Source organism: Leptodactylus fuscus, chromosome 5, assembly GCF_031893055.1.
Source record: "Leptodactylus fuscus isolate aLepFus1 chromosome 5, aLepFus1.hap2, whole genome shotgun sequence".
Lineage (NCBI taxonomy): Eukaryota > Metazoa > Chordata > Amphibia > Anura > Leptodactylidae > Leptodactylus > Leptodactylus fuscus.
In genome coordinates this window covers 198,337,698-198,480,068 of record NC_134269.1, presented here as the reverse complement: position 1 = coordinate 198,480,068, position 142,371 = coordinate 198,337,698, and the positions used below count along the sequence as shown (strand labels likewise).

At 44.8% G+C, this 142,371-nt stretch overlaps 4 protein-coding genes across 5 annotated transcripts; 2 read left to right on the top strand and 2 right to left on the bottom strand.

Annotated features, from left to right (window-relative positions):
* Positions 1-45,080: 45,080 nt before the first annotated feature.
* LOC142203895 (F-box/LRR-repeat protein 21-like) lies at positions 45,081-62,764 on the top strand. Its single transcript, XM_075274994.1, has 7 exons — positions 45,081-45,220; positions 46,310-46,358; positions 55,505-55,603; positions 57,970-58,345; positions 59,112-59,234; positions 60,198-60,369; positions 61,870-62,764. Exons 3-7 carry the CDS (start codon positions 55,539-55,541, stop codon positions 62,511-62,513), a joined length of 1,380 nt encoding a protein of 459 aa, XP_075131095.1. The 5' UTR covers positions 45,081-45,220; positions 46,310-46,358; positions 55,505-55,538; the 3' UTR covers positions 62,514-62,764.
* A 3,004-nt stretch (positions 62,765-65,768) lies between these two features.
* Positions 65,769-106,880, bottom strand: HMMR (hyaluronan mediated motility receptor). The gene is made up of 21 exons (XM_075276417.1): positions 106,804-106,880; positions 103,834-103,932; positions 103,641-103,729; positions 101,146-101,223; positions 99,818-100,006; positions 99,350-99,436; positions 95,834-95,945; positions 95,099-95,164; positions 94,144-94,217; positions 93,045-93,131; positions 90,955-91,052; positions 89,222-89,308; positions 87,967-88,145; positions 87,507-87,646; positions 87,204-87,418; positions 85,394-85,498; positions 70,076-71,221; positions 69,801-69,876; positions 68,495-68,671; positions 67,652-67,814; positions 65,769-65,814 (listed from the first exon to the last, which is right to left on the bottom strand). Exons 1-21 carry the CDS (start codon positions 106,847-106,849, stop codon positions 65,795-65,797), a joined length of 3,333 nt encoding a protein of 1,110 aa, XP_075132518.1. The 5' UTR covers positions 106,850-106,880; the 3' UTR covers positions 65,769-65,794.
* A 488-nt stretch (positions 106,881-107,368) lies between these two features.
* Positions 107,369-113,442, top strand: NUDCD2 (NudC domain containing 2). 2 transcript variants are annotated; one of them, XM_075276416.1, is made up of 4 exons: positions 107,369-107,531; positions 109,699-109,747; positions 111,324-111,475; positions 112,564-113,442. In XM_075276416.1, the coding sequence occupies exons 1-4, from the start codon at positions 107,415-107,417 to the stop codon at positions 112,645-112,647; spliced, it is 402 nt and encodes a 133-aa protein (XP_075132517.1). In that variant the 5' UTR covers positions 107,369-107,414; the 3' UTR covers positions 112,648-113,442. The 2 variants fall into 2 exon arrangements, with proteins under 2 accessions (XP_075132517.1, XP_075132516.1); XM_075276415.1 differs by having other exon boundaries at positions 107,369-107,587; positions 112,564-113,436.
* Positions 113,443-120,770: 7,328 nt separating this feature from the next.
* Positions 120,771-130,398, bottom strand: LOC142203894 (cyclin-G1-like). Its single transcript, XM_075274993.1, has 7 exons — positions 130,225-130,398; positions 127,895-128,158; positions 125,790-126,043; positions 125,225-125,303; positions 124,205-124,303; positions 123,879-124,083; positions 120,771-122,298 (listed from the first exon to the last, which is right to left on the bottom strand). Exons 2-6 carry the CDS (start codon positions 128,156-128,158, stop codon positions 123,892-123,894), a joined length of 888 nt encoding a protein of 295 aa, XP_075131094.1. The 5' UTR covers positions 130,225-130,398; the 3' UTR covers positions 120,771-122,298; positions 123,879-123,891.
* Positions 130,399-142,371: the final 11,973 nt, after the last annotated feature.

Genomic DNA, 142,371 nt, shown 5'->3' with positions numbered 1-142,371 from the left:
CTGGAGAAGGCGGAGTATAAGATCTTCCACAGCAGTTTCCATTGTGGTCCGATCTCAGATGTAGCAGTGCTGACTCAGTACTGTACATCAGAGATGAAGCAGAGCTGGGCATGCACTCTGCTTGGCTGCATCTCTGCTTGGATGTGCCAGCTCTCCTACATCGGGCCGTGCGCTCAGCTCAACTACTCTGAAGTAGTTGAGCTGAGTGTACAGTATCGGACACTACTACATGGGAGATGAAGCAGAGCTGGGATTTTAAAGACGATACTGCACACTCACAGACGATACTGCACACTCAGCTCAACTACACTCTGCAGACGATACTGCACGCTCAGCTCAACTACTCCGGAGTAGTTGAGCTGAGTGTGCAGTATTGGATGCCCATTACCCGCCCACACTCTCCTAAGCCCCGCCTTCTCTATAATACTAGTCAGGGGAGAGGGGGGCAGAAGACCGGACAGAGGATCGGACCGGACCAAGAAGAACAGGGAGCTGCAGGTAAGCGGACACCGTGGGGGGAGGGGGTTAATCAATACACAGCGTGGGGTCCAAAAATTGAATAGGATCGTCTTTAAAAATCACAGCTCTGCTTCATCTCCCACGTAGTAGTGTCTGATACTGCACACTCAGCTCAACTACTCCGGAGCGCACAGCCCGATGTAGGAGAACTGGCAGATGTAGCAGTCCGATGCAGCAGACTAACACACTCAGCCCTGCTGCATCGGACTGCTAACATTGGCCAGCTCTGCTACATCTCAGGTGTAGCAGCTCTGCACTACTGCCAACCATCCCTTCATCTACTCCTCCTGTTACACACATCTCGTGCTGAGCTGAGCTCTGTTACACCAGAGATGTGTGTGACAGGAGGAGTAGCTGGAGGGATGGTTGGCAGTAGTGCAGAGCTGTGTGTGACAGGAGGAGTAGTTGGAGGGATTGTTGGGTGTAGCAGAGCTGAGCTCTGCTTCATCTCCGGTGTCCGGAGTAGCCGAGCTGACCGCACGGTTAGCTCTGCTTCATCTCGCCATAGGAATGCATTGACCTGCGTTGATTGGCCAATGTACCGCATTCGGCCAATCAACGCTGGTTCTGCCGGAGAAGGCAGAATCTCCTCAGGCAGAACCAGCGTTGATTGGCCGAATGCTGTACACTGGCCAATCAACGCTGGTCAATGCATTCCTATGGGAAAAAGTCCGCTCCGGCATATCGCAAGGTGACACGGATCCCGACATAATAAAGGTACTTGATGCCCCCAGGCATGCTTCCCCTGCTGTCCCAGTTGCTTTCCAGGGTGTTAGCATCATTTCCTGGGGTGTGATAGTGGACTTGGTGACTCTCCTGAGTCGAATGGTGGATTCCCCTGTAGCGAAGCATTTTCTCCCATAGACTATAATGGGGTTCGAATATTGAATATTGAGAGGCTATTCGAAACGAATATCAAATATCGAACATTTTACTGTTCGCTCATCTCTAATAAAAAGTATAAAAATACATAGACCTCAATGTAAAAAGTCTTTGTCACTCATGGAGTCAATGGCTCAGAGAGTGCAAGCAGTTATAAAAGCCAGAGGTGGTGCAACAAAGTACTAGTGATGTGTTGGAGTGTTATTTTGTTTGTTTGTTTGTTTTTCATGATTCCATAATTTTTTCCTCAGAATTTAGTCATTCCATAATTTATTCCCTGTGCTTGTTCTAAAAATCTAACTGTTACTGTCTGCCAAAATTATTTTTCTTGATTTCTTTTAGTGTTTCTTAAAGCTAGAAAGTTACCATATGAAATGCCTTCATGGCTTGTTGGCAGGAAAGAGCTCTGTTGACTTCCATTACTGTTCATTTGACCCAAAATCCCATTTAAGTATAGGTTCCTAGTAGAGATGAGCGAGTAGTATTCGATCAAGTAGGTATTCGATCGAATACTACAGTATTCAAAATACTCGTACTCGATCAAGTACCACTCGCTATTCGAAAAGAAAAGTTCGATGCAGAACCAGAATTGATTGGCCGAATGCTATACAGTCGGCCAATCAACGCTGGTTCTTCTCCTACCCTTAGAAGTCTTCTCCATGCAGCTTCCCCGCTTATATTGCGGACATGCGCAGTCGGCTCTGCCCAGGCCCGATGCCTGGCAGAGTGAATTCAGAGCCGGAAGATGCTGCGGGGACGCTGCAAGGAGAAGACCCTCACTCGTGGACTTGGTAAGCATAATTTGATCGAATGTTGCCTACCCCTGAAACGAGCATTTTCCCCCCATAGACTATAATAGGTTTCAATATTTGATTTGAATAGTCGAATATTGAGGGGCTACTCGAAACGAATATCGAATCTCGAACATTTTACTGTTCGCTCATCTCTAGTTAATAGCCATTTTATGAGTTAACTAGAACTAATGCAGTTGCATTATAGGTCCATACAATGCATACAGCTGTATTACATACATACATACTTCATATTATATAGACCCATAGACGGCCCACAAAGGGGTACCCTGTAACGGCACAGTGACTCGTGCCATCATGCAATGTACGGTGTGAATGAGAAGCTCCATGAATTTTCTTGGTATCTTTTAGGTTTGGAGACCATATCATACTGCCCGGTAATGGTAAGGGCTCGTTCACACGGTGTAACGTGCCGCGTGATGTGGCAGGTGTACGCCGTGTGAACGAGCCCTAACAGCATCGATTATAGGGTTTAATGGCTTATTATGAACATTTTATACGGAGGATATAAAGGGAATGGAATATGCTGTGTTAAGTGGAGAATTGTAAAGTTTTTTCTCAACTTGAAAACAACCCGAATATTCATATCCTTAGATGTAATGGAAACTACGTAGATTAAATCACAAATGCCTTTCTTTACCTTCCCCTTCCAGTTGTACTTTATACAGGAAAGCCCATACTAATTTGTTTTTCCACTAATGCGTGAGTTGGCTGTTTTCTCATGTCAGAAGAGAGTGTATACTATGGAAATCACCTGGGCTTTGTCATTGCTTTTATAGAATTTTATAACTGGTCTGTGGATTATTTCAGCCTAGTAATATCATGAGAAAAGTGCCAATATGTCAGTGATCCCAAAAAGGAAATGCTAAAATTTGTAACTAACCACTAACTAAAAGACTTTGATCATATCAATCATTTTCATGAATTTAATGATAACCTAGGTTCAGATCTCGCTTGGATTTCTGTTCAGATACCGCATCATAGTTTCTGTCAAAGACCAATTTTTTACCTGCCGATTCCAGTAAAAAAAAACAACACTTGATGGACTCTCTAAGGACTCAATTATAGCACAGGTCAACAGCATTTTTGGGGCCAAAGATATTTCAACGAATTTAGGGTAACTTTGGGGTGCTGATTCTGAATATGTCATCAGTTTTGCCAGATTGGCTCAAGTTTTTGAGATTTGAGATTCCATGTTAGGATACTCCCATTTTCGTTTCTTATGCTTATTGAATCCTTGCACTTGCACTGCACAGAAATAACAGTCATCATGATGATTTTTTTGCTCTCTCCACACCATTGGAACACCAAATTTGAAGCTTTTTCTTTGTCCTTTGCTCCATTTTCGTAATAATTCAATACATGCTTTGCACACTATGTGTGGTGCCAAAGACTTGTCTTGGTCCCCAAGCATAACCTCAAAATAGGCCAAATACACTTTTTTTATGAAGTCTGTTATGTTTCTTCTATGTTTTTGCAGTGTATATTCACCACAAATGTAACAGAATGAGTCTGGATCGTTAAGACAACGTCTTCTTGATGAGTTCATGCTTTTCATTGGAAAACAGACAACAACATAAAGTTAGTGCAAAAATCAAGCTATGAACAAACTTTTAGAACACTAATTAACAAAAAACTATATTGAGAACTGCTCAGTTCAAGTACTAATCCAAAGAAATTAATGAGATGATGCGTCGCATTTACCAACAAGTGCTATAAATAAGATACCAAAAATCTCAAAAACTTGAGCCAATCTGGCAAAACTGATAGCATATTCAGAATCAGCACCCCAAAAATACCCCAAATTCATTAAAATATTTTGGACACCAGTAAATTTTTTTTTTTTGTTGACCTGTGTAGTCTATGGGGTCCCTTGGGATCTGATGGAACTGTCACGTCCCCGATGTTGTCTGTTTCTTCTGGTCTCTGGTCATATGGCAGACGAGAAGAACAGATGGACGGCCCAGATGTAAATGTAACGTCAGTGTGACAAAATCTAGAAATTATTATTTCTAGATCTGAAAAGAATCGGTATTCCAAAAGCATTAACATTAAGAGACAAGTGATGTCCTAATATGATTTTACAATACAGCACTTACTAAGGGCAAGTCAGAATTCTGACCTGGTATGCGCCAAAAATGGTAGAAATGCCGTACACCACATTTATTAATTTAGAAAGTTTTTGCAACTTGCCACACAAAGAAATGAGGACGTTGCTTTGTGGAATTCTAAAATGCATTAGATTTATTAATGGAATACTCCAGTCTTGTGGGGCAAAATACTGGTCTGCAATATACCTTCCAAGAGGTGGCATAAAGAAATGAGGAATAGTTCTCGTTTCCTTCCACTTTCACTCTTTCCTCTCCCTTTTTTCTTCTCCTCTCTTCTTCCTCTTCTTATTAATATCTCTGTTACCTTGTTGGCTTGGTCCATATGGGGGTCTCCACTGGTCACTCGGGCCTGCTTTGTTTAGTTTGTATGTTTGTATTTTTCTGTGCTATTGGTCTATTTCAGACCTTGTTGTATTGTTATAAAATTGCAATAAAAATTAGAATTAAAAAAGAAAAAGAATCTAACATACCCAATATCTATCAAACCTTATAAATCCCCATTTAGGTAACGCAATCTAGATTTTTCCCTATCAGTGTGTCTTTGGGAGGAAATATACACAAACACGTGGAGAACATACAAACTCTTTGCAGATGTTGTGCTTGGCAGGATTCGAACCCAGGACTTCAGTATTACCACATAAGCTACCAAACCTTGTTCGCTTCAGTAGTAAATTTGGTGCATCTTACTTTATCTAAGTCATGATAAACAAATTAGTTAAATGTTTCTTTGCAAGGTAAAAGATGTAAAAGAATAACTATGTGTATGTATCCCTACTGGGAGCCCATACAGCTATATAGAACATGCATATCAATGGAGCTCCAGGGAAACCAATTCCTCAACCACTTTTACAGAGACCATACCATTCCTGCAATCTCACCAAACAACGAGAAGGAAGCTAGCACAACAAACCTCAAAAATAGCAGCAGGTACTAGCATTTTAAAGCATCTCAGTCCTTGACAATGACTTCATTTGTATTATTTAGTAGTTCAGGGTATATGGCTGCTTAGAGACTTCTTATAAGAGCTAGATGGACTCAGGAGACAGAATAGCTTAATTAGAAATGGAGTCTTTACTGGAATAACACTGGAGTGAGCACTAAAGTTATTCAAGCTCACTCAACTGTCCTTCAAGATTTAATGTCTTCCCAAGAAGGTATACAGTAATTGACAAACAAAAAAAAAGTAAGGCACCCAGATAGAAATATGAGATTGTTCTGCAGGTAGACATATTTTACCAGAAGATGGTGTAAAAGAGATTCCTCTACTGTTCTATGAAAAAAATTCTCAGTGACCACTTTTGGGTAGTGTACCTCCTGGAAAGACATCATTGACTGCTAAAACACATTACAAGACATTTTACCTAGTTGATAATTTTTGTGAATTGTCTGCCATCTAGACCATTCTGATGTACCTGTTTAAAGGTGCTGGGAGCAGTGGCTATATGAGGGTATGCACATATGGAAAACAGCCTTCAGGTGATCCTGGTAGACCACCAGTAGAGAAGATTGTTTGATTGCCAACAAGCACTGACATTTCCCATGGCTTCCTTGCACATTATCTACAAACAGGTGGCACCTTCATTACACATCCCGATTTCTACCCAGGCCATTTACAGGCACATAGCAGAAGGAAAGTGCGCATTACATGTCCTATCATTTTCAGCCACCCACGTTACCTTTGTGCGTTTATCATTTAACATTTATGGGACCAGCTGGGACACCAAATTCACCCACCTATGAATGTCCAGGATCTACAGGATCTACAGAATGAGGGGGTGAGAAACAAAGGACAGACAACAGACAGGAACCCAACAAAGCAGAAGGAAATACAACACAGGAGAGGCCAGAGCTGCCCCCCACCCCAAGAACAGAACCAGAGCTGTCCCCGCACCCCAAGAACAGAACCAGAACAAACCTCAAAGACCCAGCCGAACAGCAGGCATGACATGACTAGGAAATCACCAGGCCAGGTATTGTCCTGATCACAGACTCCAATGGCAAATACCTGGACACAAGTAGACTCTTCCCAGGGAAAAGAGTCACCAAAATCCGCTGTTTAACTATCAAAAAAGCAAACTCCATCACCAACAACATCATCATACACACCGGGACAAAAAACCTTGAGGCCCAGGACCAGCACCAACAGATAGCGGGACAGCTGACCCAGCTAGCAGAGAAAGCGCAACTACAGTTCCCAGACTGTAAAATCATCCTGTCATCTCTGCTCCCACGAAAAGGCATCTCTGAAGATATCATCAAGGAGATAAACAACACAAAACTGGCAACCAAAATCGGATCAACATCAGACACCACCCTGGCACAACACCCCTCCATAGACAAGCGTCACCTATATGATGACAAACACCTCAACAAACAGGGAGTCAGTCTCCTGGCCAAAGAACTTAAAGACATCGTGCTCAACAGAGACCCCTGGCCCATACCCCATACAAGACAAAAACCTGGGGAGAAATCACCTGCCAGGAGAAAGACCCAAACACCATACCCCCCTCAACATACAAACCAAAGACCCATGGGGAAGTTGCCTGGCTGAAAAATATCTCAAACACAACATCTACTCCAAAAAACTGGAAATGGGGATTACTATAAATCAGGGCAGAAGCCACCTGTGCCATACAGAACAAGGCAGAGCACAGACATGGAGGAGATAAGAGCCATGTTCAGCACCCTGTGCAACACACTGATCCCGACTGGGATCCACAACATGGCCACCAGTCAGGAACCCAACCCATCCTCTGCAGGACAGCTCATTACAAGGTATACCCACCAAAGATGACACCACTGACTATCAGTAGCTGGAATATCCAAGGGCTGAACGCCTCAGCCTTTGGATCCAAACCAAACGATCCAGACTTTATAGACAGACTAAAAAATATCGACATCCAAATCCTCCTAGAGACATGGACCCTGGCAGAAGATGAATCCCTAACACCCATGGGCTACAAAGAATTCTCTGTCGCTGCCCGGAAAATTAAGACCACCAAACTAGGCCGCCACTCAGGAAAGCCATACATGTGAAAGCCATTAAACGTGGTGACAACCACATGTGGATAAAAATAAACAACTCCATCCTCAACAGCCAACATGACATATACCTCTGTGCAGCATACATCCCCCCATCAGAGTCCCCCTACAAAAACCCAGACATCTATGAGGTCCTACAAAGGGAAGCTGCCCAGTTCCAGTCCCAAGGCAGAATGCTGATCTGTGGCGACCTCAATGCCAGGACTGGCACAGAGAAAGACTTCCTGTCCTCTGATGGAAACCTGCACATCCCGGTAGGTGAGGTGCACCACCTGGAGTCTGCACAGACAAGAAGAAATAGCTATGACACAGTCGTCAACAAGAGTGGGTGACAGCTGCTGAACCTGTGCCGGAGTCTGGGACTGTACATAATGAACGGGCATACCAGAGGCGACTCTCAAGGGTGCTTCACACTAATTCCCACGTGGGCAACAGCGTGGTGGACTATGCCATCACAGACGCAGACCCAGCAGACATAGATGCTCTCATAGTCACCCCTGAGACACACCTGTCGGACCACAACCAGATCCTGCTGTACATGAGATCCACTGACAAGCCACTCACACAACAGCTACACCAGATGGGTCTCTACAACCTGCCACCATCCTTTAAATGGGCCAGTCACCTGGCCACCGAATACAACAACGCGGCTAACAGACCCGAAATCAAGGAACTGCTCACAAACCTCTATATGAGCTCCTACCAGCCAGACCAACAAGGGGGCACCCGAGCAGTGAAGGACTTCAATAACATCCTGTACACTACAGCAGAACTAGCAGGCCTGAAACAGACAAAGCCCAAGAGACCGACTAACAAACAGTCTCACAAATGGTTTGACAGCGACTGCAAGGCTCTATGTTGTTCTCTAAGGGCAGCCTCCAACCAGAAACACAGAGACCCCAACACAGGCAGACGTACAAGCATGTACATCGAGGAATGGAGAAGCGCAATAAGTAACTCCAAGAAACTCACTGTGTACCAGTCATTACAAAGGGACTACACCATGGCCACCTACGTGGAGAGAATACCCCACCGCAAACACAGACAGACCCTGAGCCGGTACAGACTGAGTGCCCACAACCTGGAGATGGAGACGGGGCGACACAGGCAGACGTACAAGCACGTACAAGTGTAAGAGGGTGAAACAGCCCCTGTGTAGTGAATGTGGAATGTGTAATTGAGTTGTTTTCATAACCTGACATTTTGTTGTTTGACCACAAGAGGTCGCTGTTGCAAGATAACAGGTAAAAGGAAAAAGGCTGCATGCCCCTGGAAGATTGATGTGGAAACCCTGATCGTTATAGGAAGGTTCTAGGAGCCATTTTGAGTCAGAGTGTGCTGGACTCTAGAGGAGAAGAGAGAGCTGTGGAGACATCACTGTGCAGAGAGGGTCCTTGGAGGGAGAAGCCACAGCAAGAATAGCTGAGAATTTGAGACTTTCAGAGTCTGTCCAGACACCATCCTAAGGAGAAGATTACTGTCAGAGACTTGGCTGAGAAGTGAGACTGCCAGTGAGACCGCATGCTGTCCGAGGAGCTCCTCTTCACCCTGATGCTAACAGAGACTAAAAGGTACCCAACAGAAGTAAACGTGCACGCACCACACTGCAAGTTTTGCACCATATTGCTGGGACTGAGTAGAAAGCCTGTAGTTAGCTAGTTAGGGAGCGTTCACACTACCGTCGGTGTCCGACATGCATGCAGGGTTTTTCTGTCCGCTTGAGAAGTCGGACATCTTCTCTTGCGGACAGGAAAGGATGGGCACGGAGTGCAAAAGAACGCACCCGATGCCCATTAAAGTGAATGACAGGTGTCACGGACACATCTAGTGTCCGCTCCTAGTGTCCGTGACAGATTTTGAGCGGACACTAGGAGCAGACAGTACATGTCGGACACCGACGGTAGTGTGAACGCTCCCTAAGGTATAATCATCACCCCAGGCTGCAATACTGGTGAACTATCTACCTGTGTGAATTGAGCAGACAAGATGGCAGACAATTGTAGTGAATTGAGTAGTGTGAACGCTCCTAGTGTCCGTGACAGATTTTGAGCGGACACTACATGTCGGACACCGACGGTAGTGTGAACGCCCCCTAAGGTATAATCATCACCCCAGGCTGCAATACTGGTGAACTATCTACCTGTCTGGTAAAAGGACTAAGTCACAGAGGATTTCTACAGAGTTATATCTCCCAGAGAGGGACTTGTAAGGAAGTCTGGGAGTAACATTTGGTTTGACTTTACACTGTTTAGCTTGCAAGCTAACTAACCATTATACTTGCTTAGTTGTACTTGGTTTGGGGGGAATTTAGTAGTATTGTGATAAGATTGTAAACCCTGGTGTTACACCGCCGGATGCCTGTGTCACACACACTGAATTGTTCCTGTGTAATAGGGTAATAACAGGTAACAGGCAGCTGCATAGGCGCAGCCTGCAGGTAGGTAAAAGCTTGGAGTATATTGAAGGCCACACTAGTGGGCACCGGGCTGTATAACACCAGGGTCCCGGCCTCTAGGCTGTGTAAATGTAATACCTGGGAGTGTTCTTTTGGACAAAAGAGGTCAACTAAACTAAGTAAAGTCCTATCTTGGTTAAATTGAATTAGACTCACTTCCTTTGTTCGTGACTTCGCTGTATCCTGGGGAGCCCACCTCGGTACACGGCTTACACAAGCACGAAAGAGGAAGATGAGACCCCACGGACTGTTATACCCCAAATCACCCGCCACCCCACCCCCCATACCCACCATTCTCCCCTGCAACCCCCAACTCTCCCCCCCACACTTTACTAGCTTTGGCAATGCCAAATATCTATTCGGACGTGCCAATAAAGCTTGTTTGATTCTTTATACAGGCCCAGCTATGAAATCTGTGTGCCTAAGGAAACCTTCCTGGATCTATATGTGTCTAACAGTATCTCATTTTGTATCCAGGCTATTGATGTAACAGCCTTCTTTGATTCATACAGTTTTCCACCAATAAACCCCTATAAGTCCTTTAACGCCAATATTGTAATCAGTTACGTATATAGTCATTATATTCACACATAAAGTTTCATTCAAATCCAACAACTCCATATTTGTCATTTTTTTTGTCTTTGAGCTTAGAAAACAAACATCACCGCAATGTAATATGTGTCAGTGGCACCAACAGATCGGACGGGATGGGGCCTCTGCTGTGCTGCGCGGAGGTGCCCGACTCGATCCTTGTCCAGCACCAGAGTCACTGCTGGTTCCAGCGCTGGGGTAGGCCAGAGACCTCCACTTGAGTGTGTGGAGGTTCTGGTTTCCCCCTAGCACCGGGATCAGCACTTCTGGGGTAAGGGGGGTGGGTCAGCGGTGGGTGTGAGGCTATTTAGGCCTCATTTTGGTTCTGGCCTGCTGCTGGTTATTCTTTTACCAATGGCATCAGCTTCCCTAGTGACGAGCCCTCCTGTTTTCCTTCCTTGCTCCCTGTCACCTGTCTCCTGCCTCCTGTCCCTGAACTTGGATTCCCTGCATTGTTGACCTGGCTTCCTTTTCAGATATCTCCTCTGTGATCCTGATTTGGCACCTTCCTGTATATGACCTTTGGCTTCCACTGACCTCCCTTTTGGATCCTGTTTTTGGCCACTCCGTTTACCTCCAGTGTATGACCCGGCTTCTTTGACTACGCTTTTGCCTCTGCCTCCTGCTACCATGTGACCTCTAGTTATAAACTCGGCTTGTTTGACCACAGACTTGCTTCTTGAGTATCTGTGTGACCCTCCTGGATTACCCTCCTACTCATCTGCACTCCAGTCCATCCTGCTCTCTTAGACTTCATTCTAAGGTTAGTGTCTGGGTCCTTCTGGGTCCTTTTACTTGGGGTTCGCTGGGTGTGCGTTGCTTTCAAGTCCAACTCCACCATCAGGAGCTCTGGTGAAGAACTCTGTGGTCTGGTTCCACTCCGGTTGGGAGAGCGTAGCACACCTAGGACTGCTTTTGCCTCAGCACTTGGGGGTTTTGGTTGCCCAGGGCTTACTGAGTTATTTATTGCACCAGATTCCTAACAACATGCCTCCATTTATAATATTTCCCTAACCTGATAAAACCTATAATAAAAGTGAATGCTCGAGCCCAGACAATCAGATTAACTCCCAACATCCACAGCTTAAACTGCATCCTAAAGACACATCTCTTCAGGCTGGTCTATCACATTTCCCAATCTAATCATTTCTGGAGTTGCAGTCCCTAAAACTAAGCCTCCTCCATTCCCTTTATCCACATTATCCCAAATGCCAAAGCATTTGGATCTGTTTATAAAAGGACACTCACTGAATTATAGTAAACTTTTTCCTAAAAATGGTTGGCCCACTGTGTAGCCTCTTCTGCCTCTTGTGTCGGCCCCTTCTAGATGAAATTGTAAACTTCTGAGGGCCCTCATTTCCTATGTGTGCATTGATTTATTACACCATAATGTCCCATTTTGTCGGCACATGAACCCCGTGACTAGTACAGTGCTGCGGAATCTGTTGGCCATGTGATATTTACCTACACACCTTTTTGTGACTGTGGCCCCTCGGTGAATAAATGATAGGGTTGGTCTTGATTTTAGTCTTTGTAGGAGTTTTTAGAAGTACAATAAAGGTTACGTTTTCAATGGAAGACTTTTTTGAGCTGTGACTCAAATGGTTATCTGCCACTGTGTCTTATTCACACTCTCCATCAAGGGCACCCCGAAACACCAACATGCAAGAAACCCAGTACAGGAAGCGACCATTGAACATCATTCAAGAAAGTCTCTCTTATCACGTTGTCAACTTGTCACTTCTAATCTCGTCTTTGATGACGGGATAACTACTAAAAAGTGATCTCTGCAAAACAGGATGTACCAGCCTTTAATGTGGCTCGGTGGTCAGAGTGAAAACGGCAAGATATAGACAGCGAACTGACATTACAAATAATATCACCAAGACGTCTTAGAAATCTTGAATTAAACAATGAGTTATTTTTCATGTTAATTTCTCTTTCAAACTTTATCCACTTCTGTATTTTATTGTAACCAGTATTTTGTAGCATTTCTCACTTTTTGTACATTCTTAAAAATTAAGCCTGACCTAGTTGAAATGCCCCGGGGGCCGAGCAATCCAGCGATAGCTCAAATGGGATTCTCTTGTCAGAGTGACTTTGGTGCCAAATCCTCCTGAGGAAGCACAGTGGTGTCGGGTTTTCACTTAAATGAGGTTAAATGGTTAATCTCTGTGGTTAATCTCCTTTGTGTTGGAGTTTTGGGGGGCCGTTGGTGTTGGTTAAGAATGAGATACCGGAGACAAAGTGGTATTTGATAAGGCGATGCTTGGAACACCTTTATTTCATGGGTTTCTTCCAGTCATAGACCAACATGGAGGCGCAAATTCATTTACAGCAAGAGGTATCCACAATTTTTGAAATTCTACAAACATGGATGCAAGTGGTATTTGTTCTTTATTCCTTCCTCTGACCTTTTTCATAGTGGTGATCTGGGGTGACCCCTTTGACTTGACCTTCTCTCTCAGCCACTTTTTGGGAAATACAGGGCACATTTTGGCCATAGATATCATAAGTTGTCTCACTGATGAAGCAGTGGGGATATTCAGTTAGACAAGGCAGATTTTTCTGTGAACAGTAGACCTAACACAAACTACAATGTAGGAAAAAGGAAAAATGGAATGTATACTCAGCCCTCCTGCAGTTGCCTTTCAATGATGCACTTTTCCACCAAATGCTTTGATGTATGTTTTGTGAGCTTTGCTCGGATGAAAGACTCCCTCGGCACGGAGCAGGAACACAGGAATAAATACGAAGATATCATCCAGCAGAAGACGAAGATGTGTATATAAAAGCTTCTTCTTTATTTCAGGCTCACAATAAAAATCATGACCATATGTCATGCAGTATACAGGAAAAAAAGGTGCGTCAGACTCTGACGCACCTTTTTTTCCTGAATACTGCGTGACATATGGTCATGATTTTTATTGTGAGCCTGAAATAAAGAAGAAGTTTTTATATACACATGTTCGTCTTCTGCTGGATGATGTCTTCGTATTTATTCCTAACACAAACTAGTGTCCTCAACTATAGCCAGCTATCAAATAACTAAACCAAGCCCAAACACTAACTAAAGGCTGTGACTGCCTAGCAATGGCTAACTCCATCCACCTAGTAGAGCACGAGCTACTCCCATTTAAATGGATCCTATCATTAAAATCACATTTTTTGTCCCTAACATGTTGGAATAGCCTTAAGAAAAGCTATTCGTCTCCTACCTTTAGATGTTTTCTCTGCGTTCCGTAGAAATCCCGGTTTTCGCCAGCATGCAAATGAGTTCTCTCGTAGCACTGGGGGCGGACCCCAGCGCTCAAACAACACTGGGGGCGTCCCCAATGCTGTGAGAGAATTCTCCAGCGCCGCCTCCATCTTCTTCAGGAAAGGGTATTCTTCGCGTCTTTTTCTGGGGGTTGGCTTCAAACTTCAAGGCCTCGGGCCTAGAGCAAAGCCAACTGCGCATACCTGCTGGCCAAAAGAAAATGGCCGCTTACACAGTATTGTAAGCATGGAGGCGAAGATGGAGGCAGCACTGGAGAGTTTTCTTGCAACATGGAGAACCGCCCCCCATTGCTGCAAGAGAATAGCCCTTCTTAAGGGTATTCCGACGTATTAGGGATAAAAAATTTGATTTTAATGATAGGATCCCTTTAAACATCAGCATAGTAAAAAAAAAGTGCAGACATTGAAACGGTTTTCACACTTTTTCAGATTTTTTGGTTACTGATGAGTTTATCAAACACTATGACCGACCGAGCGTCTATACAAAGCTCGTTTAAAAGCGCTGTACTTACAGCACGTTCTGATTGAGCCTCTGATGATCTAGTTCCGTGTAGGAGCTAGCTGAAACGCGTCAGGCTTTCTAACACGCTTAAAATAGCGATCTTTCTGGCATGTGTGTATGAGTCTTGAGGTGACTGCAGCCTGCAGGAAAAATAGCTGAGTGTCCCAACTGCCCGAGATTAGCCCAAACTTGAGTATAGCAATGCCATTCCCCCTCCCAAGCTACTACAAGTAAAGTGGATTGTTGAGTGGATGACATATGAGTGTGCTGGTGCGTTTAATACTCTAAGTTGGGTGCTAAAAGGATCCAGTTTAGCCATCAAACCACAGTATCAATGGTTTATCTGTGGAAGGAGAGGATGGGTTTGTGGGTTCTGCTTTGACCATTATAGTGTGTGCAGAAAAGACCAATCACACATGCTTGCAGGAACGTATCTTATTTTATTTATTGGTTACAATTGAAACTTTTTAAATAGACAAATAAAAGTTACATTTTAGTGTACATAAAATCCCACTTCTATCCCTTGTTATACTGATGAGTTTATCAACCATTACTATACTGATGTTTAAAGGGATCCTATCATTAAAATCGAATTTTTTATCCTGAGGTGCACTTTGCTAAGCTATGGTCACCTTCTTCTAGTCCTATTGTTAAATTGGAGAAAGTTTGATTACAATTGAGTCCTCTGTAATGGCTCCATTTCCTCTAATAATATTTCATATTATGAATGAAAAATGGCAGAACACTCCATTGCATTGGCATACATATTAATATATTAATAGTTGCAAGTGGGCAGGGCCGCGTGTGAAGCTTTCACCTACATCATATTCACTATCCTGTATGCCACAAAAAGATCAGGTAACTGATGTCAGAATTTATAGCATAGTCTGTATTCTCTCCCCACTCCAGAAAAGAGAATAATATATTATTTAATCTCATCTTCACACTGCAAAAAAAAAAAGTAATTTCTTGAAAAATTGGGGTTGTCTGATTCTTTTATTTTTAATGTTTAATACATGATGTAAGCTGCATTTCACTGGGTGTGTCCTTAGTCTGAAGGCACAAGTTAACTTTTTGTTTGCTTTTTGGTGCAGATTTTGCTGTAGGTTTCAACCAAATCCAGGAGTAGGTTCAAAAGGACTGGGAAATAGGACTTAGCCAAAAATGGATTCAGCAGGAACGATTTGGATCAAGAAACTGCAGTGAAAAAAGAAGTAAAAACATGTGATTTAGGCCAAAAGCCCCACATTGCGGGAACGCAGGTTTTTTTTTTTTATTTTATTGCGTTTTTTTTTTAGCCAAAGCCAATAATGGCTACAAAAGGAATGGTGAGTCAACCCCTGGGAAAAATTATGGAATCACCAGTTCCTGAGGATGTTCTTTCAGTTGTTTAACATTGTAGAAAAAAGCAGATCACAGGAATGTGATTGTATAGAAAATATTTGGTGGATAACAGTGGTGGACATAGACAGCTGAGGGCCCTTGAGCATGAACCATTATGGGCCCCATGATTTTCAATAGCATAGCGAACTCTTGTATGTCTCTCTAACAGTCCACCGATAATGGATAGTAGAAACTTGTTGTATGTCCATATGGCCTATCAGGATTCACTATAACTCAGTCGTAACGAGTCGTGTACCTAGCAGGAAATGAACTAACAGAGTCAATGAAATAAAATAACACTGGTTTAAGAATCGCCAGTCTTAATTATTTTCCCCTAATGTGAGAATAAGCATTCTATAACATAAATCTCAGTTATCAGCTCCTTTTGACACACGTATCACATTGAAAGCAATAGGTAAAAAGCCTCCCATTGAGTTCAATAGGTAGTGTGCGTAAGACTGAACCCATTGAAGTCAATGGGATTCTGTTTTACTGTGCTCACTCTGACACATGTTTACATTTTGTAAAGAGGAATGGTCCAAAATCCCTTCGTCCAGGATCCAGGAACTGATTAAAAGCTACAGGAAGCGACTAGAGGCTGTTATCTGTGCAAAAGGAGGATCTACTAAATATTAATGTCACTTTTCTGTTGAGGTGCCCAGACTTTTGCACCGGTCAAATTTTGGTTTAATGCATATTGCACATTTTCTGTTAGTACAATAAACCTCATTTCAATCCTGAAATATTACTGTGTCCATCAGTTATTAGATATATCAAACTGAAATGGCTGCTGCAAACACCAAAATATTTAGAACGAAAAATGATTAAAATTAATAGGGGTGCCCAAACTTTTTCATAGGACTGTATATTGGTAACATAACATGGGCATTGTAGTTCTTGGAAACCATCGAAAAGGATTACTTAGAGGGAAAATGACTGTCAACAGTGGTCACATGAGCACACCAAATGCCCATAACGTCAAGATGCTCGGCATTTCCAGGTCACCGCTGAGGTCCAATCATAGCGAAAGGTGCCAGACGCTGCAAAGAAGGCTAAAATAAGTTGAGTATGAATATTTTTTTATTTTTTTATTTTTTACCTCCCTTGGGCCTTCACCTATTATACCCAGGGGTCAGTGGCGTAACTACCGCCATAGCAGCAGAGGCAGCTGCCACAGGGCCTGGGACATTAGGGGCCCGGTGACAGCTGCTACCGCTGCTATCATTATACTCGGGGGTCTGTTACTTACCTCTCCACAATCCGTGCAGACTTCGGCCTAGTTGTCTGACGTCTCATGACCCCGGCCTGCATCCCGGGTCGTGACATTTGACGTTATTGAAGATCGACTACTTCAGAGGCCGACAGCGTAGGAGATGGGAGATAGGTGAGTAACAGTTTTTTTGTTTTTCTCCCCCTGGGTCTCCGATTATTATACTCTGGGGTCTGAAAAGACCCCTATGGGACATAATACTGGGTGCAGGGGCCACTATGGGAGATAACACTGTGTGTAGGGGCCACTATTGGGGATAATACTGTGTGCAGGAGCCACTATTGGGGATAATAGTGTGTGTAGGGGCCACTATTGGGGATAATACTGTGTGTAGGGGCCACTATTGGGGATAATACTGTGTACAGGAGCCACTATTGGGGATAATACTGTGTACAGGGGCCACTATGGGGATAATACTGTGTGCAGGAGCCACTATTGGGGATAATACTGTGTGCAGGGGCCACTATGGGGGATAATACTGTGTGCAGGAGCCACTATTGGGGATAATACTGTGTGCAGGGGCCACTATTGGGGCTAATACTGTGTGCAGGGGCCACTATGGGGCTAATACTGTGTGCAGGGGCCACAATGGGGGATAATACTGTGTGCAGGAGCCACTATTGGGGATAATACTGTGTGCAGGGGCCACTATTGGGGCTAATACTATGTGCAGCGGCCACTATGGGGCTAATACTGTGTGCAGGGACCACTATGGGGGATAATACTGTGTGTAGGGGCCACTATGGGGGATAATACTGTGTGCAGGGGCCACTATGGGGGATAATACTGTGTGCAGGGGCCACTATGGGAGATAATACTGTGTGTAGGGGCCACTATGGGACATAATACTGTGTGCAGGGGCCACTATGGGGCATAATACTGTGTGCAGGGACCACTATGGGGGATAACACTGTGTGCAGTGGCCACTATGGGGGGATAATACTGTGTGCAGGGGCCACTATGGGACATAATACTGTGTGCAGAGACCACTATGGGGGATAATACTGTGTGTAGGGGCCACTATGGGACATAATACTGTGTGCAGGTGCCACTATGGGGGATAGTACTGTGTGCAGGGGTCACTATGGGGGATAATACTGTGTGCAGGTGCCACTATGGGACATAATACTGTGTGCAGGTGCCACTATGGGACATAATACTGTGTGCAGGGGCCACTATGGTGCATAATACTGTGTGCAGGGGCCACTCTGGGGGATAATAGAGTGTGCAGGAATGTGTAGGAGTGGGTCGGTCGAGGTCTTCGGTGTCGGTCGGGGGGCCCATGTCAAAAATTCGCTACAGGGCCCCGCCATTCCTAGTTACGCCACTGCCTGGGGTCTTAAGAGACTTCACACTATAATCTGGCAGCCAATTCAGTTTGTCTAAGAAAAATCTCATTTCTTCAGTTTTCGTAAAACAACTATTTGGAATACTCGAGTCTAAATCGGCCCCGGTCATCACTAATAGTGAATATTAGCCATAGAGACTACAGGTTAGGCTTCTGACAATGTTTGGGAAGGTTCAGGCCAACCACCATATTTATGACCCCCTAGTACCTTTTTATTAGACCTGTGTGACCCTATATGTTTCATTAATATCTTAGCATATATAATATTATATATATTATAATCTTAGCATACGTAATATGTATATTATGTGTATTGTACTAAGTTGTGGTTATTTCTCGCATCTAACTATACAGTCTTAATATTGTGTGGTTCTTATGTCACTGTACGTGATGTTATCTTGATGGATGCATAAAGTAGCGATATTTCCTCTGCGTAACAGATAATAAAGTCTGACTTCTGTCAAACTTTCCAGGAATTGGACAAAAGTTAGTATGTAATGTGCTTATAAACATCTGGCTGTAGTTTTCACACCTACTGTTTTTATGTCTAAAATTCCCAAGACACGTTTCACTGTTCTGCAGTAGATTTCATTTACAAGCCTCCAAGGAAATAGCTATCTAGTATCAGACAGATACAGACAGAACAGTGATGTCAGAGAAGATGTCACTGTGGCATCTGCCCCTGCACAGCCCGGTAACACGCAGGTATTTTGTCATCTCTCTTGGTGATAAAGGGGTTTTCCGACCCCCACATTTTAAATATACTGATGAACTATCCACAAGAGTGGGTTCTGATTGGGGTGAGGGGTCCGGGGGATGTCTGGAGGCAGCCAAAGATGCTGATCAGTATGGGGTCTGGGTATTGGACCCCCTGCAATCAGATACTGGTGACTAGAGATGAGCGAACAGCAAAATGTTCGAGATTCGATATTCATTTCGAGTAGCCCCTTAATATTCGACTACTCGAATCGAATATCGAACCCCATTATAGTCTATGGGGGAAAATGCTCGTTTCAGGGGTAGGCAACGTTCGTTCAAATTACACTTACCAAGTCCACGAGTGAGGGTGGGGCTGGATCCTCCGAGAAGTCTTCTACGTGCAGCGTCCCCGCGGCATCTTCCGGCTCTGAATTCACTCTGCCAGGCATCGGGCCAGGGCAGAGCCAACTGCGCATGCCCGCACTACTATATCTTATCCTAGGTTATCATAATGCTCAACCCTAGAGACAAACCATTATCTTTAGGGAAATTTACAACTAGTGGTGGGCAAACCTCTCAGGATTCTTTTCGTTACAGATTCAGGTGGCTCAGGCCTGGTTGACATCTGCGTTCAGTAATCCGTTAGGGGAGTTCGCATGGGGATCCCCTGAACGGACTACCGAACACATTGACAAGCGGTGAGCTTATGAAAGCACACGGACCCCATAGACTATAATGGGGACCGTGTGCTTTCTGCGCTGTGTCCGCACAGAACATGCGGACAGGAAAGTAATTCATGATCTACTTTCCTGTCCGCATGCGGAGATTACGCGGGAAGTACACGGACCCCATTATAGTCTATGGGGTCCATGTGCTTTCACTACACACCAGTTGTCAATGCGTTCGGTAGTCCGTTCAGGTTGTCCCCATACAGAATCCCCGAACGGATTACCGAACGCAGATGTAAACCAGGCCTCAGGTCCATGATTTGACACAGCCAAAGTTATATCAAAGTGCAAGTCACATTATTATACTCTGAGGCCCAGGGAGATGTAAAAAATGTTCATAGTCACCTTCCCTTATCTCTTGCAGCTTCCAGGGCTCTGTCTTCACCTCGTCGGTGATATCTGGTGCTCTCCTGTGATATCACATGCCCCTGGTCACTGCTGAAGCTTGTGATTGGACCTCAGCAGTGATATGGGCACCACTTAGTGTCATGTTGTCCCACGTGACTGCTGGTGGCCAAATCACGACCCTGCATGACCCTGATCATGACTGCATCACACTTGAACTTGTTGAACTGGTCATGCCAAATCCTTCATATTACATAGTCACATGGTTGACAAGCTTGAAAACTGACGCAGGGTCATGAAATCGAACCTATAATCCCACAGCTATCTTTTCCAAGTGGTTCTCCATATTCCTTACTGGGAGTCCCAAGTGAGTAATAATCTTCTTTGATGGCTGAATCTCCTAGTAGGACATATTAAAAAGGGGAAAACACTCCCCTAAAAACCAGGGTAGTTGTCATGCAATCCCAATGAAGGTGTATATATATATTTTGAGTCTTTTTTAGAAATACATTCTTTCGCAATATTTTCTTATCCTTCTCTATCAAATTTGCGATTTCCAGATTTGAGTGTTTGACCCCAATTGTGGCATGACCTGAGTACCCGCTTTACTACCATGCTGTCTAAGGAAACTTAGAAACCCATAATTTGTGGTAGACTCTGAGATACAGACCTTAGGTGGTGACAAAGACAGAAAGTCGGTAAAAGAGAAAGTGTGAAGACGCCAGCTGTAGGAAAGTGTTAATTCACAATCAGATATTTTTATTCTTCAATATTTTCTTTTCTTTATATTTTTGGTATTTCTTCCAACTCATAACAAGATCTAGATTTTTTTCTTTTTTAGACATTTTGACCCCACAAATGAAAGCATTTTTTGAGCCAAAGCCAGGAGTGGATTGAGCAGAAGGGAGAAGTATAAGGACTTGCTCTATATTCCTTTTGTAGTCCTTCTTTTTACCGGGAGCTGTTTCTTCTGGTTCCTGGAAAAAACAAGCGAAGTGCCCATTCTTAAGGTCAAGTCGCCTCGCGATTCGGCCTGAAGACACACCCTCCTCTGGACTAGGCCCGTTGGGCCTAATCCGGAGCAGAGTACGCGGCAGGATGCCGGTGCAGTGCACCGGCTTTCAGTCGCGGCGACCCGGCTTTTGGACCGGAACCTGAGGCGGCCTCTGCCTCAGATTCCAGTCCAAAAAACCCTGTCTGAACTTACCTTAAATGTTACTCATGGGTCCCATGTGGCGTGAACATGGCAATTTTGCCACAACTGAAATGCTTCAGCAAAAACTGCAGGGTTTACCGTCTTTGCAAAATGGAAGGGATTCTGGCTAATCCCATTCACTCACTGCAGAAAAAAATCCACTGAAGACATGTTGCAATTTTAAAAAATGCAAAGTTTTTGGGCACAGCATGTCAATTATACTTGAGGGAACACTGGTGTCAATGGTATGCCCTATCCTCCACATTTATGGTTAATTTGGTGGCTGTCATGGCATTTTAGGGAAAGATTAGAGGGCTTTAAGGCCTGGGAACTGGTATGTGGAAGACATGGTGCTGCTGAGCTGGTGGAGCGTCTAATGGTAGTTGTGGATACATACTGGTTTTCTGTCCACATGACTCATGCGGAGACTATGGGGCCCGAGTGCTTTCACTGCTCACCACTTGCCAATGCGTTCGGTAGTCCGTTTTGGGGGTAACCATCAATGAGTTTCTTACAATGCTCTGCTGGAATTTCAGACCATTCTTCTTTGGCAAACTGCTCCAGGTCCCTGAGATGTGAAGGGGGCCTTCTCCAAACTGCCATCAAGAGATCTCTCCACAGGTGTTCTATGGGATTCAGGTCTGGACTCATTGCTGCCACTTTAGAAGTCTCCAGTGCTTTCTCTCAAACCATTTTCTAGTGCTGACCTGAAGTGTGTTTTGGGTCATTGTCCTGCTGGAAGACCCATGACCTCTGAGGGAGACCCAGCTTTCTCACACTGGGCCCTATATTATGCTGCACAATGTGTTGGTAGTCTTCAGACTTCATAATGCCATGCACACGGTCAAGCAGTCCAGTGCCAGAGGCAGCAAAGCAACCCCAAAACATCAGGGAACCTCTGCCATGTTTGACCGTAGGGACCGTGTTCTTTTCTTTGAAGGCCTCTTTTTTTTCCTGTAAACTCTATGTTGAATACTTTTCCCAAAAAGGTCTACTTTTGTCTCATCTGACCAGAGAACATTCTTCCAAAACGTTTTTGGCTTTCTCAGGTAAGTTTTGGCAAACTCCAGCCTGGCTTTTTATGTCTCTGGGTAAGAAGTGGGGTCTTCCTGGGTATCCTACCATACAGTCCCTTTTCATTCAGATGCCGACGGATAGTACGGGTTGACACTGTTGTACCCTCGGACTGCAGGGCAGCTTGAACTTGTTTGGATGTTAGTCAAGGTTCTTTCTCCACCATCCGCACAATCTTGCGTTGAAATCTGTCGTCAATTTTTCTTTTACGTCCACATCTAGGGAGGTTAGCCACAGTGCCATGGGCTTTAAACTTCTTGATGACATTGTGCACGGTAGACACAGGAACATTCAGGTCTTTGGAGATGGACTTGTAGCCTTGAGATTGCTCATGCTTCCTCACAATTTTGCTTCTCAAGTCCTCAAACAGTTCTTTGGTCTTCTTTCTTTTCTCCATGCTCAATGTGGTACACACAAGGACACCGGACAGAGGTTGAGTCAACTTTAATCCATTTCAACTGGCTGCAAGTGTGATTTAGTTATTGCCACCACCTGTTAGGTGCCTCAGGTAAGTAACAGGTGCTGTTAATTACACAAATTAGAGAAGCATCACATAATTTTTCAAACAGTGCCAATACTTTTGTCCACCCCCTTTTTTATGTTTGCCCTGGAATTATATCCAATTTGGCTTTTTGACAATTCTTTTTGTGGTTTTCCATCGAAGACAAATTAAATGAAGAAAATAATACCAAAGAATTTGTGATTGCAATCATTTTCTGAAAGAAAATGAGTATTATCTGACAGAATTGCAGGGGTGCCAATACTTTTGGCCAACACTGTACATTTTAAACAGTTGCTTTCATTTTTGTAAAAAAAAAAAAAGAAAAAAAAAAGCTATGCAATGAACACAAGAGTGCAAAGTAATGAGAACAAAAAATACCACTATTTCCTGTATTGTAATGTTTCTCTTTAAAGGTCCATTACATATGTACTGAGGAGGTAAATTTCCCTGGTCAGGATGATATGTTGTCTTTACATATGACTAACATTACTACTTACTACAGAAAAGTGGGCACACGGTTTCAGCTGAATAAGGTTTTCCCCTGTTTTAATGCAGCAACAAAGATGTTTTTTTATGTTTTCCAGAATGATAAAAGATTCCCACACAAAACCAAAATTGAAGATGCACCTCGGGATTGTGGGCAGGATTATTCAAATGAGATAATAAAGCGAATTTAAAGCCGGTCTGATCATGCCAGAAAGTCATCACTCGAGCAGTTCTTCATAGTAAAGATGTTTGTTTCCACCTTACTTTTTACCGGCCTGTTAGGCTTAGTAGGGGCATCACCACTCCGCATATGTCAAATTAACAGAGGTATTGAAGATGTAAAAGATCTAATTAGCAAGGTATAAAATCGACATTATATCTGGTTTTTATTTTCTATTTTAATGAAATCTTTGAAAACAAAAATGTATAAAATTTTCTTTTTTTTTCTTTCAGAACGAAAAATGTCTTTGTAACGAAACATTTGGGATTGATGTAAGTATATGGAGCTGCAATTGTTCTTAAGATAATGATATTCACAGGAAATGTAATAACAGAACGGGCAAGAATTGTTTGTCAATATTTTATGTGCCTTTCTTTAGTTATGACACTCTTTAAGATAAGATAAGATATGATAAGATAATCCTTTAATAGTCCCACCATGGGGAAATTCAGTGTGTTACAGCAGCAAGGATAATACAGTAATATATTACAAGGAAGAACACATACAAGCTCATAGCAGATAGAAAAGATACTCGGAGTCGTAGCAACTAGGAAGAAAAGAAAGACTCAGGATCATTTCGTTCTCTGTGCAGAGTGATCTTCTCTTAGCCTGATGTAGATTATACAGCCTGATCGCGGTTGGAAGGAAGGATCTCCGATAGCTCCTTCTCACACTTGGGGTGAAGCGGTCAGTCACTGACAGTCCTGCCCAGTGCTATCACGGTCTCATACATGGGAAGGGTGTTGTGGAACTCACCACGGACATTATCCTTCTGTCACCCACCACCTGTACTGGGTCCAGGGGGCTCCCCAGCTGTACTGATTATAAATTGCTTTTTTGCTATCCTTACGTGATTATGATGGCTGAATTTCAATTACCTGTTCTCAAGTCTGAGAATGTATTTAATGTATTGAAATGATTTAAAGTCTAGATAAGAGTTGAGAAGACAAACATGAGATTTTTAGCAGTGATTTAGCATTCTCTCTGCAATGTTTTGTACTCTGCTATCAGCTGTTTGACTGCGACTGCGATCACTGCCAGGAAGTTTACTGTGTAGGATAGAAGCTTTGCAGAAAACTTATCTCACATAATCTATTTCTGGTATTGTGTGCAGCTCTTGTACAAGCTATCAAAATTGTCAAGCATTAGCATGCATATATGTCTTTAAAATATTACCAAAATTTGTAGGAAATAGTTACCTATTTTGAGATATCTAAATAAGGAGAAGGCTAATATATATATATATATATATATATATATATATATATATATATATATATACAGTATTTATAATGTGTTTGTCTGATAGCTGCAAATCAATCCTCTGCATAGAAGATTACAAGGTGATATTCTGGCAGCTCAACACTAGAGGGAGCTTTGTCATATTATTGAGTTCAATGAAGAAGCTGGATGCAGTAAGCTCCAGAGCTCCCTCTATTGGTGTCTCCAGGAAGCCAGAATATTATTATATTATTATTATATTTTACACATACAGTATATATAATCAGATTTATAGCTCTGTATCACAAAAACAAATATCTGTCTACGTTAAGGATACAGTAAAAAATAACGTGATACAGAATTTTGAATTTATTTACATGGGATAAGATTAATAGTTAAGGTGTCCTTAATTAATAGTTCCATCTGGTTTCTTATTAGGGTGACTACAATCAAACTGAATGCAAATGTTTTGAAGTACCCAAAAAAGTAAGTAACATTCATTAGATATTTCATTTAACTTCATTTGATATAAATATACCAGCAGTCTCATAGATTATAAATTCTCTATGTTCAAGAACAGCATGTGAGTCCAATTTCAGCTGTATTTCATATATACTGTTGATGGACTGATCAGAGTCTTCTAGAGGTTTTCCAGGATGAGTCAATAACATTAAACTGGTGGGGGTCTAACATCTAGCATCTCCACCGATCAGCTGATTGAAGGGGCCTCTGATGTCATGTTCATTAATGGCTCATGGGTCACATGGCCCTTTGCAACTCAGTTCCGGGGATTCAAGCAGAGTTGATCCACAATGTATGGCGCTGTGCCTGGCAATTAATGAAGAGGCTTCAGCACTGGCCAACACTTGACTTGTATCATTATCGGGCTGTTGGACTCCCACCAATCTGGTATTGATCATCTATCCTAAGGATGCTGTAAGAGATTTCTATCTTAACTTTACTTTTTGCAAGCATCAGCAGCAGGGGAAGTGCAGAGATTTTAGGCTGCGGCCTTATTGCCTTCTCTTGCACATTTTTATGGGATTTAGTGTAAAACTGAGTATAGAGTAATTACATTTCTGTATATATCTTGAGATTCATTTAAAGCTCAAATTATCCTTCATTCACATTATAACCCTTTTCTATTGCGGTGTTGACATGTTTCCTTTTTTTTTTCTGTTTTAGGAAGATAACTGCAATCTGAAGTGCTTTGAAAAAGGGTTTAAAAAGCTCAACCTCGAAACTAGCTTTAAAAAACAGTTCAGGGACCGACTTAAGTGTACGGTGAGTAATCCTTCCCTAGAAGTTTTGACTTGAGCGCATTGTCATTATTAAACAATCAATACAAGTATTCATAGGGAATGTATTATAAATAGAGATGAGCGAGTAGGATTCAATCGAGTAGGTATTCGAAATATTCGTTTCTCTATCGAATACTACTATTCGCAGTAAAGATTCAATTCAGAACCAGCGTTGATTGGCCGAATGCTATACAGTGTACAGCATTCAGCCAATCAACGCTAGTTCTGCCGGAGGCTGGTCTGTGAGGAGGCGGAGTCTAAGATCGGACCACAATGAAGACTGCTGTGGTCTGACCTTAGACTCCGCCTCGTCACAGACAAGCCTCTGGCAGAACCAGCGTTGATTGGCCGAATGCTGTACACTGTATAGCATTCGGCCAATCAACACTGTCCATTGCATTCCTATGAGAAAAAGTCAGCTCCCGCATAACCGCAAGCTGCCAGCTCTCCTGACTAGCAAAGATGAGCCCGCTGCAGAACCAGCGTTGATTTTCCGAATGCTATATAGTGTATAGCATCCGGCCAATCAATGCTGGTTCTGCAGGGCGAGTAAGGGCCGATTCACTTTAGCGCTTGCCTCCTGTCCAGAAGAAGGAACCCCCCCCAGCAACTGCAAGCGCTGGACAGTTAAGCACACGGACCCCATAGCATATAATGGGCTTTGTGTGCTTGCAGCGCACTGCCCGCATGAATGATTCATGCAGTTCGCACTTTGTCTCATTGGTGAATATAATGGTAAATGTCTCATTGCTGAATATAATGTGCCCTTTTTTAATTTAGTTTTGCGTCAGATATGATTTCAGCAAGCTAGGAATCCTATATAAATTATAAAGCTCATTAAAAGTTACTAATTAAAAATGAAAATATTTTATTATTTAAACTTATTACAATAATGGATATGTAATGTGGTATTTACTTCTCCTTAGGATTCATCGTTTCGCTGTTTTCGTCCGTGTGATGACATGGAAAATGTAACTGCAACCAAATTTTGGGACAGATATTCAAGCATTATGCAGTGTGTGAGAACCAACAATACCTCTGAATGCGAACCAGAAAACTAACAATGAAAAAAAGAAAAAAGTTTCAACGGCTATCTATATTTTTATTTATTTTATACATTATTTATTTGACTATGTAAAATATTTTATTTTTTAATATTAAAATGTTTTACCTAATATGGAAATACTTTGCTGTGTTACTGATTATCTGGCTTATTCCTGGACATGCGAGTAACAACATCACAATAAGGCCTCGTTCACATCTGTGTTGGTATTCCATCTGGAGGAGTCCGCATGAGAACACCCCTGAACGGAATACTGAACGCAACTGCAAGTGGTGTGCCAGTGAAAGCATATGGACCCCATAGACTATAATGGGGTCCGTGTGCTTGCCATGCGCTGCCCTCATGAATCATGTGGACAGGAAATTACTTTCCTGTCCACATGATTCGTGAGGGCAGTGCGCAGCAAGTACACGGACCCCATTATAGTCTATGGGGTCCATGTGCTTTCACTGCACACCGCTTGCAGTTGTGTTCGGTATTCTGTTCAGGGGGTCCTACAGACTACCCGAACGGAATACCAAAATGCAGATGTGAATGAAGGGTAAGTTGGAGATAGGTGTTAGCTGAGGGCTCAGTCCATCCATTTAGTCACCTTGTGATAATAAATGGGCTTTGCACTCCTTACTTCCAAGGTGCATGCAGCATTCACAGACCTCTGAGAAGAAGACCTGGCCACTTATTTCCATAACAAAATTGATAAGATCTGTCAGGAAATAACTGCACAATCCCCAGGTGGCATTGATCCCCTCACCTACCACACTTAAAGGGGTATTCCCATGACGCTTGTTCACTAACCTGCAGGCTGTTGTGCTCTCTTCACTTCCTGCTTTTCTCGGCACATAGGTGGGCGGGGTTTCACTTGCATGGGATTGGTTGTAAATGAATTACCACAGTGTGAAGCTGATGTAGCAGAGTTGGATTTGAGTCAGTTTGCATTACATACAGAGGTAATGGACTCCCTATCTCAGCCCTTATCAGCCAAATTCAATTAAACCGACCGATAAGAGCTCAGAAATCCTGGAGCTCTCACCTCCCCTATCTGAGAAGCTCCACTACTTATCAGACACAAACAGCTCAGAGCTGCTCCCAGCCCCTCCCTCCTCCCTGAGAGCAGGCAGCTACATCACTTGACAAATGAGCAGATAATTCAAAGCGCCATAGAAGCAGTGAATAAATTAAGATAGCGGCCAAACAAAGCAGTTTTGCTAAAGCAATGCATTTAGGAAAAGTCTTAAATCCTCATAAACTAGCAGTATAGATAGGATCCTTGTGATGGGACAACCCCTTTAATCCTGTTCATTCTCATCTTTTGAACCAGATAGGGAAGAAGAACTCTACCAGATCTTCTCTTCTTTTCACCCTATGACCTGCAGTAGTGACCCCTTCCCCTCACACCTTCTCCAGTCTCTGTCGCCTGCTGTCACGACTTACCTTACTAAAATATTTAACCTCTCTCCTCTCTTCTGGAATCTTTCTCTTCTCTTTCAAACATGATGTCATAGCCCCGCTACTAAGGAAATCCTCCCTTGACCCCTCCTGTGCTGCTAATTATCGACCAGTCTCTAACCTCCCCTTCATCTCCAACATCTTGGAATGCCTGGTCTATTCTTGTTTAGTCCGCTATCTTTCCGCTTTTTTCTTGACACCTTATAATCTGGTTTCCGCACTCTTCACCCTACTGAAACAGCCCTTACTAAAGTGTCCGATGGTCTCCTGACAGCTAAATCTAATGATCACTATTCTCTTCTTATTATTCTCCTGGACCTCTCTGCAGCTTTTGACACTGTTGACCATCAACTCCTCCTCACTATGATGCGCTCTGTCAGCCTCAAGGACACCGCGCTCTCCTGGTTCTCCTCTTACTTTTGACCGCACTTTCAGTGTATCCTTTGTGGACTCTGTCTCTTCCCCTCTTCCCCTTGCCATTGGGGTTCCTCAGGGCTCAGTCCCAGGCCCCCTGCTCTTCTCTTTCTACACAGCCCCATTGGATATACCATCACCAGATTTGGCCTTTGGTATCATCTTTAGGTTGACAACACCCAACTACATACCTGATTCCGTGACATCACCTCTGCACTAATACAGACCACCAGTGACTGCTTCTCCTGCTGTCTCATGTATCATGTCTTCCCTTTATCTGAAACTAAATCTCTCAAAGAACTATTGTGTTTTCCACCATCTAATAGAACTAATCCTGATATATCTATTGTAGTCTCAGGCCTTACTATAACTCCTAGGCAGCAGGCCCGCTGCCTCGGGGTCATGTTTGACTCAGACTTTTCCTTCACCCCTCCATATCCAATCACTCGCATGTTCATGTCATCTCCACCTCAAAAAAATCTCCAAAATCTGCCTTTTCCTTACCAGAGATACACTAAAGACACTTATTGTCTCTCTGATTCATTCTAGCCTTGACTACTGTAACTCCTTACTAATCGGTCTTCCCCTCACTAAACTCTCCCCTCTACAATCTATTCTGAATGCAGCGGCCAGGCTCATCTATCAGGCTAGACGCTACAGCGATGCCTCTGGTCTGTGCCAGTCACTGCATTGGCTGCCTATTCATTATAGAATACAATATAAAGTTATCCCCCTCATCCACAAGGCTCTCCATAATGCCGCACCCCCATATATTTCCTCCCTCATCTCTGTCTACCGCCCAACCCGTGCTCTCCGTTCACTCAATGACCTAACACTTACATCCTCTATTATCAGAACCTCCCACGCTCGTATACAAGACTTCACCAGAGCTGCACCACTTCTCTGGAATGCTCTACCCCCGACAATCAGATTAACTCCCAATTTCTACAGCTTCAAGCGCAAACTAAAGACGCATCTTTTCTTTAGTAACTGTAATATTGCAATTTGGGCTAGTCAATGTGGTGTTTGCCAAATTTTAACGTATTCAGGGTATGTCTTTTTTAAATACAGAACTTTGAAGGTATTTCTTGCAGGTTACTTGGGTTCACTTAATCGTCTTCTGCTTGTAGCTGTACTCACTGGTATTTCAGATCTCCTTTGATCTTTCTGGAAGTGATCATTGGCTGAGGCTTTGGCACTGAAGTTATTCTTCAATCCATTCAAGCAGTAGCTCCCCACTTCTTTCTGTGCCTTTCAGGTTTTGGTTGCCACTTCAAGGCTGTTAAGATCATTTTATCTGAGCAGCCTATAATTTCCTGCACTTTTCTATATGTTTTTCCCTCTGCAGTCAACTTAATCAAAGTATATTTCTTATTTTATCAGAATGATGTCTGGAAAAACTCAATTTTCCCAGCATTTCAGAAGGAAATGTGCTAAAACCAACATGTATAACGTTTGCCACCCTTCCACCCTAAATATGGGCTAATATTGACCCTTGTTATTCCACAGAATGAATGACCTCACCAATATAATGCCTCACAGCTATTAAGTCCTTTCTTGACACCATTGTACTATTACAGTGGATTTCGGGTACTCAGGGTACATGGTGGCAATGCCCTTGATCAGTGCCCAAACTGGTTGCGGCAATGAAACCCTTTAGATGCCTTGGTCAAAGCTGATCAAGGCACCTCTTTGTTGGTGATACATGGCATGGCTCGTATTGAGATCTGGGGCTGTGATTAGAGATGAGCGAGTAGTACTCGATCGAGTAGGTATTCGATCGAATACTATGGTATTTGAAATACTCGTACTCGATCGAGTACCACTCGCTATTCGAATGGAAAAGTTCGATGCAGAACCAGCATTGATTGGCCGAATGCTATACAGTCAGCCAATCAACGCTGGTTCTTCTCCTACCTTTAGACGTCTTCTCCGTGCAGCTTCCCCCCGGCGTCTTCTGGCTCTGAATTCACTCTGCCAGGCATCGGGCCTGGGAAGAGCCGACTGCGCATGTCCGCTTGTAGTCCGATGCCTGGCAGAGTGAATGAAGAGCCAGAAGATGCCACAGGGACGCTGCACGGAGAAGACTGCTCGGAGGATCCAGCCCAACCCTCACTAGTGGACTTGGTAAGTATAATTTGATCGAACGTTGCCTACCCCTGAAACGAGCATTTTCCCCCCATAGACTACAATAGGGTTCGATATTCGATTCGAGTAGTCGAATATTGAGGGGCTACTCGAAGCGAATATTGAATCTCGAACATTTTACTGTTCGCTCATCTCTAGTTGTGATCCATTAATATGACAGCCAGTACCTTATTCAAGGCTTACAGACTTGTCTACTATAGACATCTATCATTCCAACCCATAGAATACAGGTATTGTGTCATTTTCGCTGCACAGTGAATCCCGCAGAAACAAAGCCCGCAAGAAAGTAGTGCAAACACAGTTTTTCTCTAATTCCACCCCATTCTGAATTTTTTCCAGTTTCCCAATACATTATATGAAAAATTATTACGAAGTACAATGTGTCCCATAAAAAATTAAATACTCAAAAACTTCAGTGAACAGAAAAATAAGCAAAATTTATTTTTGGAAGGAGGACGGTAAAAATAAAAATTGAAAAATGGCTGTGGTGGGAAGGGGTTAAACAAGGAATAAGTGAAGTATTCAGAATGAGCAGCATGCCTGTCCGTATTGTCGGGTCTGGTTTTACTACATTTATGAGTAAATTATCTGCTATGTAGAAATATCACTTCTACCAAACACATTGAGTTATGTTAATGATGTTGGATTGCAATTTTTTTAACACTATCATATAATACATGTAATAAACAATCCTAGTGTATTTCTTTGTTCATTAAAAAGTTATTGAAAGCTTAACACTGCAATGTAATTAGATTTTCATAGCACATAGTAAAAAGATCTTCCCTTTCATAACTTTCTACCACTAGATGGCATTTGATGACATTATATGTAACAGCATTTTGGTTACTTCTGTGGGGCACTATTCGTTCCCTTCTCCATTAAAATTCATTTGTTCATACAAAAGAAATGAATGGCGTTATGTATCTATGTAACTGTATCGCAGAATAGGATTACATATCATGTACTGCTACAAAATGTTATATTCAGACAAGTAAATCGTCTTTGAATACATCAAATTTTCAACAAAAAAGTACCAAAATATATCATGGAATTTACTGGTAAAGCCACTGTACCCAAATGATATCACATGGGATTATGACTGGTAAATATGAAAATGTATAAAAATGGCCAAAACTATGGCCATCAGCCCTCGGGCAGAGCCAACTGCGCATGCCCGCTTGGTGTAAGTGGCCATTTTCTTGTGGCCACTTACATAGTAAGCTGGGGGTAAGCGGCCACAAAAATATGGCCGCACGCAAGTGTAGTCGGCTCTGTCCAAGTCCCGATGGCAGAGCCGACTGCGCATGCGTAGGAGTTTTAATCCAGCTTGGGGGCAATACGGTGGCTCAGTGGTTAGCACTGCAGCTTTGCAGCGCTGGAGTCCTGGGTTCAAATCTCACCAGGAACAACATCAACAACAAGTTTGTATGTTCTCCCCATGTTTGTGTGGATCTACTCCCATTCTACAAAGACATACTGATAGGAAAAAAAATGTACGTTTTGATCCCTATATGGGGCTCACAATCTACATAAAAAACAACAACAACAAAAAAAGTTTGAATCCAGCTCCAGAAGAAGATGAGCAGAGAGGCCGTTCCTGAAGAAGATGAAGGCAGTGCTAGAGATTTCTTTCGCAGCATTGGGGACGCCCCCATTGCTGCGAGAGAATTCATTTGCATACAGACGAAAAACTGGATTTCTAACGAATGGCGGCGTGGAGAAGACACGTAAAGGTAGGAGTAGAATAGCCTTTCTTAAGGCTATTCCTACGTGTGATCGAGAAAAAATGTGATTTTAATGATAGGATCCCTGTAATGTGGTGTTTGAGACTTCTGGTATACACTGAACATACCTAAGGTTATGTTCATATCTGCTTTGTGTTACTTTCTCTGTTCTGTTCTCTGTTAAACTTTGGTGGTGTAAGGACCAGTCAGTCCAATGGGTGCAGATTTCTCCCGAATCTCCCAATTCTGTTTTTAATGAGAGGCAGAGATCGGAGCATGATGCGGAAAAAAGAAGCGTCCTGCTTGATCCGGCCTGAATGCGAGTCCACCGGCTAATTAGACCCATTCATCCAGGCCTAATCAGTATCGGGATGCCGCGACACATCAGCATACTGTCACAGCTAGACCATTGCAAAAATGCCGGTGGCAGAAATAAAGAGGAATTCCTCTTCATTTTCCATCATGTGAACATACCATAAAATACAGGGTGTCAAAAATATTGACATGGCCATTATGAAGTGGAGAGGGGTATAGTGTGGGAGAACCGCTATTTTTCTCCAAGACTGTTGCAGTATGCACAGGCGTTTAGCTTGTAGCTCCCGGGCTGGAGTAAAGTTCAGGTCAGTCCTGCAGGGCAATCCATTCCAGTCTTGGGAACCGACCAGCAGGGCTCTGTAAGTAGCACAGGTGTGCTGGTTAGAGAAAGAGAGAGGAGAGAAACTGAAACACACGCTCAACCAGTCTGAGAAAGCTCTGCCAAAAAGGACGCTGTTAAAGGGCCGGGTATATGTACCCCTTGTTTACTTGTAAACCTTGTTTGTTAGTGAGGGAGTAACTTGTTTAGTAAGCTGCCGGAGAGGCGTAGGACTTTGTTTTCATTTGTTTGTTTTGACAAGCTGAGCTGCTGAGCAGCACTACCTGTACCTTTAAGCTTGTCTGCTGCAATAAAGACTGCTTTTGGGAAAGAAACCAGAGATTCTGAATCCCCGTACATCACATTATATAAAATCATAATGATTTGGTAGATAGTGATCCAATTTTCAACACAAGATGTGGGGGAAGAGGAAATTCTGTTAGACCATGTCACCAACATAGACTTTAAGATAAAAACATTTGTTATCACTTGCATCTGTAAGTAAGTGCCTTGGCATAACCTCACATACAGAAATTCAAAGGAGTTAAATCAACACGATGGTCACTCAACTGGATGCCTATGACTAGGGTTGAGCGATCGCGATCGGGAAAGATCAGCTCCTGATCGGCAATCGAGCAAATTTCACGATCGGGATCGGCTGGAAAATGATCAAAAATCGGATTTTAAAAACGATCCTGACATCTCAAGATCGTCTCAACCCTACCTATGACCAATTCAGTTTCCGGAAAAATTTACATCAAAATCTCTCATAACATATCCGTAATTAGAGTGGGCCCAATTTCTGGGAGAAATCATGAAATATTCCATCATCTGACAACAATGAAGGCAGCACATCCTCATCTATCGACATTGGGTAACGCTCAGGTTTTATCATTCCACCAATGAAGAAAAGTCCCACAATTCAACATGGCTTACGTGAGGCAAACAGGATTTGTAGCCTTATCATAAGTTACTGTGTCACCCATTCTGAAAATTCTATCCAAGTGTTGCAGCATGTGATTTTCTTTTAAGACGCCTTCTATTGGTAGACAAAATGTACTGACCCCATATTACAGAGACCGACAACAAATGCTGCTTTGAAAGCTCTTGCTGAATGATGCCAGAATAGCAGTTACTGTTACTATAGCCATAGCGGTCTTTGGTCATCCAGCTCTTAGTTTATCAGTGACAGAACCTGTTTCTCAGAATTTATCAAGAAGTTTTGGCAATTGTACCAAACCCATCGGTATGGGTAATAAGACACCTGTTTGGGTGGCACTGGGTGAAACCTTGAGAATTACTAAAGTAATGTTGAAGAACTCCATTGTTTTTCTGGTGAAGTTGTCTACTAATATGTTGCACACCTACCGTGCCATCTTTCAACTTTAGTTGAGTCCAAGATGACAGAGTTCAAGATGGCTGTAATGTGGGCGACATGGGTTAACTGGTTTCCCCTTTCCCTCATAGATCCTGTCTAAAATTGTATCATGTCTGCCAAATCATCTCAATTTCATATGGATATTTCCTTACTTACTAAGATTTCGCTCACTAATACGGGGTCATAGTTCATCCCTTCTAATGGTCACCTACTAGACCCCAGCAGCGTCCTGATGAACCCAGACTGGTTGTGAATATCGAAGTCTACCCTCATAGTAAACAGGTCAGTGCTCCATCACAACTAAGTAACCAGTCCTGAAGCAATCCTGGAGTTGCCTCAACTCCTTTGGACTGAAAACATCCAGCATAGTCTAACGACAACACTAATAGGAGTGTTATGGCTGCATTATGGTTACACTAGCCTCTACCCGCGACTTTGTCTGCGTGTTGCTGGCGTCGATGATCCGCCTATATTGCTGCCGTTGATAGTTTGCCTGCTCCAGAATTTCGGCAGCTCTTAAGCTGTCCTTCTGCTGAACTTGTTCCTCACACCGTGCCTGTGATTGTTCTAGCATCTCAGCAGCTCACTGGGACGCCATACATTGAGCATGTTGTTGGTGTTGATAATCTGCCTGCTCCGGCGTTTCGGCAGCTATCAAGCTGGCCTTCCGCTAAACTCATTCCTTGCACTGTGCCTGTGATTGTTCCGGCATCTCAGCAGCTCGCTGGGACACCATATAATGAGAGTGTTGTTGGCACCGATGATCCCCGTCAGCTCCTCTTGAGGAGAACTCTGGTGACTTCTGGCTACCTTTATAGCTGTCGCTGTTTTAGAATTTTGCAGCAAATTACATTTTCTTTTTACCGGCATGTTTAAAATGAGCAAACTGCCAATTTGGATTAAAGGTGTTTTCCCATCCAGTGTCTCAGCATGTTGCCTGGAGCTGATCAGATAATATGCAAATGCATGTACACAATGGACTGAGGGTTAGCTGAGTGTTTACATAGAGAGATAACAGACCTGGCTTTATCAGAACCTGAGATAAGCAGCTGCAAGTGCTGTGTAATATACACTCACCGGCCACTTTATTAGGTACACCTGTCCAACTGCTCGTTAACACTTAATTTCTAATCAGCCAATCACATGGCGGCAACTCAGTGCATTTAGGCATGTAGACATGGTCAAGACAATCTCCTGCAGTTCAAACCGAGCATCAGTATGGGGAAGAAAGGTGATTTGAGTGCCTTTGAACGTGGCATGGTTGTTGGTGCCAGAAGGGCTGGTCTGAGTATTTCAGAAACTGCTGATCTACTGGGATTTTCACGCACAACCATATCTAGGGTTTACAGAGAATGGTCCGAAAAAGAAAAAACATCCAGTGAGCGGCAGTTCTGTGGGCGGAAATGCGTTGTTGATGCCAGAGGTCAGAGGAGAATGGCCAGACTGGTTCGAGCTGATAGAAAGGCAACAGTGACTCAAATAGCCACCCGTTACAACCAAGGTAGCCAGAAGAGCATCTCTGAACGCTGCACAGTACGTCCAACTTTGAGGCAGATGGGCTACAGCAGCAGAAGACCACACCGGGGGCCACTCCTTTCAGCTAAGAACAGGAAACTGAGGCTACAATTTGCACAAGCTCATCGAAATTGGACAATTGAAGATTGGAAAAACGTTGCCTGGTCTGATGAGTCTCGATTTCTGCTGCGACATTCAGATGGTAGGGTCAGAATTTGGCGTCAACAACATGAAAGCATGGATCCATGCTGCCTTGTATCAACGGTTCAGGCTGGTGGTGGTGGTGTCATGGTGTGGGGAATATTTTCTTGGCACTCTTTGGGCCCATTGGTACCAATTGAGCATCGTTGCAACGCCAAAGCCTACCTGAGTATTGTTGCTTTATGACCACAATGTACCCAACATCTGATGGTTACTTTCAGCAGGATAATGCGCCATGTCATAAAGCTGGAATCATCTCAGACTGGTTTCTTGAACATGACAATGAGTTCACTGTACTCCAATGGCCTCCACAGTCACCAGATCTCAATCCAATAGAGCATCTTTGGGATGTGGTGGAACGGGAGATTCGCATCATGGATGTGCAGCCGACAAATCTGCGGCAACTGTGTGATGCCATCATGTAAATATGGACCAAAATCTCAGAGGAATGCTTCCAGCACCTTGTTGAATCTATGCCACGAAGAATTGAGGCAGTTCTGAAGGCAAAAGGGGGTCCAACCCGTTACTAGCATGGTGTACCTAATAAAGTGGCCGGTGAGTGTAGTATGTGAATATAAATTCATAACAGTCGTGACGCCATGTCATTTACCGGGATAAAAAGTAGCCTATGTGTTAATCGAGGTTACAAACTATCTATGTGCAAAATTTCATTCAAACCATTCAGTTTTTTTTCCTTATTGAGTAACAAACACACACACAGACTTTCACATTTAGAATATTAGTAGGATGTAGCTCAGAGGAATAAGTTTTGTATCCAATCCCTGTTTTGGTAGAAAAAAGTGCCATTGTGCCAGTCCTGGCTTACTCTTTAATTTATGCATAAATAATTAGAATGTAATTTTTTTATTGACACTCAAGTACGCCATTTTTTCTTACAACACTACAGCCATATATCGTGTTGTCACATGCCATTGGAAACAGAATGCTAAGACTGTTTGCACATCTCAGTGAAACATGACACACTGACCTAGTTTCCGCGCCTACTGAAATTCATTCCCCAGTCTGGCAGCTTGATCTGCTCCAGTGGATTAACTGCACCGTGTCATTGTCTGGGGGTGTGCCTGCTCCTGAAAACAACACATTTGATTGGCAGTTCAGGCGATTATTGGATACTAAAATTCTGATTTGTCCTTTTGTTTTTTCCAACTGACTTTGATGTCTTCAGAGATTTGGTTTTATGCAGTATGACTCTCTTCCTATCACTTATATTTCGCTTACCAATATTTTACTGAGCACAATGTGCTTGACAAAAAAGCAGAACTCGGGAGGATTTACAAGCCCCGACACAAGGGTTTTTGGTCCAGATTTTGACTCGGAATCCGTGTCAAAATCCGGCTCAAAAAACAGCCTCTCATTGAATTCAATGGGTTACGTTTTCTGCGATCAGTTTCTTCCAGCTCATGGAAAAAAGAAGCGACATGCCCTTTCTTAAGGCGGATTCCGCGGCTGAATCACTCCCTCCTGACTAGGCCCATTTATTTGGGCCTAATCCAGAGGGGAATGCCACAACTGGATGCCGGTGCACTGTATACACTGCACTGGCATCCAGTTGCGGCTAGCCGTTTTTTGTACCAAATTCTGAGGCGGCCTCTGGTCCAAAAAAACCCCCATGTGAACCCGGCCAAATAGTTTTAAGCAATTTTAATAGCTCATTGGTGGCAGTCAAGTAACGCTCAGCAAACTCCCAGGTCACATCTCCGAGTCTGTCCTGCTAATCTTATGAGTCAGACTCTTATACGGAAATTATTATTTTTGTTGAGTCTCTGTAATTTTTCCCCACAGCTATGGTATAATTTGTCCAGTCTATCCTCATGGCCCATGGTTATCACTCTCTGCAAAAATTTGAGTCCTAGTTGGGATGATCAGGGATCCAGAAAGAGTTGCTTGGGTTCCTGGCCTGATGAAGGGAATTGCCAATTCTTCTCACCAAGATGTTTGGGAATGGGGTCCTAAGAGGGGGAGTACTGTCATGACCAGCACTGTACTCCCCATTCCCCGATGCAGTACTGTCCTCTTGGTACTCCGCTTGGTGCGTGTCCGGTGTTTCCATGCAACAGGAATGTGACAATGACTGTGCCTGTGATCAGGATGTGATCCCGTGACCAGGTTTCTCACTCATTACCTTAGTACCGGCATAGCAAGGTTGACTTGCTGTGTCGTTCTGTCTTTGTTGTATGAACCCACACAGTGGCGTAACTACTGCCATAGCAGCGGAGGCAGCTGCCACAGGGCCCGGGACATTAGGGGCCCGGTGACAGCTGCTACCGCTGCTATCATTATACTCGGGGGTCTTTTCGGACCCACGAATATAATGATTGGCGGACCGGGAGAGGTAAGAAACATAAAAAACACTGTTACTTACCTCTCCACGATCCTGCCAGGCCTCCTTCCTGACATCCTTTCTGACGTCTCTGACGTCACATGAACCCGGCCTGCGTCCCGGGTCATGTGACGTCCAACATCATTGTACAAGGAGAGCAGCGGAGAAGGTAGCGGAGAAGGCAGCGGAGAAGACCGCGTAGGAGCCGGGGGACAGGTAAGTAACAGTAGTTTTTTATGTTTTTATTCCCCCGGGTCTCCGATTATTATACTCTGGGGTCTGAAAAGACCCCAGAGTATAATAATTGTTTATGGGTGTCCACAGTGGGCCATAATACTGTGTGCAGGGGCCACTATTGGGGATAATACTGTGTGCAGGGGCGACTATGGGGGATAATACTGTGTGCAGGGGCCACTATGGGGAATAATACTGTGTGCAGGGGCACTAAGGGGGATAATACTGTTTGCAGGGGCCACTATGGGGGATAATACTGTGTGCAGGGGCCACTATGGGGGATAATACTGTGTGCAGGGGCAACTATGGGGAATAATACTGTGAGCAGGGGCCACTAAGGGACATAATACTGTGTGCAGGGGCCACTATGGGGTATAATACTGTGTGCAGGGGCCACTATGGGGGATAATACTGTGTGCAGGGGCCACTATGGGGAATAATACTGTGTGCAGGGGCCACTAAGGGGGATAATACTGTTTGCAGGGGCCACTATGGGGGATAATACTGTGTGCAGGGGCCACTATGGGGGATAATACTGTGTGCAGGGGCAACTATGGGGAATAATACTGTGTGCAGGGGCCACTAAGGGACATAATACTGTGTGCAGGGGCCACTATGGGGATAATACTGTGAGCAGGGGCCACTATGGGGGATTATACTGTGTGCAGGGGCCACTATGGGGGATAATACCGTGTGCAGGGGCCACTATGGGGGATAATAGAACGCGCAGAAATGTGTAGGAGGGGTCGGTCGAGGTGTTCGACGTCGGTCGGGGGGGGGGGCCATGTCAAAAGTTCGCCACGGGGCCCCGCCATTCCTAGTTACGCCACTGAATCCACACTGCTACAGTTGCAAAGAAATGTTTATTCTTCCTGGTTGCGATGTAACATAATGCTTTGTCCTTGCTGTTACTCATGAGTTCATCAAAGGTCTATAACTCACCACTTTATGTTCAGCCTACAGATCACAGTGCCGCTCCTGATCTGGTTCTGTGGACACCTTGTTCCTGGTACACTGGGCCTTCACCCTAAAATACTTCACATAGTATTTGTGATACTACGCCTGATCCAAAATTCCTGTTCCTGGCTGCTTATGACAAGGTCCCTATCTTCTTGACTGGACCTTTGGATACTACACCTAGTACATTGGCGCTAGTCCTGGTAAAACTACTCCAGACTACATTTCTGCCTAGACCATTGCTGTCAGATTTTTGGGGATAAAGAAAAATAATCATTATAACAATTGTAGCTTTTATCTATACTAAATTGGTAATATATTGTAATTTATGGGAATATGTGTATACTGCTTATAGCATACTTCCCTATTATTGACTTTTTCCACAGGATAGGGGATATGTGTCAGATCTGACTGCCCAATAATCAGGAGAACTAGGGCCCAAAAGTTCACTTGCATCCTCGATGTGAGTGAGTCAGTGTGCATGGATAACCAGTTCTCTATCCACTTCTGCAACTCCCTAAAGAAGTCAATGGACCACCAGATGGTCAGGTGCACTAGCACTTAATTCACATAAAGGATGGAGGGGACCCTAGAGTTCGTGTTCTCCTAATAACTGGGGTCCCAGCAATCTGACACTTATCCCCCTGTGGATAAGGGATAAGCGTCTGGAATGGTCAAATCTCTTTATATCTCTTTTAATGAAACCTCACTTCTAAATAAACTTTTACCTACTTGTGGGGCTCGCAGTCACTAAAGGCGACACTATTACTGTGTGCACGAAAAAAAATACTGTCAAGATTGTACTGTCACTGTGTATGGGGAACGGTAAACAACACTAGTGATGTTTGGGGGCTTGAGGGGCACTATTATTGTGTGAGAGTAACTGTAAAAGTGACACTTACTATGTGGAGTTTATAGGAGGTACAAAAAGGAGGTGCTATTACTGTGTGTGGCACAAAGTGGGTCACTATCGCCATCTAGAGCAGTATTACGCTAGAGGCTACTATTAGAGATGAGGGAACAGTAAAATGTTCGAAGTTCGGTTCGAGTAGCCGCTCAATACTCGACTGTTCGAGCGAACATTGAATCCATTATAGTCTATGGGGAATAAATACTCGTTTAGAGGAAAACCACTGTTCAGCTCAGGAGGGTCACCAAGTCCACTATGACACCCCAGGAAATGATGCCAACACCTCTGCAATGCAACTGGGACAGCAGGGGAAGCATGTCTGGGGGCATCTAACATTCCCAAGTCACTGTATTATGTCAGGATCCCTGTCAGCTTGCGATATGTGGGAGCTGACTTTTCCCATAGGAATGCATTGACCAGCGTTGATTGGCCGAATGCCATACAGAGTACAGCATTCGGCCGATCAACGCTGGTTCTGCCGGAGGCTCGTCTGTAAGGAGGTGGAGTCTAAGATCGGACCAAAATGGAGACTGCTGTGGACCAATCTTAGACTCCGCCTCCTCCAGCAGAACCAGCGTTGATTGGCATTGGCCGAATGCTGTACTCTGTATGGCATTTGGACAATCAACGCTGGTCAACGCATTCCTATGCTGAGATGTATTCCTATGCTCAGCGCACGGCCAGCACTGCTACACCGGAGATGTGCACCCTGCTGCACACTCAGCTTTGCTGCATCAGAGATGTAGCAGAGCTGAGTGTGCGCTGAATCCTGCTGCACACTCTGCTCTGCTGCATCAGAGATGCGCTGAACCCTGCTGCACACTCAGATCTGCTGCATCAGAGATGTAGCAGAGCTGAGTGTACGCTGAACACTGTGCACACTCAGCTCTGCTGTATCTCAGCAGAGCTGAGTGTGCAGCAGGGTTCAGCGCACACTCAGCTCTGCTTCATCTCCGGTGTAGCAGTGCGAAGCGCACACCCAGCACTGCTACATCTCGGCCTAGGAAAATCAGAGAATTCCTTTGACTCTATATCCCAGTCTAGCCAGCACAAAACCAACTGCAATCTAAGAATCTACCATCCAAGTTACAAGAAATATTATGAAAGGGACTGCCCTAGCCAAAGTGGAGCACACAGGATGTATCATCTAATATTATCTCATATGTTAGTGGCGTAGTAATATTACCAATAATGAATGTATTACTATGTAAGATATATATGTAATCTAAAGCAGTAATTATTCTCAGATACACTGGCACCCAAAAAATATATATTATTTTTGCTTAGAAAATACTGTATCACTTTTTCGAAACGGACATTAAGAATTTTTTAAAGGGAGTCTATCAATAGGAAAAGGGGTATCAAACTACAGTGTAGGGCTGCTTCTACACTTTCCAGTTATGTCTTTGTTATTCTGCTTTGCAGTTCCATTTTCATGAAAAATCAAAGTTCTATTTTTATGAAAATTATCTGAAAAGGACTTTAGGGACATTTCCTCTTCTGCTGCGGCTTCACTCTCTGCTCTAAATAACTGCTCCTAACTGTCGTCCATTTCCACCCCTCCCATTACTTGAGTGACATCTTCCACTTCAGTGAGGGGCAGTTATCTAGTCCTTGCAGGAGACGAATCTCCCCTACAGCCCTTTTCAGCGAATTTGCACGAAAATAGAACATTGATTTTTCACAAAATTGGATCTGCAAGGAAGAATAAGAAAGACATCTTTGGAAAGTGTAGTAGCCGCCCTACAAGTTACTGTCATTAGTTTGATATCAATTTCCCTGCTGACAGACTCCCGTTAAGATATAATATATTAAAAAAAACACCATATCCTCTGTCTTAAGCCCATCTACTATCTAATAGAGTGAATAGCATGAAACAGGTATGTACAGGAAGGTTCAGAAGTTGGATTGAAAAAATCTCATATAACTTTCAACGGCAAAAAATCTTTGTATGAATGTGGCGTTTGATCGTTGCTGACCTAAAGATCTAGTGTCACCCAACGGGACTAATCCTTGGCTCTATAATGTGGAAGCTACTTATTTCCATAGCAGAATAGGCTGCAGAAAGCCCATTCACATGTATAGGGTGTTGACTATAGTCAGATTTGGAATATGCATTAAAATTGGTGTCAAATCCAACATGTGTGAACATACCCCAGATATTGCTTGGTACCAGCCAGGAAAGAGGCCAACTGTGATTAGTGACTATTCAGGAAAATACCTGCTACCATAATCCCGTACTTATCTGATGTAAATTCAGAGTGGATATCTACATACATCCAGTGCTGTCCATAAAACACAGGTAGCCATGTGGCCAGAAAAGAGAGTGGTCCCAATCCAAGTTGACTGCATCCCTTAGGCCTGGTTCACATCTACATTTAGTCCACATGGGGACCCCTAAGAATGGGATACCGAACGCATTGGGAAGCGGTGAGCTTATGAAAGCACACGGACTCCGTAGACTCAAATGGGGTCCGTGTCTTTTTCACGCGGCCTTCGAATGAATCATGTGTAGATGAAAGTCCTTCATGAACTACCATCCTCTCCGCATGACTTGAGTGGAGACTGTGCAGAAAACGCACGTACTCCATTATAGTCTATGGGGTCCGTGTGCTTTCATAAGCTCAATGCGTCCCCATGTGGACTTCCCAAACGGAATACCAAGCGCAGATGTGAACCAGACCTTATATTAAAAGTGGTGCGAATTTGTCATGATAGTCTCTCTCCAAACGCACAACCATGTTGAGAGTGAGGAAATAAATGAAGACACTTGGACAGAAGATGTAGTAAAAAAGACCAAGAAAACTAGTCCTGTGTGGATAGGGGTTTCGTGGTGTTGACCAGCAACAAAAATCGACCCCATTTAATTTTGACTGGCCGTACTACAGTATAACCAAACACCACCCTCCTCCCCGGTGTCCACTAAAACTCAGACACCAAGTATGGATAACTAGTGGAGTTCGGCCACAGCTTTATTGAATGAAAATACACATATGAGCAAAACCTTGATAACCCCAATGACCTATATGACGCGTCACCGGGATGCCCAGACACCATTAGCGGTGTGCATGTTTAGCGGGTGACGCGTCTACCACCTTCTCCTGATGACAGAGGATAGAGGGGACAAGGTCCTGCCTATATGCCAGCTGTGACACCTATAAAATAAAAACAAATTAAAATTACTAAAAAACAACACACACCGAAAGAACCAACAAGAACACCAAAAACAAACACCAAGAGAGGGCGGGTGGGCCTCTTCGGAATACTCTTGACGTCGGCGGGGATCCAAAAGGAAGTCCCCGCCCAGCGTCAAACTATATAAAGGGGGGAGGAAGCTCTGTTCCCTTCCCATCAACCCCCGGAAGAGCCGGCCTCTGGGGAAGGGAAAGGGGAGGGGTGTGCCTTTGAAGCACGCCCTGTCAGAAGCTGGGCGACTTATGCAGCCGCCCGGCCAGGGGTGAACCTACCTTTTTTGCCGCCCGAGGCGGATGACAGAAAGCCGCAGAGGGCGGAGTGGAGGGGGTGGGGCAGAGCAAAATGGGGCGGGACGGAGAGAAGGGGGTGGGGCGGAGTGGCGTTAGCAGGCAGAGAGCAGGCAGGGAGAGGACCTGCTCTCTGCCTGAGCGTGAGGGGAGGCCACTGGAGCAGCGCTGCATCCACAGGGCCTCCCCAATCTACCGCTCAGTGACGGTGACGCTAAGCCAGTCCAGGACAGCTTGTCCTGGACTGGCTTAGATAAGCAAAAATGCCGCCCTCCCCGGTCGCTTCAGGTCGCCTCATGGGAGGTGCGACGCTGCGCCCGGCTCACATGCTGTCAGTATTTGTATTCCTCTAAGGTTTACTTTGTCGTTCAGTATATTGGTCAACCCCAGTTTCCTTATCTTAAATGGCATCTTGAGCTACAATATAAAAAAAATGTTTTGCTAGGAACCCCAAGCTAGACACGTACCCCCCTACCCATAAACACGCCTTTACGATTACAAGAAGTTAGCTTGTCTATAGATATCCCCTTTAAATAAAACACATTGCTTTCAATACAAAATGAAGTTACTGAGAGTTGACTTTGGTGACTGCGGCTGGCTCGTGTGCTGGAGTTAAGCCAGGTCTCCTCCTTCCCAAAGACCTCACCGACACAGTGACCTACTTTTCAGAGAGAAACACAGAAGCAGGGGAGGGAAGGGGGGAGGATAGACGTAGGAGCTCAGTAGTCATCAAGTCACAAACAGTCTGATCTCACATTCTGCAAAGATCTACCACTACACCCATACACCCCGGTGAAACAGATCGTAGGTAAGTCAATTTTATTAACCATTCAGTGGTGAACAGAATCTATAGATGTATATTGATTTTCTGTCGTCTGATCGGGTTTGAACTCCACGGGCACACACTGTTTTGCTGTCTGTCTCCTCGGCTCTATTTTCTTTCGTGTGTTTTCCATTTCGTGTAGACATGTATATTCTTATGCCCTATTTTAACAAGGGTCATTTTGACATTGTGCACATTCTGTACTTCTTTCCTTTGGACGAATCCATACCGAGAAATATCTTTTTACGAAAATCCATACTATATATTATGTGCATTGAGAATCAGAATTAGACCTATTATTGGTTATTACATCTTAGTGTATCACGCGTCTCATGTGTCAACAGAAGAAATGGGCATGACGTAGTCTAACAGGCAATTAAGGTCATCAGGTCATGTATTTGGGGTGACATACTGTATGACGCACTTGTTGAACGTACATGGATTAAAAGAAGGTACCTTTACAAGTATCTGGAGCATGGTGACTTCAGGTTAAGAGGACAAAGGGGATTTATAAGACAACTCGACCGAGGAAAACACGGTGCAAAATTACAATCTGACTAATACGGAAAAAGAATCTTAGGCTTGTTGAAGTTATAGCAGTCCGGACCGGTTGTAGAAGAAGTGGACATTGTCAAGATTCGGAAGAGGGAAGTTCTCCAAGAACACCCAGGTCCGAAATAACCAATGCTTAGATTTATAACTTTCGGCAGATTTATCACTGTAGCTAATGGTGGATGTTAGATCTGGTCTATCTTTAGAGTGTCTAGTCTAAGTTTTTACTACTTAGCTATCTGACTTTGAGCCACAATTTTCCGACACAAATTTTGTCCATGGTATGGACCACTGCCCATGAGTTCTCTCTAGTAACCACATAAGTATTTTCCTTTGGGGGGGATCATTGACAAGCGGATATCTACTATGAATGGTCAGGTGGGGTAATGTAGGCTTTCCATCATTCTGAAGAACCCCTTGCGATACCATATTTGTATATATACTTTACCATAAACACATACATAGTAAAATATTGGTAGCCAAGTGCCCTAAAATTGTTTCTTTTCCGATCTTATCTTGCAGAATCCACCTGAGGTCTCTTACAGAAAGAGAGTTAGAACTTCGCTTACCGGTAAGGTCTCTTAACAGCCATGTTATAATATACGGTGGGACCCAATATCAAATTTGTTAAATTAGAATTTTAGATTAAAATTTTTTGCCGGATGTTATCTTAACTATACATAGCACTTGAAATGATTCCTTGTGTTCTTCCTTTATACTAAAGGGTAGTTTTACTGTGTAAGGTGTTTTCGTGTTCTCCCCGTGTTTGCAAGGGTTTCCTCCGGGTATTCTGGTTTCTTACCACGCATCTGATAGGGAAATTAGATTATGAGTCCTATATGGGACAGTGAGCTAGAAATTGCTGCAGAATATGTTCGCACTATACATGTAGGACTTGTTTAAAGGGGCTCTATATCTAGATTTTAGTGTTTTTAGCTAAAGATATGCCTTTAAAAAGGCTATTGAGGTGCTGATAATCGTTTGTAGAAAGACCCCCCCCACTTTTGTTAATTACCGTGTAAATTGATATGCAAATCAGCTCCACCGTGCACGGTGGGCGTTCCGTGCACCCCCTTGCATCATACCTTCTGGACGCCCACCACTGCCTCCAAGCCCTCCTCCTCCTGCTTATTCATCGCCTCCATCGGCGGCGGTTTCTTTTGAAATCATGCATGTGCGTAGTAGCGCTCTCTCTGGCGCACTACTGCGCATGCTCCAGCACCATTTTCCCATAGAGAACATTGCGAGCTGGCGCTGGAGCATGCGCATGGCTTTAATAGAAACCGCTGACAATGGAAGTGGTGAATGAGCAGGAGGAGGAGGGCTTGGAGGCAACGGTGGGCATCCAGAAGGTATGAGGCAAGGGGTGCACGGGACGACCATCGTGCACGGTGGAGCTGATTTGCATATCGATTTGCACGGTAATTAACAAAAACGGGGGGTCTTTCTACAAACGATTAGCAGCACCTCAATAGCCTTTTTAAAGGCTATTCAGGCATATCTTTAGCTAAAGGCATGAAAATCTAGTGATACAGCCCCTTTAATACAATACTGGCATCTACATTTTGCTACCTCTGATCTACGCTTGCTCTGTATGCTTGTATTTATATATGGTCTGCTGCTCATATAGCTCAGACATATTCCATAGCTTTGCAGAGAGATGGCTATCACCCACATTGGTCTCTGTCCCCAATGGAGCTCCATATTTTCCACAAACACACTAGATCCATTGTATGGGAAGCCTGAAAATTACACAAACGTGAAAACAATTCAAGATTCAAATTTTAGACTTGGTCAGTTTAGAAACCAAGATGGGGGTAACACGATGGCTCAGTGGTTAGCACTGGAGTCCTGGGTTCGAATCCTGTTAAGGACAACATCTGCAAGGAGTTTGTATGTTGTCCCTGTGTTTGCGAGGATTTCCTCCCATACTCCAAAAACATATTAATAGGGGAAAAAAACAAAACAAAAAACCAAGATGCCAATATTCCAAGGCGACATTGCTAGTCCCTAACCCAACTATGTAGCATTGGTTTGACTACCACTAATACCATGGTAATTGCTAGATTGTAAATAGGTAGCATTGATTGTTCTTCGATTGGAGTCAAGGGAATATCTCAATGATGCCACTAATTTGCTCTCTGATATAGAGGAAACCCAACATGTGTCTATTGGGTAGCTGGAACACTTTTCTTGTAATGTTCCCTGATTTGGATACTTTGTGAAGAGAAATGCCGAGTCTATACAATGTTATCGTAAAATGATGTGAATGATGAAATTATAAGAATAAGGTTACGAGAAAATCCTTGAGAAACCCTAATGTCATTCAGCAGCCAAATCTGTGCGGAGCACTGCTTAGCAACAGGAGCATTTTGTGGGGGAACAACGGCCCTGACTTCCTTGGATGAGAACTTTAAGTGCTTTGTTCTTTGGAGTGTAAAAGTTTGGCTTATTGTTAGTCAACCGGTTCTTTATCTAAATAGATCCACAATTTCTCATTTCTTTATGTAGTATATACAGTTACAGAGGATGTGTTGTTTTTTTTTTATTTAGAACTCAAAATTGACCCCATCGTTACCGAATTAAATAATAAAATTTAGGATGGAGATAGCTATCCTATTGGGGATGGTTTGACACCTGCTAATTTTGGGAATGAGGGTTCCGTGCGCCCTATTTTGATGTAGCGGCTGGTCCTATAAATCCTGTAATCTCTATGGGACTCTGGCAGTCCCATAGAAAAATGGTGGCATGCCTGTTCACTCTGCCCCTTCATTCATTCAGAGTATGTGGAACCTATGTTCTCATAGTTGGTGGGGTATTTCAGTTACTACCGGTTATCATCTACTCACAGTATAAGGCTGAGTTCATATAGGGTAGTTTGGTCAGGGTTTCGAGGCCGAATCCGCCTTGCGAATCTGCCTGAAGACACTCCCTCCTCCCGACTAAGCCCATTCATTCGGGCCTAATCTGGATCAGAGTGCCGTGAGTTGATGCCAGTGCACTGCACCGGTATCCAGTCGTGGCTACCCGTACTTTGGACCGGAAACGGAGGCGGCCTCCGTGTCAAATTCTGGTCCAAAATACCCCATCTGAACCCAGCCTTAGGGATAATTGTCTGATCGCTAGGGACCACGTTGACAATTATAGATTATGCAAATGAGGGTTCTGTGTGCCCTGTATTATCATAGTGGCAGGTCTTAAAAATTAGTCAATCCCTATGGGAATGCTGAAAGGCAACGCTATAGCATATAATGCTTGGCTATTTATGGCAGTCCTTTAGAATTGAATGAATTGGTAGCATGGATGTGCATATGGATTAATATGATGGACCAGGCTGGAGGACGTGTCTGGCTAAGCGGTGGAGGTTGGCTCACATAGCACAGATAATCTCCCTTACTCCTATCTATGATTTCTATAGCTAATCTACATTTAATTAATTAAATTTGACTACATTTTGTTCCAGCTCTCCTACTCCTTAGATTCTCTAGCTGTATTGCAAGCTTTGTTGTAGTAAGTGTTGTGTGTTGCTGAAGAAAATGGAATAATTGCTTTGGATCATGCAGTGATGAATAGCACATCCATCCCCTACTCCCACCATCACTGAAAGGCCTCGTGTTCCACCCTACAGTACTTTATATACTGTAAGTGACATCAGCACTGTACGATGTCCACCTGCAACTAACTATTGCCTGAGAGGCTGTGAGATAATGTCTGGTGATAGCAAAACGCTGCAGTGACTCAGACGTGTGTCTTCTGTATTTTCACTGCTCAATGCATGTCACAATAGTTATTTTAGTTTGTCCGAAACAAATCACCATTTTTTTGGTGAATCTAACAATTGTACTCTTTTAATTAAGTATATATATCACAACACAACCATATTAGGAATATTGGGAAAAAGGGAAGTCCATGGTCAGAGAGGAGAAATTTAGGAGTCGTGGACATGTGGAAGACATCTCAGGTATAGGAGTCCCTGAGGACTGAAGAAATGCATGGCAGACTGCCATATGGTATCGCTGGCATTACACCATGGATGTCCAAGTCGTGAGAGGGTCCACCAGGGCAAATTAGATCAAGGCTTTAGTGGAAACATGAGAATCATGACATCAGCAACATGTACAACACAGCGAGAATCGAGGGGGGAAGGGTTTAAGGTTAAAACAACAACAAAACTAGAACCAAATAGTGTCACAGTAGAAATACCACTGCAGCCGCCACTCGAACCCTCCATCTCAATGAGAAAAGTCGACAGAGGTGTTCATGACTTGGGGAGGAAGTAGTTAACGATCTACATAAATAATGCAAAATCCATAGGAAGCCCAACCAGTGTCTCCAATTCTGAAAGTGGGTATCGGTTGACCCAGGTATTTCTTCAACTCCTCCATTTACAGAATATGAAGAATTTCTTGTAACCGTTCTATAATAGTAGGAGGACTGGTGGATCTTCAATGTCTGGGAATCACTCTCCTAGTTACTATTATAAGGAGGCTTACTGGGATCTTGGAGTGTCTTGTCCAGGTAGAACAGTCAACAACAAGGCAGATGGGTCATTGGCTACTGTTACCCACCATACTATTCTAACACAGAGTCAGGAAAAACCCCTCTGGTATCCAAGGCCGGGGGTTCAGAATGTCCCCCTAAGGGGTCCAAAAGCCTCTCTACAACATAGGAAGACACCAGCACTGGGCCAATGAACTTGTTTCATCCACCCCACCCTCCACCCCCCATACAAAATGAAGTATGAAATTTCACTATTATCAGTGCTATAGAAAACAAAAGTGAAATGATCTTCAGTCATTCAGATTATTCCTAAATCTTCAGTCACTGGGGCAAATTTATTAAACTGACTATAAGAATAATTGTCTTAGCAACCATCGTTCAGCTTTCATTTTGTATTCTGCTCCTGAGACATGGCTGTGCTGTTACATAGTTACATAGTAGATGAGGTTGGATGAAGACATCCGTCCATCAAGTCCAACCTATAACCCTACAATCCCTACAGTGTTGATCCAGGGGAAGGCAAAAAACCCCCATGAGGTTTTTCTTGCACCCATCCTGGATACAGGCGCCATCTTATCCTATAACATTATACCAGTTTCAAGCATAAGCAACCATATCTAGCATTCAGCTTTTAAGGATAACAATGTTTTTTTTTCATACATTACATGATCATAACCTTCACAATATAAGTAAGATCAACCCAACTATTGTGCGTGTAATAAAGGTGCGCCAACTTTTGGATGGAACAATGTGATTAAGAAAACGAGAGATATTGCAGCGGGTTATTCTCGAGGTGTTCTACAATAGTGGATGGGCTTTAAAGAGGACCTTTCATCAGATTGGGCACAGGCAGTTCTATATACTGCTGGAAAGCTGACAGTGTGTTGAATTCAGCACACTGTCGGCTTTCCTGATCTGTGCCCCGGGTAAAGCGCTATCGGTCCCGGTACTGTAACGCTTTATAGTCAGAAGGGCATTTCTGACAGTTAGCCAGGGACGCCCTTATGCACAGCGCGCCCTGCTGCCCCTTCTGCCAGGTTTTCAAGAAGCCCCTGTACTGTGGTATCAATTGGCTATCTACTAACCATGAGCACTTCCCAATACTACAGGAAAAAGTGTGTACTGGTTAATGTAGACGCCTATCACACAGGCATGGCCTCCAACAGGACAACATGTCCACACAGAGTTTTTGGCAGGCGGATTTTGACATGGAATCAAAAATCTGCCTGCGAAAATGGCTCCCATTTACTTAAATGGTAGCCGCTCCCTTTTTTTTTCTGCTAGCTAATAGCAGAAAAAAGAAGTGACATGACCGCAGCGTCCGCGGCTCGAGACCTGCTCCTGTTTAGGCCTATTCATTTGGGCCTAAACAGGAGCGGGATGCCACGACGGGATACCAATGCTGAATCGGCATCCCGCTGCGGCTAGCTGCGCAGAAAAGGTTTACTTAGCAGTCCCTGTTACCCAGTCTCAAGCTACATCTGTGCGACAGGAGACACAATCCTTTACTACGAAGGACAGTCCTCACTTAACTCCTGCAGGGGCAGGACGGGAACCACAACCAATGGCCAAGTGGTCTTTGGTGGCTTGTGCACCCCAGGACTATTGAACACTGAAATATTTAAAGCCAGTGATTCTGTTTAATAAATATTTTCATTGACTTAAATATGGAAATAATTTTTCTTCACAACTGTAAATTTTGACTTATACATGGTATATCTATCATGTGAGATTATAGTTTAGAAACAAGAATAAAGGCCACCATTGTACAGTCATACAAAGACACTGTCCGCTGACAACAGACTAGGGTTGAGCGATCGAGATGGGGATAGATCGCATCCCATTTGGCGATCAAGCAAATTTCACAATCGCGATCGGGATCGGCTGGAAAGTGATCGAAAATCGGATTTTGAAATCTCAAGATCAGCTCAACCCTACTGTATATATAATATACAATTAGGGTTGAGCAATTGGGATTGGGAAAGATCGGATCCCAATCATTGTTTGAGCAAATTTCACGATCGTGATCGGCTGGAAAATGATTGGAAATCGGATTTTAAAATCGATCCTGAAATCTCAAGATCGGCTCAACCCAACAACAGACCTGAAGGCAACGGTGTGATCGATGGTTCTTGGATCGGCCATGCTTTCCAAAATGACTTTCCAACAGCATAAAAAGTTTCTCTTACATTTAGCAAACAAAGAATAGAATTATTTCTATATCAGTTAAGGGTTTTAATTTATCTAAAAAATATTTTGTAGAAAGACCATTAAATAACTCCGTAATCCTAATGGGCGATCTATGGGGTCTATGGGCGCCCTGCTGCTCACAAATGTTGTTTTTCTGTATTTTTACAATGATGGGTGACCAGCTTATTTTGGCCTTTCCATCTGTTTTTCCAGATTTACTCGTGCTTGTTGCACCTTATAGCGCCTTTTGTGATGTCTTTTATATTGACTATGCTGATGTCTTATTGCATTGTATGATGTAACACTGTCACTTTAATGTGTAATCGCTCCTGAGTCATCGTGTCTACGTCAGTCTCATATTTTCTGGAACTAGGGCAGCGTGATGTCTCTGCCAACGGGCGAAACCCGGTTGTGCCATTGGCTGAGCAGCAGGCTATGTCTCTTTGGCACCACTTACCTTACAGTCTATAAAGTGTTGTATGTAATTTAATGGTAAATTTAGGACAAAAAGTCAGAATGAACCAATTTATGGTATTAATGAAAGTGATAAGACCTTGTTCATCCCTTCTGCATCCTGTATTTTTACGTGCCGTGTCTTGTGCTTTGTAATTAGGTCAACGTCGTGATTCAGTTTTGGCAGTCTGCTGCTGCTTAACATTTTTTTTATGTAGACACACAATGCCCCACTTGGCTTTCATATGGACACTGGGAATTCATTTAGAAAAGGATTAATCATGCAGTCTTATGAGATAAAAATAGCTTGAGGCCTAATTTTACAAGCAACAGTAAATGGCTTTCCACCGGGCTATCTCGTATTGATTCCATTCAAGAATAGCAATGATGATATTTTCATGAATCGTTGAAAGGATAGAGTATCTGCTTAGCATTATAGTCCTCTGTTGTATAGTCTAGTTCATAAAGTCAAGGCCTATTTTTATATTGTGAATCTTATACCCGTTTTTGACTAATGTTTTTGCATTTAATATGGTCTCAAACTGATAACTTAAATGCACAGGCACAGCTTGAAGTTGCAAAATATGTAATGAGGCCCTCGCTTACCACGTGCTATCTACACAGTCCAGTCACATTAATGTGACCACCTGTCAAAATCCAGAATAAACACCATTGGCAGAACGGACCGCTGCGAGACGTGCAGGAAGAGAGGGGATGTTGTGATGATGTTCACTGGGATATTGAGCCATGCCGACTCCAGTGCCGTGGCCAGCTGCTAGGTTACGCGATTGAGCATCCATGGCGTGAATAACCCGATCGAGGTGGTCTCACAGATTCTCAATTGGGTTCAAGTCCGGGGAATTTGCTGGCCAAGGGAGTACGGTAAACTCATCCTGGTGCTCCTCAAACCACCCATGTACACTGCGAGCTTTATGACACATCTCATTGTCCTGCTGGTAGATGCCATCATCCTGAGGAAAAACAATTCACATGTAAGGGTGAACATGGTCCACAAGGATAGATGCATACTTGTGGTGATCCATCGTGCCTTCCACAATGATGAGTGCACCCAGATGGCTGATGACACGTGCCTTCTGCCATTGGTTATTTAACGTTGACGTCAAAAGTAGGCGGTGGTCACATTAATATGTCTGGACTGTGTATAAGACTGATATATTCTTATGTTGTAGAGAGGCCTTTGGCCACCCCTCAGGCTCCTGGGCCTAGTAGCTATGCACCCTGCATCCCCTAAAGCGACCACTCTCCTTGAATGGCACCATTTTCCACAGTCTGTGGAATTATCTTTTGTCACTTGTTCTGTCATTGACAACTTGATATCTCAGCAGTTGTGTTCAATGTAAGCCACAAGGAAATCAACATAGGTGATACCGTTGTGGCATGGAATAAGTCATCTTGCAAAAAATACTTTATCTATCAGGAGCTTCTTTTCTGTGTATTACACTTCTGTCCCTGGTGTCCAGCTTCTCTTCTGCTCTTATCTTTTTAGATTTCCGGCTCTCTATTTTCTCTATTTTTGCTTTCAATGCTATAATAACAAGGGCAAGTTAGAGACAGTACCATTTCTGCCTGGCAAAGGACAGTTTACTTATGGATGTCATATTTAGGTTCCACATACTTTATATCTGCTCATAATTTTTAACATTGCCATGGACTGTATTGAGTCCAAACATAGAATAAGCATGCACTGTTAGGGTAAGTTCACACGGGGTTTTTTGGTCAGGATTTTGAGGCCGTATCCGCCTTAAAATCCTGACCAAAAAGACGGCTCCCATTGAAATCAATGGGAGCCGGTCAGTTCTTTTTTCTGGGAACCGTTTGTTCCGGCCTCCGGAAAAAGAAGCGAGATGCTCATTGTTTCAGACGGATTCGCCTCGCGACATCCGCCTGAAGACACTCCCTCCTCCCGACTAGGTCCATTCATTTGGGCCTAATCCGGAGCGGAGTGCGTGGCATCCAGTCACAGCTACCCCGTCTGAACTTACCCTGAAATGGTTCACATGAAACAAATGTTTTCACTTTTATATCGTAGTTGGAGTTTGAACGTTTACGCAATATTCATACATTGTTGGATTGGGGTTCCTGGGGCCAACCAGTAAAATTCATTCTATACAGCTGGGGGTAATGTCAGTATACTGCTGCCTGGTTTTGTCTTGAGCTAGGGCCCTCTTAACTCTGTGCAGGCCTCAAGCAGCAACAGGACACTTCAAGAAGATTGATGATTGGGAAGGGCCCAGGGGAAGGATACTTGTTGGCCTGACTCCACATCCATAAGTTATCACAGCTGCCTATTTCTTCTACATCATATAAAAATATAAGTGGTCTTAAAATAATCTACATAGATGTCAGAGGTCAAGATGCCGTTAGTGTATTGTGCCATGCCTCGGTTAGCTTGGGGCCCACCTGGCCTTGGGGCCCACTGGGAATTCATGTGTTCAACTGTGGGTCAATCTGAGCCCGATAGTATGGTTTTTGATATTTGTTACATGCGACTGTCTTGCCCTAGTCTTAATAAATTCTGACAGGCTTGTTTTTCATGCTGTTCTGCTGAGGCAGGAGGTCAAAGTGGACGGATGCTGGTGAATGCCCCATGGCAGCGGCTACCTCAGTTCATTCATCAAGTAAAACAAGCTATAACTTGGAAGCAGTTTTTAGGTAAGACATTTGTTTCCATTATGGAAATACACTTCTTACGCTAAGAAAACGGGAAACTATATGAGTGTACGGTGTCCGTGACTTGTTTTCTTGTGGTCAGTGGTTTTTGTTTTAAGGCTAAGACCCCACATTGTGGAAACGCAGTATTGTCCCTGCAGCGGACTCGCAGCAGAAAAAAAGCTATGTTTTACAGTACCAGCAAAGTGAATGAGATTCTGGCCAGTCCCATCCACACATCAAAAAATGAGTAGAAAAGTTTCTTCTTGAAAATTGCAGCAGGAACATGCACGCAATGGACATGCTACGATTTCCAAAACTGTCACGGTTTTGGAAATCTCAACATGTTATTTATACCTACGGAAATTCCGGCGGTTTCCCTATAGGTATAATGGAAGCAGAAAGTCTGCAGCAGACTTTTTATGAAAAGCATTGCGGGAAAAACATGATGCGTTGCCACCGTGGTTTTTCCTGCAGCGCTTTTTTTTTTAGGGTAAGTTCACACGGGGTATTTTGGTCAGGATTTAGAGACTCCCATTGAAATCAATGGGAGCCAGTCAGTTCTTTTTTTCCAGGAGCCGTTTGTTCCGGCTAGCGGAAAAAAGAAGCGACATGCTCATTCTTTCAGGCGGATTCGCCTCGCGACATCCGCCTGAAGACACTCCCTCCCGACTAGGCCCATTCATTTTGGCCTAATTCGGAGAGGAGTCCGTGACTGGATGCCGGTGCACCGTACAGGCATCCAGTCGCAGCTATCCAGGCGGCCTCCGCCTCAGGTTCCAGACCAAAAAACCCCGTGTGAACTTACCATTACTGTGTTTCTCTACATAGGTCCTTAGTCTCAAACAGACTTACCAGGGACTGGTTCTTGTTATATTAATTAAAGACATAGTTATCTTGGACTCAGATTCTGGATGTTTCTCCGCAGACTTTCTGCCCTTATTATACCTGTAGGAAAAATACCAGCGTTTCCATAGATTTTTTTGCATCTTTTCCATTGCACATTTTTTTTCTGCAATATGTGGATGGGATAAGCCAGAATTCCATTCACTTTGTAGGTACTGTAAAATGCTGTGGTTTTTTGCTGCGGTGTTTCCACAATGGCGAAAACACTTTTCAACAAATTTTCAAATGTACACCAATGGGGATACTAATATATCTGGATTCTAGTTGAAGAGCACCCGAGAAGAGTTGGTAAGACTGGTGTCCGTTGAGCATGGAGGCCTGTTCTTGGTATCTGGTAGCCTGGCCCCACTGGCCAGAAACGTCGCGATTTGCCAGCGGCGGAAACAATCTTGGTGTTTTACAGTATGGGCAAAGTGGATGGGATTCTAGTGAATCCCATGCCCACTTTGTGGAAAAAAACACGGTGCGGATATGCCACGATTTCCAAAACCACGATTGGAAACCGCATCATGTCAATTATATCTACGGAAACACCAGCGGTTTCCCCATAGATGTAATTGTAACAGAAAGTCCGCAGAGGAAAACTCAACGAACTTTCTGTAAAAGCGCTGCGGGAAGAACCACGATGCGTTGCTGCCATGATTTTCCCCGCAGTGCTTTTTGGCTGCAGGACGTCCATGGGGCCTTAGCCTCCAACAAATTTTCAGGTGTGCACTAATGTACTAATATATCTGGATTCTGGTTGAAGAGCATAGGTTTCCAGGTTATGTCTACTGAGGAGAGTTGGTAGGAATGGTGTCCGTTTTGGTATCTGGAAGAGGATAAAGTGGTACCAGCTGTTCAGTAAGGAGATTTAAGTTGGCTTAGGAGTAGGGTTGAGCGATCGGGAATGGGAAAGATCAGATCCCGATCGGCGATTGAGCAAATTTCACAATCAGGAGCGGCTGGAAAATGATCGAAAATTGGATTTGAAGAACGATCCTGAAATCTCAAGATCGGCTCAACCCTACTTAGGAGTAGATAATGTAGTAATATAATATGGGTTATAGTCAGTGGGAAGTGTAGGTAAGTTATGTTGTCCATTTGGAGAGACAAGAACTAGTGTACAATAGATGGAGGTAGGTACTTAGTGTGGATAGGGGTTCAGTTGGGAGAGCATAAGTAGGTAGCAAATGTCCTATACATGAGCTAGGATAGATATTGTGCAGTGGAGGATGTCAGATAGGTCAACTGAGATATAGAGGTGTATATATATATATATATATATATATATATATATATATATATATATATATATATATATATATATATATACACACGTCATAGGGCAAATGTGCTTAGTTTGATTACGGACTAGTGGAATGTGCTGCAAACCAAAACCTTGTATCCAGCTATACGAGAGTCTTACTAGTCTGTTTTTGCTTTCCTCAATTCTGACTTTGCTCATGTTTTTCCCTCTCTAGAATGAAACGAGGTAGACTGACTGTAACTATCGACAGCCAAGTGGTTGAAGGACCAAAAAGAATAAAGAAACAAAAAAAAGACACCCTGTCACCTAAACATCAGAATATGCAAATGCAGTCCTGCATGCTGGACTGGGGAAGTCTGCCGCACCACGTAGTCTTGCATATCTTTCAGTATCTCCCACTTGTTGACAGGGCTCGTGCATCCTCTGTTTGCCGCCGCTGGAATGAAGTTTTCCATATCCCGGAGCTGTGGAGAAAGTTTGAGTTTGAACTTAACCAGCCGGCCACATCATACTTGAAGTCTACTCACCCAGATCTCATCCAGCAAATCATTAAAAAACATGCTGACCATCTTCAATATGTTAGCTTCAAGGTATTCTTCCTACCAGTAGAAATGAAATTAATAGAATAAATGAAGCTGAGGCTTGGTTCACATCTGCATCGGTAATCCGTTCTGGAGAGGCTGCATGGGGACCCCTCCGAATGGACTACCAAACGCATTGGCAATCAGTGTGCAGCGAAAGCACACGGACCCCATAGACTATAATGGGGTCCTTGTGCTTTCTGCATGGTCTCCACACCGAACATGCGGACAGAAAAGTAGTTCATGATCTACTTTCCTGTCCATGCGGAAAGCACACGGACCCCCTTATAGTCTATGGGGTCTGTGTGCTTTCACTGTACACCGATTGCCAATGTGTTCGGTAGTCCATTCAAAGGGGTCCCCATGCAGACGCCCTGAACGTATTACCGACACAGATGTGAACCGGGCCTCATAATACCTATACACTTGGAGTGGGGAGGCAAAAAATGAAAAAATGTTGCAGAAACACAGTTTTTTTGGTCAAAACTAAAAATGGCTACACTAGAAATTGGAAATATCTCGGAAGCTCTTATATTTATCCTATCTGCTCAATCCATTACTGGGTTTAGCTAAAAAAAAAAACAGTAAAATCTGCAACAAAAAAAATCTGCGTTTCCGCAACGTGGGGCCTCAGCCTAAAAAGGTCCTGTATTATTCTACTACCTCAGCACCAGTGCACCTAATCCACCACTCCAACTCTACGCACCTCAACCAGGACTTCCATATTTGTTACTTACAAGTGAACTATAACTGCTACGTTTTCCGTATTTTTCAGGTGGATAGCTGTACAGAATCCGCAGAAGCCGCCTGTGATATTCTCTCTCAGCTCGTGAATTGTTCCATTAAAACTCTTGGCTTAATATCAACAGCAAAGCCCAGTTTTATGAATGTTTCCAAGGTAAAAAAAAAAAATAAAAAATTAGGATCGATTTTAGAGTTTTACGTTGTTTAACGGATTACATGAAGGGCATTTGTGCAAATTCATGCTTCCTAACCTTTGGAGATAATGAGGAGTAACAGGCACAGGAACCAATATCTGCATTATTAGGAAATCATAGCGCTTCTATAAAAGAACACGTTGCATGGACCCCCATGATCTCCATTGTTAAAGCAAAAATAACTACGAGTACCCTCATAAATCACCCACAGTCACCCAAAAACTTTGCCAGCCATCGTGCCCCTATAACAGTGCCGGCCATATGCACCTGCACGTCTCCTTGTCCCCATGCATAATATTACATATTAGGCTAGGTTCACATCAGTGTCAGAGTCTCCGTACTCTTCCGCAGATTCCTCCAAAAAATCATCGGAAAGAAACACCCTCCATGGAATATACAGTTTTAGTTTAAAAAATGGCGGAAACCCATCAGACCCCATTATAGTCTTTTTTTTCTTAACTCACGACCCCATTATAGTTTTTGGGGTCTACAGGTGTCCACGAATAACCGCTGTTTTAGTGGATGAGTTTACTGTCGTCGGGACAGGAACAATGGAGAGCCCAGTGCAAGAGATGAACCTAGCTAAGCATGTGCTAAATACTGCTCCTATGTAATCATAGGTGTGGCATCTCCGCAACCCAGAAATGTCCCGCTGAATGACTACATTGCACCTTCCAAATATTTGTAAATGTACTATAATAAGAAATATAGTGGGACAGACACAATACTTGTCAGCTGTCAGTCCTGCTGCTCCGATATATATGTGTGTTTAGGGATTGCAATTTGCATTAGAGTAAAAGAAGGGTAGAACAAAGTTGACAATTCTAAAAGAATGTTACAAGAACTTTTACCTACCAGAAAACCTGTAAAACCTGTAGCTAGTTGTACGTGACATGATCAGCAATGTTGTCTTTCTCTTTCAGTCTCATTTCGTATCCGCACTCACTGTTGTCTTTGTCAACTCCAAGTCGTTGTCCTCGATAAAGATTGATGATACTCCTGTGGATGACCCTTCGCTCAAGGTTCTTGTTGCAAACAATAGCGACACCTTAAAGTTATTGAAAATGAGCAGCTGTCCTCATGTGTCACCTGCTGGTAAGAGAAAGTGGTCTACAATATTTGTTGCAAAACCTCTATCATTTTGGAAGGGTACACCAGACATAAAACAGGGAAAATATTTTTTTTTCTTCTGCATGTTATATATCAAAGTTTTTACAGTCTTCTTTACATATTCTAATAATGGAAGACTGGATAAAATAAAAAGTACTCTAAAATAAGTAGTTACAACGGATGTAGTAGACACTGGTGTAAATGTAGCGCCTAGGGTTGAGCGATCATGTTCGGAAAAGATCAGATTCTGATCAGCGATTGAGAAAATTTCACGATCGTGATCAGAATTCCAAACACGATCTTTCACAGTGGGATCGAGATCGGTACGATTTCCCACAATGCTTTGCTTAGCCTTCACACTGAGTATATAGTGTATACTCAGTATGAAGGCTCCGCTGCGGTTCCATAGGAATGAATGGAAGCAGCCGGCACACAACCTTAACCCCCCCCATGCGCCGGCTGCCTCCGTTCATTCTAATGGGAGACTAAACTAACATATCTAGTAGCTACTTACCTCCAGAGATGGCTGCTCCGCTGTTCTTCTTCGCCTCGCTGCCGCTCCACGCTACAGTCTTCTCGCCTCACTGTCCCGCCTCCCAGGTTAGTGTTTAAAGAGCTAGGAAGGCAGGGCTTGTGGCTTAGGAGAGTGTGGGCGGGTACAGGGCGGGGAGACGTCTCCCCTCCCAGTACCCGCCCACACTCTCCTAACCTGGGAGGCAGGGGGCAGCGAGGTGAGAAGAGCAGCGTGGAGCGGCAGCGAGGCGAAGAAGAACACCGGAGCAGCGGAGCAGCCATCTCTGGAGGTAAGTGGACACCAGGGGAGACTAAGTAGCCAGAGGATTAAAAAAAAATCCTCTGGCTACTTAGTGATTCACCACACAGCCTGGATTCTAACAATTAAAGCGTTCAATTGTTAGATTCCATCCTGTATAGTGAATAGGATTGCTTAATCTGATCTCCGATTAATAAAAAAAATCCCATTGACTTGAATTAGGATCGGAATTGGGATCAAGTTCGAATGAAAAATGATCGGAAATCGGATTTTAAAATCGATCCTGAAAAGTCAAGATCGGCTCAACCCTAGTAGCGCCCAAAATGCATAAAGATTGTGTCGTCAAATTGTGACTCAAAGTAAATCAGCTAAAAGGTGGTATAAACTTAAAGCTGACCTAACCAGCATCAGTCACTGTGATAAATCTGGGGCAATTTCAGACTGCCTAAGTTTATGTGAAATTCACTATGAGTAAATCTTGGCCAATGTAGATGCAAATATGTAACAAAATTCATTCTAGCTTGTGATTTATGATCACCCTCTTTCCTGTCCTGCTGAAAAGCAAATCAAAGCTAGTAAAATTGCATGCTAGTATATGGCTTGAGTAAAAGGAAGGTATAAGGGAAAAAAGACATCAAAATATTCCCATATATCAATAGTGGATTGGTGATCTGCTGGTCTAAACCAATAACAATTTTTTGTTCCTTTATTAGGAATCCTATGCGTGGCCGATCAGTGTCATGGGCTTAGAGAGCTTGCCCTGAATTACCACCTTCTGAGCGATGAATTACTCTTGGCTCTTTCAACCGAAAAACATGTCCGCCTTGAACACCTTCGCATCGACGTAGTCAGTGAAAATCCAGGTCAAACGCAATTTCATACCATAAAGAAACAAAGCTGGGACGCCCTCATCAGGCACTCTCCAAAAGTCAATATTGTTATGTACTTCTTCCTCTACGAAGAGGAATTTGATGCATTTTTCAGAGAGGAGACTCCGGTTACTCACCTCTACTTTGGCCGAGCCGTCAGCAAGGCCATGCTGGGTCGTATAGGCATGAACTGCCCTCGATTGATCGAGCTGGTGGTTTGCGCAAATGGACTTCAGCCTCTGGATGACGAGCTCATACGTATCGCTGACCGATGCAAGAACTTGACTGCCATTGGCCTCGGAGAGTGCGAAGTGACCTGCAGTGCTTTTGTTGAGTTTGTAAAAATGTGCGGGAGAAGACTGACACAGCTGTCCATTATGGAGGAAGTACTGATTCCAGATAACAAGTACAACCTGGAGCAAATTCACTGTGAAGTTTCAAAGCACCTTGGAAGAATGTGGTTTCCGGACATGATGCCAACGTGGTAGACTAAGGAAATGAACGACTTAGGATGTGTCTTACTTTTGCTTGCTATGCAATTATAAGTTACGTAGATAAAAAGTCAGATAAAGTTGTCCTTACAAACCAAACAAAGTCATTTCAAAACTAACAGGAATCTTTTACCCCGATATCAGACGTAAAAAAGTTTTGTGAATACCGGGCAAGTCATTTATGGTTTATAATCATACAGCTGCTATGGATGGATTTGTTCCCATCGTGCCTGGTATTCAGAGATATATGGACAGTGTTATTGTAGGATCCAAGAAAAATGTTAGTAAAAACTGTTGGGGCAATTCCCCTTCGATATGTTGTCGTAGTCCTAATCAATACGTAGCAATTTAAAGATTGGGGGTTGGGGGGGTAATGGCTTCAGGGGCAAATTTTTCATTATATTGTACATTGTATAAAATAGACTGTGTATCCGGAAGCTTCAGGACCCGATTCATAAGCAGTATGTGGGTCCATGTATGATGATATGTTATGTAAAGAGTCCCTGCCAGATACCCCACTGATATGTTTTCAGCTTTTGTTGTTCTGGCGTAAGGAATAAACCTAATATAGTAAAGCGAAAAAGTTACTAAAGGCAGAAAATCTGCAAAACACTCAACAGAATTCACGGTAATTCTTGGTCATGCCACTTTTTTGTGTTTTTGCCTGCTATAGTAAATGACATTAGTAAATTACATTAAAATTAAATTAGGCTAAAGCGTCATGTTAAAAAAAAAAGTTAAAATTAAATGAATAGTAGAACTGAATATAAGAAACTTTGTGCTACAAGTGTAGGAAAGTTTAATATGACTCATCACATGTTAACGCTGGTGGGTCACATCTGCGTTCGGTATTCCGTTCGGAGAACACCGAACGCAGTGACAAGTGGTGAGAAGTGAAAGCACACGGACCCCATAGACTGTAATGGGGTCCATGTGTTTTATGCCCAAGTCATGCGGAGAGGGAAGTAGTTCATGAAGTGCTTTGCTCTCCACATGTTCCATGCGGAAAATAAATGGCCCCCATTATAGTCTATGGGATCCGTGTGCTTTGTGTTTGATTTGTCTTGTGTTCGGATGAAGAGATATCCTGGTTTGGTTTAGTCCGAATTTGATCAGAGAACTGGAAAGGGCCACTTCCACTGGGCCTGAAGAGACCTCAGAGTATAACAATTTACCACAATGCATGTCGTGGCAGACATTTTGGTTTGTTCCGAGGCGAATCTTAAGTTGGGATTTAGTAAATGCAGTTTGTTGCAAACTGATTCGCCTGTCTCTGTATTATGCTAGGCCATCTATGGAACAGTGCATAAATGCAACAGTATTCTATCTACCATAATACCCAACGTGGACACATTATTCTAACTGATCAATGAGATGGGAATATCCCTTTAAGCAGCTTTATGGGGTTCGTCACTCACACTTCCGCACATTAAAAGTGGGTTACAATTGAGTTGCAAATGATGCTTTTGTTTCCCCTCCAAGTCACTCTTGATGTCCACTATTTCTCTGGCGGGACGCAGTTTATGGCAGAGTGTCTGAAAGTGGTAATCCGAAAAAATGTGAAATTTTCTTAAACCTGGTGTGAAACCTCTCTGAGACAACCACTCAAAATTGCATCAAGGCTGAAGCCCCATGTTGCGTTTTTTTTTAGCCAAATCCAGGAGTGGACTCAGCAGAAGGAAGAAGTAGAAGCTTCCTATATATCGCCCACTACTTTTTTAGCTACTCCTGGCTTTGTTTCCACAACGTGGGGCCTAAAAGTGGTCTTCTAGGGGAATGGTCTTCCCAAAGAAGATGGCCAAGTATGGAAAACAATGTTTTCTGGGTAAGTGGGGATGGTCTTTTCGAGAGGTTTCAGTGAAATAAATAAGTTATCTAAAAATTAAGAGGTTTGTCTATGTATATAGAAGAATTTTTTTTTTTGTGGGTGCATACAATTGCTCACTTATGAAAATGAATTTGCGGTTTCAGCATTTGTATTTTTCTGCTCAATGGAAATAGGTTTTCACTAGTTTTATCTTGTGGATGACAATAAGGTAGAACACTGGTATAAAAGGTTCTGCAGATGAGACATAAAAGGTTCTGTAGAAGTGACATACAATCCAGTTGTCCATGATCACACCTCATTATGGCCGTTTTAACCTGTGAATATCAGTGATACATGATACAGGCAGTAGGACATAGATGGTAACCTGCTTTATTTTGTATGGCATCAGCCATGAACAAAACATCCTGGTAATGGTTCAGTATATTTCCATTGCAGTGCATAGGAGGAGCGACACAGTATGGGCAGGACTCTTTGCCCCAATTACACCTATTCTAGATTTCATGTAAGATATTACTGCAGTTACAGTATAAAGAATGCAGGATAGCCATACTGAAAGCATGTTGCAATGTATAATTTTATAGTTTTGTAATATTTTCTGTATGTGATTCTTTACTAGACAACGTTGTGACATTGTGTTGTGTATGTATATAAAATATTTCATCTACCTTTGTGAAAATTGCTTTCTTTATGGGCAGGTCGATCACTAGACCTAGACATGATAATGGATGAATATTAGCACCAGGTCACATTAGATGTTGCTTATGTGACTACAAGAAATGGGGTCATGCGAGTAATTTCCAAAATATGTAGGTGACCTGACAATGACTAATAAAACAATTGACTGTATAGGAATTGTCTCATGTTATTGAGGATTAGGAGTTTTCCCATAGGCTTTTGCAAGAAACTTTCCAAATATTGTTCCATAAAAGCGAGGGATTTGCATGGTTTATCTGTAATCATGCAGATACTAAGGCCTCGTTCACATCTGCGTTGGGTAATCCGTTCAGGGAGTCCGCATAGGGACCCCCTAAATGGACTACCGAATACATTGGCAAGCAGTGAAAGCACACGGACCCCATAGACTAGAATGGGGCCCATGTGGTCTCTGCATGGAACATGCAGACAGAAAAGTACTTTGTGATCTACATTCATGTCCGCATGATTTGTGCGGAAAGCACATGGACCCCATTATAGTCTATGGGATCCATGTGCTTTCACTGCTCACCGCTTGCCAGTGCGTTCGGTAGTCCCGAATACCAAATACTGACAAGCAAATCACAACCCCCCAAAAAGAGTTGCATTTATCAGGTAAAAATCTTTATTAAAAGACAATAAAATATTAAAAAGTATTATATCATGATTGTACATGATTTATATTATGTGCAATGCATGCGACAAATATACAGAACTACATTTAAAACATTACACTGTACACGTAGAAAATGGCTCCTCAGCACTTGTTTCTGTTTCCTGTGAAGACAATATTAAGAAATCAACGATGAGCCCAAAAACAGTTTATGTACACCATTAGTGAGATATCTGAAGAAGGCAAAGCAGAGGCGAGTGCCCAATATAAGAAAGACAGCAGACGTTCCCTGAGCATAAACATCACCGGCAAATGCACAGTTCTGTATGGCTGGTTGGTCAAGTGGGATACTTAGGGCACACTTGGGGCATTCCCTAGATTTAGGGGTCAGCAACTCCAGCTATTATGAAGCTACAATTCCCAGCATAGTCACTTGCTCAAATGCTCTTGGAAGGCGACTACTGCAACTTCAGCTGGGGTGGCAAGGGTTACTGACCCCAGTTCTAGGTTAAGGGGAGACTGTCCTGGTGTCAAATTTAATGAATACTAGCGGAATATGATTAAGGTGATTACTGAATGACATACAGATCATGTTGTTCATGCTGCTACAAACCCCACAAAGCTATGCCACCATCCCAACAAGTGACACGTTAGGGTTAGTTCACACGTAGTTTATTGGTCCGGATTTTGACATGAGAAGCCGCATCAGAATCCGGACCAAGATACGCCTGCCGCGGCTAGTCGCAACTGTCGTGGCATCCCACAGTTGTAGCTTTTCACTCCAGATTAGGACCAAATGAATGGGCCTAGTCCAGGGGGATTGTCTTGACGCCGTCAAGATAGGTTGCTTCTTTACTAGAGATGAGCAAGTACTGTTCGGATCAGCCTATCCGAACAGCACGCTCGCATAGAAATGAATGGACGTAGCCGGCACGCGGGGGGGGGAGGGGGGGGGGGGGGGGTTAAGCGGCAGGCCGCCATCAAAGCGGAAGTACCGGGTGCTTCCATTCATTTCTATGGAGCGTGCTATTCGGATCGGCTGATCTGAACAGTACTCGCTCATCTCTATTCTTTACCGCTTGTGGAAAAACAAAATGACCGCCTGCCATTGAATTCAATGGGAGGCCACTTTTTATTTTATTTTTTATATAGATTGTGAGCCCTACATAGGGCTCACAAAGTACATTTTAGGGCTCACAAAGTACATTTTTCCCTATCAGTATGTCTTTGGAATATGGGATGGAAATACACAAACACAGGGAGAACATATATACTCCTTGCAGATGATTTTTTGCCCGTGACGGGATTCGAACTAAGGACTCCAGCGCTGCAAGGCTGCAGCGCTAACCACTGAGCCACCGTGTGGCCCCTGGAAGAGTTTTTTTTTTACATGGATTTTGAAGCGAATTCAGTGTCAAAATCCGGACCAAAAAACTACACGTGATCTAGCCCTTACAAAAGGGGACAGCGAACCTAATAATGTAACTTTTAATGTAAAGTGAGACAAGAGTCTGAAACTGCACCAGACTCCCCAGAGTCTAATCTGGGGTGAAAATCTAGCAGTTAGGCTGAGGCCCCATGTTGTGAAAACGCAGCTTTTTTGTTACAGATTTTGGTTTTTTTTTTGAGCCAAAGCCAAGAATGGCTACAAAAGGAATGGGGACTATATAGGAAGCTCTTATACTTCTCCCATCTGCTCAATCCACTCTTGGCTCAAAAAAACACGGCAAAATCTGCAACAAAAAAAAAAAAAAAAAAAAGCAGCGTTTCCATAACGTGGGGACTCAGCCTTATACTGCTTATTAGTTGGCTTAGATTCCAACAACATTTTTGCGCAGTTAAGCTTCGCCTCCTTTTCGCCAAACCCAAAGAAAGGGAGTCAAAAACAGTCTAAAACCACCGATTGTGCAAACCAAAGCCAGAATTCTTCTGCATCTTTATTAGTTTATCTATATCAAGGAGTGAAGAGGAAGGCTCCTACTCATCTTCCTTAAATCTTACCGTCTTTTAATGGGGCTTTCGGATACACGTTCTCCTTGACATCATGCTGGAACGCCTTGGATGGATCAAATCTCTTTACACCGTGTAGGTCGTTTAAGTGGGATTGGAGTTGCTTTTCCATTTGCTTCTCCTTGGAAAGTTGGGCTCTTAGTTTGCTTATCTCCTATAGACAACAATGGAGACAATTTGATGGTTTGCACAACGTGCCGCAGTCATTCAATAGCCCCTCTTAGTGCCAACAATCTCCCCTCTTCTGTCTCATTACAGTTATAAGTAATCTCGTGTCCCAGGACCTCAGCCATGTTCTCCCCTTTACAGGCGGACAAGTAGTAAGGGCAACCGGAGATGCAGCCAAAAACTGGCCCTATATTGGTTGCTAATGGCGTTTGGGTTTGTAGGTGAACTAAACGTGAAGATCGCACGGACCTACTTAAAAACTGCAAGTCGATGTAACTTTACTTGCAATACTGCTGTTCTGTCTGAACTCATTCCTATGGTTATCTACCACCAAGTAACATACATGGATGCAAACGGTGTTGTCCGGGTTCTCATAATAAGTCCCTTAAACATGTAAATGTTACAGAACTTCTGAATAGACATTAGAAGCCCACTAAGGGCAGTGAAAACTATACGGTACTGTATACATTGTACAGCAAAGTCATTCCAAATATAACCCACAGCTCCTTCATCTCTGATATACAGAGTCAATGTCAGAACACCAACTATTTTACAAGAAAGCCTAGACTTATACATTACACCAAATAAAAGGCAACACCAAGCTTCATGATGCTGCCAGTGAAAGGATGATTTTTTGATAGCGACCCCTAGCTACAGATACAGTACCTGCTTAAGCTGAGTGTTTTCTGTTTTTAGCTTCATTACATGTTTAATCTTCTGTTTTTGATTCTGATGCCCGAGCAGCTTGGCATAGGCCTCACTAAGCTTGTTCAGTTCATCCTGGGCTGCTCCGTGTTCATTGAGCAAGGCGTTCTTCTCAGCTTCAAAGGCATCCAATTGTTGCTGCAGGGAAGTGGCGATAGAGGTAGAGAATATGAAAGCAATACAAAATTTTAAAAAATGGGGGGGGGGTTAGTCCTCAAGCTCAGGGAAGGGGCAGACAGAACCAAAACACCCCCTCCCCTTCCCCAGCACCCAAAAACTCCGACCATTACAATTTTTGAAATTTTCCAGTACCTGCTGCATTTCCCCCCCCCGGCTTATACTCGAGTCAATAAGTTTTCCCAGTTTCTTTTTGTGGTAAAATTAGGGACCTCGGCTTATATTCGGGTCGGCTTATACGGTAATATATAAATCTATCTATCCATCCCACAAGATTAAAAGGTGTTGTTCAGGATTATGAAAAAAGACCATTTCCACATAAGGACATTTATTTACACAGGAGAGGGGACAAGTGTGACCAGTGGGTGCCCCAACCCCTCTGACCCAGCAAAGTTGCAGGTGCACAAACTTGCCGATGAGCGCCTCAACTCCATAGGAAAGCCAAAGACAGTCAAGTGCTGTAATCCGCTTCTCTACTGCAGTACTACATTGAATTGGCAATGTGCCCATACGACTGCCATTCAAAAAAAGGGGCACCCAGGACCCATGTTCTTGTGAATAGCTGGAGGCCTAGAGGTTGGATCCCCACCTACCAGACAATTTTCCCTTACCCTGGCAATAAGGTCTATGTGTTACAACCCCTTCAGTGTGGAACATGTTCTTTGCATATTAATAATACAGCCAATATATACTGTATGCAGTTCAAGCAGGAGGGGGGGGGGGAATCATATTTCATATATGGGAAGTGTAGCTTGGAAGATGCAAGGAATTACAAAAGTTTGTCTCCAACCCTGCCGTCATAGGCACAATATAGATACAGTCTATGGCAACATCTACTCGGGATGGGTTCAACAAAAGCCTCCTACTGCCCTTTCATGCCGTCCCTTACTACAATACAAAGGGAAGTTAATGTTGATATCAAGTAACATTCATGTCTGGTACCATTTTGACTTCTCACTTGTTATGAAGCCCTATGATGGCACTTACCTAACCTGAACCCTTCTAGTCTGCATTGGCATACATCATTGGATTGTTACTTGTATACATCATTGATACATCTACATATATGGAAGTGACTATACAAGCCTACCTGAAAAGGTCGAACTTTATTCTGCAACTCTTCAAACATTGCCCGCCACTTGTTCTCATTGGACTCCGATTCTTTTCTGTATAGAAAAAGAAAATTCATATGTGTATAGGACTACTAGCGCCCCCAGCAGTACTGAAATGTGATTATCCATCAGTATGAAAATTAGATTTGAGGCCAGAAAACAATATCAAATGTATACAAAGTCACTGGACTTCAATTTCCTAAGACTTCTTATTCACCCATCCCATTCCTCCAGCATGTCATATATATTCTACCTTGAATATTCCTCTCTCAGCTCCTTGAGTTGGGATTCAAGACGCTCAAGTTCCCCATTCCGCTCATCTAACTCGAGTTCTGTTGCAGCCAAGGTCTCCTGCAGGTCATTCACTTGCTTCTCTAGCCGATCGCTGGCTTTCTTTGAAGATTCTTGCAGTTCGTGAAGTTGCTGCCCCATTTCTTCCCTTATTTTATTACAAGCCACGGACATTTCCTTCTCCATGGTTTGCTTCTCTTGTTTCACCATTTCCTCCAGCTGCTGCGCCATCTTGTTTTTGGTTTTGGAGGTTTCTTTCTGCAGCTCAAGTACCTGCAACTCTAACTCAAAGACAGTTTTGCTGGAGGACTCTTGCAGGTCGAGCAGTTGTTTTTTTAAGGCTTCTATGGTTCTTGTTGAAGTCTCCTGAAGGTCATGAAGTTGTCCCTCCAGTATTTCTTTGGTTTTTGCTGCAGTGTCTTGAAGTTCAGACTGCTGCTGCAATTGTTCCTTTGCAATTCTTGATGCTTCTTGAAGCTCATGTAACCGTTGCTCTAATACATCCTTAGTTCCACTAAGGTTATTTATCTGCTGTTCCAATCCTTCTTTAGTCTTTGAAGAGGATTCTTGAAGCTCAAGGAGCTGCTGCTCCAATCCTTCCTTCACCTTTGTTGAAGATTCCTGAAGCTCAAGGAGCTGTTGCTCCAATCCTTCCTTCACCTTTGTTGAAGATTCCTGAAGCTCAAGGAGCTGTTGCTCCAATCCTTTAGTCTTTGCTGAGGATTCCTGAAGCTCAAGGAGCTGCTGCTCTAATTCTTCCTTCTCCTTTGCCGAGGATTCCTGAAGCTCAAGGAGCTGCTGCTTAAATCCATCCTCAGTTTTTAGGGAAGCCTTCTGGACCTCTACAAGCTGAGCATTCAGTCTCTTTTCAGTGCTATTCATGGTCTCCTGGAGTTCCAACAATTGGATTTCTAACGTTTCCTTAGTTTGTTTCGACTCCGCTTTCAGCTTAGAGGTTTCCAGTTCCAGATCTTGTATGACCTTTACTTTACTGTCAAGAAGTTGTTGTAGAACTTTATTCTCCTCTTCTGCTTGAGCAGACTTCTCCAGTAGACCTGCATTAGTCGATTTCAGAGACTCGATTTCTGTTGTTGCCGAAACCTGTAAGCTAAAGAAAGGAATAAAGTTAAAAAGTTATATCCTCTACATACAGCAACTGATAATATAACACATACCTGAAGTTTAAGATTACAAGCACTCTTAATACTACGTTCTGGGGATAATATCACTCCTTAAGGAGAGATCACCTTCTCAGGCGTATGGGACTTACAAGTCTTTTTTGCTCCACTGGGGAATTATGGGAAAAATATGCTAATCTGTTTTCCAAGATGTAAAAAGGAAAACCGTGCCTCTGTTTGCTGCCCTCTAGGGGTAGCCCCCTTAAACATCATGCACGACTTTTTCAACAAGCCTTAATGCTATGATGTGGGGATTAGCCAAATCAGTATCCCAGCTGTGGACAGTGCTGTTTCAATCTGGTTGGATCTCCTCAGCACAGCGTAGGGAAATTTGATTTGGCAGAGATGAGAGACTTCTAGACCAGGTTCTGGGGATAAGATCACTCCTTAAAGGGATTCTACCATTAAACCACCTTTTTTTCTAATGAACATGTCGGAATAGCCTTAAGAAAGGCTATTCGTCTCCTACCTTTAGACGTGGTCTCCGTTGCGCCGTTCCGTAGAAATACCGGTTTTAACCGGTATGCAAATGAGCTCTCCGCAGCAATGAGGGCGGGCCCCAGCGCTAAAAGGCCGATGAGCACATCCCCATTGCTGCCTGAGAGCTCTTTCCTGCGCCGCCTCCTTCTTCTGCAGCAACTCCGCCTCTTCTGGTTTCTCTTGCTCTTGTAGTTCTATACAAGAGCATAGAGAGGCCACCCCAAAATGGCCACCAGCCAGCTCCTGTATTGAACTGCAAGAGCGGCTACCCCAAAATGGGGTGGCCTCTCTATGCTCCTGTACAGAACTACAAGAGCAAGAGAAGCCAGAAGGGGCGGAGTTGCTGCAGAAGAAGGAGGCGGCGCAGGAAAGAGCTCTGGGCAGCAATGGGGACGCGCTCATCGGTGTTTCAGCGCTGGGGCCCGCCCTCATTGCTGCGGAGAGCTCATTTGCATACCGGTTAAAACCGGTATTTCTACGGAACAGCGCAATGCAGACCACGTCTAAAGGTAGGAGACGAATAGTCTTTCTTAAGGCTATTCCGACGTGGTCATTAGAAAAAAAAAAAAAAAGTAGTTTAATGGTAGAATCTAGAGATGAGCGAACACTAAAATGTTCGAGGTTCGAAATTCGATTCGAACAGCCGCTCAATGTTCGTGTGTTCGAACGGGTTTCGAACCCCATTATAGTCTATGGGGAACAGATACTCGTTAAGGGGGAAACCCAAATCCGTGTCTGGAGGGTCACCAAGTCCACTATGACACCCCAGGAAATGATGCCAACACCTCTGGAATCACACTGGGACAGCAGGGGAAGCATGTCTGGGGGCATCTAACACACCAAAGACCCTCTATTACCCCAACATCACAGCCTAACAACTACACACTTTACACACTCAATACCACCTCTCTGACAGTAGGAAAACACCTTGAAACATGTGTATTTGGCACTTGCAGTGAGGAGAGCTTGTCACCAGCAGTGAATTTGGCCCTTGTAGTAAGTTGAGGTTGGCACCAACATTTGTTTTGAAAATCAGGGTGGATTGAGCCTCTAACCAGCAGAGTTTGGGCAAATTCATGGTGGAGGGAGCCTCTAAAAACCCCAGTTTGGACCAATTCATGGTGGAGGGAGACTCTAAAAACCCCAGTTTGGACCAATTCATGGTGGAGGGAGCCTCTAAAAACCCCAGTTTGGACCAATTCATGGTGGAGGGAGCCTCTAACCAGCCCAGTTTGGGCAAATTCATGGTGGAGGGAGCCTCTAACCAGCCCAGTTTGGACCAATTAATGGTGGAGGGAGCCTCTAACCAGCCCAGTTTGGACCAATTAATGGTGGAGGGAGCCTCTAACCACCCCAGTTTGGACCAATTCATGGTGGAGGGAGCCTCTAACCAGCCCAGTTTGGACCAATTCATGGTGGAGGGAGCCTCTAAAAAACCCAGTTTGGACCAATTCATGGTGGAGGGAGCCTCTAAACAGCCCAGTTTGGGCAAATTCATGGTGGAGGGAGCCTCTAACCACCCCAGTTTGGACCAATTCATGGTGGAGGGAGCCTCTAACCAGCCCAGTTTGGACCAATTCATGGTGGAGGGAGCCTCTAACCAGCCCAGTTTGGGCAAATTCATGGTGGAGGGAGCCTCTAAACAGCCCAGTTTGGGCAAATTCATGGTGGAGGGAGCCTCTAACCAGCCCAGTTTGGACCAATTCATGGTGGAGGGAGCCTCTAACCAGCCCAGTTTGGGCAAATTCATGGTGGAGGGAGCCTCTAAACAGCCCAGTTTGGGCAAATTCATGGTGGAGGGAGCCTCTAACCAGCCCAGTTTGGACCAATTAATGGTGGAGGGAGCCTCTAAACAGCCAAGTTTTGGGAAATTCATGGTGGAGGGAGCCTCTAACCAGCCCAGTTTGGACCAATTCATGGTGGAGGGAGCCTCTAACCAGCCCAGTTTGGACCAATTCATGGTGGAGGGAGCCTCTAAACAGCCCAGTTTGGGCAAATTCATGGTGGAGGGAGCCTCTAAAAAACCCAGTTTGGACCAATTCATGGTGGAGGGAGCCTCTAATTAGCCCAGTTTGGACCAATTAATTGTGGAGGGAGCCTCTAACCAGCCCAGTTTGGACCAATTAATGGTGGAGGGAGCCTCTAACCACCCCAGTTTGGGCAAATTCATGGTGGAGGGAGCCTCTAACCAGCCCAGTTTGGACCAATTAATGGTGGAGGGAGCCTCTAAACAGCCAAGTTTTGGGAAATTCATGGTGGAGGGAGCCTCTAACCAGCCCAGTTTGGACCAATTCATGGTGGAGGGAGCCTCTAAACAGCCCAGTTTGGGCAAATTCATGGTGGAGGGAGCCTCTAACCAGCCAAGTTTGGACCAATTCATGGTGAAGGGAGCCTCTAAAAACCCGTTTGGACCAATTCATGGTGGAGGGAGCCTCTAACCAGCCCAGTTTGGGCAAATTCATGGTGGAGGGAGCCTCTAAACAGCCCAGTTTGGGCAAATTCATGGTGGAGGGAGCCTCTAACCAGCCCAGTTTGGACCAATTCATGGTGGAGGGAGCCTCTAACCAGCCCAGTTTGGGCAAATTCATGGTGGAGGGAGCCTCTAAACAGCCCAGTTTGGGCAAATTCATGGTGGAGGGAGCCTCTAACCAGCCCAGTTTGGACCAATTAATGGTGGAGGGAGCCTCTAACCAGCCCAGTTTGGGCAAATTCATGGTGGAGGGAGCCTCTAACCAGCCCAGTTTGGGCAAATTCATGGTGGAGGGAGCCTCTAACCAGCCCAGTTTGGACCAATTCATGGTGGAGGGAGCCTCTAACCAGCCCAGTTTGGGCAAATTCATGGTGGAGGGAGCCTCTAAACAGCCCAGTTTGGGCAAATTCATGGTGGAGGGAGCCTCTAACCAGCCCAGTTTGGACCAATTAATGGTGGAGGGAGCCTCTAAACAGCCAAGTTTTGGGAAATTCATGGTGGAGGGAGCCTCTAACCAGCCCAGTTTGGACCAATTCATGGTGGAGGGAGCCTCTAAACAGCCCAGTTTGGGCAAATTCATGGTGGAGGGAGCCTCTAAACAGCCAAGTTTGGACCAATTCATGGTGAAGGGAGCCTCTAAAAACCCGTTTGGACCAATTCATGGTGGAGGGAGCCTCTAACCAGCCCAGTTTGGGCAAATTCATGGTGGAGGGAGCCTCTAAACAGCCCAGTTTGGGCAAATTCATGGTGGAGGGAGCCTCTAACCAGCCCAGTTTGGACCAATTCATGGTGGAGGGAGCCTCTAACCAGCCCAGTTTGGGCAAATTCATGGTGGAGGGAGCCTCTAACCAGCCCAGTTTGGGCAAATTCATGGTGGAGGGAGCCTCTAAACAGCCCAGTTTGGGCAAATTCATGGTGGAGGGAGCCTCTAACCAGCCCAGTTTGGACCAATTCATGGTGGAGGGAGCCTCTAACCAGCCCAGTTTGGGCAAATTCATGGTGGAGGGAGCCTCTAACCAGCCCAGTTTGGACCAATTCATGGTGGAGGGAGCCTCTAAACAGCCAAGTTTTGGGAAATTCATGGTGGAGGGAGCCTCTAACCAGCCCAGTTTGGACCAATTCATGGTGGAGGGAGCCTCTAACCAGCCCAGTTTGGACCAATTCATGGTGGAGGGAGCCTCTAAACAGCCCAGTTTGGGCAAATTCATGGTGGAGGGAGCCTCTAAAAAACCCAGTTTGGACCAATTCATGGTGGAGGGAGCCTCTAATTAGCCCAGTTTGGACCAATTAATTGTGGAGGGAGCCTCTAACCAGCCCAGTTTGGACCAATTAATGGTGGAGGGAGCCTCTAACCACCCCAGTTTGGGCAAATTCATGGTGGAGGGAGCCTCTAACCAGCCCAGTTTGGACCAATTAATGGTGGAGGGAGCCTCTAAACAGCCAAGTTTTGGGAAATTCATGGTGGAGGGAGCCTCTAACCAGCCCAGTTTGGACCAATTCATGGTGGAGGGAGCCTCTAAACAGCCCAGTTTGGGCAAATTCATGGTGGAGGGAGCCTCTAAAAAACCCAGTTTGGACCAATTCATGGTGGAGGGAGCCTCTAATTAGCCCAGTTTGGACCAATTAATTGTGGAGGGAGCCTCTAACCAGCCCAGTTTGGACCAATTCATGGTGGAGGGAGCCTCTAACCAGCCCAGTTTGGGCAAATTCATGGTGGAGGGAGCCTCTAAACAGCCCAGTTTGGGCAAATTCATGGTGGAGGGAGCCTCTAACCAGCCCAGTTTGGACCAATTAATGGTGGAGGGAGCCTCTAAACAGCCAAGTTTTGGGAAATTCATGGTGGAGGGAGCCTCTAACCAGCCCAGTTTGGACCAATTCATGGTGGAGGGAGCCTCTAAACAGCCCAGTTTGGGCAAATTCATGGTGGAGGGAGCCTCTAAACAGCCAAGTTTGGACCAATTCATGGTGAAGGGAGCCTCTAAAAACCCGTTTGGACCAATTCATGGTGGAGGGAGCCTCTAACCAGCCCAGTTTGGGCAAATTCATGGTGGAGGGAGCCTCTAAACAGCCCAGTTTGGGCAAATTCATGGTGGAGGGAGCCTCTAACCAGCCCAGTTTGGACCAATTCATGGTGGAGGGAGCCTCTAACCAGCCCAGTTTGGGCAAATTCATGGTGGAGGGAGCCTCTAAACAGCCCAGTTTGGGCAAATTCATGGTGGAGGGAGCCTCTAACCAGCCCAGTTTGGACCAATTAATGGTGGAGGGAGCCTCTAAACAGCCAAGTTTTGGGAAATTCATGGTGGAGGGAGCCTCTAACCAGCCCAGTTTGGACCAATTCATGGTGGAGGGAGCCTCTAACCAGCCCAGTTTGGACCAATTCATGGTGGAGGGAGCCTCTAAACAGCCCAGTTTGGGCAAATTCATGGTGGAGGGAGCCTCTAAAAAACCCAGTTTGGACCAATTCATGGTGGAGGGAGCCTCTAATTAGCCCAGTTTGGACCAATTAATTGTGGAGGGAGCCTCTAACCAGCCCAGTTTGGACCAATTAATGGTGGAGGGAGCCTCTAACCACCCCAGTTTGGGCAAATTCATGGTGGAGGGAGCCTCTAACCAGCCCAGTTTGGACCAATTCATGGTGGAGGGAGCCTCTAACCAGCCCAGTTTGGACCAATTCATGGTGGAGGGAGCCTCTAAACAGCCCAGTTTGGGCAAATTCATGGTGGAGGGAGCCTCTAAAAAACCCAGTTTGGACCAATTCATGGTGGAGGGAGCCTCTAATTAGCCCAGTTTGGACCAATTAATTGTGGAGGGAGCCTCTAACCAGCCCAGTTTGGACCAATTAATGGTGGAGGGAGCCTCTAACCACCCCAGTTTGGGCAAATTCATGGTGGAGGGAGCCTCTAACCAGCCCAGTTTGGACCAATTAATGGTGGAGGGAGCCTCTAAACAGCCAAGTTTTGGGAAATTCATGGTGGAGGGAGCCTCTAACCAGCCCAGTTTGGACCAATTCATGGTGGAGGGAGCCTCTAAACAGCCCAGTTTGGGCAAATTCATGGTGGAGGGAGCCTCTAAAAAACCCAGTTTGGACCAATTCATGGTGGAGGGAGCCTCTAATTAGCCCAGTTTGGACCAATTAATTGTGGAGGGAGCCTCTAACCAGCCCAGTTTGGACCAATTCATGGTGGAGGGAGCCTCTAACCAGCCCAGTTTGGGCAAATTCATGGTGGAGGGAGCCTCTAAACAGCCCAGTTTGGGCAAATTCATGGTGGAGGGAGCCTCTAACCAGCCCAGTTTGGACCAATTAATGGTGGAGGGAGCCTCTAAACAGCCAAGTTTTGGGAAATTCATGGTGGAGGGAGCCTCTAACCAGCCCAGTTTGGACCAATTCATGGTGGAGGGAGCCTCTAAACAGCCCAGTTTGGGCAAATTCATGGTGGAGGGAGCCTCTAAACAGCCAAGTTTGGACCAATTCATGGTGAAGGGAGCCTCTAAAAACCCGTTTGGACCAATTCATGGTGGAGGGAGCCTCTAATTAGCCCAGTTTGGACCAATTAATTGTGGAGGGAGCCTTTTTAGAGGCTCCCAAAGGAGCCTCTAACCAGCAGAGTTGTGGGAAAGCAGGGTGGAGGGAGCCTCTAACCAGCAGAGTTGGTGGAAATCAGGGTGGAGGGAGCCTCTAACCAGCAGAGTTGGGGGAAATCATGTTGGAGGGAGCCTAGTATTAGCAGAATTGTGCAACGCTTATGGTGGATGAGTATGAGGATGCGGAGGAATTGGAGAGGTTGAGTACAGACATGGAGTTTCATGTTGGGGTGCTTTACACAGGTGGGCACAAAAATGAAGGCTCTATCCAGTGGTGGTTCATTTTTATCAAAGTGAGCCGGTCGGCACTCTCAGCTGACAGACGGGTGCGCTTGTCAGTGATGATGCCACCGGCTGCACTGAACACCCTCTCAGATAGGACGCTGGCGGCAGGACAGGACAGCACCTCCAAGGCATATAGGGCAAGTTCAAGCCACAGGTCCAACTTCGACACCCAATACGTGTAGGGCGCAGAGGGGTCGGAGAGGACAGGGCTGTGGTTGGAAAGGTATTCCCGCAACATGCGCCTATACTTCTCACGCCTGGTGACACTAGGACCCTCCGTGGCGGCACTTTGGCGAGGGGGTGCCATCAAGGTGTCCCAGACCTTAGACAGTGTGCCCCTCGTTTGTGTGGACCGGTGAGAACTTGGTTGCCTACTGGAGGAACTGCCCTCCCTGCCGCCAACGTCACATGCTGGAAACATCTCCATCATATTCTGCACCAATTGCCTGTGGCAAGCATTGATGCGATTGGCCCTCCCCTCTACCGGAATAAAAGACGAGATGTTGTTTTTATACCGGGGGTCAAGGATAGCAAAGATCCAGTACTGGTTGTCCTCCATGATTTTGACAATACGCTTGTCGGTTGTAAAGCACCCCAACATGAACTCAGCCATGTCTGCCACAGTGTTAGTTGGCATGACTCCTCTGGCCCCACCGGAAAGTTCAATCTCCATTTCCTCCTCATCCTCCATGTCTACCCATCCGCGCTGCAACAATGGGACGATTCGAAGTTGCCCGGAAGCCTCCTGTATCACCATCACATCATCGGACAACTCTTCTTCCTCCTCCTCCTCCTCCTCCTCCTCCATTAAACGCAGTGAAGCGGACAGATGTGTGGACCTACTCTCCAGCTGTGACGGATCGGATGCTATCCCTAACTCCTCTGTGTGATCTGAGTTATCCCTGATGTCAATCAGGGATTCTCTCAGAACACACAAGAGCGGGATTGTAAGGCTCACCATCGCATCCTCAGAGCTCACCCTCCTTGTGGACTCCTCAAAGACCCGTAGGATGTCACAAAGGTCTCTCATCCATGGCCACTCATGGATGTGAAACTGAGGCAGCTGACTTTGTGGCACCCTAGGGTTTTGTAGCTGGTATTCCATCAAAGGTCTCTGCTGCTCAACCACTCTATTCAACATCTGAAACGTTGAGTTCCAGCGTGTGGGGACGTCGCACAAAAGCCGGTGTTGTGGCACATGCAGGCGTTGCTGGAGAGATTTTAAGCTAGCAGCGGCTACTGTCGACTTGCGAAAGTGGGCGCACATGCGCCGCACTTTCACCAGTAGCTCTGGAACATTGGGGTAGCTCTTTAGGAAACGTTGCACCACTAGGTTGAAGACGTGGGCCAGGCATGGAACATGTTGGAGTCCGGCAAGCTCCAGAGCTGCTACCAGGTTCCGGCCGTTATCACAAACGACCATGCCTGGGCCCAGGTGCAGCGGCTCAAACCATATTGCCGTCTCATCGAGGAGGGCATCCCTCACCTCGGAGGCAGTGTGCTGTCTGTCCCCCAAGCTGATCAGCTTCAGCACAGCCTGCTGACGTCTACCAACGCCAGTGCTGCAACGTTTCCAACTCGTAGCTGGGGTCAATCTAACAGCGGAGGAGGAGGCGGTGGCGGAGGAGGAGGCGGTGGCGGAGGAGGAGGCGGTAGAGGAGGAGGAGGAGGGGGGTGTTCTTCTCGTGTCCCTGCCAGGAATGTTAGGCGGGGAGACGAGGTACACCGGGCCAGTTTGGGAAGCAGTCCCAGCCTCAACTACATTCACCCAGTGTGCCGTCAGTGAAATGTAGCGTCCCTGTCCGCATGCACTTGTCCACGCGTCGGTGGTCAAGTGGACCTTTGTGCAAAGCGCGGAACTAAGGGCCCGCCTGATGTTGAGTGACACGTGCTGGTGCAAGGCGGGGACGGCACACCGGGAGAAGTAGTGACGGCTAGGGACGGCATAGCGAGGTGCCGCAGTTGCCATCAGGTCCAGGAAGGCGGGAGTTTCAACAAGCCGGAACGCCAACATCTCCTGGGCCAGCAGTTTAGCGATGTTGGCGTTCAAGGCTTGCGCGTGTGGGTGGTTAGCAGTGTATTTCTGCCGCCGCTCCAATGTCTGAGAGATGGTGGGTTGTTGTAAAGAAACGCCTGATGGTGCCTTTGATGGTGCAGGAGAAGGAGATAAGACAGGACCAGGGGAGGATGAGGTAGAAGTCAACAAAGTGGCGGAGGCAGATGAAGTGGTGTCCTGGCTCGTCCTCTGGAGTGCATCGCCAGCACAGTCAGCAGTGGCAGTGGCAGAGGCAGAGGCAGTGGCAGTGGTGTGAACGGCAGGCGGCCTTTGTCCTGCCGTTGCTGCCTGCCACTGATTCCAGTGCTTGGATTCCAAATGACGGCGCATTGAAGTGGTGGACAGGTTGCTCTTCTCAGAGCCCCTAATCAATTTCGAGAGGCAAATTGTGCAGACAACACTATATCTGTCCTCGGCGCATTCCTTGAAAAAACTCCACACCTTCGAGAAACGTGCCCTCGAGGTGGGAGTTTTTCGGGGCTGGGTACGAACTGGAACATCTTGGGAGATTCCGGGTGTGGCCTGGCTTCGCCTAAGCTGCTGACCTCTGCCTCTGCCTCTAGCTACCCTTTTTGGTGCTGCACCTGCCTCAACATCCACACTACTTTCCCCGCTTGACATCCCCCCTGTCCAGGTCGGGTCAGTGTCCTCATCATCCACCACTTCCTCTTCCAACTCCTGTCTCATCTCCTCCTCCCGCACAATGCGCCGGTCAACTGGATGCCCTGACGGCAACTGCGTCACATCATCGTCGATGAGGGTGGGTTGCTGGTCATCCACCACCAAATCGAACGGAGATGGAGGAGACTCTAGTGTTTGAGCATCTGGACACAGATGCTCCTCTGTTAGGTTCGTGGAATCGTGACGTGGAGAGGCAGGTTGAGGGACAATGAAAGGAGCGGAGAACAGCTCTGGGGAGCAGGGACAGTTTGGGTTATTGTTCTGTAAAGCTTCGGAATTTTGGGAGGAAGGAAGACAAGACTGTTGGGTAATAGGAGGAGAGGAGGCAGAGTCTGACTGGCTGCTGGACAATGTGCTGTAAGCGTTCTCTGACAGCCATTGCAAGACCTGTTCCTGGTTCTCGGGCCTACTAAGGTTTGTACCCTGCAGTTTAGTTAATGTGGCAAGCAACCCTGGCACTGTGGAGTGGCGCAATGCTTGCTGCCCCACAGGAGTAGGCACGGGACGCCCTGTGGCTTCACTGCTACCTTGCTCCCCAGAACCATTCCCCCGACCTCGCCCACGGCCTCGTCCACGTCCCTTTCCGGGAGCCTTGCGCATTTTGAATTCCTAGTTAGAAATTGGCACTGTATACCAGTAGTAAAAATTGTGGGTGCACGTAACCCCAATATATTCTTTGAATTCCCAGTCAGAAACTGGCACTATATGGCAGTAGCAAGAAATGAGGGTATTTGTATTCCCAATATACTCTTTGAATTCCCAGTCAGACAATGGCACTGTATACCAGTAGTAAAAATTGTGGGTGCACGTAACCCCAATATATTCTTTGAATTCCCAGTCAGAAACTGGCACTATATGGCAGTAGCAAGAAATGAGGGTATTTGTATTCCCAATATACTCTTTGAATTCCCAGTCAGACAATGGCACTGTATACCAGTAGTAAAAATTGTGGGTGCACGTAACCCCAATATATTCTTTGAATTCCCAGTCAGAAACTGGCACTATATGGCAGTAGCAAGAAATGAGGGTATTTGTATTCCCAATATACTCTTTGAATTCCCAGTCAGACAATGGCACTGTATACCAGTAGTAAAAATTGTGGGTGCACGTAACCCCAATATATTCTTTGAATTCCCAGTCAGAAACTGGCACTATATGGCAGTAGCAAGAAATGAGGGTATTTGTATTCCCAATATACTCTTTGAATTCCCAGTCAGACAATGGCACTGTATACCAGTAGTAAAAATTGTGGGTGCACGTAACCCCAATATATTCTTTGAATTCCCAGTCAGAAACTGGCACTATATGGCAGTAGCAAGAAATGAGGGTATTTGTATTCCCAATATACTCTTTGAATTCCCAGTCAGACAATGGCACTGTATACCAGTAGTAAAAATTGTGGGTGCACGTAACCCCAATATATTCTTTGAATTCCCAGTCAGAAACTGGCACTATATGGCAGTAGCAAGAAATGAGGGTATTTGTATTCCCAATATACTCTTTGAATTCCCAGTCAGACAATGGCACTGTATACCAGTAGTAAAAATTGTGGGTGCACGTAACCCCAATATATTCTTTGAATTCCCAGTCAGAAACTGGCACTATATGGCAGTAGCAAGAAATGAGGGTATTTGTATTCCCAATATACTCTTTGAATTCCCAGTCAGACAATGGCACTGTATACCAGTAGTAAAAATTGTGGGTGCACGTAACCCCAATATATTCTTTGAATTCCCAGTCAGAAACTGGCACTATATGGCAGTAGCAAGAAATGAGGGTATTTGTATTCCCAATATACTCTTTGAATTCCCAGTCAGACAATGGCACTGTATACCAGTAGTAAAAATTGTGGGTGCACGTAACCCCAATATATTCTTTGAATTCCCAGTCAGAAACTGGCACTATATGGCAGTAGCAAGAAATGAGGGTATTTGTATTCCCAATATACTCTTTGAATTCCCAGTCAGACAATGGCACTGTATACCAGTAGTAAAAATTGTGGGTGCACGTAACCCCAATATATTCTTTGAATTCCCAGTCAGAAACTGGCACTATATGGCAGTAGCAAGAAATGAGGGTATTTGTATTCCCAATATACTCTTTGAATTCCCAGTCAGACAATGGCACTGTATACCAGTAGTAAAAATTGTGGGTGCACGTAACCCCAATATATTCTTTGAATTACCAGTCAGAAACTGGCACTATATGGCAGTAGCAAGAAATGAGGGTATTTGTATTCCCAATATACTCTTTGAATTCCCAGTCAGACAATGGCACTGTATACCAGTAGTAAAAATTGTGGGTGCACGTAACCCCAATATATTCTTTGAATTCCCAGTCAGAAACTGGCACTATATGGCAGTAGCAAGAAATGAGGGTATTTGTATTCCCAATATACTCTTTGAATTCCCAGTCAGACAATGGCACTGTATACCAGTAGTAAAAATTGTGGGTGCACGTAACCCCAATATATTCTTTGAATTCCCAGTCAGAAACTGGCACTATATGGCAGTAGCAAGAAATGAGGGTATTTGTATTCCCAATATACTCTTTGAATTCCCAGTCAGACAATGGCACTGTATACCAGTAGTAAAAATTGTGGGTGCACGTAACCCCAATATATTCTTTGAATTCCCAGTCAGAAACTGGCACTATATGGCAGTAGCAAGAAATGAGGGTATTTGTATTCCCAATATACTCTTTGAATTCCCAGTCAGACAATGGCACTGTATACCAGTAGTAAAAATTGTGGGTGCACGTAACCCCAATATATTCTTTGAATTCCCAGTCAGAAACTGGCACTATATGGCAGTAGCAAGAAATGAGGGTATTTGTATTCCCAATATACTCTTTGAATTCCCAGTCAGACAATGGCACTGTATACCAGTAGTAAAAATTGTGGGTGCACGTAACCCCAATATATTCTTTGAATTCCCAGTCAGAAACTGGCACTATATGGCAGTAGCAAGAAATGAGGGTATTTATAACCCCAATATATTCTTTGAATTCCCAGTCAGACAATGGCACTGTATACCAGTAGTAAAAATTGTGGGTGCACGTAACCCCAATATATTCTTTGAATTCCCAGTCAGAAACTGGCACTATATGGCAGTAGCAAGAAATGAGGGTATTTGTATTCCCAATATACTCTTTGAATTCCCAGTCAGACAATGGCACTGTATACCAGTAGTAAAAATTGTGGGTGCACGTAACCCCAATATATTCTTTGAATTCCCAGTCAGACACTGGCACTATATGGCAGTAGCAAGAAATGAGGGTATTTGTATTCCCAATATATTCTTTGAATTCCCAGTCAGACAATGGCACTGTATACCAGTAGTAAAAATTGTGGGTGCACGTAACCCCAATATATTCTTTGAATTACCAGTCAGAAACTGGCACTATATGGCAGTAGCAAGAAATGAGGGTATTTGTATTCCCAATATATTCTTTGAATTCCCAGTCAGACAATGGCACTGTATACCAGTAGTAAAAATTGTGGGTGTATATAGCCCCAATTCTATTGCTAGGGGACTTGCAGGGTATTTCTGGGGTGAAGGTGGGGGGGCACACCGTTGGAACGGGTATCGGGGTATATATCGGGTATACGGGAATACACTGACAGTGTATTCCATTCAGGATCCTGGGAAAGCTGGGTTGCGGCGATTGAGCCCGTCAGTGCCACGTTACACTGACAAGCTTCTCCCTGGAATTTAGCTCTTACAAGAGCTGTTGGTTGTCTTCTCCTTCCTATCCTAGCCTGTCCCTGCCTACCCAGAATCTAAGCCCTAGCTAGCTGGACGGAAACCTCCGTCCTCGGTGAATTGCAAGCTCAGAATGACGCGAAGCTGGGCGTCGCTGTTCTTTTAAATTAGAGGTCACATGTTTTCGGCAGCCAATGGGTTTTGCCTACTTTTTTCAACGTCACCGGTGTCGTAGTTCCTGTCCCACCTACCCTGCGCTGTTATTGGAGCAAAAAAGGCGCCAGGGAAGGTGGGAGGGGAATCGAGTAATGGCGCACTTTACCACGCGGTGTTCGATTCGATTCGAACATGCCGAACAGCCTAATATCCGATCGAACATGAGTTCGATAGAACACTGTTCGCTCATCTCTAGTAGAATCCCTTTAAGGAGAGATCACCTTCACAGGCGTATGGAGACTTACAAAAGCCTGTCTCGCTCCTCTGGGGGATTATGGGAAAAATATGCAAATCTGGTTTTCCAAAAAATTTTTTGCCCTAGAGGGCAGCAAACAAAGGCACTGTTTTCCTATTTACATCTTGGAAAAGGAATTTGTACATTTTTCTCTTAATACTACATCAACTTCTGAAACTTTTTCCACAATGCCTCCATACTCTAACCAGACTGGTCATCAGATCCCAAAGAGAACCTGAATTTGTTGCTACAGACAATACAATGTCAGTCTGTAGCAGTTCAGGTTTCTTGTTCACAACACCAAAATTTCCTTGCACTAAGTGCACTGAAATAGAACAATTGCATTTTGAACCTATAATAAAAAACACCATCAATCCTAAGATCTGCAGGTACCTTTCATATTCAGTAAGTTTACACAATGTGGTGTCGTGTTCTTCTTTCAGCCGAGACATTTTCCTTTTGTGTTTTTCTTTAGCCTTTTCCAGCTCTTGGATTTTCCTGTAAATAGAGATTTGTCAATAAGCGATCAGACACTTCTTCCCTGTGGATAGGGGATAAGGGTCTAGTAGGAGAACTTCTTTCAAGAACAAAGGTTCAGTGTAAAGAATCTCTGGAGAATGAAAAGGCCAACAACCTCAGGGCAAGTTCACACAGAGCTTTTTTGCAGGCAAGATATTGAGGTGGAATTTGCCTCAAAAATCATCTCTAAACACTCATTGATTTCTATGGGAGCCAGGAGTCGATTTTCCCTCTAGCAGCATGACTGCTCTTCTGGCAAATGTTAATGGGAGAGTTTAGAGGAGTTTGAGGATGGTATTCTATCTCCAAAAAATTTCCCTCTTAAAAGGGATCCTATCATTGGATACCCTTTTTTTCCTCCCTAACACGTAGGAATAGCCTTAAGGAAGGCTATTCTTCTACCTTTAGATGTCTTCTCTGCGCCGCCGTTCGGTTGAAATCCCGGTTTTCTTCAGTATGCAAACGAGTTCTCTTGCAGCACTGGGGGCGTTCCCCAGCGCTCAAACAGCACTGGGGGAGTCACCAATGCGCCAAGAGAACTCTCCAGAGACGCCTCTATCTTCTTCTGGAACGGCCTTTCCCTGCGTCGTCTTCTATCCTGGGTTTCAATCTTCTAGGCCTCGGGCAGAGCTGACTGCGCTTGCCCGGGCCACAAGAAAATGGTTACTTACACAGTAAGCTGGTGCAAGCGGCTATTTTCTTGTGGCTCGGGCATGCGCAGTCAGCTCTGATCAAGGCCTAGAAGATTGAAACCCAGGATGGAAGAAGACGCAGGGAAAGGCCATTCCAGAAGAAGATGGAGGCTGCAATGGAGATTGCTCTTGCAGCATTGGGGACACCCCCAGTGCTGTTTGAGCACTGGGGACCGCCCCCAGTGCTGCGAGAGAACTCATTTGCATACCGAAGACAACCCGGATTGCTAAGGAACAGCAGCGCAGAGAAAACATCTAAAGGTAGGAGAAGAATAGCCTTTCTTAAGGCTATTCCTACGTGTTTAGAGTTTAAAGGGATCCTATGATTGTATACCCATTTTTTCTGACTATGTGAACTTAACCTTACTGGATGTCTCACCCCTACATTAAAGACAGCCTTTCAATGTTTTACAGAGTGAAAATCCTGTTAAAGGGGTATTCTCATAACTCTTGTTCTGCAGCCTGAAGGCTCTTAAATCTCTTCACTGCCTGGATTTCTATCACATTGGTGGGCGGGGTTTCACTTGCTCTGCTATGATCCACAGTATGACACTGATGTGGAAACTGATGTAGCAGAGCTGGATTTGAGTCATCTTGCATTACATACAGAGGTAAAGGACTCTCTATCTCAGGCCTTATCAGCCAAATTCTATTAAACCGGCTGATAAGTGAAAAACTGAAGATAGACAGCATAGTAATCCCAGAGCTATCATCTCCCCCTCCCCTATACGAGGAGCTCCGTTGCTTGTCAGCCCCTCCCTCCCCCCTGAGAGCAGGCAGCTGTCACTTGACAAATGAGCAGATAATCCCAAGGGCCAGTGTCAACAATGAAGTGAATAAATTAAGATAGCGGCCAAACAAAGCAGTTTTGATAAAGCAATGTATTTAGGAAAAGTCTTAAATCCACATAAACTATAGTATAGATAGGATCCTTGTTATGGGACAACCCCTTTAATTCAGTTTCATGTGTTCATCTATACCATATGGCTCACCCTTTCAGAGTTTCTTCTAGATGAACCAGCTCCTCAGCGCTCACTTTGTTAACTTGTGATAGTTGGAGAATCATTTTTTCTGCCTCTTCCTCCTGTTGTTGTAGCCTATCGAGTTCATCCAAAGCCCCCTCTAGCTCATCTTCTAGAAGACCCCTCTCTTGTATCATTTCTTCCTTCACTTTCTGCAGTTCCAACTTTAGAGCAGCGGAGGTCTCCTAAATTGTAAGAGTGGAAACGTTAACAAATGCCAGAGGTAGTAGATATAGAACAGGAACCTAAACCTTGGTGTTCTAGATCTTTTACCATCTCCTTCTCCAGAAGACTTTTCAGCTCTTCCTCTCTGATCTGGCGTTGCCCATCTTCTTGGCTCACCAACTGCTTCAAAGCATCCAGTTCTGCAGATAAGCTTTTCTCTCTTGTGCTGCTTTCACTTAAGAGATTTTCTGGAACAATTGGGAAGAATGTTAACACCTTGGGGCAAATTTACGAATATTGTAATAGATATTGTAAACTGACTAGACCATCTTATACTGCATCAGTTTTATCACAGTGACGGATGCGGGATGATCAACTACAAAGCCTAAAGTTGTTGCAGACAAAAGGCAGCAACAAACCCCAGCCCTTCATTTGTCAAGGCACAAAAAAAGGTCTAAAAGTATGAATAAATGTGGTGCACAGCATGCAGGCCAATGTAATGGCTTATTTATTAGTAAATTTCTCCTTTCAAAGCAATACAAACAGGTTTCAAACTTCTGTTTCTTACCCTTTTCTTGCAGCAGTGCAACATACTTGTCCTCCAATTCTCTGATTTTGGCCAACAACTCGCCTTCCTTCTGGCTGAAGAGGTCTCTCTGGTCTACTTGTTCCAGCTCTTTCTGCTTTAAGCGCTCCTCAGCCTGGTCTACAAGCAGCTTGTAGTTTTCAGCTTGTGAAGTGAGATTACTGAAAGCAAAGTTTACACATCAGTCATGCATAGACATCTACAAAAATTGATGCAACATCTGATCATACAAAAGCTTCACGCCCATTTTCATGCTTAAAAGGATTCTATCATTAAAAATCAAAATTTTTTTTCTTGATAACACGTAGGAATAGCCTTAAGAAAGACTATTCTCCTAACTTTAGATATCTTCTCCGCGCCGCTGTTCGTTAGATATACCGGTTTTCGTCTGTATGCAATGAGTAGTCTCGCAGCACTGGGGGCGGGTCCCCTGCGCTCAAACAGCACTGGGGGGCGTCCCCAATGCTGAAAGACATGTCTCCAGTGACACCTCCTTCAGGAACGGCCTCTCCGCATCTTCTTCCGTCCTGGGTTTCAATCTTCTAGGCATGCTAGGCTTCTCTGCCTTCGGGCCTTGAGCAGAGCCGACTGCGCAAACCCGTCAGCCACACATGGTCACTCACACCAGTTTACTGTGTAAGCGGCCACAAGAAAATGGTTTACTGTGTACTTGGCCATTTTCTTGTGGCTGCCAGGCATGCGCAGTTGGCTCTGCTTGAGGCCTGAAGGCAGAGCAGACTGCGCGTATGTCTAGAAGATTGAAAGATGCGGAGAGAAGCAGTTCCTAAAGATGGAGGTGGCGCTGGAGATTTCTCTCGCAGCATTGGGGACGCCCCCCAGTGCTGCAAGACAACTCAATTACATAGACGAAATCCGGGATTTCTACTGACTGGCGGCGTAGAGAAGACATCTAAGGGTAGGAGAAGAATAGCCTTTAAGGCTATTCCTACGTGTGATCGAGAAAAAAAAAAAATAAAAAAAATTTAATGATAGAATCCCATTAAAATAATCGTATAGTCTTGCAGAGTCAGACTACTCTATGCATATCAAGCCAGTTCCCCTGGTCCTCAGCTGGTGCAATTCTCTGTACTGGAGAGTATGCCGATCACCAACTGAGCCTACAGGAACTATGGAAATCCACAGCTTTACTCATTTTCAAATGGAAATGTAGAAGTTAAATTATATCTGGGGAAAGCAATGCACAAGAATCTCTGCCCAAAAGTTTTAAGCAAGTAACCTCATCTTCTCCACAATGGCAGTCAGCTTCTTCTCAGTCTCCGCTTTCTCCTGTACCAACTTGCTTCTTTCCTCTTCAGTTTCAGCACTATGAAAGAAGAAGAAACTTAGTTTCCTTCTAGGTCATGGCAGGAAAGTTAAGTTTAAAGGGATTCTATAAATAAAATCACTTTTTTTCTCAATCACATGTAGGAATAGCCTTAAAGAGGACCTTTCATCAGATCGGGCACAGGCAGTTCTATATACTGCTGGAAAGTCTACAGTGCGCTGAATTCAGCACACTATCTGCTTTCCCGATCTGTGCCCCGGGTAAAGCACCATCGTCCCGGTACCGTAGCGCTTTACAGTCAGAAGGGTGTTCCTGAGTCAGTCAGGGACGCCCTTCTGCCCAGCAGCGCCTATCGCGCTGTACAGTGTGAGCGGGGAGGAACGCCCCCTCCCTCTGCTCACAGTGCTCGCCCGTAGATGAGTATTATCAGGAGGGGGGCGTTCCTCCCCGCTCACACTGTACAGCGCGATAGGCGCTGCTGTGCAGAAGGACGTTGCTGACTGACTGTCAGGAACGCCCTTCTGACTGTAAAGCACTACGGTACCGGGACCGATAGCTCTATACCCGGGGCACAGATCGGGAAAGCCGACAGTGCTCTGAACTCAGCGCACTGTAGACTTTCCAGCAGTATATAGAACTGCCTGTGCCCAATCTGATGAAAGGTCCTCTTTAAGAAAGGCTATTTTTCTCCTACCTTTAGAATTCTTCTCCGTGCCACCATTCGGTAGAAATCCCAGTTTTTGTCTGTATGCAAATGAGTTCTCTCAGTACTGGGGGCGTCACCAATGCTGCAAGAGAACTCTCCAGCGCCGCCTCTATCTTCTTCAGGAACTGCCTCTCTGCGCATAATCGTCCAGAGCTGGGTTCTACGCGTGCGCATTCGACTCTGCCATCGGGCCTCAGACAGAGCCGACTGCGCATACCCACAGGCCACAAGAAAATGGCCGCTTACACCAGCTTACTGTGTAAGCGGACATTTTTCTCATGGCCATGGGCATGCACAGTCTGCTCTGCCCGAGGACTAACAGATAGAAACGGCTCTGGATGAAGACGTGCAGAGAGGCCGTTCCTGAAGACAGAGGCAGCGCTGGAGATTTCTCTCGCAGCATTGGGGACACCTCCAATGCTGTTTGAGTGCTGAGGACCGCCCCCAGTGCTGTGAGAGAACTCATATGCATACACACGAAAACCAGGATTTCTAGTGAACGACGGCGCGGAGAAGACATCTAAAGGTAGGAGAAGAATAGCCTTTCTTAAGGCTATTCCTACGTGTGATTGAGGAAAAAAAAAAAGTGATTTTAATGATTGAACCCTTAAAGGGATTCTGTAATCTATCCAAATACAAAGATCTGCAGATAGACTGATCATACATATTTTTCCCACGCTCTCTATAGACAAAGCAAAGGCTTGCCTCCTAGAAGATTAGGATCAAGAAATAGAAACTCACAGCACCATAGATTGTAACAGTAGAGCCACAGTAGTATTGAATCTCACAGTGCCATAAAATTATAGGATGCTGCAAGTTCAGTTCACACATGCCAAGAAATTAAGACCACACACGGACTGTGTTTTCGTCAGAATAAGGTTTTAAAGGGTCCAAAAAGCGGTCTCGCTTTAGAAAAAATTTCCATTCAGACGGATTTGCACATTTTCCATGTAGTTTTGCAGTTCATACAATTACTTACAGTTGTCCTTCAAGCTGAATGATTTTTTGCAGTGCTTCTTCTAGCTTAGCTTGAGCCTCTAGTAGCTTATGTTCAACATCTGCAAGTCGGGTGAGAGCCTGCAAAGGGGTTTTAAACAAATCTGATTTAGAAAACATCATCTACTGAAGTATGAAAGGAAGCCAAAGAATGTATAAGAGTATCGCAGGGTGGAACCTTGTAGGAAATGCATCTGCATGCTGTGACTATACGGCTAGGTTTCTATATAGGCTTGTATATAACTAAGGCACAGTGCCACCCAGTGGTCATTGAAGAAAACATTTCCTGTACGATTTTACTTTTGCTGCTACTGCTAATGGACTTTAGTACTAAAAACAGTAACGTGTACAATCCAGTCACAAAATATGGCTTTTGGAAAGGTAAAAATTTCCCCAAAGGTCAAATTATAATTATATATTTATATATATATATATATATATATATATATATATATATATATATATATATATATATATATATATATTTTACCGGTAATATTCTATCCTATTATAAATGTGAAAGTTGGGGGCTACAGAGGGGGCCGGGGGTTTAGGGCCAGAGGGCAGAAGGTAAGTAGGGGGGAGGGGGGGTGAGGGCCAGATTGCACAAGTAGAAAGAGGGGGGGGGGGGGGTAACCGGGGTCACGGGTGGGTGGTGGGGGAAGGGGTAGATGTATGAGGTGACTAATCTCTAAAGGGGTGGGCCAGGGGACCGGGTGGGGATAAGGGGAGGGCCAGGAGGCCTGGTTGGGGGGAAACGGGAGTGCTGGAGGTGCAGCAGCGGGGGCGTGGGGTCCCAGCCCACGATGCTGTGTGAGAGCCCGCGCTGGCCACAACGAAACGGACATGGGGGGCCATGGGCTGCGCTGCAGGTGGTTCGCGCAAGGGTGAGGGGACAATGGACAAAGTCGCGGGTTATAGCTAGTATGTAATATATTTTAATATGTATAGCGAAAATGGAAAGAAAAAACACAAAAGATAACCCGAAAGGGAAAAATGCGATAGCCTTTAAAGCCACAAGTAAGAAAAAAAGACAAATTTGTATTAAGGTTTATTGGATTACAGAAAGCTTTTCCATGCTTAAAACAACCAGTAATTTCATGTTTTAGTGAATGCCTGTAATCCCAATGAAAAAGTCATCAGGATAAGTTTTATTCCTTGTGATAAGGGGACTATCCATGCAGTCTGGCAGTCAGCAGGGACTGGATAATAAAATAAGAGTGGAGGGATACGCCAACGGGTAACAGCTGGTTGAAGGGACTACCACTAAAACGCTGTTTTTTCTGCTTTACACATCGGAATAACCTTTAGAAAGGCTATTCGTCTCTTACCTTTAGATGTGATCTCCGCCGTGCCATTCCTTAGAAATACTGTTTTTTACCGGTATGCTAATGAGTTCTCTGCAACAATGAGGGCGGCCCCAGCACTCAAACAGCGATGGGGGCGTCCCCACTGCTGCCCGAGAACCCACTCCAGCGCCACCGCCTTCTTCAGCTACATCCTCTACTTCTGTCGTCTTCCTTCGTCAGCTGACGCCTGCGCAGTCGGATCTGCCAGCGAGACACTGGTAGAGCTGACTGCGCATGTCAGCCGGAGGCCATATTTTCGAGGCCGCAAGGCAAGACTGCGCAGTCGTCAGAGCTGACGAAGAAGGAAGATGACAGAGAAAGGGGGATGCAGCTGAAGGCGGCGGCACTGGAGTGGGTTCTCGGGCAGCAGTGGGGCCACCCACAACGCCATTTGAGCGCTGGGGCCCGCCCTCATTGCTGTGGAGAACTCATTAGCATACCGGTAAAAACCAGTATTTCTAAGGAATGGCATGGCAGAGACCACGTCTAACGGTAAGAGACGAATAGCCTTTCTAAAGGCTATTCCGACGCGTAAAGCACAAAAAAACCCCCCCAAAAAAACAGTGTTTTACTGGTAGAATCCCTTTAATTGATTTACCAATTTCTACGAGGATTAACAAGAACAGCACAATGCCAGATTCTGCGACGAGAGGCTCCAGAAGTATTTACTAAACCCACAAGTCAGGAGAGGCGACAGGTCCTCTTTAAAACTTTGTACACTCACCAGGTTCTGATCAGATATCTGTGACGTAGCGAGTTGTAATTTGCCTTCATATTCTTGTTCTTGGGCGCTCATTTGTATTCTGAGATCCTGAAGAGTAAATTGTTTAAGCGTATAAATGACATTTTCCATCTCATGTCAACAACTATTTAAAGGGGTTGTCCCGTCACAAGGATCCTATCTATACTGCTTGTTAATGTGAATGTAAGACTTTTCCTAAATACACTGCTTCAGCAAAACTGCTATGTTTGTTCACTATATTACTTTATTCATTTTTTTGTGGCCACTGACCTGACCTGAGTCAAGTGATGTGTCTGCCTGCTCTCAGGGGGGGAGGGAGGAGGGGCTAAGTGCACGGGAGCAAGCCTGGAGGGGGGGGGGGGGGTAGTTTACCTTTTGGGGGGGAAGGGGCCGCCAATGCAGGGTTAGACGCCGGCACAGGTGAAGCCAGCAACATCGCTATGCTTCTGCCCTGCATCGCTTCTGCCACTGCTGTCTTCATGCAGGGCAGAAGCATAGCGATGTTGCTGGCTTCACCTGTGCCGGCGTCTAACACTCCCCAGCATCCGCTGTAATAGAGAGGCGAATGCTGGGGACAGCTAGATGCCGGCACAGGTGAAGTCAGCAACAGCGCTATGCTTCTGCCCTGCATGAAGACAGCAGCGGCAGAAGCGATGCTGTCATTGTGCTCCGGGGTCACATATGCAAAGCCAAGCGGCGAGAAGCCGCTGGCCCTGCGTGCGCACTCATACACCAGTCTAGCCTTCACAATGCGAATACAGACCTGGCACCCTGTCGGGTCTGTATTAGCATTGTGAAGGCTAGACTGGTGTATGAGCGCGCACGCAGGGCCGGCGGCATCTCGCCACTTGGCTTTGCATATGTGACCCCGCCCACCAATGACGAAACAAAGCCGGAAGACAGAAGATTTCAGAGAAACAAAGACGGGTGAGTATGCGACGTGGAACAACCCCTTTAAAACTACTAAAATCAAGCTGTTGTGCCATCCAGTCTGGTGCAAAGTCATTTTCAGGATACTACCTGCTGGAACAAATCACATTTATCATCACCATACATCTGTACCCCAATAGGATTCACTTACCTGCATCTTTTCATGGGCATCTGATAGGTATTCCTCAAGATTTTTATTCTCCCCTTTCAACTGTTCAATTAAGACTAGAAGAAATGAAATAAAATTCATTTACATGGGAAATCCTTTCCACTGAGCACCAACCAACATCTATTCCGTATGGGATAGGCAGGTCATCAATAGTGATCAGTGGGGAGGGGGGGGGGATGTGAGTGCTGTATATTTACTGAGGAGTCTGTTTTGTGAGGTTTCTTTTGAAGTTTTAGGGTAAGTTCACAAGGAGTTTTTTGGTCAAGGTTTTGAGGCTGTATTTGCCTCAAAATCCTGACCAAAAAGATGTCTCCCATTGAAATCAACGAGAGCCGGTCAGGTCCTTTTTCCAGGAGCCGTTTCTTCCAGCTCCCGGAAAAAAGCAGCAACACGCTCATTCTTCAGGCCGAGTTGCCTTGCTATTGGGCCTGAAGACACTCCCTGCTCCCGACTAGGCCCATTCATTGGGTCTAATCCAGAGCAGAGTGCATGGCTGGATGCCGGTGCAGTGCACGGGCTTTCAGTCGCAGCTACACAGTGTGTGAACTTACCTATAGAAGTCGTAGCAGACACATTTTTGCAAAATCACAATAGTTTGACAAGTGTTAAAATTGCAGCAACTAAAGGAAAGCATCATGGTGATAGCACTGGAATGAATTCTAGTGGTAAAGCAGGACATTTATAGTTGGCTTTAAGGGGCTTTCTGGAACTTGAATGCAGCTCAGTTCTAGTCACTTGAATAGGAGTGAGCTGTGGTCATTGCACAATGTGTGGAGGTTTCAGGGGAACATTGCCCCTTCCATCAGCTGGTCAGCATGGGTGCTTGGGACCAACAATCTGATGTTGCTTACTAAGATAGATCATCATTATAAAGTGCCAGAAAACCCTTTTAATCCTTGCATCAAAGTTAAAAAAAAAAAAAAAAAAAAAAAGTTACTTTGTGCTTGGCCAAGTTCTTTCTCCAGGACTTCATTATTCATAGCCGCTTCTTGTTGGCTCTCATCTGAAATATTTTTTAAAGAATACACACATTATTGACTGCATTCATATGCATCACCTATCCACAGTGATCAGCTTTTTTTTTTCATAACGCCCATATATTAGGCAGGCCATAGAGGTGGTCAAAGAATGTAACTAGTAAAGTAGTTACATGCAGGAAATACAGTAAGCAGGGTTACATTGTATCATAATATACAAATATTTATACAATGAAAGCTTCTACAATTTCCCAGGCACAGCACATTAGTCAGACCCCTGTCCTGTACCGAACTGTGCACCTGTGTGTACATCACATGACCAGAGACAGATTATTATCCACTGGAAGATCTAGAAAACCGAGGAATGGATACAGAAACTTGTAGAACTTTTCAATATATAAATGTTAGAGGAAACTGGACACTTAAGGGACTCAGGAATCCTTGACTCAAAGTTGCAGTTGATATTACATCTGCAGCGCTTCTGAACTGGATACTTAAATTTTGCAAGAGGAGGACATGGCGACCAATGCAAGTACCTTACATAGCAGGAGTAGCTTCATTATATCTTGTCTGGTCCAGATACAATACTAGTGTCCTGGGACACATCAAATTCTATGTACAGATTTTTATTTTAGGCGGAAGGTCAAAGTTATTTAGAGAAGTAACAGAACTTGAAATATCCCATTTCCACATACCTAGGAGTTTATTCTTTTCTTTCAGAGATTGCACATCCGCCTTGGACGCTGCCAAACTTGCCTGTAGCATCTGGATTTGCCCTTCAAAGTTTGCCTGAAGACTAATAATTTCCTACGACACATTAAATAAATAAAATGATATAATACGTAAACATTGGCATAGGTTATTAACCCCTTGACATAACTGTACGTCATGGGTCGCATGGGGATGTATGGAGCGAGCTCACACGCTGAGCTCGCTCCATACACGGCAGATGCCGGCTGTATAATACAGCCAGGACCTGCCAATAACAGCAGCGGTCGGTGCCCGAGCCGATCGCTGCTGTTAACCCTTTACACACTGCGGTCAAACGTGACCGCAGTGTGTAAACGGCGCCGGCGGCATGGGCGCCGCCATGTTTCGCCGATCGCCGCCCTCCTGAACGTCACATGAGGGCGGTGATCGGTTGCTATGACAGCCGGAAGCCTATTGAAGGCTTCCAGGCTTGTCTCTGCACTAGATCTATTAGACGATGCCAGAGGCCTCGTCTAATAGAAGTGCTGCGATTCTGCTATTCACTGCAGTACTGTAGTATTGCAGTGAATAGTATGAGCGATCAGACTCCCTAGGTTTCAAGGTACCTAAGGGGTCTGATCATAAATGTAACAGAAGAAAAAAAAAAAAAAAAGTTTTTAAAAGTATTAAAAAAATAAAAAAATTATAAAAGTTCAAATCACCCCCCTTTCCCTAGATTAGCTATAAAAGTAATTAAAGAACATTAAACATAAACATATTAGGTATCCCTGCGCTCCAAAATGCCCGAACTATTAGAATATTAAAACATTTATCCCGTACTGCGAACGGCGTAGCGGCAAAAAAAATAAAAACAGCCAAAAAGCGTTTTTTTCAACACTTTGCCTCCTATAAAAAATTGAATAAAAAGTGATCAAACCATCAGATCTTTCCCCAAATGGTATCAATAGAAACGTCATCTTGTCCCGCATAAAAATACACCACAACCAGCTCCATACATGGAAATATGAAAAAGTTACAGGTGTTAGAACATGATGACACAAATTTTTTTTCTATTTTGCAAAGTTTATCATTTTTTTTTTTTAAAAGTATCAAAACATTTCAAATACTATATAAATTTGGTATCACCGCGGTCGTACTGACACGTAGAACACAGGTAACATGTCATTTGTACCAAACAGTGAACGCTGTAAAAATTAAACCCATAAGAAAATGGCGCAAATGCATTTTTTCTCCAATTGCACCTCATTCTGAATTTTTTTCCAGCTTCCCAGTACATTGCACAGCATATTGAATGATGCCATTACAAAGTACAATTTGTCCCGCAAACAATAAGCCATCATGTGACTCTGTGAACTGAAAAATGAAAAAGTTATGGCTCTTGAAATGTGAGGAGGGAAAAACGAAAATGCGAAACCAAAAAATGGCCTGGTCCTTAAGGGGTTAACACTTCGAAGGGGTGTCAAGGGGTCAAGTAAACTGGTTCTGTATTGTAAGTTTCTTTTAAAGAGGACCTTTCACCTCCTGGGGCACATGCTGTTTAATACACCGCTAGAAAGCTGACAGTACGCTGAATTCTGTGCACTATCTGCTTTCACGTTCTGTGCCCCTGGTGAAGAGCTATCGGTGCTGGTACTGTAGCTCTTCACTGTGAGAAGGGCATTTCTGACAGTCAGTCAGGAAGGCCCTTCCTCACAGCAGCGTCTATTGCACTGCATTGTGAGAGCGATGAGGAAAGCCCCCCCCCCCCCCCCCCCCCCCCTCGGTACTTGTCTATGGATGAGTACTATCAGGAAGGGAGGGGAGTGTTCCTCATCGCTCTCACAGTACAGTGCTATAGACGCTGCTGCGAGGAAGGGCCTTCCTGACTGACTGTTGCCCTTCTGACAGTGAAGAGCTACAGTACCAGCACCGATAACTGTGCACCAGGGGGATAGAACGTAAAAGACGATAGTACGCTGAATTCAGCGTACTGTCTGCTTTCTAGCGGTGTTCTGCATGTGCCCCAGGAGGTGAAAGGTCCTATTTAAGTTAAAAAAAAAAAAAAAAAAAAAAAAAAAAGTGGTTTCTTCAGATACATCACAAGTTATCTGTGTGTAAGAGCACCCCCTGGTGTTCAAAATGTATTGTCTGTACAAGTCTTTGAGGCTCTGTTAATCAGCTTCATCCTCAATAGCAGCGGTTCTCAACCTGTGGGTCGCAACCCCAGCGGGGGTCAAACGACCAAAACACAGGGGTTGCCTAAAGCATACCTCCCAACCGTCCCCGTCGGTGGGAGGTATGTCCCGGTTTCAACTTATCGGCGCCCGGAGGATGCCAATGAGTTGAACACACAGGCGATTAAAGCAGGAGCAGTCACAGCCAGCTCCTGCTTTAACGTTGCACCGCGGCTTCTGTATGTGTAGCCGCGATGTGATGACGTCACATCGCGCCTACAACTATGTGAGTGACCACGGAGAGAGGTATGGGGGAGCGTTGGAATGGTGAGTATAAGAGGTTTTTTTGGTTTTAAACATTAAGGTGGAACATAATGAAGGGGCAGATCAAGGGGGAGACGGCATGACCCTGGGGGCTGAGATGGAGGGACATGAAGCTCTGAGCAGAGATGGGGGAACATGAAACTGGGGAACAGATGGGGACACATGAAACTGGGCAGATGAAGGGGGGGTACGGCATGACACTAGGGGAAGATGAAGGGGTTATATGAAACTGGGGAAGAGATGGCAAGGGGACATACAATGTATGGGTGACTGTTGGAGGATTATACTGTGTGGGAGCACATGAAAAATGAATGAGAATGGGCGGAGTCAACATAAAAATGGGCGGAGCTAAATTCGCCGCTGCGCGCACCGCATGTTTTGTCCCTCTTTCTAATCTTCAAAAGTTGAGAGATATGCCTAAAGCCATCAGAAAACACATATTTCCGATGGCTTTAGCCACTCAGAAGCCGTGCTACTGTCTGCAGCAACGCTATTCAGCTGGAACGCAGGCCGTTATGGACGCACACTCCAAACTGAATTGGGTCACCGCAACATGAGGAACTGTGTTGCGGGGTCACGGCATTAGAAAGGTTGAGAACCACTGCTCAATAGGGTCATACAGTGACAACTGCAACAATTATGTTACTCATCTGACTAAGATTTGGCTGTAATGACCATCAATTTGCGCATTTCACATTTGTGTGTGACTTCCATTAACAACCAAGGAAAAAAAGAATAAGTGTGAATCTGTATCAGGAGGTCTACCTGTTATAAACTCTGCTGAATATCCTGGATTTTGTGAAGCAGAGGGACACTGACTCCCTCCTCTGCACCTGATAATGTATTGAGGTCGGACAGTAAAGCCCCTTTTACAAAATTTGTCTAGCAATCCCTAATGTCTGTATAACACACGTAATAAATTTATTGCCAATTTCATTAACAAACCCGATTGAAAGTAGAGAAAGTGTATTTATGTTTTTATATAACAAATAGAGCGAAGAGGGGAGACCCTCTAAGACAGACCTTGTCTTTTGCATCTGCCTTATTTTTCACTTCCATCAGTTCTGCGCAGAGACTGTTAATTTTTCGCTTGGAGCTGTCATCAGAAAACTAGAAATAGGAGTAAAAGAAGTTATTAAAAGAGTTGTCAGACACCGGGAATGTGGAAATATCAGAATAAAAAATGGACCTGGTAAAATCCAAACAAATACAAGTCCTCCCCATCAAACTGTTTACATGACTGCAGCAGTGACATCATGCATTGTAGATGTGATGTAATCACAGCACACAAGTGAGCAAAGGACTGATGGAGGGACACTCTGCTCCGGTCCTCTCTAAGGACAGGGACCAAAATCAGTTGGGAGGAAAAAAAAAAAAAAAAACATCTTGTGTGGGTGCAGTTGAATACTTAGTATTAGTCAGTGTTGGTTTCAATCAGCATATCCCTGCTAAATCCCTTGTAGGGCAATTCTAAAGTCACCATGTATTTACCTTGGTTTTCAAAAGTTCATTTGCCTTGTTCAGGTCAGCCATTTGCCTTTCCAAGGATGCAACGCTTGTAGTAAGGGAGGTTTTCTCTCGCAAAGCGGTGATCAGTTTAAGCTCAGTCTTCTTAAAGTCTTCCTCCAAGAGTTGAAGCTTCTTGTCTTGCTCGGCACGTTCTTTTAAGAGAGCACGGATCTAAAAAAATAAAAAGTTACAAAGCTGCACCAAGTTGTTTATGGTACCATTACTAACTAAACTTTCAGCCATCTTTGGATTTTTTTGGCAGCATTTGTTTTATTAATCTTTTTTCTTTATACAAATTTTTGATCATTTCTGGGAAATCCTACTTTTTTTCCATTCTTTCCCTGTATTGAGAGCAACAATGTAGACCCCACAGAGCTCACTCCAGTGCCTTGCAAACAGCGTATTTGTAGAAGTCCCTAGAGTCCATAGACATTATTCTAGCCCTAAGGCTGAGTTCACACAGGGTATTTTGGTCAGGATTATGAGGCTATACCCGCCTCAAAATCCTGACCAAAAAGACTGCTCCCATTGGAATCAATGGGAGCTGGTCAGTTCTTTTTTCCAGGAGCGAGAACAAACTGCTCCAGGAAAAAGGAACGAACACGCTCATTCTTTCAGGGGGAGTCGCCTCGCAAATCCGTCTGAAGACACTCCCTCCTCTGGACTAGGCCCATTTATTTGGGCCTAATCCGGAGCGGAGTGTGCAACTGGATACTGGTGCACCAATATCCAGTCACGGCTACCCATATTTTGGATCGGAACTTGAGGCAGCCTCCACCTCAGGTTCCGGTCCAAAATACCCTGTATAAACCCGGCCTAAGAGCTATTGGTATTCTTCCAAAGCATTTGAACACCCACTCGCTGCTGAAGTCCGTTTACCAAGAGCCCATTTCACAGAAGTGAGCGTTACAATGGATATGTCCGATCCTTCAAGAGGAGCAGACACTCAAGAAGTTGCAATACAGCTCAATTTTTGATATTGTCTCCATTTCCCAGGTAATACCATGGATTATAATTTAGACTAGGGCTTTGAACCATCTTTATGATCTGAGCCCAAGAGGGAACTGGAGCTTAAAAACCACTGACCCTGAGGCCATCTCCTGCTGTCAGTCCTGGAGTGCCTTACCAAAGATATTGGAGGGGGTAAAATAGAGATTACACCACCACTTGTGTACACCAAGTGACAGCAGTTATAGTTCTTGTTCCAGCACCATAACTACATCCTGTCACATACTAATATGTTATATAATCAGAAGCCCACATATTAATCTTTGGAATCCCACCCATCCTATGCTGGTAAGGTCACATACCTCTTTCTCCAAAGCCTTCTGCTTCTTCATTTCTTTTATGAATTCTGTGTCCCTCTCAGGTTTCTGTTTCAGGTTTGGCTGTAAAAAAAAAAATAATAAAAAAAAATACATTTTATATGTATTTTTCGGACTATAAGACGACATTTTTTCCCCCGAAATTTTTGGGGAAAAGAAGGGTGCGTCTTATAGTCCGAATGTGGCCGCCTGGCATGTGCTGTAATAGAGAGGCGGATGCTGGCGAGGGATAGACGCCGGCACAGGTGCCGGGGCCTGAGACATCCCTACGCTCCTCTGCCCTGCATGAAGCCAGCAGGGGCAATGCTATTCCGCTCCTCCGTCCCCCCGCCGCTGGCTTCATGCAGGGCAGAGGAGCGTAGCAATGTCGCAGGCCCCGGCACCTGTGCCGGTGTCTATCCCTCGCCAGCATCCGCCTCTCTATTACAGCGGATGCCGGGTCTGTATTGGTGGCCCCTTCTCCACCGGGGCCGGTCCCCACCCTAATGAAGGCTCCCAGGCCTGTCACTGCCATATTAGTATTGCGGCTGGGTCTATGCAGGGGGGGGGGGGGGGGGAATAAATAAAAGTTCTAAATCACCTCCTTTCCCTAGAATATATATAAAAGTAGAAAATCATACGTCACACGCATACACATTAGGTATCCCTGTGTCCGAAAATGCCCGGTCTACTAATAGTTTTCCTGTACGGTGAACGTCAATATCACGATTGCTAAACCGCCGGGTTTTTTTTTTCAATACAAAACACTATGCATCCATATACAGCTGCAGGGTCACCTGTCAATGTGGCCTTGCAGCTGTTGCAAAACTACAACTCCCATATATTACATATTTTACAATTTTTTGCTTCAAAATTTTTTTCCCCTATTTTCCTTCTCTAAAACCTAGGTGCGTCTTATAGTCCGAAAAATACTGTATGTACACTGTCAGTATTTCCTGCACACAGACATTTACTTTCTTGACATGTTTTGAACGTGGTTCAGATTATTATTTTTTTCTTAAGCGATAAACGGCAGACCAGTACCTGGTTTATATGAGTTGCCACGTTTTTGGCCATCACAGGCCTTTCCTTAAGAACACTAAGGGCATGGGGAAACCATGTGACCCATTCACTGTAACCCTAATTTAAAGTGCAGGCACATTCTTATGAAACTACAAATCAAATTCATCTGCCAGTACAATAGTATAACTTGAAGTTCACATCTGTACTCAACTCTGGGTTTCCTGGTGGACCCAAACGACAAAACAGAGTGCCGTACTGCTAAAACAGCAGTTACCCGCACACCCCATAGACTGATGGGTGTCCACCGTGCAGGACTTCTCTCCACCAGTTTCTGCAGTAGTCTCCCCAACGGAGACTCTGGCACAGATGTGAACTTAGCCTTGTGACGAAAAGTTTAACAGGGTTGTCCAAGATCCAAAATGAATGACATAGCTTCATGACAGGTCATTAGTTTGAGATTGGCAGGGGTCCAACACCCCCTCCCTTCCTCCCACCACAACAATCAGCTGTTTTCAGCATTGTACACTTGGCCTATTGCACAATGTAGTGTTGTCTGCTTACAGCTCTGTACACTATGCTCAGCTGCTCCGGTTCGGAGCCAGGCACCTGATCCACACTAATATTAAATCAAGGACATATACTAAAAAGAAGAAAATTTTGTCACACCGGACACTTAAAGGGATTCTACCATTAAAACCTTTTTTTTTGTGGATAAGACGTCGGAGTAGCCTTTAGAAAGGCTATTCGTCTCTTACCTTTAGACGTGATCTTCGCCGCGCCATTCCATAGAAATACCGGTTTTCACCGGTATGTAAATTAGTTCTCTCGCAGCGATAGGGGCGGGCCCCAGTGCTGAAAATGCGATGAGGGCGTCCTCACTGCTGCTCGAGAACACGATCCTGCGCCGCCTCTATCTTCTGCTGGATCCTCCCCTTCTCTGTCGTCTTCCTCCTGCATCACCTCCGACGCCTGTGCAGTTGGCTTTGCCAGTGAGACACTAGTAGAATCGACTGTGCCCGGCGGCCATTTTTGGGAGGCCGTTCTTGCAGTTCAATGCAGGAGCGGCCTTCCAAAAATGGATGCCGGTACTCGGCTCTGCTGGTGCCTCACTGGCAGAGCCGACTGCGCAGGCGTCAGAGGTGACGCAGGAAGACGACAGAGAAGGGTAGGATCCAGCCGAAGATAGAGGCGTCGCAGGATCGTGTTCTCGAGCAGCAGTGGGAACGCCCTCATCGTATTTTCAGCACTGGGGCCCACCCCCATCGCTGCGAGAGAACTAATTTACATACCGGTAAAAACCCGGTATTTCTAAGGAATGGCACGGCGGAGATCACATCTAAAGGTAAGAAATGAATAGCCTTTCTAAAGGCTATTCCGACGTCTTATCCACAAGAAAAAAAAAAAAAAAAAAAAAAGGTTTTAATGGTAGAATCCTTATAAACTCTCTTCTCTAGGAAACTTGAAGAATACACACTTACGGTTGAACCAAGAGAAAAATGCTTGCGCAGGCGTGCTGGGGAAGTCGGCTCATCCTCTCTGTCCACACTCTGACTTTCAGCACATGAATCTAAATGGTGAGGTTATTGAAGATAATCAAACAAATTAGCAAACCAGGGAAGTTTTACTTTCTCTCGATAACCCCTTTAAGAAGGCCTGATATACGGCATTTACCTTTCTTGGCCCTAAAGCGCTGAGACTTCTCAAACGATACGGGTCCTTTAAGGCCATCTGATACCTTCACATCGTAAGATCCAGGCGCTGGAGCGCAGCCTAGAAGCAAAACACATTTGCAAGACTATTAATATTTGTATTTATTAAAACGCCAACATATTCCACAGCACCTTACAGATCAGAGGGAGCATGAAGAAACAATGGCGCAGCAGGACCGGACCGCGCTCGGAGATACTGCTGCACGGGGAACAGTATTTTTTTTCTTTAAAATAGAACAATGTGATCAGGTTGTGTGATAAGATGTGATGTACTTGGATATTAATCTGATTGTCCAGGGTAGAGTGTTCCAGAGCACCCATGCAGCTCAAGAAGAGTCTTGGAGAAATGAGTGGGATGTTCAGATAACAGAGGATACAAGTCTAAGGTGATTGACGGTTAAGGTGGCAGACCGTGATGAGAGAGGAGATATGGGGGGGGGGGGGGGCGCAGCGCTATGCAAGTATGTTTTGGTGGGTGTGATAAGATTATATTGTATTCTGGGGAGAATGGGCAACCAGTGCACCAACTGGGACATAGAAAATGCATTAGTGCACTGGTTTGACAGAAAAGAGAGTGGCAGCGGCATTCAGGACAGATTGTAGAGAGGAGAAGTTAGTAAGAAGACCAGATAGAGAACTGCATTAGTGAAGATGAGAGTGAGGTCTGCACAGGGAGAAAAGAGGATTTTGAGGTGCAGGTGTCAGGAGTGTGCAAGTGTCTGAACCTATAGGGTGAGGATAGAGCCATATCAAATACAACCAGACGTACTGCTTTGGTGTTATAGTAAGGCCACAGAATGAATGGAGATGTAAATGTTAGGTCAGTTAGTAGCTCAGTATGTGCTTGACCCTTCCATAAAATAAGTGGGTGTTCACACTTGTGCCCGGTGTCCGCCCTGTGCCATTCCATTTATAGAATAAAATATAAAGTTATCCCCCTCATCCACAAGGCTCTCCATAATGCTGCACCTCCCTACATTTCCTCCCTCATCTCTGTCTACCGCCCAACCCGTGCTCTCCATTCACTCAATGACCTAACACTTACATCCTCTATTATCAGAACCTCCCACGCTCGTATACAAGACTTCTCCCGAGCTGCACCACTTCTCTGGAATGCTCTACCCTGGACAATCAGATTAACTCCCAATTTCTACAGTTTCAAACGCAAACTAAAGACGCATCTTTTCATACAAGCCTATCACAATGTCTAACGTAAACCCTTAACCCTCCTCTGTCTCCGCTCCCACATTTCCCCACATGATATGATGTCATCTCAGGCTAACTTCATAGGTCCAAGCTCCATCCACATGTTACAGGACACGACTGGTGACGGCTCATAAAGTCTTATGTTTGTGTAATGACACAAAAGTGTCTGACCTCTGTATAAGCAATGCCGCCCCTGCTACCTCTTGTGTCACCCCCTCTACCTCATAGATTGTAAGCTCTTGCGAGCAGGGCCTTCAGTCCCAGTGTGTGAAATGACTTTCTTTGTAATGTATCTGTCTGTATTTGAACCCTACAAATTGTACAGCGCTGCGGAATATGTTGGCGCTATATAAATAAAATTTATTATTATTATTCCAACAGGTTTCTGTCCTCAGCCTTGAGAAACTGGAGAGGGGACGGGTACAGCATGTAGACACGGAGAGTTCTCCTATGAAGATGATCTATTCTGAGCTGTAATCCCTCTTATACTACGGTCAGGGGGCTTCACACTTGCTCCCAGTGTCCTCCCTGTGCCATTCCACCAGGTTTCCATCCTCAGCCCCAAGAAACTGGACAGGGGATGGCTTCCGGGCGGTCAGCTTTAAAACCCATTCATTCAAATGGGTCTTTTAACGGAGACTGCCGGTGTCTGCCTGTGGCCTCTCCACAGGAATAGAGGTTTTTTTGAGTCCTGCACGTGGCCGGCCCAAAAAAAAAAAAAAATGGTTTCCCCGCGGAGAGGCTGCAGGCAGACACCTTTAAAAAACCATTTCAATGAATGGGTTGTAAAGCTGACCACCGGGAAGCCGTCCCCTGTCCAGTTTCTTGGGGCTGAGGATGGAAACCCGGAAGAATGGCACAGGGCGGACACTGGGAGCAAGTGTAACTGTAGTATAAGATGGAATAGATCATCTTTATAGGAGAACTCTCCGTGTCTACAGGCTGCAATATTATACTGGCAGCAAATACTGTGCATGACCCCCTAGGCCAAGGACTGGCTGTAACATCATTGCTGGCAGCCTGTAAGTCTGGACTGGGAGGTGGAAACCAGGGCAGCACAGTGGTTAGCAGTGTAGTCTTGCAGCGCTGGAGTCCAGGGTTCAAATCCTACCAAGGACAACATTTGCAAGGAGTTTGTATAGTTTTCCTCCCACACTCAAGACATACTGATAGGGACGTAGAGTGTAAGCCCGATATGGGACAAGGACTGAACGTCTAAAGCTGTGGAAATAGGATGGCACTATATAAGTAATAAGAACACATACATTCGATTTGGAGAAGATCGGTGAGCAGAATAGTCAAATTCTTACCCCAAGATTCTTAGATCACTTACGAACAGAATTGAGGACAAAGATCTGCTTGGGGTCCACAATATAAGCCTCACAAATCACATTGGGACTGTAATGTGAGGACATTGTGTGATACAACGCTATTCCAACAGGGGGCGCAGGACCCTCAGCTGATGTGCGGTTGTCCCAGTATATATCCTACTGTCCTAGCCACAAATACAGACCCTATAATAAGTCACACAGGCCCTATAATAAGTCACATGACCCTGTGTCCCGGCCACCATATTCCCTTCCTTGAATAGCAAGGAACATGTAAAAACGCATTCTTCTTTATTAGGTGTGACCATGCGCTTAGAGCTGTCACTTGCTTGGAAACGTGCATAACAAAACCGCTCCATGTGAACATAACACCAATAGAGAGCGTGACTCATACATACCAACGTGCTCGTTAAACCGCTTCAGAGGGGCCTTCGGAAAAGACATCTTCTCAGCCGCCGGTACCGGCTCCGGGTTCACTAGTCACAAGCGGTCGCTACAAATAACAAATCCGTGCAGCCTCCACCTAGCTCCTCTTTAAAAACAGCGCAGAGATGAGTCCACCAATAGCAGAGCTCCTCCCGTCCAGCAACGGGCGCCACAGCCAATCAGGACTGAGCACCAGCCGTCCAATCACGAGTCACATCAAAACGCAATCTAAACTGCTTCAGGGGGCGGGACAGGAAGTGAAGTCAGTGCTCAGGAACTTGTTCCCTATTGGTCAGTAGCTATGACGGACAACCGTAAAAACCAATAGGAGCTGGATTTGTAAAAGCTTTCCTCTCTCTGTAATAAATGTCGAGATCCGTTTTCGTTTTTATTTTCACATAAACTTATATTGAATATTTTTTGCAAGTAAAGCGTGTCACGTGATGTTTTGTGGCTTTGAGGAGAGAATGTGTTTTTGCTCCTTTTGAAGTTGTAGGACTGCGCATGCGCACCGTGCCACCCTTTAAACACTTTTCCCCCGGTCAGGGCGCCGAGTTACTACATGTCATGTCGGTAAATTTCGATGAGAAGTCCGGGGTGGTGCCGTGCCAGACTCCGTGGGGCTGCTGGTACCAGACCATGGAGGAGGTGTTCATTGAGGTGCAGGTGCCTCCTGGTACACAGAGCCGAGAGATCCGCTGTAAGCTGGGGATCCGAGACATAGCCCTGACTGTGCGGGACACACACATCCTACAGGTGCTGCCTACAGGGGGAGTGCTGGGACTGACTGCTCCTATATATGTGCTTATACATATGGCCCTATACTAAGCAATGGCGCCAGGGATCTGCTCACACAACCTTCTATATAATAGGCCTTACTATATGCTCAGTCTATTGAGGGATCTGCCTACACCACCCAATGGGCGATCTGTCAAAATGGATCACCCTCAGATACAGCCAAGTATGTGACCCACTTGTGTGAATAAGCACATAGGGGTGTATTCAGATGTCGCAGTAGACCTGCAGTTTTGTTATGCGGCGACGGACTGTGCGCCTTATTTTTAGACTAGATTTACTGTGTTTTTTTTTTTTTATGACATCGCCGTTACTCCTTGTTAAATATCGTACATGTTTTCGTTCGTTCAGATGCCTTTTTTTTTGGCCATGTGCACTTTGCCCCTTTTTGGTCAAAAAGGAGCAGTCGCCTGTTTCTGATGCGTTCTAAGGGAGCCTTCACACAGTAAACGCGCGTGTATTTTTGCAAAATACACGTGTAAAAATACGCCTGTAAAATGTCATTGAAGTCAATGGGAGTCTTATTTTTACACGTGTATTTTGCAAAAATACATGCGCGTTTACTCCGTGTGAGGGATCCCTAACCTGGTCAAAAAAGCTGCAAGTAGCTTAATAAGTATGTCCAACTTCTGAAGTCCCTGTGGCCATAAGGTTAAGTTCACACAGAGTTTTTTTGGATCAGAACCTGAGGTGGAGGCCGCCCCAGGTTCCAATCCAAAAACCGGGTAGCTGCTAATGAAAGCCAGTGCACTGCATTGGCATCCAGCCGCGCACTCTGCAATGAATGGGTCTAGTCTGGAGGAGAGTGTGTCTTCAGGCCGAATCGCGAGGCGACTCGGCCTGAAGAGTGAGCATCTCACTTCTTTTTTCTGGGAGCCAGAAGAAACGGCTCCCGGAAAAAAGACCTGAGCAGCTCGCATTGATTTCAATGGAAGCTGTCTTTTTTGGTCAGGATTTTGAGGCGAATACAGCCTCAAAACCCAGACCAAAAAACTCTGTGTGAACTTACCCTGACAATCAGCCTTAAAGTGGACCCTCCACCTACTCCAGTTCTTAGGGCTGGTTTACATCTGCATTCGGGGAGTCCGCTTGAGGACTCTCCAAATGGAATACCGAACGCATTGATAAGTGGTGAGCAGTGAAAGCTCACAGATCCCATAGACTATAATGGGATCTGTGTGTTTTCCGCGCGGTGTCCACACGAGTCATGTGGAGTGGAAAGTACATGTTCTGTGCGGAAAACACACAGACCCCATAATAATCTATAGGGTCCATGTGCTTTCACTGCTCGTCAATGCGTTCGGTATTCCGGTCGGGGGGTTCCCCATGCGGACTCCCAGAACGGAATACTGAACGCAAATGTGAACCAGGCCTCAGCCTTTGTTAATAGATGCTACGTCACCGATTCTGGCACAGTTGGATCTCTTTATGTAGCACCCACCGTTCCTGAGCAATCCCTGCTCTTAGTTTTGGTACCTGATACTCTATTTAGTCTCTGTACTGTCATGAGGGCGGCATCAGGCAGGAGCAGACAAGGGGTGTGATTCTGAGCTTTGACACCCCTAATTCTGGCATAGTTGGAATTTTTTCTCTAGCACTACCTCCAGCATTTAGTTCTGTTAGCTCCAGCATCCAGTATGCTCTTTATTGACCAGGACCACCTACCTGACAGCAGAGCACCTGTATAGTAAGGCTGGCCTATTTATGGCAAAATAACCACAATTGAGAGTCCGCTCAATTAATCGACGCGAGCGTACTCTGATCTATTATTTTCCATCACACTGCTATTGTATGTCACTCACTGTACACTATCCAACCAGGATTGCTGATAAGTGAACAAGCCGGACTGGAATTCAGTGGCCAAAAATAGACGGTGTGACATGTAAGAAGGAGATTGTCCTAAAATAATCCGTCATTGTAATCGGGGGAAACGGTTCAATTAACTTGATCCAGCCCTACTGAATGGCGTATTCTTACTCCCTGTATATGAAATCATGTTAAATAATCCCGTGCCATTGTAAACCTTCCAGTGTACAGAGCAAAATTCATTGATCTTTTGATGTATTTTCCAGGGTCGGTTGTATGATTCAACGATGAGCGATGAAAGCACGTGGACATTAGGTAAGAATACAGCATCTTCTTATATGGACGATTGCAGAATGAATGTCTTAGGAGATCTTACACAGAACTTGTTACATATTACCTGATATTAAAGAGGACCTTTCACCACTTTTGGGCACATGCAGTGTTATATACTGCTGGAAAGCTGACAGTGCGCTGAATTCAGCGCACTGTCGGCTTTCCCGATCTGTGCCCGGTGTAAAGAGCTTACGGTGCCGGTACCGTAGTGCTCTATGGTCAGAAGGGCGTCATTAGCCAGAGACGTCCTTCTGCCTCGCGGCGCCAATCGCGCTGTGCTGTGGAGCGGGGAGGAACGCCCCCTCCCTCTGCTCACACAGCTCGTCCATAGATGAGCATTATCAGGAGCGGGAGGGGGGAGTTCCTCCCCGCTACACAGCACAGCGCGATTGGCGCCGCGAGGCAGAAGGACGTCTCTGGCTAATGGTCAGAAACGCCCTTCTGACCATAGAGCACTACGGTACCGGCACCGTAAGCTCTGTACACCGGGCACAGATCGGGAAAGCCGACAGTGCGCTGAATTCAGCGCACTGTCAGCTTTCCAGCAGTATATAACACTGCATGTGCCCAAAAGTGGTGAAAGGTCCTCTTTTAAGGGAGTCTGTCACTATAAGGGTTAGTTCACACGGGGCAAGAGGGGGCGGATTTTGGCACGAAATCCACCTCAAAATAGAGGTCTATGTAGACCGCTAGAGATCTTTTTTCTGCGAATGGTTTGTTCCCACTCGCGGAGGAAAGAAGCGAGCTGCCCTTTGTAGAGGCGGAAATTGCTGCGGTGCGTCCACGTCAAGACAATCCCTCTGGACTAAGCCCGCCCATTTGGGCCCACTCCGAAGCAGGAAGCTGTGACTGTCGGAAGCCGTGGCAATCCGCGACAGGCACATTTTGGTCCTGATTCTGACGCACTTCCCGCGTCAAAGTCAGGACCGAAATACGCAGTCACTAGCCCTAATCCAATCACCTGAACCCAACAGTGTTTTCCCCTTGAGAATCTGTGCCTGTGTTGCCAATATATCGCCCCTTTTTGCCAATATGCAAATGAGCTCATGAGCAACAGTTCTTTTGTCACGACACCACGTGACCGCTGAGGCCTGTGAAGGTGACCAGGAGCAGTTCCAGAGGAGCCCAGGGAAGGAATGTAACGCTGTTCTTTGTGTTAGATCCCCTTCCCAGACCTTCGCTTATTATGCGCTGGCGTCTCTTCAGAACCCCAAATTTATTAGCAGTTGCAGTTTGGATGTGTTTGGTCCTAACAAAACTGCCGGCAAACCAAATAATATAATAACTGACCTGCACAAAATTATTTATTCTGTTGACTTGTATAGCGCCATCCTATTCCGCAGCGCTTTACAGACATTGTCAGTCACTGTCCCATATAGGGCTCACAATCTACATTCCCTATCAGTATGTCTTTCCAGTATGGGAGGAAACCAGAATACCCAGAGGATATGTTGCTGTCCTTTTTGTGTCCTACCATACTTTGTGTCTGTTCGTGGGCAGTACTGTAAAAATAACTACTTTTATTTATTTTTTATTCCACCACTTTGGGTTGATGAAGAGGACAAAAAACTGATTAGAATAGTTTTAACCAAGTCCAATCGGGACGCTGGCAATTGTTGGCCGTCGCTACTAGAAGGAGAGTACTTGGCCGATCCTTGGGTACAAGATGAGATGCAAAAGAAACTGACACTGGAGAGATTCCAGAGAGAGGTAATAAATATCCTGTACAATACAATACTTCTGCATACCGTGCATTGCTTTGAGCATGATATCAGATTTTATTTTATTTTCGTCTGCTGAGCAATTTGGTAAATGCTCAGTATTGGGCTGGATTTTTAGGAATGGCAGGTAGGTTGGTAGTGGGACCCGTCATTCCACCCCCCTCCAGTCCACACTTTGGAGATGTTCCGGCAGCGAATCAGCTGCAGAGTCTCCTCGTCAAGGAGGCTTAAGAAGCCAGCTCCAGCAGCAGACTGTGGGCAGAGCTTGGCTGGAGAGCTGACAGAGAGGTCATATTTTTGGAGCTGTGTCCTGAATGATTCTACTGGCTTTTGGATTTCTGTTATTCTAGGTGAGGTAACCTATTCTATGTTAGTTAGAGCCTAGCCGGGCAGGGATTTATTTTTTTGTGTTGTTTCCTTTTGTTGCTGCACTACCTTTTTGAGTGAAAATAAAACTCTACCTTTGTTTTGGACTAAAAGAAACTGGACTTGTGTGTCTATGCCACCCCACCTAGCAATACCAGACCCTGACCACGTGGTGAACGCAGTAAAAATTCGATGCCCCTCCCACCTTCTCTGGCGCTTTTTTACGCCAATAACTATGCAGGGGAGGTATTTAATGGAATACTCCTCGCTCATCTCTAATATATACTCTCCATGCGAGTGTAGCACTCAGAACGGGGGGATGGTAAGCTGCACTCACAAACTCTTTAGAAGTCTCAGTTACTGTTGTCATGGCCATTGCAGCAGAGTGTTAGCTATTAGAGATGAGCGAACACTGTTCGGATCAGCCGTTCCGAACAGCACGCTCCCATAGAAATGAATGGAAGCACCTGGCACGTACACTTTGCCGGCGGCCGGTCGCTGTGCCAGGTGCTTCCATTCATTTCTATGGGAACGTGCTGTTCGGAACGGCTGATCCGAACAGTGTTCGCTCATCTCTATTAGCAATATGTTACACCGGCTCAGCTCCTATTCCAGCATCAGTGATGATAATATCTGTTATACAGCTCAATCATCCAATTGATTATTAAACCAGTAACTCATTTTACTGATGTCCTTTCTTTTTTTTTTCAGAATCCTGGATTTGACTTCAGTGGAGCAGAAATTTCTGGAAACTACAGCAAAGGGGGCCCAGACTTTTCAAGTTTACAAAAGTAAACTCCCTTATGAATGGATGATTTTTTTTTTAAAACCGCGGGACGCAAATCATGAAATGAAATAATTATGTTTGAGTAAAAGGAAAGGACTAAAAATTATATAGATGTATTATCTGCTCACCACCATGCAAGGGCTCCAGGTGTTCATTGGAGACTATATGACTGTGTTGGAGTGAGTACACACGTCATTGGAGACCCATCCATAATTATCATAGCTCAGTTTCTCATAAATACGTTTATTTCATGCTAGTAAGCCTTCATTAGGACTTATTTAATTCAGGGGCTACTGTACAGGGACTACAGCTACTGTATACGGGACTTGTCACTTCTCTTTACAGCTAATAATGTTCCATTTACTATGACAAAGGTATTCTGTTATATGGCAAGTACCGTATACTGTGAATGACTAATAATTGTATTATTGCCTCACCACCAGGTGGCACAGTTTCTATTCATTTATTGTATATCTCTATAAGTAGATTCATTGGCAGACTTATATCTATACACTGTGTCATGTCCATGTCATGGGCCTAATCAGTAAGGAGTCTTGAGCTGCGGACTCCGTGGCTGAATCTCCTGCAGAAACCACGACAAGATTGAGCACGACTCTTCTTTATTCTGCGTCCTGCTGGGATCTATGCCTTCCACTGAAAACAATGGGAGGCGGATTTTGAGCCAAAATCCGCCCTCCTAAATCCACGGTAAGTTCTGCAGTGTGAACATACCACATAGTAATTTTGTAATAAAATGTAATTATGTATTGCAATACTATATAACTTTTTGAATTTTTTTGAAAAAAAAAAAAAAAAATACAAAAGTTCAGATGACTATGAACTTTATATAAAGAAATGTGCCTGTCGCTTCACTTACTTGTCTCGTTGTGTCACTGATAACTGTACAATAGAACTCTATGGAGAAGGGAGGGTGAGCAGGAGGGGAGCTACTCAGACATAACAGCTATGTGTAATTTATAGAGACAGTTCTTCTTCACAACATAGCTGGGTTTTCAGGAATTGGTATCCTGGGGTCTCCTCAGAGAAATGACTTGTTTAAGCCCTCCTACCATTAGGTCACCCTGCACGTATAGTAAATGTTCAGCATCGTAATAGTGCGTTACTGTAATACCGCGGGCACAGCAGCTTCTGACATTTGGCCATATTAGCCAGCGGGGTTGGAAGATCTGACTCTGGCGGATTAACCCCCTGGATGCCGTGATCAATAGCGATCACGGCATCCAGGGGGACTCCTGATTGTCTCTGCACTATGCCATCCATTTCTATAGGTTAAATTGAAATATCTTGACTTAAAATCTCAAAAGTTCTGGAAATTGCATCATTTTCTGTGGCACATTTTTCTGCAATGTGTGGATTGGATTTCCTGGAATCCTATCCACATTAAAGTGACTGTAAAACGCTGCGGTTTTTGCCATGGTCAAACGTGGGGCTCTGGCTCCTTCCAGCATCTACAATGGGATGACTGAAGACACTGAACAACACTTGGAACGTTTGGTAATGAAGGGTTAAATAATAATATTATGGGAACGACCCTTTGTATTTGTCTCTCAAACAAGCCAACTTGATGACTCGGTCAGAAGGAACTGGTTTGTCCATTTGCTAGACTTTGTACAACCTTGGGATTTGGTCCCTGCATTGTGTTGATTGTGTTGTCTCCTCTGTAAAATGATATAAAAGGCTGGGACCTGTTACAATAATTTGGGACACATTTATTCGACATGTATATATGCGCGTTCCCCAAGCTCGCAATGTTGTGTGGTGCCCAACAAATTGGTTCATGAGGAAATACATTAGTAGCATAAGGCAGGGCAGGAAAAGTGAAGTTATAGGGATGAGATAAGGGTGTCAGTATGATGGAGTGGGTTAATTGTATCCATGTAGGGGCTCATAAATCCAGGGGTTTAAGTCCTTTTGTCAATGATCTGAATTTTCTCTTCAGCCTGAGTTCCTAAAGTTTTCTATCATTCTCTAAGAAACCTTTTAGAATTAGGACTTAAGTGGTCTGGAATGAAATAAGAATTAACCCCTAAACTAAACTCCCTTCTAATTTACTTCTATTTAAAAAAAAAAAAAAAAAAATTATATATATATATATATATATATATATATATATTAACCCATATGACTGTGACCATCCTAGGGACACATTCTGATAATCCAGTGACGTTCTGTTTCACCGTTTTTGAAACGTAACGTCACCAGTACTCTCCAACCTCATAAATACTTACATGGCTTCCTTTCTGGGAACGGCTCTTCCCCTCTTACTCTCTACGCATTCTGGGGGTTGTCTGCAACAAATGCACAGTAGAGATGGCATTTCATTTCTACTTTGGAGGCATCAGGCCTGGTTCACATCCGCATTCGGTGTTCCATTTCGGGAGTCCGCATGGGGGTCCCCAGAACGGAATACTGAACGCATTGACAAGCGGTGAGCAATGAAAGCACACAGACCCTATAGACTATAATGGGGTCCGCACAAGTCATGCAGAGAGAAAAGTAGATCATGAACTACTTTCCTCTGCGCATGATTCATGCGGAAAACACACGGACCCCATTATAGTCTATGGGGTCCATGTGCTTTCATAAACTCACCGCTTGTCAATGCGTTCGGTATTCTGTTCAGGAGGATCCCCAAGCAGATTCCCCCAATGGAATACCGAATGCAGATGTGAACCAGGCCTAAGGGATTACTCCTTGGAATTCTTATAGCTCTGTGGATCTGCTCATCTACAAACCATGGATGGCGCCCCTGTGGTAAGAGCGTATTCCTCAAGGGTGGTTGGGTGTTTTGTGTCTTCAACGTCTGAGGAGATCTAATCTTGCACCTGGATTCATGAGTCCTTGTAATTTTTCTGGTTGTAGGTATTATACCTACAATACTCTTGCCGGGTTTTTTTTCTGGCTAACTCGGTACCTTCACTATTTTTGTCTAGTGTCAGGGGATAATCATACACATTAGGGAGAGTGTGTGCCTACATAGGCGTATGGAGACTTATAAGTCATTCCTGCTCCGCTAGGGATTCTGGGTAAAAACTATGCAAATCTATTCTCCAGGATGTAATTAGGAGAACAGTGCCTCTGTATGCTGCCCTATTTTTGTCTATACTTGGTAATGTCGCAGGAAAAAAACAGATGTAATAATATTTTTGACACTAGAGGGCACTGGAGTCTCTGAATTCAGATCAATTCACTGACGCAGGAAATGATGATTTTGCACGATTTGCTGTAGAGCATGTAATAATACTTTTGACACTAGAGGGCGCTGGAATACAGACGATGGGCCTGGATTCTTATTTTACTGACACAGGAAATGATGAGTTTGAGCTCTTTGCTGCTTCCTGCAGTTCTGTCGGCTGTCATGGCCGTAGTACAGGGATTACTTCCCTGCTGTGCTATTTTAGCAAGTGTTTTTAACCATTACCGTAAGAACCCTGTACTCTTAAATAGAGATGAGCGAACACCGTTCGATCGAATAGGTATTCGATCGAATATCATGGCGTTCGATGTATTCGTTCACAATCGAATACAAGGCCGCATACGCAGTAAAAATTCGTATCCCTTCCCTGGCGCGTTTTTTGCACCAATAACTGTGCAGGGGAGGTGGGACGGGAACTACGACAACGGAGGCAGTGAAAAAAATTTAAAAAACCCATTGGCTGCCGAAAACATGTGACCTCCCATTTATAAGAACGGCTGTCACCCTATTCGCCATTTTTGCGGCCAAAGATAGGGAGAGAAACATATCTGCTGAGGGCTAGATAGCGATTAGCTTCAGATAGACAGGGAAAAAGTAAAGAAGAAAACCAACAGCTCTTCTCAGAGCTATACACTGCATATATAGTGGAGAAACAGCTTTCATTTTTGGCTGTCCGTACACAGAATAGCCAGAATCCACAGCAGTTACAAGTTCATATAGAGCAGAAAAATGCCTTGAATTTTGGGGGTGTCCTGAAAAATAACAGCAATCCACAGCAGTTACAAGTTCATATAGCTGAGAAAAAACTTGATCAGAACCCTGTAGAGGTAATGTAGAGTCCGATATTAGAGGACCATTACCAGTAGTAGTAGTTGCAGCCAATTCTCCACCTTTGCGCCCCTCTAAATAAAAGTTACCCCCAGGACTTGATGCCAAAATGTTATCAATTTCACAATCCAAATCAAGGTCAATGTCTGGGTCCTCAGTCCAATCCACTGCATCAATCCCAAGCAATGAGAGTGATGGTTCTGGAACCAGAGTTTTAGAGGCAAAGAGTTTTAAAGGGGCTAACACTCTGCTGCTGCAAGGCTTTACTCACCCAAAGGGCCTAAAACTCTACAGGTAGAAGGCTGAAGTCACCTGAAGGGCCTCAATCTCTGCTGGTAGGGTTTTGCTGTCCGCTTGAAAAGTCGGACATCTTTAGGAACAGACAGTTAAGGACAGGTACAGACTGTAAAGGAACGCACCCGAGCTCCATTTAAATGAATGAAAAATGTCACGGACACAGCTAGTGTCCACTGCTAATGTCTGCGCAAGATTTTGAACGGACATTAGCAGCGGACACTACCTGTCGGACACTGACGGTAGTGTGAACGCCTCCCTACTGACTCGGCCTGCCCGACATTCCCTTTGGCTTATCCTCTGTCCTGTACTGCTCTCTTGTTGACGAAGCGGACTGTACGACTATGCTTTGGCTCTCTGCTGACCACCATCTGCTGCCTTCCAATTCCTTGGACCTGCTCCACACCCTGAAGATCTGCTGGTAAGAGTTCCCAGTGTCTGGTTCTACTGTGACTTGTGGTGTGCTGTGCATTTGGCGTTTCCCGACCTGTACCACTCTGCCCAGCAGTGCCGCCAAGTCCATCTCCACCATCTGGGAATCATCTGGTGAACATCATTGTGGGGGTGGAGATGGTGCGGCCCAGGGGGTGTTGGACACACAGCGCCATATTAACCATTTTGATCAGTGTGTCTAGTACCGGTTCTCACTATTGGCTCAGAACTGCATCTGTTTCCTAACAGATTCTAGCTCCTCCCTGTTCCCCTTGTTTTTTTTTTATATGCTCAATGGTATCTATAGCTATAATTCTTAAGTCCTAGGCCGGGGCCCCATTTGCAAAAACGCTGCATTACTGTACCTGCAAAGTGGACGGCACGCAACAACAAAAAAAAAAGCTGAGTTTCTGCAACATGGAGCCTTAGCCTAAAATTTGTTTTCCAGCCTCATGTCATTGATGACCTATCCTAAGGAAAGGTAATTCATTTCAGGTCAGTTGGAGTTTGATCCCTTGGGTAGTAAAGAACATCCCAAGCCTACGTAATAAAGTATCTCCATTTTTTTTTTTTTTATTGCCACCTTTAGTGATCTTATCTCTTACTCAGGCTGACACAACTGTTCCTAGAATTAAAGTAGATTATTGTCAGAGGTGCATCTGAGGGGCGGCTGGTTCCACGGATCTGTCATATTAGTATTCGGAAGGATGTAAGAAAACGGAAAGGAGCATAATCTATATTGTAATGGTCTATTATAACAGACAGTCAAAATAATCGATCATGTGAATAGCTGCCAATGATGGTGAAGTTAATGCAGCCATGTGACGATTGTGAGCAGAGTTACATGGCCATTACTCACTGTCGTGTGAATATAGGTTTTGCGCGGTCATTAGCATCGGACACCGAAACTGGTGTGAATGCCCCCTTAGTCTAATGTATCTCCTATTGTATACGTGGTTTCATACATTTTCTAAAATCCTACACGTTGCCGCCATTGTGCATAATATTTACAGATGTAGTAGAATTAACATGAGCTTCTGCCTCCAAACACAAGTCATTGGATTGTGTCGTCTTCTGATATGATGCGACGTAGCAGCAAGTAACCAAAATTCTAGGTAAACTCTGCTACATCTATAGTATATTATATACACACGTATACCGTGTTTCTCTAAAAAATAGGACAGGGTCTTTTATTTTCTTGCTCCAAAAGATGGGTTAAGGCTCATTTTCAGGGAAGATCTTATTTTTTTCCATGAACAATCACTCACCAGACTCTTCCACCCAAAACAATTACGAGTCTGCAAGTGTCACTGATGGACGGGCTCTCACACACAGATCTGCGTCACTCCTGTCACAGGCGCGTCATTGTCACTCCCTTGCCGTTGCATCAGCGTTCCATTACAGCTAAGTGTAGCAGTTGGCTGCCCCTGGTGGCCAGAAGCAGCCACAACAGAGTGATGCCAGCAGGACTAGCTGATCTGTGTGTGAGCCCTGGCACTGGTGGTAGTCAATCCTTCTTGTTGTGAAGAACTCTCTCACTAGTGCCATATTGTATAATGGATCACTTAAAGTTATTTTTGATTCTTTTGGGGGTGTCTGCTTTTCTTGATGAAGGGTTTACTGTATCTGTCTTGCTATATTCTATTTACATGTATAGCTGCATAGACATTTTTTTTAAAGGGATCCCATCATTGGATACCCTTTTCTGACTAATATGTAAGAATAGCCTTCTCCTACCTTTAGATGTGATCTCTGCACCACCGTTCGGTAGAAATCTGGGTTTTCTTTGGTATGGAAATGAGTTCTCTCGCAGCACTAGGAACATCCCCAATGCAGCGAGAGAACTCTCCAGCGCCGCCTCGATCTTCATCTGGAACGCCCTCTCCGTGTCTTCTGTCCTGGGTTTCAATCTTCTAGGCATGCGCCAGAGGCCCTATGGCAGAAACAACTGCGCATGCCCACGGCCACAAGAAAATGGCCGCTTACCCCCAGCTTACTGTGTAAGAAGCCATTTTCTTGTGGCTGCAGGTGTGCGCAGAGGCCCGATGGCAGAGCTGACTGTGCATGTCTAGAAGATTGAAACGGAGGACGGAAGACGACACAGGGAGAGGGTGTTCCAGAAGAAGGAGGTGTCGCTGGAGATCTCTCTTGTAGCATTGGGGAAGCCCCTAGTGCTGCAAGAGAACTCATTTGCTTACCAAAGAAAATCAGGATTTCTACCCAACAGCAGCACCGAGAAGATATCTAAAGGTAGGAGAAGAATAGCCTCTCTTAATGCTACTCCGTGTTAGAAAAAAAAAAAAAAAAAAAAAAAAGGGTATCCAATAATAGGATCCCTTTAATGATATGTAACTAGAGCTTATATTTGGAGTGGGGCTTATATCTCAAGCCTACTCCTAAAATCATGCTAAGGCTTATTTTCAGAGATCTTATTTTTGGAGAAACCTAGTATATACATACACATACACACACACACACACACACAGTTGTCTGATTCTAAAGGGAGTCTATTAGAGATGAGCGAGTACCATTCGAAACTCCAGTTTCGAATAGCACACCCATAGGAATGAATGGATGTAGCTGGCACGCAGGGGGGTGAAGAGACCGGCCGCCGGCAAAGTCTGCGTGCCGGCTGCTTCCATTCATTCCTGTGGGTGCGTGCTATTCGAAACGCTCATCTCTAGAGTCTATCATTAGAAAAATGCCTTTCTAACTGATGGCATGTTGGAATAGCCAAAAAAAAAAAAAAAAAAAAAAAATTATAAGTTATACTCCTACCTTCCATTCCCTTCTTCTCCCCACTGTTTCTGATAAAATCTGTTTCTTCTATTATGCCAATTACAATCACGAAGAACTGGAACATTCCCCCTGTACTCCAAGCACCCCTGCATCTTAACTTTCCACCTCCCCTTAGCTCATTGTATTCACTCCCATCTTCTGCGTTTCACAGACAGGCGCAGCCCTGTAACAGAGCACTGGAAAATGGCATCCCAGGCATGTGCATTTGCTTTTATCAGAAATGGTGGGGAGAAGAACAGAACTGAAGGTAGGAGTAGAATAGCTATTTTAAAGGTTATTCCAACATGCCATTAGCTAAAAAGGTGTTAGAATCCCTTTAAAGGAAAAGTTTTATAAAATTGCATCCCAAATGGGATGTAGAATGGTGATTTCTCAGGGGGCATGGGCACCAGACCCCTGATTATTTAACAGATATCCTATCCCAAAGGCAAGTCATCAGTTGTTTAGTCTGGATCTCAGGGAAAGGGAAGAGAGGGGTGGTGGGTAGGGGGGCGGGGGTAGGAGCAGACTCTCAGATTATAAATAGCATATCCCAATAGATCAACAAAAGACAAAGCCATATTTGCTGCTTTTCAATAACATTTATTGAAAGGTACACTTCTTACTGCATTACTTTCCTCGTAACACTGCGGCTGAGCCTTCAGACTATGCCGACCTCTTGGCAGCTCCAGCAGTGATGGCGGCTCCCGTGTCTAGCTGTTAGTCAGTATCACAAACGCTTATGTACCAAGCTACACAACACAGACATTGACCACCCAGAAACCGCAGCAGCGACACGTCGTACAATCCCTTTATATCAGACTATAAATATTAAATAACAGCAATAAACATGAAATGCAGAACCATCTGATATAACGGAGGCTGTACTTGTGTCCATGCGCGTCATAGGTGACTTCAACAAATTTTTACTTAGTTTTTCATCTCCCAGTTTCAGAAAGTATCATACCATAGTTCTCGTCTCCCTCCTGGCACTAACAGCGTGGACGCTCGTGTACCAATAGTAACCCCGACCCCATTTACAGGATGAACCTATGGCTACTGTAAGGTATATCCGTCAGTAGTAGATTTTAAGGGTTAAATTAACTTCTCAATAATTTACTCACATTCTAGACCTTTGGCGGTCTCATACAGTACAGAAGACAATGACAACCTTAGCCGAAAAAACCACCACGATTGTCAGAAGGCAGACTTGTGAACCGGTGTAGGACAGTTGCATTTTGCTTGACACGGAGACATTTAAGACCCCTGAAAACTAACACACACTGAAACGTCTTGTGGCATCACAGCACCACCTTAAATGTATTAAAAAAAAAAACCTAGTAAAGTGCATTTTTTTTTTTTGCTTTTTTTCGAGAAAATACACAGGACATTAGTTTAGCAGTCAATACTCATTGGGTGACCATCAATGCCCAAGTATGTTCACGTTATGAGGTTAGGGTTACTTAGGATGCATTCACATGGCCATAGTTAGGAGTTTCCTCCCTAAAAAAACAGCAGCAGATCCTATCGGTGATATAGGAAAACCTAGACGAAGGCCATGTTCATGCTCCTTTATGACAAGTCCGGTTGAGTTACAACTTGTGCAGACAACAAGTTGCCTATTTGATGTTGCAGCCTGACCAAGCGCTTCCGCTTAGAAGTCATCTTTGTATTGGACTTGTCTTGAGTATTTAAGGGTTAAATCTACCTGCAGTAGTTGCTTATAGCTTATGCTCAAAGTTACCCCAATTGCCCTTCTACATAACAGTGTCCCTCAAAATTAACCTTGCACCTCGGAGTGAACATACAACAGTCCATGTTGGAGCCAGGACTCGGCTCAACGTCACGTTTCACATTTTTAACCAGCACTCCTCCTGCCGAAGGGCACAACAACAAAGTCTCTTGTCCTGTGTATATTCCTCTAAGTACTAAAAACCTTTCCTCCATTTTTTTTTTCTTTTTTTTTTGCCTTTGTTTTTAGTCTTTGAAACTTCACAGAACTTAAACTAGCTGCCATGTTCTCTGTAGGCTTCACAGTTTGTCCATTCCAAACATGCTCCATTGTCCGTACAGAATGAAGTCACTCAAAAATACCTTTTCCTTCTTGAATCTGCGGAGAAAGCATAGGATGTATTACTATTGTGATAAAGAATAGTACCGTACATAACCTAGATATGATTGCTCATGCAAAAGTCATATCCTGTTATAGTCATCTCTATTATATAGCACCAACATATTCTATAGATCAGTGGTCAGCAACCTTCCACACGCCAGCTGTTGTGAAACTACAACTCCCAACATGGTCTATGGGAGGAATATGCAAATCTGTCTTCCATGATGTAATTAGGAAGTCAGTTGCTGCCTCAGTATTGCAAACCAATAGAGGGCGCTCACTGGAATGCGCAAGCCTGTCTTCCCTGATGTAGTTAGGAAGACAGAACTCCAGTGAAATAACCCAATAAAGGCTGCTCCCTTTTGCATCATGCTCGACCTTCCAAGAGGCCTTTGTTTTGCAATGACGCTGGGATTATTACCAGGTATAGTCTCTCAATCGAGGACGGCCGTTTCGATGTACTTGCATCTTATCAGCTCGATGTAGAGAGGACTATAACCTACATCGAGCTGATGAGATGCAAAGATGCCAAGATGCTCTTGGAAGGTCGAGCATGATGCAAAAGGGAGCAGCCTTTATTGGGTTATTTCACTGGAGTTCTGTCTTCCTAATTACATCAGGGAAGACAGGCTTGCGCATTCCAGTGAGCGCCCTCTATTGGTTTGCAACACTGAGGCAGCAACTGACTTCCTAATTACATCATGGAAGACAGATTTGCATATTCTTCCCATGGTCCTTTGCCAAGTGGAGTGCTAAAGGCTTAAGAAGTCTCCACACACCTATATGGTGGTCTCTCCCTAAGGAGTGACAATATCCCCCCAACATGGTCTATTCACTTTCATAGGCGTTCCAAGAAAAGCAGAGTAAGTATGCATGCTGGGAGTTGTAGTTTTACAACAGCTGGAGTGCCGAAGGTTGCCTACCCCTGCTATAGATACTTGGGTTTGTAATTTATTTTTTTTAAAGAAATTACAGGTTTCTGCACAGAGGCCGGGGAAGGCGCACGCACACCCCCATACTCTGTCTAGTGCTCATGTCCTTCACCACTGTGTTGCAGCAGTAGTGCTCACCTTTTCTTAGCCAGAGGCCTAAGAAAAGCAACTGGGACATCAGCGGTCACTTGCAGCAAGGACATCCATTGGAACAAGCCCCTAGAATGGACAGCGGTGGCAGACACTGGAGCGCCTGGGACAGGAGACTATTTTTCACATTGCAGGAATCTGTAGTTCCTAGACAATCCCTTTAGGCTAAGGCCCCACGTGACCACCCGCAGCTATGAAAAACCACAGCAGGAATGCATCGCAGTTCTTTCCGCAGCGCTTTAAACAGAACGTTTACAAAGTTTTCCTCTGCGGACTTTGATATCTACAGGGAAGCCACCAGTGTTTCCATAGATATAAGTGACATGCTGCAATTTCCAAAACCATGCCAGTTTTGGAAATCGCACTGCGCTGCGGTTTTTACTGCGCAAGAATCCCATCCACTTTGCAATTACTGTAAAATGCTGCGATTTTTCTTAGACCATGGGGCCCCAGCCTTAATGTCGTATGTAACAGGTATAGATCATGTATAATTACCTTTAGTTAGGTTTTAGAGGCCAGATTCTGGAATTGTGGGTAGATGTGCTATTCTGTAGTAACTGTGCTTCAGCTGTCGCGCCGTGCGGCCAGATACAATCCATTTAAGCTTTTGAACGTTTGGCTTTGCACATTTGCTAGAAGAATATTCTGCAAGGCACTTGGATACAAATTCTTTCCAGCAGAACAAGTCTCTGCCGTTGACCTGGAGGAAAAGGCAAAGGAAAAGGTTAATATTACAATGAGGTGCTGTTCAGCTGTCCTATAATACTCTTTGGAAGATATAAGGTATAAGGTTGGGTAAATGTATTAATAAAGGTTCCTACCTTGGAATGTTTCTGTAGACTTTCTATTACATCTGTCAGTTCATGTAACTTCTGATCCTGAATCTCAACAGCCAGTACGGACAATGCCAACACCGAGGGCTAAAGAAGAGAAAAGATATTACTATAGACAATATGGTTCCCATAGCAGAGAGTGCATTCAGAGCTTGAACTCTGTTTACACTGGAATAATGTGCTCCAGTGTTACAGGATCCACTAGAGATTTATTTTGGCAAAAATCCTGATGGACTAGTAACAGGTCCAGCAAGTTTACATGTATTCCAGGCAGCAGCTGTCAAAACGTAATAAAATCTGATAGAACGCCAATGTGAACAGAGACTTTTCTACAGCGAGGTATATGGGTCCCTCACAATCACTAGAATGCGCCCCCAGCCCCACATTTCTTCTCACTACAAGGTCACAGCAAGGAGAACTTTAAGGGGTAGTTCACACGTAGTTTTTTTTGGTCCAGATTTTGACATGGAATCTGCATAAAAAAAAACCAAAACCTCCCATTGAATTCAATGGGAGCCAGTCATTTCCTTTTTCCGCAAGCAGTTTGTACCCGCTCGCAGAAAAAAGCAGCAACCTGCCCTATCTTGATGCCACTTCCTCGGCAAGACATTCCCTCCTAACTAGGCCCATTCATTTGGGCCTAATCCGGAGCGGAAAGCTGTGACTGTAGGAAGCCGCGACAGTCACGGCTAGCCGCGGCAGGCAAGTTTTGGTCCGGATCCTGACGCGGCTTCCTATAGACATTAAACGGAGCAACAGGGTGCTCAACTTACTGCACAAAGAGGGATAACCTTGTATAGAAAGTGAAGAGGAACATAGGGCTCAGTATTGTCCATTGTTATTGGGCTTCCCAACAGTGGGACCCTCAGTGATCAGACATTTGTCACCTATTCTGTAGATGGGGGGGGGGGATAAACACCCATTTAAAGGATTCTAATAACCCTACCCATAGTACAGTGGGGGTCAAACATACAGAGCACCATATTAGTCCAATCCTCTTTGACTTACCTTTGCTTTAGAGAATACAAGCCTACAGTGACAGGCCTTAAGATTTGTTTCAAGACGTTCCAGTGTAAACAGTTTTTGCCTAGAAGGGGGACAAAAATATATATAAGCAAATGGAGAGGAATTGTTGAACTATTGTAAGCCCTAGGTGTATTCTTCTAAATTGTCTTTCCAATGGGTTGTCCGAATAGAAATCTTTTTAGAAAACAGCTGAATATTTTTTGCTGGTTGGACAAAGCCATTATTTTTATTCAATAGAGTAACATCTCTTGTAAAGTCTATGGGGCGCACTAAATATGCCGACTCTGCATCTGCAACGTTACCGATATTGGTGCATGTCCAATTCTGCAGACTCAGAGCTGCCATTCTGCCGTCTCATTGTCTCCCAGAATGCATTGCACAATAGAGGCCTTCATTACTGAGCTCAGCACAACTATTAGGGGCCTGTCTGCCAAAATCCACTGGCCGTATCAGCCGGTGGGAGAGTAAATGCAGCTCTATGCTAGGACACAAGCTGTGAGTCAGTTTGGTTACAAGAAAAATAATCTCACTATTGATAAGTTATTACCTTTCACTTGGTAAGTTCTCAATAATAAGGGAATGGTAAAGTTGTAGGAGGTGATACGCGGTTGTGGCTTTCACTTTCCAGCCCAATTTTTCCAAAACAATCTTCTCCATCCGCATCATGTCGCACACAGTGAACTTGTACTGACTTATTCTGATCAGGTCCGTCGCCAGGGGTACGTTTCTCTCTTCTTCCGTGGTTTTTACAGCCAGGTAGAAACAGGTTAGGCCGACACAGCCTAGATGTTTGGGTTGCACCTAAATTACAATGTAATCAGACACAGGTAATAGACAATTAATTAACACAGGCATCAGAACCTAAGTTACATATCAAAATAACAAAAAAGGAACACTGAGTCCTCATTCCCATCTGCGTTCGGTATTCCATTTGGGGAGCCCACTTGGGACCCCCTGAACAGAATAACGAATGCATTGACAAGCGGTGAGCAATGAAAGCACACAGACCCATAGACTATAATGGGGTCCGTGTGTTTTGCCGTGCAAATCATGCAGAAAGAAAAGTACGGTTTGTTACGGCTCCCGGAAAAAAGAACGGACATGCCCATTCTTCAGGCGTAGTTGCCTCGTAAATCCACCTGAAGACACTCCCTCCTAACTAGGCCCATTCATTTGGGCCTAATCTGGAGCAGAGTGCACGACTGCATGCCGGCATCCAGTCACAGCTACCCGTATTTTGGACTCCGCCTCAGGTTCTGCACCCTAAGCCCGTGTGTGCACTCCGTCTAAGGCCGGGTTCACACGATGTTTTTTTGCACGTAATGTGCCACGTAGACGCTGCGGGAGCTTTTGCGGGCTGTATACGCTCCCATTGTTTTCAATGGGAGCTGGTACCGTATACGCAGCGTGATTTTGCGGCCGGCGCAAAATCACAGCTGCAAAATAGCGCCACGTATACAGTACTGGCTCCCATTGAAAACAATGGGAGCGTATACGGACCACAAAAGCTCCCGCAGCGTCTACGTGGTACATTACGTGCCAAAAGACATCGTGTGAACCCGGCCTAAGGGTTAAAGGGACAGATTTTCCTCTTTCAGCCCACTTCTGATTTTGGCTTTACAACTGTATTATGGCTAAGGCCCCACGGTGTGGGCTGCAGAACACACGCAGAACGCAGAACACACACACACACACACACACACACACACACACACACACACACACACACACACACACACACACACACACACACACACACACACACACACACACACACACACACACACACACACACACACACACACACACACACACACACACACACACACACACACACACACACACACACACACACACACACACACACACACACACACACACACACACACACACACACACACACACACACACACACACACACACACACACACACACACACACACACACACACACACACACACACACACACACACACACACACACACACACACACACACACACACACACACACACACACACACACACACACACACACACACACACACACACACACACACACACACACACACACACACACACACACACACACACACACACACACACACACACACACACACACACACACACACACACACACACACACACACACACACACACACACACACACACACACACACACACACACACACACACACACACACACACACACACACACACACACACACACACACACACACACACACACACACACACACACACACACACACACACACACACACACACACACACGGATAAAACCGTGGCAGCAACGCATTGTGGTTTTTCCCACAGAAAGTCCACCCATGAAACCTTCTGCTATCATTATACCCACAAGGAAACCAGTGGCATTTCCGTACGTATAATGGCATGCCGCGAATTCCAAAGCCCCAATTGTTTTGGAAATTGCTGACTTTCTGCTACAATGTGTGGATGGAAACTTTGCAGTGACTGTAAAAACCGTGACCTATACGCCACGTGGGGCCTTGGCCTCAAAAACCAGCAGGTGTATCCTTAACCCACATGCTATGAAAATGCAGATTTAGTATGGGAACCCAGCATACATCAGTTCCATATACAATGCATGTACTACGATTACAAAGCGGTATCACCTACCTTCATTTTGGCTAAAAATCTGTCCAAAAGGTTCACAGACAACGAGAAGGTTTCTGTACTGAAACCAAAGAACTGAGTTAAGCTAAGCAAATCTTTCACTTCAAAGTCACGAAGTCTGGTAGTCATCCGGAGGCCATTATCGTGAGCAGTTTCAATCAACCGCAATCCGCAAGCTTTTGGCTGGCATTTTAGTTCCTGCTCCAAGAGTGAGTTCAGCTGGTAAAGAAGGTCCTGAGCTTCTGATGTTACAAGTGTGTCAATCATCTGAAAGGCAAGCAGAGGCGAAATGAGACTCCACAAGGCCCTGTATAGTCATAGCACGGAAGAGTACTGGAGGGAGATCAGCATATACCCAGCTATATCAGAGAAGTTTCAGGTTGGGGCCCCATGTAGCATAAACGTTGTGGCAAAGACCACAGAATTTTAGGGGATTTTTGGTACAGAACCTGAGGTGGAGGCCTCAAAATCCTGACCAAAATACTCTGTGTGAACTTAGCCTTAGAGTACCTGCAAAGTGGATGGGATTCTGGATAATCCCATGCACACATTGCAGAAAGATATCCACAGCGGACATGCTGCCATTTCACAAACCATTGTGTTTTCTTTTTTGGTACATGACCGTATTTGTACCGACGGAAATGCTGGAGTTTTCCTATAGGTATAAGAGGGGCAGAAAGTCCGCAGAGGAAACCTCTAAACTTTCTGTGAAAAACGCTGTGGGAAAAACTGATGCGTTCCCAATACGTTTTTTCCTGCATTGTTTTGTTTTTCGGCTGCAGCTTGCTACACAGGGCCTTAGCCTCAGACGATTTTTGTGCAAGGCCTGGTTCACATCTGCATCGGTAATCCTTACAGGAGAGTCCACACGGAGACCCCCTGAACGGACTACCGAATGCATTGGCAAACGGCATGCAGTGAAAGTACACGGACCCCATAGACTATAATGGGGTCCATGTGCTTTCCGCATGGAACATGCAGACAGAAAAGTAGTTCACGATCTACAGTACTTTCCTGTCTGCATGACTCACGTGGACACTGCACAGAAAGCACACGGACCCTATTATAGTCTATGGGGTCCGTGTGCTTTCATTGCATACCGCTTGTCAATGCATTCGGTAGTCCATTCACCGGTTTTAAAGGATCTTCCCGATTATATGATTGGTGGGGTGCCAAACATGGACATTAATAGCATTCACAGATTCTCTTAAAATCAGGAAACTCTGCCTCATGCACCCACCCTAACCCTGAAGGTCCAGTAGGTTGCAAGCCATATACTTCCACCTGTTAAGGGGCCCTGCGTATCAAGTTAGGATAAATGTGCATATACTTTTTGTATAAACAACACCGTATCTTGAAGGAAAGTTTTTACTTATTGTTAAATACATATGATTTGTGTCCAATCTGTGTTATCTGTAAATATATACACTAGGGCTTACAATTTATTTATTTTTATTAACTCCGCTCAATATGGATCCTTCACGTGTAAACAGCATAAACGTATCTGCACCCTGCAAGGATCCGGTCTTGGTCTACACTTGCTTTTCGGTTTACGTTACTGGCCTTCAAGTACAAAAGCATCATCGCCTATTGAAAAGCAACAAACGACAAAGAGCAGCTGCTGCTGACACTGATCTCGGCCCAACCCCCTGTTACACAACCCCCTCCCTACAGAATGGACTCTGTCACCCTGAGCCTGACACTATAGCCACGCCCACCAGCCTAGACTTTCTGGCAGAAGCTCCGCCCTCCTCTGAGTTCTGATGATGTCACTGCAGATCCGCCTACTGAGACACCTCCTCCACTGCGAGACAGAGAACAAGCCTGGACTTGTCCTCCCTATAGGAGACACTGTTTCCTTTCCATAGAATATCTGCAGAGGTTATAGATACAAATATCTAATACAACTTTCACTTTTAAAACATTGTTGTGCTGTAGACCTTCAAATGGTCTAAAGAAGGAGGTCGTTTGGTTTTGTTACATTAAGGCCTTTGGTGGTGATCGCCCACCGTCGCATCCACAAGAGCTTGCAATCTAAAGGGTTACCCCTTCCCCTATAGAACAACAGTATAATGTACTAGGCAGTATAGAACCTCAGATTTGTAACAATTCAACTTTGCAGGTTGTTCATATCCGAGAATCCAATCTTATCGAAATTTACTTAAATTCAGAGCTTTTGTAGAACAAGTCACAGATTGTCAGAACTTCAGCTGAATTAAGTTCACTCGTCCACAAGAGCTGACATTCAGATAACATGCAGTCACTTTTATGCAGCTCAAGATCAAAAATGAATTAACCCCCCTCCCCCCAGTATGTTTAACCCTTTGACTTACCTTGATGGGGTGTGGGAGGTTGTTGTCTTAAGTTGCTGCTAAAGTTGCTTTTACGCTCTTGCCTTGGCAAATGCTTCTTGTTCTCTTTATCACGTCTTAAGGTTTCGTAGTCGATGAATTAAAAGCTTCCCTCACCCCAAGAAATGACTTCCCCCCTCAAGTACTCCTTTACTCAGCTGACTGAGGAGTAATCCCATGACAGCCTTATATAGCTAGGCGAACAGCCAACCCCTTTGCTGTCTATTGGTTCAGAGCTCAGCAAAGTCATTGCACTTAGTCTCTTATGTTAGCTGATGGAGTGTGCCACCTCCTGGTCATTTGTATAACTTCCCATGGCTAATAGGTTACTCAGCGCTGTACGCTCCTACTATAATACAGAGTATTAGTATTGATGATCGTAATGATCCAGATGATCCTTTGTAGGTCTTTTTTTTTCCAGCAGCAGATATTTGTGATGCCATATTATGAAACTTTTGCATTCAAGTTTTGCTTTCATAAAGTCAGCGCAATATTTGGCCTTTAATAACATCATGATAGCGTGGCGGTTTACTAATAATAGGCTACGGAACGCACCTCCTGACGCTTTTACCTACAAAGTCCAAAATCGCCAAGCGTCATGTTAAAACTGGTGCAAAGTCTTAAAGGGGTTGCCCAGGAATTATAGATTTTTGCCACGAGGCCGAGGAAGGTGAATAATAATAATAATAATAATAAATTTTATTTTTATAGCGCCAACATATTCCACAGCGCTGTACAATTTGTAGGGTTCAAATACAGACAGATACATAACAAAGAACGTCATTTCACACAATGGGACTAAGGGCCCTGCTCGCAAGAGCTTACAATCTATGAGGTAGAGGGGGTGACACAAGAGGTAGCAGGGGCGGTATTGCTTATAATAAAACCCATACTCACCAGTCCGAGGTGATCCAGTTTTCCCCGACGCTGTCCAATCCAGTAGCGCCCTGGGCATGTTCCAGTTAGGGTCCATTCACACAGAGTTTTTTGGCGAGGATTTTGGCGCTGAATCCGTGTCAGAATCCACATGGAAAAAACGCCTTCCCATAGAGTTCTATGGATTCCGCTAGGTTTTATTTTTTTTTTCCGCTAGCGGATTTGTCACCGGAGCACGAAGATCTGCTGTTTTACTACCACAAAGTTCTACTCTTTAGTCGCTTGTGTCATCTGCTGTTGTGAAAACTTTGTATTGTTTGTAGTGAAGTCCCCAGAATCCAGAGCGTATGTTCCTTCTTCTGCCAGTGGGAAGTTCTGGTAAGTTATCTGCAAGGGGATGATATGACTGCTGCTCTGTGAGTCCTGGCCAGATAAGTGAGGACCGCTGAATTGACCAAGGCTGACCACTACATTGCAGGAGCAGCTGGAACACCTAATCTGTGCGGGGTCGGGTGTTGGACACTCAACATACTGTCAAGAGACGAGCATCCAACTGTTTAAAGAGTGTCAAAACCGTCCGGTTGTAGATGACCATGCTGCAACCGGCCTGCCATGATTGAAAACCACGGGCTGCGCAAGGGGGAAACGGGGATGTCCCTGTGTGCTCTCCGTGCTTCCACGTCTCCTTTCATTAAATAAATAGGAGTCATGGAAGCACGGGCCGCAGAATAGGACGAGGATAGGACTGTCGCCCCGCACTGTCACCCCGCACACAGGCCTTGAAAATCATGGTGGTGTGTACGGGCCCATAAAAAAGAATGGGTCATTGTGTTCTCCGTGAAATACACACTGTCATGACCACAAATGACCACAGCTTGGTTATCTGCAACTGGCCTAAATATGATTCTTTGTAAATGTGTCAAGGCCAAAAAATTTTTCACAGGATTCTTCTCTTGGTTCCCCTATTTTCCCCTTTATACTGTATTGAAGTCAATTCTCATTTACGGTATATGTTCATTTCTTTATTTTTTTTAATTTTATTGAAATTTTTTAAATGAAAATTGTAAAAAAAAAAAAGTCTGTCAATGCCTTAAAGGGGACCCTTTAAGCTCCTCTGATATTGGTGAAGTTACATACTGCTTTGCTGGTATGGGTCCCAGTTGCAGAGAGATTTGGGCTGTTAGAGGGACCAGACTTACAGCTCAGGGCTTGTTCACATCTGCGCCCGGTCTCCGTTCTGCAGGTTTCCGTTTCCTGCACAAAACTGAGGCAGGAGACGGAAACCTGCAGGACTCTTTCTTACCCATTCATTTGAATGGGTTTGAAAGATGTCCGGCGGTGAGCGTTTTATGCTCTCCGCCGCGAAACCGTTTTTTTTTTAAACCGGACACAGAGTCGGACATGCAGTACTCTGTGTCCGATTTTAAAAAACTCTCTCTAACAATACAGCGATATCCGTGTCAAACTAATGACCGTGATATCTTTACAACCAGGGAACATATCGGTAAAGCTGACAGTCCATTGAATTCGGTGCACTGTCAGCTTTATAGCGGTATACAGTATATTGATGCTGTCTCATGAAGTGAAGTCTGCAGAACCGCAAAACTTTGATACTTTTAGGCTGAAGCCCCACATTGCAGAAACGCAGCTTTTTTGTTGCAGATTTTGTTGTGATTTTTTGAGCCAAAGCCAAGAATGGCTACAAAAGGAATGGAAAATATATAGGAACTTAATAATAATAATAATAATAATAATACATTTTATTTATATAGCGCCAACATATTCCGCAGCACTGTACAATTTATAGGGTTCAGATACAGACAGACATACATAACAAAGAACGTCATTTCACACAATGGGACTGAGGGCCCTGCTCAAAAGAGCTTACAATCTATGAGGTAGAGGGGGTGACACAAGAGGTAGCAGGGGCGGCATTGCTTATACAGTGTTCAGACAATTTTGTGCATTAGGAATTGTGATAGGCTAGTCTGAAAAGATGCGTCTTTAGTTTGCGTTTGAAACTGTAGAAGTTGGGAGTTAATCTTATTGTCCGGGGTAGAGCATTCCAGAGAAGTGGTGCAGCTCGGGAGAAGTCTTGTATACGAACGTGGGAGGTTCTGATAATAGAGGATGTAAGTGTTAGATCATTGAGTGAGCGGAGAACACGGGTTGGGCGGTAGACAGAGATGAGGGAAGAAATGTAGGGAGGTGCGGCATTATGGAGAGCCTTGTGGGGGAGGGTGATAACTTTATATTTTATTCTATAATGAATAGGCAGCCAGTGTAGTGACTGGCACAGACCAGAGGCATCGCTGTAGCGTCTAGCCTGATAGATGAGCCTGGCCGCTGCATTCAGAATAGATTGTAGAGGGGAGAGTTTAGTGAGGGGAAGACCGATTAGTAAGGAGTTACAGTAGTCAAGGCGAAAATGAATCAGAGAGACAGTAAGTGTCTTTAGTGTATCTCTGGTAAGGAAAGGGCGTATTCTGGACATGTTTTTGAGGTGGAGGTGACATGAACGTGCGAGTGATTCAATATGAGGGGTGAAGGAAAGGTCTGCGTCAAATATGACCCCGAGGCAGCGGGCATGCTGCCTAGGAGTTATAGTAAGGCCTGAGACTGCAATGGATATATCAGGGACAGATCTGTTAGATGGTGGAAACAGTAGTAGTTCAGTCTTAGAGAGATTTAGTTTCAGATAGAGCGAGGACATGATATTAGAGACAGCAGAGAGACAGTCACTGGTGTTCTGTATGAGTGCAGGGGTGATGTCACGGGAAGATGTGTATAATTGGGTGTCATCAGCATAAAGATGGTACCTGAAGCCAAATCTGGCGATGGTTTGTCCAATGGGGGCTGTGTAGAGAGAAAAGAGCAGGGGGCCGAGGACCGAGCCCTGAGGAACCCCAACAGCAAGGGAAAGAGGGGAGGAAACAGAGCCCGCAAATGATACACTGAAAGTGCGGTCTGAGAGATAAGAGGAGAACCAGGAGAGCGCAGTGTCATTGAGGCCGACTGAGCGGAGCATAGTGAGGAGAAGTTGATGGTCAACAGTGTCAAAAGCTGCAGAGAGGTCCAGAAGAATAAGAAGAGAGAAGTCACCATTGGATTTAGCCTTTAGTAGATCATTAGAGACTTTAGTGAGAGCTGTTTCAGTAGAGTGCAGAGCGCGGAAGCCAGATTGTAAGGGGTCAAGCAGAGAGTTAGCAGAGAGATAACGAATTAATCGAGAATAAACCAGGCGTTCCAAAAGTTTAGAGATGAAGGGGAGGTTAGAGACGGGTCGATAGTTAGCAGCACAGGATGGGTCCAGGGAGGGTTTTTTCAGTAGCGGAGTTATAACAGCATGCTTGAAGGAGGATGGGAAGATTCCAGAAGAGAGAGAAAGGTTAAATATTTTAGTAAGGTAAGTAGTGACAGCAGGGGACAGAGATTGGAGAAGGTGTGAGGGGAAGGGGTCACTACTGCAGGTTGTGGGGCGAGATGAAGAAAGTAGCTGGGAGACTTCCTCTTCTGTAACAGGTTCAAAAGATGAGAATGGACAGTCTGAAGTGCAGCTGGTGAGGGGATCAGTACTATCGTAGGTGTGGGAGTCAATGCCACCTGGGGCTTGGGCAGTAATTTCCTGACGGATCTTATCAATTTTATCATGGAAATACATGGCCAGGTCATCAGCACTAAGGTCTGTGAATGGAGTCTGTTCCTTGGGTGTGAGTAAGGAGTGAAAGGTTTCAAAAAGCCTTTTAGGGTTGCTGGAGAGAGAAGAGATGAGGGCGGTGAAATAGTCTTGTTTGGCGAGGTAAAGGGCAGAGCTATATGTTTTAAGCATAAACTTGAAGTGGAGGAAATCTGCAGGTGAGTGTAATTTTCGCCAGAGACGTTCGGCACACCTAGAGCATCGCTGGAGAAATCGTGTCTGTGGCGTGTGCCAGGGTTGCTGCCTCCTATGTGGGACTTTACGAGTGGAGGGGGGAGCAACCTCATCCAATGCATTTTTGAGGGTTTCATTATAGTGACTGGTGGCCAGATTGGGACAGGAGATTGAAGAGATGGGGGACAGAGAGGACTGCAGAGTATCTGAGAGGTGCTGGGTGTCAATAGCATGCAAGTTCCTATATGTGTGATGGGTAGGGGCGTCTTGTGAAGGGGAGAGAGCACTGATGGTGAGAGATAGAAGGTTGTGGTCAGAGAGCGGCAGAGAAGAGTTAGAAAATTTAGAGACTGTGAGGAGTCGATGGAAGACTAGATCAATCGTGTTACCATCTAGATGTGTGGCGGAAGAAGAACATTGTGAGAGACCAAGAGAAGTGGTTAATGAGAGAAACTGTGAGGCAGCCGAGGAGTGAGGGGGGGCAATAGGGATGTTAAAGTCACCCATGATGAGGGTAGGAATGTCACTGGATAAAAAGTGGGGAAGCCAAGAAGCAAAGTGGTCCAAAAATTGGTAGGGTGAACCAGGTGGGCGGTAGATCACGGCTACACGTAAGGAGAGTGGGCGGAAAAGTCTGATAGCATGGACTTCAAATGAGGAGAATGTGAGTGAGGGGACTGGGGGAATGGACTGAAAAATGCACTGCGGTGACAGAAGTAATCCTACCCCACCACCCTGCCTATTATCAGGCCTAGAGGTGTGAGCGAATTGTAGGCCACCATGAGACAGAGCAGCAGGGGAGGCCGTATCTGACTGCTGGATCCAAGTCTCAGTAAGGGCGAGCAGGCCAAGGGATTTGCTAAGGAATAAGTCATTAATGTATTCTAGTTTGTTACACACTGAGCGGGAGGAACTTCTTATACTTGTCCCTTCTGCTCAATCCATTCCTGGCTTTGGCTCAAAAAAAACACAGCAAAATTTGTATGAGAAGACACAAAATCACCGGGCAAAAACCAAGAAAAAGTCCAACAGCATATTTTAAGGCTGGGTTCACAGGGTGTGGATTTGTCAGTATGTTTTTATTTTTAAAAAAGCACATGCATTTTTAAAAACTGCATTAAAAACTGAGTTGTACAAGAAAATGTAGTTAATATTTGTTGTGGAATATGCCCAGACATGTCCTGTACAAATATAACCCATGCAGATAGATTACATGTAGGGGACATGTCAGGACATAGACCTCTCCTCAGTATTGCTGAGCTGATACTACAGCGAACAGTCTGACTCAGTAGGAACAAGAGACGGCCAGACATCAAAGATGGCCCTGAAATGAGTCTTTGTTATGTAATGACAGCTGAGCCAGAGCCTTCTGGAAGTAACCGGATTCAGGGAGGGCGGCACCTTGTGACGTACATTGAGCCCTCTGCCTTGTCTCCTGCTTCTCTGCTCACACTGATGGCTCAACTTGCATGGGTGTTTACGGAAGGATATCGTAGAAGTATTTTGTCTTTTTTGCCCTTGACTTGATTCAATGATTTCTGCTCCGTGTGTGACTTAGTGTAAGGGCTTGTTCACATCTGCGCCCGGTCTCTGTTCTGCACAAAACAGAGCAGGAGATGGAAACCTGCAGGACTCTATCATACCCTTTCATTTGAATGGGTTTGAAAGATGTCCGGCTGTGAGCGCCGGTGAGCGTTTTATGCTCTCCGCCGCAAAACCAGTTTTTTTAAATCGGACACAGAGTTGGACATGCAGTACTCTGTGTCCGGTTTAAAAAAACGGTTTCGCGGCGGAGAGCATAAAACGCTCACCGGCGCTCACGGCCAGACCTGGTCTGCATGCAGAAGACAGAAACCACAGAACGGACTGCCGAACGCTAGTGTGAACCCAGCGTAAACTGTACAAGATATTACTTCTGTAACTAAGTGCAGTTCTGTTTCACCCTACAGAACATGTACAGTCACATCTTGATATCTATTCTAATTGTTCAGGGAGATTTGCTAGAAAGCGGCGCCAAATATTCTGTAATATCTCTCGCTAGGATGAAGCAATCTCAGCACTTTGCAATGTGCTCCTCAGTAGATGCATACCTCTCAACTTTTGAAAAACAGAAAGAGGAACAAATGTGCAACTTTAGCTCCACCCACTTTTACATTGACTCCACCCATTCCCATTCATTTTTCTCATTCATGTGTCCCCACATTATAATGTCCCCTTCCAACTACCCCACAGTATTAAGTTCCTCTCCTGGTGCCTCAGTTTAAACTGGCGGAAACTAAAGGGGACATGAAACTGGAGCAGCTGGAGGGGGACATTAAACAGTGGGGGTAGTTGGTGTGTGGGGGCAATAAATTAATGGCAGCTGGAGTGGGACACAAAACTGGAGGCAACTAGAGACAAACGGATCCCCCTCCAGCTACTCCCACGGTCCTCCAGTGACCCCCATTGTTTCATATCCCCTCCTGTTGTCCCATTTTAGTGTCCCTCTTAATCCTCCCAGTTTAATTGACACATTCACCTGTCTCCAGTTTCATTTTCCTTTTTCATCTGCCCCTGGTTAATATTCCTCTTCATCTGCCCCCAGTTTAATGTCCCCCATGTCTGCCCCAGTTTAATGTCTCCCCTTCATCTGCCCTCAGTTTAATGCCCCCCCCTTTGTCTGCCCCCATTATAATATCCCCCCTCCATCTCTGCCCCTAGTATAATGTCCCCCCTCCATCTCTGCCCCAGTATAATACCCCCCCTCCATCTCTGCCCCTAGTGTAATGTCCCCCTCCATCTATGACTCCAGTATAATGTCCCCTCTCCATCTCTGTTCCTAGTGTAATGTCCCCCCCTCCATCTGTGCCCCCAGTATAATGTCCCCCCTCCATATCTGCCGCCAGTATAATGTCCCCCCTCCATCTCTGCCCCAGTATAATATCCCCCTCCATATCTGCCCCCAGTGTAATGTCCCCCCTCCATCTCTGACTCCAGTATAATGTCCCCTCTCCATCTCTGCCCCAGTATAATGTCCCCCCTCCATCTCTGCCTCCAGTATAATGTCCCCCCTCCATCTCTACCCCCAGTATAATGTCCCCTTCCATCACTGCCCCCAGTATAATGTCCCCCCTCCATCTCTGCTCCCAGTATAATGTCCCCTCTCCATCTCTGCCCCCAGTATAATGCCACCCCTCCATCTCTGCCCCCAGTATAATGTCCCAACCCAATCTCTACCCCAGTATAATGTCCCCCCTCCATCTCTGCTCCCAGTATAATGTCCCCTCTCCATCTCTGCCCCCAGTATAATGCCCCCCCTCCATCTCTGCCCCCAGTATAATGTTCCCCCTCCATCTCTGCCCCCAGTATAATGTCCTCCCTCCTTCTATTCCCCCATTATAATGTCCCCCCTCCATCTCTACCCCAGTATAATGTCCCCCCTCCATCTCTGACTCTAGTGTAATGTCCCCCCTCCATCTCTACCCCAGTATAATGTCCCCCCTCCATCTCTGCCCCCAGTATATTGTCCCCCCTCCATCTCTACCCCAGTATAATGTCCCCCCTCCATCTCTGCCCCAGTATAATGTCCCCCCTCCATCTCTGCCCCAGTATAATGTCCCCCCTCCATCTCTGCCCCAGTATAATGTCCCCCTCCATCTCTGCCCCCAGTATAATGTCCCCCCTCCATCTATTCCCCCATTATAATGTCCCCCCTCCATCTCTGCCCCAGTATAATGTCCCCCCTCCATCTCTGCCCCAGTATAATGTCCCCCCTCCATCTCTGCCCCAGTATAATATCCCCCTCCATCTCTGCCCCAGTATAATGTCCCCCCTCCATCTCTGCCTCCAGTATAATGTCCCCCCTCCATCTCTACCCCCAGTATAATGTCCCCCTCCATCACTGCCCCCAGTATAATGTCCCCCCTCCATCTCTGCTCCCAGTATAATGTCCCCTCTCCATCTCTGCCCCCAGTATAATGTCCCCCTCCATCTCTGCTCCCAGTATAATGTCCCCTCTCCATCTCTGCCCCCAGTATAATGCCCCCCCTCCATCTCTGCCCCCAGTATAATGTCCCCCCTCCATCTCTACCCCAGTATAATGTCCCCCCTCCATCTCTGCTCCCAGTATAATGTCCCCTCTCCATCTCTGCCCCCAGTATAATGCCCCCTCCATCTCTGCCCCCAGTATAATGTTCCCCCTCCATCTCTGCCCCCAGTATAATGTCCTCCCTCCTTCTATTCCCCCATTATAATGTCCCCCCTCCATCTCTGCCTCTAGTGTAATGTCCCCCCTCCATCTCTACCCCAGTATAATGTCCCCCCTCCATCTCTGCCCCCAGTATATTGTCCCCCCTCCATCTCTACCCCAGTATAATGTCCCCCCTCCATCTCTGCCCCCAGTATAATGTCCCCCCTCCATCTCTGCCCCAGTATAATGTCCCCCCTCCATCTCTGCCCCAGTATAATGTCCCCCCTCCATCTCTGCCCCAGTATAATGTCCCCCTCCATCTCTGCCCCCAGTATAATGTCCCCCCTCCATCTATTCCCCCATTATAATGTCCCCCCTCCATCTCTGCCCCAGTATAATGCCCCCCCTCCATCTCTGCCCCAGTATAATGTCCCCCCTCCATCTCTGCCCCAGTATAATATCCCCCTCCATCTCTGCCCCAGTATAATGTCCCCCCTCCATCTCTGCCCCAGTATAATTACAGTGTCCATATTAGGACATCCTCAGATATCAGAGTCAAACATCAGATTAATGCTAGTTTACAGCTCTGATACCTGACTTCTGACATCTGATTTGTCTGACACCTGACTCTGACTAGTGACATCTAATACCTGACTCTGATACCTGACTCTGACACCTGACCCTGATACCTGACCCTGACACCTGACTCTGATACCTGACTTTGACACCTGACTCTGACACCTGACTCTGATACCTGACCCTGATACCTGACTCTGACACCTGACTCTGATACCTGACTTTGACACCTGACTCTGACACCTGACTCTGACAACTGACACCTGACTCTGATACCTGACTCTGACAACTGACACCTGACTCTGACAGCTGACTCTGACACCTGACTCTGACAACTGACTTTGATACCTGACTCTGACACCTGACTCTGACAACTGACACCTGACTCTGATACCTGACTCTGACACCTGACACCTGATTCTGATACCTGACTCTGACACCTGACTTCTGACTCCGTCAGAGATCAGACTCAGGCATCACATACAAGCCAGCACATACACTATGCCTCCCAATGATTGGCCAGGATTACAGAGCCCCCTGCTGACACTCAGGAGTAGAAGATACAGTGTATATAGCAGCTGCAGGCTGAGAAACTCAGATGAGATCTGAGACCTGACTACTGACTCCATCAGAGATCAGACTCAGACATCACATACAAGCCAGCACATACACTATACCTGCTAATGATTGGCCAGGATTACAGAGCCCCCTGCAGGAGTAGAAGATACAGTGTATATAGCAGCTGCAGGCTGAGAAACTCAGATGAGACCTGATACCTGACTTGTGACTCTTTCAGAGGTCAGACTCAGACATCACATACAAGCCAGCACATACAATGGTGGAAACTTATCCAGTGAAATGCTCCAGAATTCTAGTATCATTTTCACCAAATACACCCTGTAACATGTTGGGCACCACATTTATCAAGTGTTTTAAATACTTTTAAAACTTGTGAAAAAAGGGGCGTAGACTCACAGTAAAGGGGCGGGACCTACAACATTGTGCTACAAAAATTCACCAATAAGCTCCAAAGAACCTCATCTAATCTTCCATAGGAGACCCTGCTGCAGATTTTACCAAAAAATCATCAGAGAGAAAAGTCCTGCACAAAGTAGAGGAGGAGTAGAGCTGATTGGATGAGACTCTTGCAGTAATTGTCATTGACAGCATCTCCACCAATCAGAGCTTCTGAGGGAGGGAACTTCATAAAGCTGCTGAAGTCTGGAACGGTCCTGTACCTGCTGTAAGTGCCACAGATAATGGTCTAATATACATTTTTACTATGTTGTGCATAGTAAACTATGTATATAGTGGTACAGCAGATAAATCAGCACACACAGTTCATTGTACACATGCAAATGCACAACATAGTAAAAATGTATATTTGACCATTATCTGTGGCACTTACAGCAGGTTTATGAAGTTACCTCCCTCAGAAGCTCTGATTGGTGGAGATGCTGTCAATGACAATTACTGCAAGATTTCACTTGATAAGTTTCCACCATTGTATGTGCTGGCTTGTATGTGATGTCTGAGTCTGATCTATGAAGGAGTCACAAGTCAGGTATCAGGTCTCATCTGAGTTTCTCAGCCTGCAGCTGCTATATACACTGTATCTTCTACTCCTGAGTGTCAGCAGGGGGCTCTGTAATCCTGGCCAATCATTGGGAGGCATAGTGTATGTGCTGGCTTGTATGTGATGCCTGAGTCTGATCTCTGACGGAGTCAGGAGTCAGGTATCAGAGTCAGGTGTCAGTTGTCAGAGTCAGGTATCAGAGTCAGGTGTCAGTTGTCAGAGTCAGGTATCAGAGTCAGGTGTCAGTTGTCAGAGTCAGGTGTCAGAGTCAGGTGTCAGTTGTCAGAGTCAGGTATCAGAGTGAGGTGTCAGAGTGGGGTGTCAGAGTCAGGTATCAGAGTCAGGTGTCAGGGATCAGGGTCAGGTGTCAGAGTCAGGTATCAGGGTAAGGTGTCAGAGTCAGGTATCAGAGTCAGGTATTAGATGTCACTAGTCAGAATCAGGTGTCAGAGTCAGGTGTCAGACAAATCAAAAGTCAGGTATCAGAGCTGTAAACTAGCATTAATCTGATGTTTGACTCTGATATCTGAGGATGTCCTAATATGGACACTGTATATAATATCCCCCTCCATCTCTGCTCCCAGTGTAATGTCCTACGGACGCAGATGAGTTATAACCGGGACATACATCCGGCCGACTGGGACTGCAGGACATGATCCTAAATCCGGGATGGTTGGGACGTATGGTAGATGGAGCTTTGAACAAGTTTTGTTCTCCTGCCCAGCGGTGACACCATACACATGCAATTTTGACCTTTTTGCAACCTTTTGACATGATGCTAGATGTTTCAGACGTTTCATAGGCAACCGATAGGCGCGTTTTTTCAATTATACCTACAGAAATCGTCAGCAGTTGCACCCGCGGCTTTTACCGCAGCGCTTTTTAGCCCGTAGGGCCTTAGCCTTAACAATCCATATCATCACTGTCACTGTCTTTCTTCTTCTGTTCCTTAGCTGCTATGGACTCCTAGTATATCTTCTCTTCTCAGCCTATGTGTGTCTACGTCTGTAATATATTACTGTGTATTATCCTGTATCTGTATTACTATGCTGCTGTAACATA

Excerpts from the sequence above, each read along its gene's own strand:
- LOC142203895 (XM_075274994.1), top strand. The coding sequence starts at position 55,539 with ATGGCAGCGGCTACCTCAGTTCATTCATCAAGTAAAACAAGCTATAAC. Across the intron at positions 58,346-59,111 it reads TTCAATATGTTAGCTTCAAG|GTGGATAGCTGTACAGAATC; the intron begins GTATTCTTCCTA and ends CGTATTTTTCAG. Across the intron at positions 60,370-61,869 it reads TCCTCATGTGTCACCTGCTG|GAATCCTATGCGTGGCCGAT; the intron begins GTAAGAGAAAGT and ends TTCCTTTATTAG.
- HMMR (XM_075276417.1), bottom strand. The coding sequence starts at position 106,849 with ATGTCTTTTCCGAAGGCCCCTCTGAAGCGGTTTAACGAGCACGTTG. Across the intron at positions 95,946-99,349 it reads AGGCAGATGCAAAAGACAAG|GAAATTATTAGTCTTCAGGC; the intron begins GTCTGTCTTAGA and ends AATGTGTCGTAG. Across the intron at positions 67,815-68,494 it reads AAAACACTCAGCTTAAGCAG|GAGATAAGCAAACTAAGAGC; the intron begins GTACTGTATCTG and ends TGTTGTCTATAG.
- NUDCD2 (XM_075276415.1), top strand. The coding sequence starts at position 107,399 with ATGTCGGTAAATTTCGATGAGAAGTCCGGGGTGGTGCCGTGCCAGACT. Across the intron at positions 107,588-109,698 it reads GGGACACACACATCCTACAG|GGTCGGTTGTATGATTCAAC; the intron begins GTGCTGCCTACA and ends TGTATTTTCCAG. Across the intron at positions 109,748-111,323 it reads TGAAAGCACGTGGACATTAG|AGGACAAAAAACTGATTAGA; the intron begins GTAAGAATACAG and ends GGGTTGATGAAG.
- LOC142203894 (XM_075274993.1), bottom strand. The coding sequence starts at position 128,158 with ATGATTGACACACTTGTAACATCAGAAGCTCAGGACCTTCTTTACCAG. Across the intron at positions 126,044-127,894 it reads GATTTTTAGCCAAAATGAAG|GTGCAACCCAAACATCTAGG; the intron begins GTAGGTGATACC and ends ATTGTAATTTAG. Across the intron at positions 125,304-125,789 it reads GAGAACTTACCAAGTGAAAG|GCAAAAACTGTTTACACTGG; the intron begins GTAATAACTTAT and ends TCCCCCTTCTAG.